At 40.6% G+C, this 112,697-nt stretch overlaps 10 protein-coding genes across 13 annotated transcripts in view; 6 read left to right on the plus strand and 4 right to left on the minus strand.

Annotated features, from left to right (window-relative positions):
- The window catches only part of LOC130692296 (nonsense-mediated mRNA decay factor SMG5-like), a 3,423-nt gene extending 1,764 nt beyond the window's left edge, over positions 1-1,659 (minus strand). Inside the window, exons 1-7 of the mRNA XM_057515372.2 lie at positions 1,356-1,659; positions 1,067-1,289; positions 772-1,004; positions 627-705; positions 408-514; positions 186-345; positions 1-124 (exon numbers count right to left, since the gene is read on the minus strand). The exon at positions 1-124 is cut by the window's left edge and continues 1,061 nt beyond it. Coding sequence (XP_057371355.1) covers positions 1-124; positions 186-345; positions 408-514; positions 627-705; positions 772-1,004; positions 1,067-1,289; positions 1,356-1,432 — 1,003 coding nt within the window. The 5' untranslated portion in view covers positions 1,433-1,659. The remainder of the gene's footprint in view (positions 125-185; positions 346-407; positions 515-626; positions 706-771; positions 1,005-1,066; positions 1,290-1,355) is intronic.
- Positions 1,660-1,967: 308 nt separating this feature from the next.
- LOC130692300 (kelch-like protein 18) lies at positions 1,968-4,394 on the minus strand. The gene is made up of 6 exons (XM_057515378.2): positions 3,463-4,394; positions 3,158-3,317; positions 2,955-3,094; positions 2,645-2,892; positions 2,375-2,575; positions 1,968-2,290 (listed from the first exon to the last, which is right to left on the minus strand). Exons 1-6 carry the CDS (start codon positions 4,312-4,314, stop codon positions 2,182-2,184), a joined length of 1,710 nt encoding a protein of 569 aa, XP_057371361.1. The 5' UTR covers positions 4,315-4,394; the 3' UTR covers positions 1,968-2,181.
- Positions 4,395-13,615: 9,221 nt separating this feature from the next.
- On the plus strand, positions 13,616-20,171 carry LOC130692298 (sodium-independent sulfate anion transporter-like). Of its 3 annotated transcripts, XM_057515374.2 has the most exons (12): positions 13,616-13,776; positions 13,935-14,235; positions 14,378-14,573; positions 14,907-15,127; positions 15,238-15,415; positions 16,905-17,087; positions 17,284-17,445; positions 17,576-17,716; positions 17,879-18,066; positions 18,280-18,345; positions 18,638-18,820; positions 19,768-20,171. In XM_057515374.2, exons 1-12 carry the CDS (start codon positions 13,688-13,690, stop codon positions 19,918-19,920), a joined length of 2,061 nt encoding a protein of 686 aa, XP_057371357.1. In that variant the 5' UTR covers positions 13,616-13,687; the 3' UTR covers positions 19,921-20,171. The 3 variants fall into 3 exon arrangements, with proteins under 3 accessions (XP_057371357.1, XP_059353526.1, XP_059353527.1); XM_059497543.1 differs by lacking the exon at positions 18,280-18,345; XM_059497544.1 differs by lacking the exons at positions 18,280-18,345; positions 18,638-18,820; positions 19,768-20,171 and adding an exon at positions 18,125-18,238.
- Positions 20,172-21,285: 1,114 nt separating this feature from the next.
- LOC130692297 (sodium-independent sulfate anion transporter-like) lies at positions 21,286-25,498 on the plus strand. Of its 2 annotated transcripts, XM_057515373.2 has the most exons (12): positions 21,286-21,445; positions 22,295-22,701; positions 22,800-22,995; positions 23,109-23,329; positions 23,426-23,597; positions 23,668-23,889; positions 23,983-24,144; positions 24,223-24,363; positions 24,445-24,590; positions 24,667-24,837; positions 24,920-25,079; positions 25,202-25,498. In XM_057515373.2, the coding sequence occupies exons 1-12, from the start codon at positions 21,331-21,333 to the stop codon at positions 25,207-25,209; spliced, it is 2,121 nt and encodes a 706-aa protein (XP_057371356.1). In that variant the 5' UTR covers positions 21,286-21,330; the 3' UTR covers positions 25,210-25,498. The 2 variants fall into 2 exon arrangements, with proteins under 2 accessions (XP_057371356.1, XP_059350386.1); XM_059494403.1 differs by lacking the exon at positions 21,286-21,445 and having other exon boundaries at positions 21,719-22,701.
- A 5,261-nt stretch (positions 25,499-30,759) lies between these two features.
- On the plus strand, positions 30,760-34,563 carry LOC130692303 (uncharacterized). Its single transcript, XM_057515381.2, has 4 exons — positions 30,760-30,813; positions 31,869-32,046; positions 33,427-33,657; positions 34,259-34,563. The coding sequence occupies exons 2-4, from the start codon at positions 31,891-31,893 to the stop codon at positions 34,337-34,339; spliced, it is 468 nt and encodes a 155-aa protein (XP_057371364.1). The 5' UTR covers positions 30,760-30,813; positions 31,869-31,890; the 3' UTR covers positions 34,340-34,563.
- Positions 34,564-36,366: 1,803 nt separating this feature from the next.
- LOC130692305 (allatostatin C-like) lies at positions 36,367-37,429 on the plus strand. Its single transcript, XM_057515386.2, has 4 exons — positions 36,367-36,394; positions 36,676-36,811; positions 36,889-36,938; positions 37,024-37,429. The coding sequence occupies exons 2-4, from the start codon at positions 36,689-36,691 to the stop codon at positions 37,142-37,144; spliced, it is 294 nt and encodes a 97-aa protein (XP_057371369.1). The 5' UTR covers positions 36,367-36,394; positions 36,676-36,688; the 3' UTR covers positions 37,145-37,429.
- Positions 37,430-42,066: 4,637 nt separating this feature from the next.
- LOC130692301 (zwei Ig domain protein zig-8-like) lies at positions 42,067-68,412 on the minus strand. Its single transcript, XM_057515379.2, has 6 exons — positions 67,495-68,412; positions 51,743-51,981; positions 47,183-47,396; positions 46,881-47,048; positions 44,266-44,460; positions 42,067-43,034 (listed from the first exon to the last, which is right to left on the minus strand). The coding sequence occupies exons 1-6, from the start codon at positions 67,634-67,636 to the stop codon at positions 42,877-42,879; spliced, it is 1,116 nt and encodes a 371-aa protein (XP_057371362.1). The 5' UTR covers positions 67,637-68,412; the 3' UTR covers positions 42,067-42,876.
- A 6,285-nt stretch (positions 68,413-74,697) lies between these two features.
- Positions 74,698-75,430, plus strand: LOC130692304 (cyclin-dependent kinase 2-associated protein 1-like). Its single transcript, XM_057515382.1, has 4 exons — positions 74,698-74,827; positions 74,904-75,004; positions 75,167-75,220; positions 75,285-75,430. Exons 2-4 carry the CDS (start codon positions 74,908-74,910, stop codon positions 75,428-75,430), a joined length of 297 nt encoding a protein of 98 aa, XP_057371365.1. The 5' UTR covers positions 74,698-74,827; positions 74,904-74,907.
- An 8-nt stretch (positions 75,431-75,438) lies between these two features.
- On the plus strand, positions 75,439-76,722 carry LOC130692302 (diphthine methyltransferase-like). Its single transcript, XM_057515380.1, has 2 exons — positions 75,439-76,127; positions 76,187-76,722. The coding sequence occupies exons 1-2, from the start codon at positions 75,439-75,441 to the stop codon at positions 76,536-76,538; spliced, it is 1,041 nt and encodes a 346-aa protein (XP_057371363.1). The 3' UTR covers positions 76,539-76,722.
- Positions 76,723-76,845: 123 nt separating this feature from the next.
- Positions 76,846-103,349, minus strand: LOC130692306 (high affinity cAMP-specific and IBMX-insensitive 3',5'-cyclic phosphodiesterase 8A-like). Its single transcript, XM_057515387.2, has 18 exons — positions 102,918-103,349; positions 95,797-95,876; positions 95,420-95,479; positions 89,540-89,823; positions 88,240-88,299; positions 85,396-85,453; positions 85,150-85,279; positions 84,775-85,078; positions 83,264-83,430; positions 83,041-83,174; positions 82,800-82,907; positions 82,378-82,574; positions 82,017-82,295; positions 81,211-81,338; positions 80,662-80,807; positions 80,254-80,409; positions 79,692-79,821; positions 76,846-79,101 (listed from the first exon to the last, which is right to left on the minus strand). The coding sequence occupies exons 1-18, from the start codon at positions 103,171-103,173 to the stop codon at positions 78,905-78,907; spliced, it is 2,874 nt and encodes a 957-aa protein (XP_057371370.1). The 5' UTR covers positions 103,174-103,349; the 3' UTR covers positions 76,846-78,904.
- Positions 103,350-112,697: the final 9,348 nt, after the last annotated feature.

Consider the following 112,697-nt stretch of genomic DNA (forward strand, 5'->3'; position numbering starts at 1 on the left):
TGGCGAATGTAGGCGTTAACGTACACATCATCACGGAAGAAGCTAAATTCATGAGTTGGTTACAGCTGCTACTTTCGATAGTTTCAAGTTTCTTTTGGATTTCGCTTAATGTAACTTGACAAAGCTACAAAGTAATTTTTTTTTAGTATGGATAACGTATAAAAAAATTATTTGGTTTTACTTACTTGGCTCACTTCAAATGTTGTTTCTTCTTTGAAAACAAAGACTAATTTCGGAAATAGCTGAGAAAATGCGGAAATCAATTTGTCTTCGTTCGCAACAAGCCGACCTAATAAAGCTTTTAAGTTAGGTTCGGCTCCGGGAAAATTTTTTGAAGCTTTCATGCTTCAGAAAAAAAGGGTAAATTGTAATGTATCACAAGCAGCAGCAACAACTTTGTGCTATACCTTCTTGTATAGTAAAATATGGATTCAAATCCCCTTGAAGGATCATGACTTGTCAAAGTCCCAAGTTGGTTGTATGGGAGACCAGTATTGGAATTGAAAAGTATTGCCTAATGACGGGAGTAACCGAAAATTATTAAATTGCAAAATGAAAAATTATTTATTTACTTTAATTAGTTCATTATATTTTTAATCATTTTTTTGTTTTCTTCTTTTGTTTACCTGGCGATAAAAGCGTTCCGACGTAATAACACTGTTGGAAATCTCCAGATCATTTCTATAACGTGACAAATCTCCCAGCCTTAAACCAATAGAAATGAATTCAGCATCCACAGTTATGACTATTTTTCTTGCCTAGTTTTCATACCAAACCAAAATCTTTTGAGCAGATTCCATTAGGTCTTCCTTAGTCTCTTTTGATAATTCATAGTTTTGGTACTTTATCTCAAGAAGTGGTAACACATTGAGTTCAAGTTTCAAAGAAGGATCCATATGTTCAAGCCTTCTCCACACATCTTGCAAAAGTTCAGTAAACTTTACAATCCCAGCCTCAATATGATTTCCAACGAAAAGTTTTTCCATTGAAGAAATAGGGGATTTCTAAAGTCATTTAAAATTTCAATAAGAGGCTAAACATAAACAGAGATTAGATGTATACATACCTTCCCACTGATTTTGGCAAACGTTATCACATCATAGTAACACTTCTTCCAAAGAAGTTCTTCAGCACGACGTCTGCATTGTAGAGGATCAGCTCCCATTGATTTAACACAGAGATAAGAAAGTTGGCTCCGAAGCTCAATAACTTCGGGAATGAATAAATCTCTGCATGCTTTTGCTTTAACAACAGCTGAATCTAACTGTTTAACCAATATTGAAGCTGAACTAGAACCAAATGAAAATTAAAATCTATATATTAAAAAATTTCAAATGAAATAAAGAGCATATTACTAAATGAGTTTTTTAATGGTATCGTTACTGGTAGACGACGGCATTCTCGCCTTTAAAGTAAGGTTATTGTCTGCCATGGTTTGGTCAAGTTTTGTTTCTGATGGCGCCAGCCCCAGCTCGAAAAATGTTACAACCAAATAAGAAAGAACGACTAAATGTGTAATGAAATTCGATGATTTCCATGACGTCCTGGACTGGTCCCGGACCGCCTTCGAAGTAATTAAAATTAAAGTGCTAGTAGGCCTATATGTTGTCTAAATTCAACGAAGAAATCACCCTAGAAACCCTCCATTAAGTCCAACTTCCGCTCAATTTGGCTGAAACGTAGCTGACATCTAGTGGGTAACCAAAAACATGAACACACTGTACGTAGGCTATCAACGCGCCAGAAAATACAAAATGACGTACTAAATTAGTGCGACGGCTGTGACCAGGTTCAACCATCTAGACAAAATTTCTAAGGGGAAATCGAAAACGACAAAGTTTAATTCAACAGCCAATACGAAAAGTTAGCCAGCTGCAACGATACATATGTTAAAGAATGCCAAAACGCAAAAAGCTCTCCCTTGGCTAATTTAATTTAAACCCTGGCAGGAGAAAACGACGTCTTGGTTACAGAGACAACGCATTTTGTTACGACAATGGTAAGGTTTTATTGAATTACAGAACGATGCGTTTCTACAAGCAGAAACAGGGTGACGCAAATAACAACATAACAAGACTGGAAGCCATAATTGGCAGAATCAAATTTCGACACATAATCCTTGGGTTAAGTTAACCACATTACCATTAGGTTCGACAAGAAAACAGCATTTAGGGCACAAAGTTATACAGGGACTACTCCAAGACCGACACCTCCCTCGTGTGCACACATTGAAGACCCGAAACTCCATTTATCTGTTTTTGGATCATAAACCTCCACAGTATTTAGATTTCTGGAAATGAATGAAAAACGAGTACGCGAGAAAGAAACATTGTTAGTGCCATGCTCCAGGAAGACTAAATATTTAAACTCTTACGCAGTGCCGTCATATCCTCCAACGGCCCAAAGACGACCGGCATTAGCTGCCAACGCCACTCGACTACGTGTTACACTCATAGGTGCAACATGGCTCCATTTTTCTGTTTTAGGGTCAAAAACTTCCACCGAACGTAGGAATGTAGAGCCATCATACCCGCCACACGCATACAGCTTACCCTCTAATACAGCGACTCCCAATCTGTGTTTCAGTTGACAAGGGAATGCGAACTTAGTTGCTTTAACATCGTAAAGGAAAGTAATAATATACCTGCAACGCTTTGAAAGCATAGGAACACCAAGAGACCAACGCCCGGTTTGGGGATTGTACTTTTCAACTGAATCAAAAATGCTTAGGCCATCATGTCCCCCTAGGACGTATATATGGTTGTCAAATGACACTACTCCAGCAGCACTCCGATGCTTATTCATGGCAGAAATGGATTTCCAACAGTCAGTAGAAGGATCATATGACTCGCATGTGTTCAGTGATGTCACGCCATCATATCCGCCGCAAACCTAAGTATGTATGCATTTAGTCTGTTTTAAAAATAAATGTTACTTAATTTTTCCATATGTACGTAAAGATGGTCGTGCAGAGAGGCTGCCCCTGCGGCGCTTCGTTTACAATTCATGGATCCTATGCTCCGCCAAACCCGTTTAGGACCATCTAAGACTTCTACAGTCTGGAGCCTGTCAACACCGTTGTAGCCTCCGATAGCTACCATCATAAGCATAATATTAGATGAAAATAGGCTTTAATGGCATTCAGTTTTTTTTTTACCATATAAGTTGTTACGTAGGATAGCGACTCCAACACGGCTTCGACGAATCGACATAGCTTCTGCCGGGTTCCATCTGCCAGTAACAGGATCCATAACTTCTACAGTGCTTAACGAATCGCCTGCTTTAGTCAGTCCTCCAACGGCATACAAAAGACCAGACTGGAAAAAGAAAAAAGTATAAAAATATTAGCGTGGTATTAGTCATGTGTTGATAAAATGACGAAAACGTAGATGAGGCACTATGTACCTTGGGGAGAAGAATATTTATTTGAGTGTTATTTATAGAGAACTTTTTATTCTTTACCACATCAGAAAAACATCGAGGGCGACATCGATAACTCTTGAACATCGAGCGTCGCTCTGGCAGAAGATGGAAATCTTTTGCTTCATCCACTAGATCACGACAACGATGGCAACTGCGAATCAATTCCTCCTTTGAAACACGGTCCGTTAAAAAGGTAGGACTTAGTAGAGGCAATCGAACTTGGGCTAGTAGACTCGGCAGGTGTTTGGCTCTTGTCTCGGTATCTTTTTTAACCCAACGGATTAATGCTTCGAAAGCCCCCTCTTCGCTAACGCATAACGTATCTCGGTTTAAGAGCTCCTTTATCTGACTCACATCTATGTTTACAAACTCTTCTTCTTCTGCAACCTGTGTAAAATTCTTTTCAAGGAAGGAATCAGCTGCTTTCACTAGGTCTACGCAACTTAGGGTTTCTGCAAATGACTGAATCCCCAAAACATTTTTGCAATCTAATCTCTGTTTGTAGTAATCAGCACAAGCATCACGAACTTGATTCAACTGAAGGTAAGCTGCTCCTATCATTAGGTTGTTAATATTCTCAGGATGGAGTGTGATTTTCCCACTGTAGGCAAATTGGATTAATGATTCCATTGCACTTGGGTCTATTCCTCGTACTTCAACCTCTCTCTGTTTGCTCTCTAACATGTCAATAGTGAACATGGAATTGAAGTATGGTATAGTAGCACAAAGAACAATACGATGGGCACTGAAATATTTGTCATCAACCTTGATTGTGACGTCACAGAGCAGCCCTTGCTTTCGAATTTCTTCGAAAACAGGGAATGCACTGTTGGGTAGATCAGTTTGTTGAAAGAGGACACAACCATCACTTTTTATGCATGTATCAGTCATGACTTGTATGAAATTTAAAAAAATAGGCACGTAAACTTAATTTAAATCAATCGATTAGTCAAGAAAATCTAAACCCCCGACTTAAAAAACAGAGAAATTCGTTCTTAAAATCGTAGTCATCAAACAACAACTTTTTTGGACAAATATCAACGTAATACAAACAGTTGTCAACGTCATCTGGCGTGCAAAAGATCAACCAGTAGCAAATAGTAAAAATACATAGTTGCAAAAACAAATCTAAATATTTCTACAAACGTATAAAGAAAAAATACATTGCAATACGGAACACAAATAAATAAATAGACGGATTGAATGATTGAACGATTCCCGATCAACCTGATCTTTGGCCATGGTGCTAGTCGAAGGGTTGGTAACTAAGGACAAATTTCATCGTTCGAAACTTGATAGCATGATGGATGGCGTTAGCTTATTGTTCACGTGCAAGGACACCATAAAATTCTTGCTTCATCTAAGTGGTGCATATCAGCTTTTATTGGTGTTTTCCTTTTCTAAACATTTTCGGCGTACACCGCTATGAATTAACCCGCCACGCATCAAGACTCTAGCTATTTTCCGACTGGCGCATACCTATCTCTGAAAATGGGTACATTCTATTGTGCTGACATTCCTTGAGCGCCACTTCAAAACTCTCCCGTAGACTGCGAAACAGCCGGCCTGCATCAGAAGGCTTAACGGATTGACCAATAGGTAGTTTTGCTTGAATGCAAGGCTTCCGTGTTAGAGAACAAATTTGGATGTAGCGCTTTATGAAATTGGAATCGAAACATGGTTGCACATTTTTGTCTCCAAATCAGATCCACCACTAAACTCTGGATGGCCATTGACAGTCACGACCTGATAAAAACAACGGGGACAAAACACGGGCTTAAAAAAGCCTGCCGAGACAATTGGAACGGGGCTAGCAAAAAATTGGAAAATCATCGAGTTAAATTATATGACAACGAGCCCTGTGATTATTGCGGATTGACGACGTCGTTTCCATACTATCAAATTTCAAGTTTTGTAATGACTAGCCGTGGGGTGCGGTTCTCGTTCGAGATGCCCTTAGGAATCAGTCAACACTCATGCAGTTCTTTTAAACCACCGAATATACCGAAAACTGGAAATGATTGCCCAAATTGTCCATTTATTATTTCTATACACGAAGCGATCCAATTATATTTATTTTTTTTTATTTTTTTCATGGTCAACTGGACTTACAGAAGAGTTCAGCAAGATACCCTTGGTATGGGCCCTTGTGAGCTGCTGGCAAATGAATCTCATGATCGAGGTGGAGTTAGGCGACTTGTTCAGCCTTGAAGAAATTAACGTAACGGGGGGTTGAGAAATCGTTATTCCACACCGTCAGAATTTTACGTCTCAACGAAATAGAAAACGACCGTATTGTAAAAAAAAATGCACAACAGTCCGTCATTGCTAGTTGTTTCTACTCTCTTTTTTGACGTTGTATATGCACGAGTCACCTTACACTGCTGCGAATCTGCTCGAGTGCTATTAGACTGCGTTCTGGGTTTCTAGACTCGTTTTGCTATAACACTGTGTACGCTACGCCGTTACAATCTCATTGGAATCTAGGAGAAAACGGGGTCAGCAATCCGGCACGACTGAGAAATTACTGTATGCGTTCAAACTTTTTGCTTTTCTTTCTTTGGCTTTTTTCTTTCTTTGGTCTTTCGGGTGATTTGCCGAAGTACCGTGGCACTGGTAGTTCATACATGAAAGCACGAAATTCCGCCAAAGGCCATGCTGGTGAACCCACCGGCAGAGCGCAGAACGAAAAAATAAAAAAGACCATATATATGCACAAAGACTGCGATGTGTAAGTATCTGTACCATGCAGCGAAGGTACCTTGATTTGGTATGCAAATAAACTGGATATCTAGAAACAAGGATTTTCCTGGTTTTCCAGTCCATTGTTCGTCTCTAACCAAGCTCCCTATATGTCATCACTAAACAGCACAGCAAGTTTGCACTAATTATTCTCCAGGCTATTACGTTCATGGAAGAAAATTGTTTTCCGCTAACTCAACACGAATGACCTCTGTTTCTCTGAACGCGATGTGACTGATGTGGCATCCTTTGTAACCTCGTTAAAAATTACACAACGTAAAATGACATGAGAGGTTGTATCCTTATCCGTGGTAGTCTGTACCTTCACGCAAAACCATTGTGAAATTAGTTTCGTCAGTTTTAAACCATCCGTCATATTAGCAAATTCCAATGACATATGCTGAGGAAACATGGCATGCGAGCCGGATCAACCAGGAGTCAAACGCGTGAAAGAAAAGGCGACAAAAGAGAAGCATTTATACAGAAAAAGGTTGCATACGTTAGAAACCAAAGAGCTCTGCTTTGTCACAACAGCAATATCAACAATGTCAACCTTCGGAAAGTGCTACATTTGACATTTCACCGTGCCATAACGCAGCCCCAAAATCAGAGATGTAGCACCGAAACATTTAACAAGTCTTGGAATCCATCAGATGATGCGATTTCGAAAGGCGTGACTAGTCCGTATAAAGGAAACGTTCAAGGTTATTGGCAAGTCGCTACAGCGAACTGAACTGCAATGTGCTCCACCCTGTATCGTTCAACATATACCTCTCTCTTCGTAGACGATATTGTTGGCCATTGCGTACGCGTGGTGAAGCAACCGGTTAGAAGAAGGACATAATGATACGTAGATTCAAAACTTTGTCAAATTAGGTGGACAATGCGATACACAAGGATTCACAGTGTGTCCCTAAAATTCTTACAGAGCCCTAAGGTGCCGCTGCTACTTTAATGATTAACTAATTACTACGAGCTGTGCAATGCAGCAATTGGATTCTTTATTATCTCAAATAATTTTTTTTCGCCCTCGACATTGACAATTGATTTTTGTTTCCGACACTCCCTCCGCATTGCGGAAGGAATTGCATATCAGTCTTTTCCCAATGAGAAATATTCAAGTTACCTTTTCTTTCAAATATATTGAATAAGGCGACTTTTGTTTTTGTCTTTACGCTACTCTGGTTTGGCTCTTTGGCGGTCAATTTTACAGTTCTACAAGGTTACTTCGTGGGTGTGTACAACCAATACGCATTTTACTGAAATTCAAATCGAAAAATTTCTACCGCATTTCATCTGTTTCTTGACGGTGAAGAATGTCCGATGAAGGAAAATTGCTCAATTAGATGGCCGCAAAAGATTCCGAAGCATTTCCTCCTTAGCAATCTGTCATTTTATATTTGGATTGTTAACATCTCAATCAAACTTGTACATGCTGACGCAAACTAAGGAGAAAAGTGAACTCGGTAACCGGTAACTAACTAGTTAGAACGGGTGAAGACGGGGAACACCATCGCCTACTTAGTCGAAGAAAGTTTTTTTCAAAGGCGAAAAACAAAAGAAGAAAACAGGTTATTTTCATGGAAATCTGAAATTGCGTTGCAGCTATTATTACCGCGCTGCATGCGTTTGTAGCCGCCAGGTAGTCCAGGTCGATCTAGATGAACCCGGAGTATGATGACGATGAGGCTATTGCTTCTTGCTATCGGATAGAAAGGGGGGAAAGGTGAATTCCCTACACCCTCTCGATAACTTGTCTATGTAAGGAAACAACGGTTAGTTTGGGGAACACCATCGTCATTGTGACATTTTTTGTGAAAAAGCAAACAGCAAAGAAACAGGTTCGAGAGAATACAGAATTGCGATTTCACGCAACCGAAGCTATCGATGTCGAATGGTATAAGATGCCGACCCTTTGCTGGGATCTGGTAAATATATGAACCGGGATGAACCAGGATGAAAAAAACATTTGATAAGATAAAATACAATGTACTTGGCCGTCATGCCCAGTGGAGCAACCAAATAATTTAACCTTTTTATCCTGTTGTTGGTGACAAGAGGAGAGGAAAGGAAAGGGAAACGAGATTGTCTTTTGCGATACGCACGCCATGTCCGGCTATTGGTTGCGAGCGAGTGACGATGATTAGGGAAGTCAATCTTTGTAAGGGCATTTAGTTAGTGTGAATGCCGTTTTTCCGCGGAAAAGTCACGAAGCGGAACTCAATTGTCTGACGAAAACAAAGCGGAAACTATGCACAAGCTTTTACGAAGTACTGACAAAGCTCCTCACGACATTGCAAGGCCCTCTCCTTGACTGTGAATTGTTTGTTCCTTTGAAAATAGTGTGACATTTAAAAAAAACGGACAAAACGGTCGATTCCCTTGTTCTTATTTTCATTAACACCTGAATAACAGCGAAGTTGATTTCCTTGTTTTTCTCAGATATTAATTGCAACAATGGCGGTTGCATACCGAGCTGTTTCAGTATGAACACGACCAAATGCACAGAGAGACAAGCCCAACCAAGACTGCTTGGCAGTAACCTTGCAGGATCGAATTGTTTTTTTGTGCTTTTTGACTCTTTTATTATTTTATTTTTTAGTTTTCCTTTCGTTGCGCACTTGATATTTTTTTTGCCCTTTTTTTTTTAAAGAAAAGCTAGAACATTCACTAATGTGGACTGAAAACGACCACACCTACAGAGTGGAATGTTCAGCACCACGTTCAATTCGAGCAATTTCATTTAGATAAAACTGCATAACAGGACAAAGGAAGGCAAAAAACATAAGGTGAAATAGAAAAACACAAGGCTTTTTGACAACAACTTTTGTCAAAGTTGTGATAACATTTGATGGCAGTCGGAGAAAAAAAAAATTGATGATAAATCTTTAATCGCAGCGAGCATTGTATACTTGACTTTGACATCCAATAAATGATTCCCGGAAAGAAACATGTATATTCCTATTACTCTGATTGTCCAAGATGTTCATTAAAAAATCATTTACAGCTAGGCTAGATTTATGAAAAGAGATTGTCAGCTCGTTCCCGTGTCCAAGCATCGTGAGTTTTATGACCTAGAAAACCCACAAAATCATTGAATCAAAACCTAGTGTAAGAAATGAAACGGACGCTGTGATTTCCTTCGTTATTTGTTGTTCGTATACCTATGCCGGACTTACTACTCGCCGTTTCCTTCCGGCATCAAGTGGATGTAATAATTCAAGTGTCCTTCCTTATTGTCACGACTAGTGCGTGGCGACACATGATTTCGCCCTCATCTACGTCAATGGTTGTTCCCCTATCATTCGAATTTCGTGTCATTTACCGGAACGGGAAGGATTGCGAGGCCTTGAGTAAAAATTACCCAATCAAAAATACCGCGATTTCAGATATGACGAAATCTAGTAGTTTTCCAATTAGCAAGCGGCCAGTTACGAGAAAATCTAATACAATTTTGAAACTAGGTGTATTCACCGTCTATTGCGCATTGGGCATTCAATAGAAGGCTGTACAATTGAATTTTGTATGCGTGTAAGTTAATGGGGGCGCAGCACATGGTACGATACGCAGAGCTTAATTCGCAAATATTGAAATGCTACCTTGGGGCAACAAAATTATTTTCTAACACTTTTTGCAACCCTCAAAAAGCGAACAACAAGTCGCCATTTATGCGCCAATTGACCCAAAAAAGATTTCCAGCCGTCAATGCATCATGCGCGCTATTGTCGGTTGTCGTCGCGTTAGAGGCGATAGCCAGTAGCGCTTGATTGATTGAAAGTGAGAATGCTATTGCGCACACGTGCTAAAACTCCCATTATAATCGGTGTTTGATAACTCAAGTTCTCTCCGTTTTTATATGCCTTTTTTGTAACTGTTCCACTGAAGTGAGCTGGATAACCCTGACTCTGATTCACGTTTTGCGAGTCATTTTTTTTTTGTTTCATCAGCGCATGACCTCTCCAGCGTAGAAGTCGGCTACCCAACAAGTAGGCGACAGTCTCTATTTTCATATACACACATACTTTCGGCAAGGAGGTTTACCTTCGAGATGGAACAAGATATATTACGTCGGTCTGAATAGGGGAGAGCCGATGTGTTGTTGTTTTTTCTGGTTTTTTTCTCAACTCCGCGGGTCCAGTGAAATCGCCACTGGCCCTATGTACATACGCATGCATAAAAACAAAAACTATATTTAATCACTCAGGCATACCCTAAATATAATACGTGTAGAGAGAAAGAGAGAGAGCGACAATTGAAGGTAGACAAAAAAAAATGTGTGTGAGTATAATAACGTGAGGGCGGTAGCTGAGCAATGTAACAAACAAAAGGAAAGAAAGCGTTTGAGGTATAGGTACACAATAGAAACAAACAAATGTCCTTAACTATGGCAAGCCGTCTTGACGAGTATTCTGAATTCCATTGTGTGTCGTGCACCTCGAAATCCTTTTTTTCAACGGGACCAACTTGACATGCAGCAACGGGAATCGAGTTGTATAGACGCCTTTGTTTATAAACACTCCCATGTCACGACAAACGAACGAAATCGCAACATGCCCCCGATTAGATTCCCTCGGCCGCCGAAATCCATTACTACATGACGGTATACATGGGCAGAACAAAAACAACACGCACAGGTATGACTATGCAACAAAACGGTTCGAGAAAGTGCGCGGGCTGTATAGCGGCGTTCAAAAAATCAAAAGAGTTTTATCTTTTGATCATTGTTGGCGAAACACATCAACGACACCATCGGATCCGCTTCGTACATCCGCTTGATAACAAATTAGCATATCCCTATATGCAAAACATAACTACTGAGGAGCTATAGGCGAGTCATCGCCTCCTGGACGAATCGTGCAATAGAATTTATGGAGCTCTCTATATTTACCTTCAAATTCCCGTTTTTTTATTTTGTGTGTATAAAGTTCCTGTTCTGCTTGCATACAATTTTCGTTTTTCCCCATACAGGTGGGCTTTATTTGTAGCCTGCCAAATGGGAAGCTCCATAGATATTGCTTGTGCGCAGTTAACCGTGCGTGCCCGCTAAACAAAGCTTTTGCGTTTTGTTATTAAATAGCGTAGCCTACGTCATCATGCCTTGTATTTTGCGGCTTTCGCCGAGAACTCGCAGCACCGCTTAGCAAAGCGAAATTGAGGTCGCTCTGTACATACTTGACTAGGGTGTCTGTACAGTCTGTGTTGCTCTTATTGCCACCAACCTGAGAGTGTATAAATTAGAGCTATATATACGTGTGTCTGTGCGAAGAGGGCAAGCTATTTAGTTTCTTTTTGAGTATCTCTACGAGTTTCTTTTCGACCATTAAATTCATATTTTTTTCTCTCTAAAATAATACCAAAGCATGCCATAATACCAAAGAGCCAGCACAATGCCAATTGGTGGTGGTCCCGCGTTCTTCATCAGCGATTCCGCCGCGCCAGCTGAGCAATTGTACTCAAAAAAAGAAATGGAAGAAAGGCGGAAGAATATTGCAGCTGTAGCAGCTACGAGCAACATGAGAATTCAATAATTATATGGGACGCTTTGAGGAAAGTTTTTGATTGGCCACTGAAATTGCTTCTCCACTCGTTATTCAGCATCATTGCTTTCGGTTCAATGTTTTATGAAAATGACGATTGCTGGCTAATTCGATTTGGCTAAAGGAAGAAAATGAAAAGATGGGAAAACCAAATGAAAGCAAGCGAAAAATAAAAAAAAACAATGATTAAAGTTGAAAATGGCAAATGTGAAGTATAACCACCGTAGGACATGTAGAAAGAAAAAGACGAAATGCTTTGGATCTTACGTAAGATGACCCGGAGTAGGAGCCATCTCTCTACCGAAAAATCCACAGGTAGCAAGCCAATAAACATCTAGTGGTGAATTGTCAACTCATGCTGCTATAATTACTGTCTAACAAGAATCCTGACAATGACATCAAGTCATAAGAGTTGTTTGGCCGCAGGAAGAGTTCTCCTGTTGTGTATGGCAAGGGTCATCTCGAAATTGGAAATTATGCACCGTAGATGGTTCCTCATTCTCTCTTTTTTTTTAAATATCATCACAGATGAGTTGATTTTTATTTTTATTTTTTTCAGCCTTCAGTTAAAACGCCAGTTTCTTTGTTTTCGCTAGGGCGTTGCGATGCGGCAGGCCGGCAGCTAAGAGAGACTCCGTGCAGAAGAATAGGAATGACGTGTTTCTAATCCTTGGCGACCTCGTATACAAGCAAAGTGAAGGTAGATTGACGAGCAAAAGAACGATATAGTTCTTTTGCCACAAGGCACAAGCTGTTGAAAGAAGGGAATTTCTGCGAAATTCCTACCAACGGTCGACACAATGCAAAAAGTACTGAGGCGATTGAGCACCATCCCGTGGCATTGAAAGTGAACAACGAAGGGTTACTGAGATGCTGTTGAGTAAATGAACATTTTCAAACGAAAGAAAACAAAAAAATATAGAAAAACACAAGACACATCGGACGCCCACACTTTTTCAGAAATGAAAACATGCAATAGAGGCACGCATACTCCATCAAAATGTTATGTGTAAACTCTATAGAGCTATTTCATTTGCATATTAACAAAAACTGGTTAGGCAATATTCTGACTTGATTATCTGCGATTGTTTCTTATTTCTATTTCATTTGTATTTGTGTTCGTATTTGCTTCTGTTTTTTTTTGTGTGTGTTTTTTTTTGTCAGTTCTCGAATTGCATTTCAACAACAAAAGAATATATGGCCATATCTGGTCAAGTCAACGTTGAAATTACCAAGGACATGATCGTGAAAAACCAGTATAGCCTCTCTTGTACTGTGGGCATACTTGGTTGAGTTGCTCACTCCCGACGATCGAACCACTGTTGAAGTTTGCTTTTTGCTTGTACATACACACATCAAGCGAAAAGAATGAGAGAGCGAGAGAGAGAGGGCGGAGGGAGTCTGGGCGGAGAGATAGAATGGGAGGGTGGTTAAGAGAGAGAAAGAGACTGATCTATATCTGGAAAAAGAATAAATAATCGTACAAAAAAGAAAAGAAAAAGAGCTCACATCGGGAATACCCATGTTTTACATAAAAAAAAAAAAAAAAAAAAAAACAGTGAAATTTCAGGGCAATACAACTTGCCTAGCAAAGTTGGCTTGTGACTGGTTTTCTTGCTGCAAAAGAGACCCTTCCCTCTCTCTTTAATTCCACATCCTGTTAGAACTATAGCAATTCTTGCTATTAGTCTACCTATACTACATGGACCTTTTTTTTTTGTTAATATTTTTTTTTTTTTTTTTTTTCAGTTCTTTGGTTCCCCCCTTTTCGATCCGCAGCTGTTGGTCTGTGTGTGTACGATTCTTGTTGGCTGTTGCAAGCCATAGGGAGTGGCCCGTGCATATCATGAAGAAAGGAGCAAGTCAGTTTGTCCTCTCAAGACAACAACAAAAAAAAAACTCGCCGTATAGCAGCTACTCCTCCACCAGGGCTGGGAACTTATAAAAGACGTTGAATTATAGCTCGTGCGATCAGTTTTCTCAACATGTCACAGTGGTGCATAAGGCCAGGAGGACCTTTCAACCAGGAGGATCCTTCACCTGTTCGGACCGAGCCGCCAACACACAGCAGGATGTACGTTGAATCGAAATCCATCTCAGTTCCACCACACAAAGTTCCTTCCAACAGAACCACACTTACACACCCAAACACACACACAAATCCATCAGCACACTGTAGCCCTAGTTTTAGTTTTGTCATTTCTCAATAAGGATTTTCTTCATGCACGATAGGGAAGCAAAGATGTACGGAGCCGGTTCTGAGTTATCGATTGTCAGCCGAAGCACGATGAGCACCTGGATATCGGATAGCCATTTCGTAGACGAAATTCACAAAAAGCGTCGCCGTGTGTGCAAACGATGGCGAAAAACGTGCACCCGCGATTTACTGTACCGACGGCTACCGTTCTTATCGTGGATCACCAAATACGATTTGTCTAAGCTTCTTTCCGATGCCAACGCTGGCATGGCCGTTTCCTTGACGGCCATCCCGCAAACGATCGGCTACGCGGCCGTGGCTGGACTTCCGGCACAGGTGAGTGTTCGCTGATTATTTTTATTTGGCCATTGCTGGTTAGTGTGCGTGTCTTTTTATTGGCAATTTGTTTGTGGCCGCGACTATCAAGAGTTAAAGAGTTTCACTATAAACCAAATTGGATATATCGAAACAACCTTAGATCGGTCTTTACTCCGCCTTTATGGGGCCGTTGATGTACATATTCTTCGGTACCGTCAGAGAAATCTCTGTCGGCCCAAATAGTGTCCTCGCTTTGATGATCAACTCATACGTCAGCGAAGGCGGTGTCGCCTACGCCGTGATCCTAGCCTTTCTCACTGGTATCATCCAGCTGATTATTGGTTTATTGAATTTAGGTAAGACATTCAAACTATTCCCTCTTGTTAGGTGTTTATGTGTTACACCGTGTGTGTGTCCTAATTAAAACGCTCTTTGTTGTTGTTTGCCTTTTTTGCCCTTTTTCTTCATTTTTGGTTCGCATTGCTTTACCATTATTCGTCCAAAAAAAAAACCCTTTCACCCGACAGCTCTATTCCGCACAAATCTCCCTATTTCAACTTTCGGTTTCGTTTTTTTTTTCGTCCTGTTTGCCCCATTTCTACCGAAATGAAAAGCAAAATTTCTTGTCACCCATGTAGCCTACTATACGACTGCTACTTCATCTGATCAACTCTGTTTATATTCTACAGGTTTCATAGTCGATCTTATATCGGCACCTGTTATTTCAGGATTCTGCTCAGCAGCTGCCCTGACTGCCATCGCCACACAAATGAAAGGGCTGTTGGGATTGAAATTTCAAGGCTCTAATTTCCTCGGAGTGTGGCGCGGGGTCTTTGAAAATTTGTCCGACATCAACTATTATGACGCTGGATTAGGATTCTTAACCATATTCTTACTGCTCATTATGCGAGTAAGTCAAATTAATTCTCCAAATTTTGTTGTTGGTGAACGACGTCTAATTTTCCCTTTCTATTTTCTATTTCTATTTTCCACCCACCCTTTTTTTTAACGAATTTCAAGAAGCTCAATTGTATGGTGAATCTTGAAGTCTTCAAGGAAAAGGCTTGTTTTCAAAACCGATGGATTTCTCGGGCATTGTGGTTCGTCTCATCGAGCCGTAACGCTTCCGTGCTTATATTCAGTTGTCTGGCAGCGTACCTGCTGGAAATAAACGGATTGAATCAATTGACCTTGTCAGGTAGATAACAAACGTACCGAGAAATACGGCGTTTTTCTTCTTTCATTCTACTTTTTGTTGGAGAGAGCTGCACTGCTCTGGTTTGTGTTGTTCAGTTTTGCATTTGTTTCTTTTTTGCTAGTCCTTTTTCTTAATCGGTTAAACGCAGGGTTCCCCTTTACTTTACCAGCTTCTCGTAGTTTCTTTTTCTTTACATTTCTCTGCTCTTTATTTTATTTTTTTTATTTTGTCACTTGCTTGTTTACTTCTGCCAATCTTCCCAAGCTTCACCTTTTATTTTTTTTCAATTAAAACTCGTTTTTTAGCTGCGAAACATCTAAGCGTGGCTGTATACGTAGTTGATAGAACTGGTAGAATTTCGCGGTCCTGTTTATTGTGCACGCTGCGTTAGTCGACTAGCTGGCGGCCTGACGGGACATTCTGTTCCACCTCCCCACCCTTGTCTTTTTTTGGCTGATGGGCGTTCCTCTCCTTCATCCTTTGTTATGTAGCTACAGTCACGGTTAACCTTCGGGCAACGTTGATCCGGCCTTGGCTAATCCGGTCCTAACGATTTCTAAACGCTCATTTTCGAGATCGACAGCAGGTAAGTCTGTGCAAAAGCAAAGATTTTTTTTTTGGGGTCGGATCGTGACGACCAACTCACGAAAAAAACAGAGCGAGCGATGGTTTGAAATTCGCCATCACGTTTTTTTCCTTTTGTTATCCGTTTTTTTCTTCCAAATGTTTAAACACGACAACCCGATTCAACCAAACCGATCGATTTCGCAACCGCCTGTCTGCACCTTTTTTTTCGTCTAAGCAAAAAAAAATCTCTGATCTAACGAGAATTAGCGAAATTTGCCAATCGAAATGGCACTGACGTAATAAAACTGCCATACATCGTCAACCGTTCCCTATCAAACTCTCACTGATTCATACACAGACGTAATTTTTTCTTCGAACGCAATAAGTACGAATTTTTTTTTTCACAACATTCGATTCCTCGTGACAGGCATTTTTTTTTTGTCTTCCTACGTCACACATTTGAGGTGCCTGGAGGGCGCAGTTCTAATGCGTTCACAGGAATAAATAGTTAATTGAAAGTCTCTGACCGACAAGGGGATTGTCTATTATCCCCCATCCCCTTTTATTTTGTGAACAAAAAGTTAGCATTGATTTGTGATTGTCCACATTCTTGAAGGTAAGATTAACTATCGCATTGCGTGAGGGAAGGTTAAACACGTCGCGCAGCATAGGCGTATATCTGATAAAGGTACATACACACACAAAAACAAGAATTTCTTTTGTCTGCGGTTGTTTTTTACTTTAAATACGGAAACGCGCACAAAAAAAAAAAGACGAAAGACCACGACTTTTATGTTCCATACGTAGTCGAACATTACTTTTTCACCTTGTGCTGGCGACATGCATGCCTGTCAATCCCCAAAATCTATTTGCATGTTGAATGCTATAACTTACACACAATTACTTTTGTCGGATGTAATAGGTGACATCGAGCCAGGATTGCCATCATTCCGGTTGCCACCATTTCAGATCGAGCGTCAAGTGGATGACGACGAAACGCAGATCCTTAATTTTACAGACATTTGCGCCGAAATTGGAGCTATGGGCATTAGCTTGTTCCCGTTAGTCTCCATCCTCGAGCAAGTGGCTATCGCCAAAACTTATTGTAGGTTCCATCATTATGTCAAAATGATCCTCTTTTTTTCGTTATTCACTTATTATTAGCCAAGTGTGTTAAAAAAAAAAACAATGTCTGGTATTAGCGTGGACGATCTGACATTTTCATTCTTTTCTTTTCGGGTTTCCCTCTCATTGACTGGTCCGGTTGAACCTACCAATTGCGTGAATGTCGATGACCCAAGCTCACGGCAAAAGCACCGATGCCACTCAGGAGATCATCGCTCTTGGTATCGGCAATATCGCCGGTTCCTTCGTTGGAGCTATGCCCATTTCGGCCAGTTTTGGTCGCTCAGCAGTTCAGTCCTCGAGCGGTGTAAGGACTCCTATGGTCAACGTATTTTCAAGTAGGTTCTTTCTTTTTTTTTCATTACATCATCAGTCATTAGTTTTCATCAGTTCATTTTGAACAACCGGATCGATCTTCTATTGCCCATTACTTATGGCAGTTTACTTGTGTTTGTTTCATTTTCAAAGGCGGTGTAATCCTATTGGCCTTAGGTCTCCTCATGCCTGCATTCTATTATCTACCCAAAGCCGTGCTAGCTGCCGTTGTCATCTCATCCGTCATGTTTTTGGTAGAATACGAAGAAATCAAGCCAATGTGGAAATCGAGAAGTACAGTTTTCATAATGAAATGAATTTATTCGTGTTTCTCTGTGCTCGGTGATTGTGGGTCACCTACGGGCTCGTCAACTGCTTTTGATATTAACGATATCCAATTTAGTTTTTAAACGGTGATACAATGCTGATGTCGTGTTTTTTAAATTTCCATTCTAGGAATCGAGCTGCTTCCGCTGGTGCTGACGTTTTTCAGTTGCTTGTTGGTAAACATGGAGTTTGGCATTATACTGGGAGCTGGCTTTCACCTGTTGCTCCTCTTGCACATGGGGAATAAGCCAAAAATCTCTGTCGGTGACATTCAGGCCATAAATGTCATCAAAACGACGTCAGCTGATTCGACTATGGTGAGTTCATCCTGAGATCTTTCATCTTTAAAAGAAAAAAAGACTCCCATTAATTTAGAGAAAGGCCAGCCTCGTGTTTTGTCAAGTGAAAACGCACAAGGCGGGGTGGAGAGTGATCCAGTTGTTGCAACGCAACATAAACTAGAGTGCTATATAGGGGTAGTATCAAGGTGGCAATCCTCCTGACGTGCTAGTTATCCATTTTCGTACCAGTTGGTGCTTGGTCAAACGACTTCGAGGCCGATCCCGGTCCAACAACGAAAATCAGTCCGTGAATTGGTACGCCATTTTTTTTTACCATTCTACGCGCCCATCTACGTACGTATGTTCCATGAAAAAAAAAACACGAAAACCCAAATATATATATGTATATATATATATCAAGTCAAATTCTACCCGTCCCCATTCAGTAGTTATTAACCCTGACTTGGTCGTTGAACGTGATATTTTTATTTGAATAACACCCGGGCAAGAACATTTTTGTTGTTCTTTTTGCTCCAAACGGTCGCAGTTTTTCTTTCGCTTTCACAAATCGGTTTGAATAATATCTTTTCTCCGCTCTTGTATGTAGGTCAACACCTCGACCATTGAAGCCAAACGGATACGAGTGATTTGTGACCGCAGTCTGCATTTCCCCGGCATCGAGACTTACCGACAGCGCATCAACCAGGCGATCGACGAGGAAGGCGGAGAGAAACTCACCGTCATCGCCGACATGGAACGCGTCCTCGAAGTGGATTATACGTCGCTCAAAGTAAGTTGTTGCCTAGCTTCATCGCTCATACGCAGTGACGAACGTATCCTTCACGCCTGTTCTGCCACACCCTTTGACCAAAAGAGAAAGAATGCGTTCGCGTACATCCCGTCAAGGTGAAAACGATCGGACGCTCAACTTGTACGTATACATCGTAGTTTTCATCTCTTGTGCGAGTCTCGCATCAACGAGGATGCATCATACAATGTTTTTTCCACATTTGTTCAGCGAGTGCGAGCAACCGGTTATAGAGGTTGCTTATCGAAAGACGTCACTAGACTTGAAAAAGTACGAGGGTAAACGGGCTTTCGTTATCTGAAAAAGAATAACCTTTTTCGCAATCCCACCGAAGATTATTAGGTGCCCAAGCACGAAAGATTTATGTGATCTAAAAGTAATTCACTGTTTTTTGTCGCCGACATTTTTTACGGCCGAAATTGTGGTTACACTTGCAGACCAGTTCCGTATACACAATCACATAAAACGTGTTCCATAAAGATATCGCCTGGGATATTCCAGTCCTTATCAACTTTTCCTTTCAGAGCCTTTAATTATGTGCGACATTGTTATTTCGCTTGGGTTCTCTAGCGAACTCATTTCTTTCAATGCTGGCCTTTGATAGAAGCTGTGGCCTTACAAATTGCTCGATGGCTTATTGCTTGTTATGTGCATGTTAGTTGTTGCGCTTAGCTTTCTAACTGTCTTCTAGAATGTCTATATTAGCTACAATTGTTTAACTGATAAAAAAAAGTAGTTAGTATAGTATTAAAAAAGGCGTCAAACCAGTTTCCGGTGAATGAATAATCCAAACACTTTGCTTGTGACCTGATCAATAAAAGTAGTCTTGTTTGTTTTTGTTGCATAATCCGTTGGTTTTTTTTTGTGCTTGTTTCGAAAAAACAAAACAATGGGTTTTCTAAAAAATCGTTCTTTCTTTTGTATTGCAGGTACTCAAGTGTATGCACGCTGACTTACAGAAGCGAGAACACACACTTATTTTTGACAAAGCCAACGAGGTTCTTCAACAGCATCTGACGACGGCTATGGAGATTCCCGTATCGGCGTTCATACAAATAACCCGTCACAATATAACCGTCTAGTGTTTTAAAATTGAATCTATTTTATAATTGTGTGCACTAACTGTGCTACTTACAGAGTTGCTTCCGATAAAAAAAAGTCGATTTCAAGCGCTCAAATCTCGTGTGCTGACGGTGCGTTGTTTTCTCCCCCTCTGAAGTGCAAGTTCCTGCGATAGAGTATGTTACGTATTTTATACGAAAAGACGATGGTTTCTGTGTTCTTTATATCAAATTGAAAGTTGAAATGTATAATACAGTGAAAATTGACGGTATCCTGTTTCACCTCGTTGTTTTTGTTTTTCGAGTTTCCTCTACATTAGTTAGCAAGCTCATTTAAACAAACCCCAAGGCTGTCGTTAGTTATCCCATAGCCTTGTTGTCAATGGTACAAACACGAGCTTTTGGGTGGGAAACAAATGTATTACCAAAATTTACCAAGAAGCCGAAATTGAATAGTCCGAATGGCTGCTGGTGTTGAAACGCCAAAGAATTTTTTTTTCCCTCGGCTGGGTAAATTGAGTTACACGCTTTCTTTAGTATACTTTGTTAATAGATATGAGACGACAAATAGACACCAAAATAAGTGGTTTCTCTCCCAGATATGACGCACTGTTATATCTGCGATACAAAACAGACTTACGTAATCCATGTGAACATTTTCAAGGACTCTTACAATATGGATCTCTAGCAATATTTTTTGTTACAAATTCAAAAACAATGATAAAGAAGACGAATGATTTTAGAAAACGAGATTCTGCAAGGTTTCCGAAATATATTCAATAAAACATGACTGCAACAGGGGGTTTGCATTGGCTATGAAGGTCATGATGTTGCTCGACGGAGAAACCGCCGTTTGCTTTCAATCATCAATCTTATTTTGGAACAGTCTGTTTGCCTGATTTTTGTTTTGTTCAAGATAGCAAACTTGGAGCCATTAAAGGTGTATAATCTTTGATCGGTAGACATTTGTCTGTTGTTTTATCGTAAATATTCAAGGTTCAGGCTGTGCGTTACACTTTCGATAACGAAGCTCAATCGAATGGCCAATAAAAAGTCTATAAATTGGAGATTGTCATGACGATACGAGTGGAGGTGTGAAGTGTCGCAAAGGAAAATCCGACTTGTTCCAGATTACATCCAGTTAGGATCGGTTTTTGTTTTGAACGTGAAGATACGCAAATCTCTAGATGGTAAAAACCCCGATAATGATGACTACGAAAGTACGGACGAGGGCAAGCGATTGCTCTATATCTAAAAGGCGAGTGTCCAAATCGTCCTCAGTCGGTTAATGTTGAGCCTCCTGAACTAATGGCGCATAGGCTGACAAGCTGCTTTCGCATTTACGCTTAATTTTTAGGCATCGAATAGGTTTTCTATTTGATTTAGTAAAGCTTTCATTGGTAGACTCAAGTTTCATAGCGAGCTGTAAAAATGCCAGCCACTTTTACAACAATGGGACGTTTTGACTCCGCAATAGAATGCGGCTCACGCGAAGAAGCTGAAGTGTTGATGGCCTCGTCAGCTCCGACTGGCACGACGGATCAAGGTGAGATGATTCGTTTGTTGCAACCTAAATTTCAGCCCGACGGGCACAAAAGAATCTGATTCTAAGGTCGTTTCGTGACCCACCCACCCACCGCAACCCTCTCCACCCCTTTCTGATGCATTGGCATGATGATGACTGCGTGCATTTTGCCTCAAAATGTCATCACCTAAGGCATTTAGATTCATTCATCGTTCCAGTAGATGGCGTTTTATTTCGCCAGGGTTGAAATTCAGATGACCGCTGACGATCTAAACAGGTTTGCGAGTGGTCAAACGAGTTCTCATGTCGTTTGTTTGTTTCTCTCTGCAAGTTGCCGTAAGCAAAAAGCTTCATCGTAACTGGTTTTTTGCACGGGATTTTAACGTTTCGATCGCATTACTCGAGAGAGTCGCCAACACCGTGCACCGATTTCTTTTTCAACTTGAAACCGATTTCAATTGATTGGCCTTGGTTTGTGGGCACTGAGTGAAATTATTACATTTCATAGGCTTACACGTAATTCTGTTGCGGTCCACTGTCCACACACCCTTGACATTTCCGCTTCCGTATTTCTGCCTTGCGTTCAACAATTACTCCACCGTTCTTAAGGTACCTGAAAGTTGCTGAATGGCGCCAGTTGTGTACGTCGTTCACTGCGGGAAGTACCGTTTTCTAGTCTCGTAACTAGAACGCTCTTCGGTTTTCCAAACAAACTCGTGCCAGACATGTTTCTTTAACACCTTATGTTCATAAATCTAGATCAAGTGTTTTTTTACTGTGCGCGATATTGCTTTGATTTGAAAAAAAAAATATTCGATAAAATTTCTCTCCAAAAAACGAAGTATTCTCTATTCGGATTAATTTCTTCAGGAGCCTACCGCCTCAACATGAATAATAAAATTGGCGATTCGTCCCTCCAACTGTCGTTCTCATTCGACGACAAGAAAAATAGAGAGACCTCGTTCCAGATGGACCCGGGATCCGTCAGCTCCGCGTCATCCGAGAGGAGTGTGTCGTGGTCGGAAGGTGGCGGATCAGCCGAGGACCACATAGACAAGGACGCCTCCTTTGGCCAGCAGATGGTGACCCGAGCTAAAAGACGCATCCGTAAATCGTGCACTACCAAATTACTTAAACGTCGTTTGCCCATCATCGAGTGGCTACCCAAGTACACGATACAATCGCTCTTCCATGACTGCATGGCCGGCTTCACTGTTGCTCTTACAGCTATTCCGCAAGGCATCGCTTATGGAGCAGTCGCTGGAGTGCCTGTTGAGGTATGTCTTGTTTTGTTTTGTTTTTTGAACATTTTTCAAGTGTAAGTTCCTTGTTCAAGTATCAGTAAAGAGTTCACTTCATGCTTTAAATAAAACAGTTCGGGTTATACACTGCGTTTGCTGGACCCTTCATCTATGCGCTGCTGGGCTCCGTCAGTCAAATTACTATGGGCCCTACAGCGGTCATGGCTCTCATGACCCACCAGTATGTTCAGCTTGGAGGTGCCCCTTATGCAATTATTCTCTCGTTCGTCTCCGGATGCATAGAGCTGTTAGCTGGACTGCTTAACCTAGGTACAATGTCGTTCGTCCAGTTATTGGGTTGTTCACCTGTCAACGGCTGGTGAACTAATGATACCCCCCCCCCCCCTATCGATATTATGATGCTAATTGCTTGGATAAAACAGGATTCATAATGGATTTTATATCGGCACCGGTTATATCGGGCTTTTGTTCAGCGGCCGCCGTCACCGTTATTCTTTCTCAATTTAAGACCATTCTTGGTTTGTCGTTTCGCGGCTCGACTTTCACGAAAGTCCTTCCAGGAATTTTTAAGTATTGGAGAAGTATTCGTGTGTGGGACGCTGTGCTAGGATTCGTCTTCATTGCTTTCCTAATGCTGCTCAAGGTAGGAGAAATATTTTCCAAACTTTGTCGATTAGAGAAAAATGGACCGTCTATTTCGCATGCAAAATGAAGCGCTAAAACTGGTGTTGTTGCGTAGAATCTCACACTCGTCAAGAAGTGGTTCAACGCTGGCTGCTGTCTTCATAACCCTTGTGTAGAAAAGGCTTTGTGGTTTGTGTCAACGTGTCGTAACGCCTTAGCGGTCATTCTCGGCTGTGTGATAGCGTACGTGTTCGAAATCTATGGTAACCGACCATTCCAGTTGCTAGGTGAGTAATGTCAACCATTTGAACGGAAGAATGGCTGTTACGAAAAATATTCTATTTCCCAAAACGATAGGTGAAGTCAAGTGCGGCATTCCGAATTTCCAAATTCCACCTTTCAGCTTTGAACGTCCAGATGAGGAATTTGTACCATCCAACTGGACGGACTCTGATTCGGACAATCAAACTTCTTACGATCTCGTGACATTTCCCGAAATCCTTAAAGACATGGGACCAGGGATGATATTGGTTCCCGTTATTGCAATTCTCGAACAAGTCGCCATCGCCAAAGCATTCAGTAAGAAAACGTTTTTTTTTTTATTTCTTTTTATTTGTTTTGGATGCCACGGGAATTCTTACGAGGAATGAACTTGTTCGTGTTTTTGCACAGGCAATGGGGCGAAAACCGATTCGACGCAGGAAATGATCGCTGTGGGAGCCGGTTCGATTTTCTGCTCTTTTTTCGGCTGCATCCCACTGACAGCTTCCTTTTCTCGGAGTTCCGTGCTATCCGCATCTGGTGGAAAAACGCAATTTGCAAGTTTAATCAATGGTAAAAATATCTAGTTTTTTATTGCTCCAAGTGGCATGCCGTGGTTACAACATTTGTGACATTTACTTCTGGTTCCAGGTTGTGTGGTTCTGTTTGCTTTGGCTTTCTTGATGCCCACGTTTTACTTCATTCCCAAATCTATCCTTGGAGCCGTGATCATCACTGCCGTCTATCCCATGATAGAATACCACGAAATTCCCTCTTTATGGCGAGGACGACGTAAGGCTCTCTCGTTCGTTTACAACTAAAGCCGGCGAAATTTTTAATTTGCTTTTTTGCTACCCCCGTTGCTTGATGAAGGAATTGAACTGTTTCCATTCATCACCACTTTCCTTTGCTGTTTGTTAATTAACATGGAATACGGCATTCTCATTGGCGCTCAGATGCATTTGTTAATGTTGGCATATGAAGGCAGCCGGTCGAAGTCTACTTTAACGCGCTACAAGGTAAAACGCATAATCATTTCACGTCTTGGCAAAAAAATAAGGGGAGTGTTTGTGCTAATGACAATTAACGCAACAGGAAGCTGACGAGGAACGTGTCGTTTTGCAAGCGGACCGCAACCTCTATTTCCCGTCGGTGGAGCGATTTCGCAACGCGTTGACCAAAGTGTCCATCGACGTCGAAACGAAAAACCGAGTCGTTGTTCTGGATATGGGAAGGGTCAATCAGATTGATCACACCACACTCAAGGTAAAACTATTTTTGCTTAAAATGGCGATGGCTTGTGTCAACTTTGTTGGAGAACTCTATTTTATTCATGTTCTCAAACCAGATGCTGCAATCCATTTTGGCAGCATGGGATAAAAAGGAGGAGAAATATTGTTTCGCCAATGTCAGCGATCATCTCAAGCGAGTTTTGAGTTCAATTCTACCGAAAGGTGTACCGATGTCTCGTCCAGTTCTTCCATCTACGGATACTACAATTTCCTTCGGTAAGATATAAAAAGGGACCTTGCATGTTCATTTAGTGTGATGACCATGTGTGGATGTGCGAGTTTTCACTTGATGGTTATTTGCTTGTTTGTTTTTGTTTTCCTTTTCCGCCTTGTTCTAGTTCCCTAGAGAAAATGCGGAGCGTGAAAAGCGGACGCGGAACTGCAGTAGTGGTCAAATGGGATGAAATGAATCAAATCAAATCAAAGTTTTTATTTTCCCGTGCTATTAATTAATGTTTATCTCTCGTTTGCTAATTATGAATGTTGGAGCGAGTAAGCACTCGGTCTGAATGTTTTTTTAAAATGTAAATATTGGTCAATGTGCTAAAACTCATCACTTGTTTTGTGTCATGTGACCGTTCGGAGTTGGTTCTTTATTTACTGAGCGTTTATGCCATTCAATACACGGAGATTTTTCTCTACTTTCGTTGGACATTTTATCTTAATCAAGTTATCAGTTAATGGATCTTTTTCATTGCAAGGCGGATGTGAAAAACTAACGGAATAAGAGCTCGAGGACAGAAATGTTTTCAAATTCAGTTACGGTCTATTTCGCATTACACGTGTAGATCCCTGAAAAAAATTTAACGACAGTCCCTGGCCATTTTCGTGTTGTTTGTATACAACATGACTTCACAATTTTTCTTAAGTTCAGAAGAAAAAAATGAAACGCTTGAATTTTAGGAGGAAAAGAGTTTGAAGGCCGCCCAAACCAGTTATACACGCAGTGGCTGGCGTGCGGGCAAAGCCCTATTGCATTAGGTGTACCCAGCATAGCCTATAGGACAATCAGGCAAGAAATGCCTTTCGGAAACGACCTTGGGACGTGACGGTGGCGTGATTCTTGAATTTCAACAGAAAACAGACGTCAGACGTGGTTTCCTTTCTTCATCCTCAGTTTTTATTTTCGACCTCTTCACGCCCATTTGGTTGTGAAAATGTCTTATAGAGTAATACCATGCACTGTCGGGCGCGTGAATGAATGCCATTGAAAAAAAAAACGAAAGTATTACTAGAGCGGCGTATCCGGTTTTTACGGTGAAACAATAGCACCTGAAATAGCGAGCAAACAGGAAGCGCATTTGAATGTTCATTTATTTGTTTGGCCATCAAGTATCCGTGTCGTTGAACTGCAAACTGATGTAAATGACTGGCGTTAATTGAACGCAACGGGCCTTCACGGGAGCGAAGGCTCGAAGGGCTTTTCCCTTCCAAGTTTGCAGGTCATCAAGAAGTAAAAAAAAAAGGAATTTCGATGCGCTTTGTGAACTTTGTAAAACTGGTTTAGCGTTTTGATTCGAGAATTCTCCAATAACCTAAAAAAGCTTGAGGTCAATTTTGCGCCACAGTATTGCTTGACCGGAATTTCGCTAAATTGCCTTCACCCTACATTTCACCTTTGGGGAATGACGCTTGATATGAACTGCGATGACAAGGAAGCGGGGCACGAGCTTCTAGAAAGTTGTTTTCACGAAAGTGTAACACAAAAGTAGAAACATTGTAGGCCAAACGTTATGTATGCCATCCAAAATCTTGTGGCAGCTTTCCATACGAAGCCTAGCCATATGAGGAAGGAAAAAAAGCGCATTAAATCTCATCCTAGACATCTAGTGAGTACGTCAGAATATTCTGCGGGAATGGCGTCAGGCGACCACGCCCTGAAATTAGCCTTTAGCCTTCAGTTCTGACAATTCGGAGTAGAAGATCGTTTACGGAAAAAGATGCCAATAAAGCCATTCTTAATACAAATGTCATGCAAATGCATAACGCGACAAGATTCGCAAATCCCTTAAATGAACTTGAGACTGGTTTTGGGGCCTTGGATTACCGAAATTGCACCAACTCAAAAAATAAAAACAAACTGAAGCTCGACGGTTCCCCGCAATAATTCTTGGAAATTGATTCTAAAAACGGACTGTAGCGATTGTGGTCTGCTCATTCCAGTCTTAGAGCTCTTCCAAGGTTATGGTTTGGGAGAAGCAACCTTCCAATAGGGAATCTACCATTGAAAGTCATTGCTGCGATGGGGTTACTTCTCCGGAAGAATCCGAGGTCGTCAAGAACGAGCCACAGAAATATCAAATTATCTGGTAAGAAAATTGTCGAGCACATACAAATTTATTCCGCCATTTGCGCACGAGCTTAGCCAGTTTCATCTGTTATTTGTCGCTTTTTTTTTGGTTAGTTATTTAAAATAATAAATCTGCCTATTGCGATTATGTGGCCGGAATGACCGTAACGCTTGCGGCTTTTCCACAAGCCAACGCCCATGGAGCCGCCGCTGGTGGCCTTTTGGTGCAGGGAACGCTTTACGTGTTTTTATGGTTACATTGTTTTTATTTGCTATTTTTGTTTCTTATAGGTGCTATAAATTACTGCCTTCGGTACGCTCTATTTAAGGTTTTTGGATGAGCGTTTTTTGTTTCCCTTCATTTTGTATTGGGTTCCGTGAGTCCCTGCCCCGGCCAACCCCGAGGTGGTCCTAAATGCTTTACGATTATTATGAATGCGTGTTTAAGGGTAAGGCTATCCTGTTCACCTTTTTGGATAGTGGCATATTTGGAACGGCATTGATCGCCGACTCTCTCTCAGTTTGAGCACGGCAGTTTTAAAAAATCGTGAATGCTATTTTTGCATCGGGTTTCGTGCGGATTGTCGTGTCTTCTAAACCCTATCCACTTCGCACTCTCCCTTTGCTTTTCGTAAACAAACTTTCGGTTTAAAACACGAAACATTTCCGGGGTTCTTCGCGATATGGTTCTTCCACGAACGTAAGGAAATTAACTGGCCATTCACGCGTAAGAGGCAGAACTTTCTTCCTTATTGTCCTGTAATTTCTTTTGAAAGTAGCTGTAAACGCATTGTTCACAATTTTTATAAGCTCTAAAACGAAACAAAGGGAAAGAATTATATGCGAGAGCAACTTTTATATCACTTACTTCAATGAAATTAATTAAGAATAGGACGTAGATCTAAAGCATTCGGTGCCTTCTGTATCGTGCCGTCAAAAAAGAAATAGTTTTGCTGGTTCATTCAACTTGATGAAATGCCTTAGCGTCGTTTATGCATGCTGGTCTATTCGACAGACGAATTGGCTATCACGGTGACATTAAGAAAGTCGCTGTTATTCTAACAATGATTTCTATGCATTATTCATTACCCATGTCATTTCTACGACTACCAAAATGCAAGCTCGTGTCGTTCGCAGCAGGTTGCACCTGCCAATTCACGTGGCCATTGCGGGGTGGGGACCACAAGCGTTCATCAGCTCAGCTACGTAACCTTGGGCAACGCGTTAAGATGTCAAAGCTAGACTTGCCCTCGTGCCGGTTATGACCATATTTGTGCAAATTGTAATCGTTCAAACCAGTAAAATGAATACGACGAAATGAATCAGTAACATTGGGGACTTATGGTTTTATGCTGGACCTTGTTCTAGACCATTGAACAAGCTTCAAGAGCTGGCCCACTTTGTTTGGGTGAATATCACTTCCAGTTCTTCTGAATCAGCCCTGGCTCTGCAGCACCTGACCACAAATGAATGTTGCTTATGGTTAGATCATTGAAATTAATGTCGGTGGATAATTCTTGAGAAGTAAGTGTTAAGATGCTATGATCGTAGCCGTCATCTTGTGCGTTCTGGATTCCGGAACTAGTAAGTTTGTTACCGAACGAACGCTAATAACGTCCTACTCGCACAATGTTGGGGTTCCTCGATCAATTGATAATTCACCGATAGTGCGCCTTTCATTGAAATGGATGAGCGGATCTGTCGAATCCAACTTGGAAGCTTTTGCGTACACCATGATATGATATGACCCCATTTAAAGTTTGATAAAGCTATTTCTACTTCATAACAATATTTCGTCACGTAGCCTAAAGCAATGCCGACAACGCTAAGATGACGCTGATGTTGTAACGCTTGCCTTATTCGATACCAAGGTCTAAACTGCATAGTTTAATAACAAAGTTGTTTTTCTCTGCAGTAGAGTTGTCGAAGGAATCCAATTGTACATCCAGCTAAAATAATAAAATCAAATAGTTGCCCATTTTGGGCTATCGCTGCCGTGACTTACGTATTCAGCTTCCGTGGAATGTACGAAGCTACTGATTGATAGCCTACATCAATCAGAATTTAATTCAGAGGTAGAATCGGTGCTTTGGTTACTTTTACAGATCATGTGCACGCAGTATTGGCTGAAATGAAGCACCTTCTTTTATCTTTCGAAGAAAATAGGGCTTTTATTTCACTTGAGTTTCTCATGTGAAACACAAATAGTTTATGACGGCATTCAAATGTTGACATTCACACATTCTCGTTACTTTACCTCCTTCTTGACAACAAGTATTTCTTGTTATTTATCCTGTGCCATGCTCCAGAGTGAAAGTGAATGGATTGAATTGTGCACATAACGTACGAAAGTAAAAGAACAAGCTTTTGTGACGTGCTGTCGTTCCTAATTTTCGTCACAGATATTCGCATGACTAAGTAGTGAAAACATGAAATACAACCACGTCCTCTTCATTAGATCGCTAGAAACCAAAATATCTTACCCAACCTGTTAACTGACTATTGTTTCGGATAAGTGACATTTCAAAAAAAGTTTTGCTTCTTTAGGTCAATGTTTTGCTATTTTTCTTACCATTGCCGTCCTTTTTATTATTGTACAAAAACGCAAACGAAAAAACGCAAAAAGCATATTTTCGGGATGAACATTGTATCTCCAGAAAAGAAAGTTTTGATGCACGGAATTAACTGTTAGCACTTACATAGCTAAAAGTTAATTACTGGTTATAAGGTACAATTGGGTTTCTAATGAGCTAGACGTCATGTCTGGAAAATTGGGATTAGGACAGTAAAAAGGAAAATAAGGTGGAGTAAAGAAAAGGTATCAAATAACATGCAAAAAGAAAAGAAGAAAACAAAAGGGGAAAAAGCTCAGAAAAGTAAAGAAATAGATTCAACCTTTAGATGTAGAAAGATAGGAAGGCACTTTTGATAATTCAGTTAGTCGTGATACTTTTGGTTTAAAAATAAATACAGTTTGAGTGGGTTCCATCGGCTGTGCTAGCTTATAAGAATTAAGCCCCTCATCAGCTGTCATTGGATTGGAGCATCCCACTGTAAAGGGCACTGAAGAAGGAAGTAAAATTTTAGAAATTTAGGGCATTGTGATGTTTCCCTTCAACACCAAATGTACTACATGTATGACATAAATTATTAATTTTTATTTATGGAAAATCATAGATTTAGCTGGAATGGAACGTGGGTTTAAGCCTTTGCGGGGGAGTTTCTCAAGACACATGGTAACAAATGAGACAAAAATAGGACATAACGAACATCCCCTTGATTGTCTCAAAGCTATCCAGTAAACTACTGTGGTAAATGAATCAATACACACTAACGAATGTGCTGTCTCCTTTCATTTCCATTGATGGTCACTTCTATTTATAAACACATCAAGTGTATAAAGTGGCATGGAGGATACAGAGCCACTAGTATCATGTCTTGATAGGCCTGGCCAATTTTCTTTCATTGATCTCGACTTTTTTTTCAAATTAAACTCTCTACGCGGAAGCTTGCACTGCGCAACTGCCGATGTGGTGTGAAGAGAGGCAAATGGTAATTCAAAAAGAAAAAAAAAAGAAGCCGGCTCTGCCGGAGGATCAACTCCCGTCCCACGGAAATTGCCCAGTTGCAGAGGTATCACCGACAGGTTGTATTATACTGGTAAGTGAGTCCATTCAAGGATACTTAGATTTTGTGAAGCGGCGTTACTGAAAACGTTCCTGGGTGTCAGTTCACTCACAGAAACGTACCTGGAACGAACAGGTACCATAAAGAAAGATATAGTGTTTAATGGTGTTGGAAAAGTTTTGATTTTCACGTTTTTTTTTTCAACTATAGAAATGTTAAAATTGTAAAGCATTTCCATTTGTGAACGGTTGAATACTGTGTAAGTGTTTAAATTATGTCATTGACTTTAAATGTATTCAACTTTCAACTAATTGGCGCTGGAAGGTAAACACTGTTTTGGTATAGCTACCAGAGGAAACAGCTTGCGCAATCCTAGAGGTTGTTAGTTAAGGAAACATAGAAACAACTGCTAATTGCACCTTTTGACTTGGTGACTTTTTAGAGGTACACGTAACAAGATTTTTATGAACGAAATCGATTCGCTCTTACCACCAACACATCTTGGGGTAGCATGAACCCAACAGTCTGTTTATTCATTCCGAGAATATTTGAATTATTTGATCACAAATGAATATATTGTGTTTTAGCATGAAAAACGACAAACTCCGTCTTAGGTTGTTTCATCGTTCTAATTCGTCGCAGTGTCTCGAATAACCGTTTTTAGCTTTAGAGTCATTGGCAATATAAGGTTACATGACCTTGTGTAGAAATACGGAATAAAACAATGTTGTATGGGCACACGCTTTGAGGCCACCAGATTCCATTCACTAAAAAAAAAAGAATGTTCGTGGGGATTCGGAGAAATACCTGATGAGATTTGATCATTTTAGCCTGTCTATGCCACATCGTTTTCTTCGGCCTCAACCTAAATTTACGTAATTTTCTAAATTTTATTTGAATCGGCTAAGACCTAAATCAATAACATCATTTTCCTGTGTTGCACCGGCAAATGGGGAATGTAAGCCCGTAAGTAGTCGCATACAAACACGGAAAAAACAAAAAAAAACGGCAAAATATTTCCCCAATGCAAAATGTTGAGATGTAAATGTTTGCGACTAATTCAATTCATGGTTTCTTATGAAATGCAGGAGCAGAGATATAGTAAAAATCATGTTGATGAGAAACCAAGAACTCAAAACTTCGGCTTGCTGCATTCTCATCTTCACTATCATCGTAGCTAATAGCGCAACCGGAGCTGCATTGGAAGGGCAAGTTGAAGATCGATCAACAGATGAGATGAAAGATTGGCGTCAGCCTTTACCGACAGTGAGTATTTCAGTTAATCATCGATGCGCATTAACCACCTATTATTTACCATGTAAACACCATTTAAAAATTCAAACATCTTGTGGTGAAGAACGCGGGCATGGCAGTTTTTTTGTTTTTGATTTTTTGCTTTATTGATTGCCATTCACAAAACATTTCAAAATATGGGGCTGCTTTTCATCACTACAATTGGATGTGACTGTCATTGAGAATACGAATTGTTTATTTCGCAAAGTGGTAGAAGCGGGGATTAGGAGGAAGGTTGGGGCAACTCCTTTAGTATTATTAATTACTAATTATTTCCACTTGCAGATTGTGTGGGATTAATCCCTTCATACTGTATATTAAGACCAATACCCGAATTACAGGCTAACACAAATTTACCGTTGATTAGCTAGTGCAATATAGTACGCTGATATAAAACTACAATTTACATTAATTTAGTATCCGTTAAAAAACGTTTACAAATATCTGTTGTCGCCTTCCAGTTTACCAGCCATTTCATTGGACTTAATTCTACGTAGGTTTCCCGAAGACAATTGATCTGAGATATTAAAACTACTTGAAAAGAAGAAGAGAAACTGATGCCGTGTTTGCACGATTGTCGTACGTAAATAGAGAGAGAGAGCTGGTCCATAGCGTGCCATAAAATATTTTTATGGAAGTTAATTCCACACACACAATTATCAACACAGTGGCTTTAATTACTATGCTATGAGGTAGTAGAGCGTATTCTTTTAACCAAACCTCTCTATCTGAATATTCAAATGAACCAAGGTGCTTTTAAAGAAAATAGCATGCATGCAACTCGTTTACATAGTAATATTCAAGAAACATAGCCTGCACTCACATAAGCCATTATTCAATATTCAGGCCTATAAAAGAAAACGAAGACTCTTGTAACTGAAATGCCAGAGATATAGTATAACGACTGATTCTTGAATTAGGGGACAAGCAACAAAGCTGTGTACAACAACAAACCGTTCTTCTAACCAATAAAAACAAAAGAAGTAACAACAATAGCTTGATGTTACTTGAATTAGAAAGTAGATAAAAGGCAGGAAACTGTATAAGGCTCATTGAGAACTAGTGAATCTTTTTTCTTTTGCTCTTTGTACAATATGAACTAGGAGAATGTTGTAGAGAGTTTATTCGGTACGGCGTTGTCTCAACACAGCATGTTATTAAGAAAAACCCAAAAGCTTTACAAGTTAGAATTTTCTACCTTTGCTTTCCTATACATTTCAGATGGGAAGAGAAAGATCTGATTTTAGTTCCCATGCTTTACTCCACCACTTCTTTTTTTTGACACATTTTCTACATTGACTTGCCAGCTCGTTTTAACACAAAATATCACAATTTTATTTGTTTTTACGACAGGTTAAACGGTCAGTTGCTTTGCTTAACAAACTCGTGATGGTTGCTCAGCGTGCAAACAACTACAAGTCACGACATCAACAGCAATATCCGCTGAGTGTGCATCAATCGAGTCAATCAAAGGATTTTAATGAGATAACTCAACACCGAGAAGCCGACCAATTATCGAAACACTCAGCTGAAAGCACAAATGACGACCCGTTTACCCAACAGAAGGCTTTTGCGCTGCCTCGCGTAAGTTGTTGTGCCGAATTTTTCTTTTTTTTTATACAGTGTCCGATCAGAGTATGGGACTGGTTGCTATACGCATTAAATAGAACTTAGCGATAAGAAGATATTCTCAAGTTAAGATTGGGTCCGATTGGTTGCTCTCTTGGGAAACGCTAGAAAATGTTTCGGTTGAAGTTGTCCTCCGTAGTTTTTTTTTTTTTCAGAATCCCTTTAAACTTTGTGCCTCTATTTACGAAGTAAAAAGTTGTGCGCTGTTTTTCAGCCAACGTCAATAACGGCTATTGGTATTCTCCGTACAAGTGGTTGGCGTATACAAAGCAGATTCCATATATGTATATATATATATACTCCTTTGGTAGGAAGTGGTAAAATCCAATTGAAGCTCGTGTTTGCCTTCCGCTAACCAGCACAATTGCCTAGAAACTAATGGAAAGCTGGAATTGCTTTACTATGTAGAAAAAAAATATAAATTGTTGTGATGTAATTTATTTTGTGTCCCTAAACAGCAGAATTCAACAATGCCTTTTGTTTGTTAAAGAAAAATAGCACATTTATGACATAGCTAATGATGTAAACTCAGTAACCTTGCATTTTTGGTACGCAGATGGCATTTGAACGGCGTGGGCAATCGTCACAGCGAGTCTTCTGGCGATGCTACTTCAACGCTGTTTCCTGCTTCCGCTAATATTTCTGCAAATAATAATTCCTGCTTCTATCTGAAAAAAACGCAAAATGCGAACAAAAACATATGATTAACAAAGACATACCTTCGACAAATAAACGTTACAAGTCCTGTTCCCCCCAAGGCCGGTATTGCGAACTGTTTACCTGTTGGCACCTTCATAACGTCCTTTTAGAACTATTTTCGTGATTTTTTGAAAACGGATGTACCAGCATAACAATTGTATTCCGACAAAAATACAGTTAAAAATAGCATACATTTATTCTGTTATTTCTTGTTTTACCATATTATTTCTCGTTAAAGACAGAATGCTTAATTGTACGATCTTGCAAAGGAGGTATAAGCTACAGAATCAAGCGCGTATCCCAGTGAATAGTTGGAAATAAATGCAGCGCCAAAAGCTATGCTGTTTTGTTTTGTACGTTTTTTTAAATACGGGTGAATGAGTAAAAAAAATAAAAAAAAGGATAGTGGTGTCCTAATTGGAATGGATCAGGATAAAGAAAACGATCCCCGTCCGAACGCATAACCCACTCAAGATAGAAGCTGATACCATAGATGTTGAAAGAAATTTTAAAATCCCATCTCTCGCATATTCAGTGTAAATCCGATTCCCAGTGATGCAGTCTGTTTTTATGCAATATTAGTGTCACAAATATTTATAAGTGATCCGCTCAGATAAAAGCGCATTGCTGTCATTATACATTAGTTTCACTGTCAAAAGTTTTTTCTTGTTAAACTACGTAAGAAAAGAAACTAAGATTGTAAAAAGCACTAAACGGCGTAAAATGGGATTCCATATTTTTGTCTTTGACATTAGAACTGATTTTCACTGTGTAAAATATTTCACAAAAAAAGGGGAAAACAATTGTGCAAAGTTGCAGTGATCTCTTTTGACATAGTACTTATTCGTCACAATTCGATATTGCTATCTTCTTTAGCTATGCAAATACATATTTTGAGTGTATCTATATTACAACCTATGTGCGCGATATTTACACGCAAACAACTCTGTTATGGACACTTCAATTTTTTCCTCAGTGCGGTCTCTTTAAGTAGCTCATGTATAGTAGAGAAGGCTTTCTTCACGGATTATGGCGAAATGTTTACGTCACTTCTGAGATATAATTATTTGTTCTCAGTGATGGTCATTTGGGATGTTAATATAGGTGGAAATACTCGTTTAGTATAGAGGTAAACAGTAGAGCAATAGAGCTGAAGTGATCTGTTTCATGTGTACAGCAGCAGTTTCAATGCGAGATTATGCTATGATGATTCCCAGGTATCCGCATTAAGGCAGAAAAAATTTAAGATTGAGTCAGTAATAGAGCACCTACCTCCTAAATGACAAGTCCCATTACGTTTTACGCTTCAACCCTGATGGATACATCGTGACGCAGTATAAGAGGGCGTTTAAACCCCCAGTACATATGCGTCAGAAAACGGATAAATTTAAGCCGTTCTCATTTACGCAAGCAGCAATTACCTTAAGCTGTTACCTCTGACATTCTACTAAACATCATTATCAGTCGAAATTTTCTTTGTTTCCATCATGAGGCTGCAAGAGCCGTGCGCGTCCAGCATCCAAGGCCCCCCATTGCACCCCAGTGTAGAATACAGACTTTATTTCCCCGCAAAATTATTGACAAATAAAAATGTTCTTGTTTTTTTATCCTGCTTCCTTTCAAGGATAAGGATACGGCTTAAGTTCTATTATTTTATATAGTTTATACTATTCATATGCCCAGTTGCTATCCCTTTGATGATTCAGGGTACAGGTAAAAGGTTTGATGATTAATCTATACATTTTTTTTTAAATATTTCGAAGTACCTAAATCCTAACCCGTTGCCATGAATGAGTCCGAGCAATCAAGGAAAACATTGATTGCCTGCGCATTTAGGAAATGAGATCCATCTCTACCCGTATCGAAAATGACAACCATGTCAAGAGTAGACTGCGCGCCCACCAGCATCGTCTCTCCCTATATAAGTCGGTGTTGACGGGCCGATCGCCACAGACGGGCCAAGACTACTGCTGCGAAAAAAATCCCTTCAGCTGTAAGCACATAACACTTAAGAATTTTCTTTCCTTCTGGCTTGTGTTGTACGTACATTAGACGTTTATAGGCGCATTGAATTTGTCGTATTACTTTTAGTTATACCGTTCTTACTACTTCACAGAACATAGAGTGCATCTATAACGGCCCTTTTTTAGTTGGTACGCAATCTTGTTTGATCGGTATTTAAACGGGATCCATAAGTGTGCTCGCGCTAATTTAAGATCCAATTGCAATGCAATTTGGTCACTGCTAACCTTTTAACATTTTCCATAATTTTAGAGAGAGAAAAACGATGACTTCGAAAATTTGTGCAATTGTTCCTGTAGCCATCGTATTGTATTTAGTTGCCCTGGCAGCAGCAAAATCAACAGATCTAGATGATGCAGAGTTTATTGACTTCGGTGGAGACATTGAGGTTGTTGAATTTCTACATTTGTTCTTGCATAATCTATTTTCACGTATTTGTTTTCTATGCTTAAAAAAAACTTGTAGTCAAAGGCGGCACCGGATGAAGGAAGCGTGGAAACAGCTTTATTGAATTAGTAATGCATTTATACGCATCGAAGATGTGATATAATACGAATTTCATGCACGTTCTTCTGTCATAACGTATTTTATCTTCCACAGTCTCTTTGCAAAGCAGATCATGGCCCGCCTGCGCAGCAATCGAAACCCTCAAGAGTTGATGAAAAAGCGGTCCTATTGGAAGCAATGTGCATTCAACGCCGTCTCTTGTTTTGGCAAGTGACGCCGAAAGAAATACGTTTTCAAGAACCGACGAAATACTATGTAAACCCTTCAAGCAGTGACAGCACATTATTGTTGTTTCACGCTCAACAGGGCTCATTCTTTTGGCATCAAATGTTGCAGTTTCAATTTATTTACATTTTCCTTTATGGCTACGTCCTCCATTATTGAAATAAACGAAAACATGTACAGGCTAAATAATTTCCACTTATCAACATAGCCTCTCACCTGAAACTACTTGTACGATCTCTCCGTTATAAATACAAACATAGTTGTTTAGGTCTGACTGGACGTCATTCATTCTCAAAGGTTGGTGTAATTTTTGTCCTGTAATTACGTCTGACTCCTCTACAATAGACGTACTACGTCAATGTCCAAAGAAACCAGGGAGTCTCAGTAACGTCATTGTTTAATTTTTTTAACGAGGACTATTATTTGCTTTTGACTGAATAAGTGGTAGTGCCACGACACAGATTTTTTTTTTGACCACTATATTACCACGCAAAGCAAAAAGCCACATTTTTTTCCCCAATGGTTTCGAGAGTAGTATTTGGAAAGTGAGGCGTATTTTAGCTGGGGGTGGATTCTATCCTTGTAAATGGACTTGATTCTTTAAATCATTTCCGCTACGCCCACACTCCTTCATAACCAGCTATTACAGCAGGAATACACATTGTGATTTTCTCGTCATAGAAAATGTTCCTATTTTTTACAATTGCCCTTTAAAAAAGAAATCAGATAGCCCTTCTTATATAGGCCTCGGAACTGCCAAAATGGATTAGGTCTTTCTTATGTGTGTATAGGGTAGCATTTTATTCTTTCTTTATGCGTGGGATAATTCGTGGACAACTATACCATTCTTATGGAAATACCCAGAGCACGCAGAAGAAACGAAAGAAACTCTATACTTATACATACAATACCAAAGTATTACAGTACCAAAGTATGCCAAAGTATTTGGAAAGAAATGTTTCGCAGTCATCTTGCATAGTTGTCGCCTTCATTAACCTTTACAACTTTTGCAAAGCATTTTTAAGTTATTGCGTATTGAGGATCACGTTTAGATGAATATACGTCCTACTTCAATTTATTCTCGGCTAATAGCAATGACGAGTATTCTTGCCAAGAAGAGACAGGATACGCCATCGAGCGCTGGGGCTTGCTAACTTTACTTTATACTGCTGCTCTTCATCGCTGGATGGCGAGCGTGAGTTTTGCCTCGTTCATCGGAGCAAAAAGAGAGATTTCAAACAATCAATTGAATTGTGTATAGGGTTAAGAGTATGCGTTTACTTGAAGTAAATACAGCGCTTTTACGGACCTTAAGTCAGTACATAAAACCGTAGAGATGGACGGTGTAGTCTACGACCTAGTGATGTTTGAAAATAACTTTTTGTCGAATTTACTTCAGTAGATTATCTGTTTAGAACGAACGAAACGTGAACTCGTTCACAAAGTAAAAAGGTTTCACGTGACTTTGTATCAATCATGTTAGACAAATTTGTGTACAGGTAACTATTCATGCAGGGAGCAATAAGCGCAATAAGAACTAAGCAAACTGGACTGAGACAGTTCTTTTGCATTTATTATTTTTGTGCGCTTATCCAAAAATGAATGGTTTTGTTACCCGGCTACGTTATTGCTGCTTTGCATGTGTACACGCACCAATAATTGCAATACAAAAAAATGGCAATTAAAGCTTTAAAAGAAATTTGTAAAAGGAAAGTAGACTTTTAAGCTCGCTCTATTTTGGGGTCTACAAAATGATCGGATAGGATTGTCGAATGTATGGAGAACATTTCTTTCACTTTCCTATTCACGGAGATTTTGTAAAATACAATTATAAATCCATTTGGATCCGTCAAGAAATAGTCCGTTTTCAATCTTTCGTAAAGAACCATATCAGGCCAGGATGCTCCTCATCTCCGAGAATTAATGGAAGGGACGGGAAGAAATTCAGCGTTAAATTCCAAACTGCTTCTTAACCCCAAAAGGAATTGAAGAGTAAAAATAACTGATGAGTATTGGTTGTACAGGTTCAACATGTTTGAATGGTAGAAAGTCTTGGATCCTAAAGTAGAAAATTAATACAGAACGAAATGCTGTTACTTCCATGGCAAGTTAAACGTACCAGATGAATTCGTTGATGAACCGGACGAGACCTTGGCGGTATGTCACGCTGTCACGATGATCCTTACAGTCGACGAGTGGGTAAAAAAAATTCTACAGGGCATGAATACATGTGGATGGAAAACTAATAGCCGGATATTATTGGGTCATCTAAGGGCGGAAGGCATTATAATCTCTATTTTGAATCCAATAGAGTGACCTACAATTTACGTAGTTTTTAATGCACATTAATAAGTTAGACGGAGAGATATAAAGGCATTCTTCTGTTATACTTACGACTGTTGAACTTGTGGGAATGTTTTGGTTAAGCTGCTACCGGCATCAGCATTGAAAGCCACTTTCAGTGGTTATTGATTGGTAGTACAGCTGTAAAAGAAAGCCAATTACATAGGTAGATGTTGCATGAACTTTGCACTGACCTTGCTCCTGATGCGAAATCATTCTACTTAGGTGTCCGCACTAGAATTTGTTCGACTACCATGGCTGAAATCTGGCCAACCGGAACGAAATGAAAAAGATGTTGTTGAGAACAAACACATCATGTTCCTATATTAAGCAGCAGGTAAAAAAATCATTTATAGTTCAATACCAATCCCATAGAAATCGATCAATGGCTGATCAGATTAAGGGACTCGAGGTACGCCGGCCAGTGCCATCAGCTAACAGAGCAGGTGTTGTGGTTTGGTTTTTACCTCACTCAATTAGTTTCTTTCGTTTTCTTGAAATTCGAGGTAGTTTCTCTAGAACGATATAATGTGAAACAAACACTATCGATACATTGTCAGCATTTTGTCAACTACCTAAAAAATAATTTCAGTTGTGCAGTTCAAAACACAAACTTGTCACGACGTAAGTTCGTTTTTTATTTGATCGACATATGTTGGCACAACTTTCATAGGAAATAAACTTGCCTTAAAACTTATACTCCTACAACTAGCGTTCCACTAATAAACGAAACTATTATAGCTTAATGGCCATCCCAAGTCTTATCGACAAATTCCTATATGACAGAGACATTGTATTTAATTTAATTGTTTTATTGCAAATGGAAATATGGCGTCTGGATCGAATAAACGAATTTGGAATTGCAATCGTGAGCTCGAACGGCTCGCCCACGTTTACGGCGAAACGGTGGGCGTAACTTCATGATTGCCTACGTGTCGTTGTAAAATTAAATGTAATACAAATGTTCTTAACTTCCCAAGTCCAAACAAAATAATGTCATCGTTATTTAACTGCCATGCTGGTGGCCTTATCACAGCCACGACACGCCAAGAGGCACGCAGGCAATAAAATACAAATTTACATTCAAGAGGCTCTGTGACATTGATGATTCCTATATCGTACACAAAAACGATAATGCGCTTTGTTTTGAATATATTACTTTACAGATGAGTGTCACACGGAACGAAAGAATCGAATTTCCCGGACAATATGTTTCCTGGGAATCCTATACGCATAGCGATATTTAAAGGCTTTCTTGACCTTTACACTTCTTCCAGTTAACGAAAGAAGTTTGTTGTGCCAACTACCCCACAGTAATTAAAACGGTAATAAAATAAATAGGCCGAAAAAAGAGAGAAAATAAATTGCTAATGTTCTATAAATAATATTCTTCTAAGAACCTAGACCTTACGGTAGAAGTGGAACATTGTTAGTTGGCAGCGAAGCGCCAATGGATCTTGTAATTTTAAACAAGTTTCGTGACCAAAATGATCCTTTTTTCTCCGTGGGGCTTTTTAAATTCAGAACATCAAACAGAAATTGTGTGAAAGGAAATGGTAGCTCTAGATGGAAGGCATCTGCCAAATGCAGTTCTGTTCAATTATAGCCATTTAACCCCTCGTAGTTGCAGTAAAAAAAACAGTCCCTTCGGATTCTAAATCGCATTAGCTGATTTTTGCATCAGTAAATTCATTATTTGCCACTGAATTTAAAATGACCGCATGTGATAGGTGCTTCGTATTTCAACATCGAAGAGCAAAGATAGGAAGTATATACTATTGCTGGTTTTTGCTATTGTAAATTTTTTGGTTGGCTTTCCATTAGAGACATTGTCATTAGCCCGAAGGCTAGTTCGATTTGTCAAGCCAAAACACTGCTAATAATGTACTGTTTAGAATTGGCATTTAGGAAAGTTTTTGGAACGAGTAGCTACGGGGTACATCTATAGTGCTTACGTATGTATTACATTGCAATAGCTAAAAAGGAAAAGTTAAGGCAGGAAGTTTTTGTAGAGGATAGGGGACGTCGTCAATGCCCTACACCGACCAGTTGCTGTCAGATTGCTATGTTCGTCGAAATTAAGTACTGCGCATTTGAGAAATCATTGGAAAAGAAACACGATTCACAGTGCAATTTACATGATGAAGCGATCCGTAGAAGGATAGATGATTGAGAATTTTCAACGTAACCGGTAACAGACGCATCCATTGAGGCCAAATTTTACGGAAGAATTACCTGTGCATGTCACCCTCTCCGTTCTATTTCTTTTTTCCATTAAAGTTCTGCTATAGGAATTACATATTTCAATCATCGAATTAAATTTGACAAGGTGTTTTGGTAGAGCTACGCAGCGACAACAGGTTTTTTTTAGCCAACATGTCGTAAAATTTCCATATAGAAGCCAAAAGCGAAGGATTATTTATTCGATATACTGTATATGGGGAACTTTGGCAGTATCTGATTATTTGCAAACCTACAAGGACTCAATGTTCCGGGTTAGTCGAATTCGATCTATATTCTTAAGTACGACATGTAATAAATCTTGTGTTTACAACCGGAATCACGACCCAGGATTAAACCGTCTATATTGGCAATGACTTTATCATATATATGGTATTTTTATACAGCACGAATATTATGCAAATGACCCACAGTTTGACGCAGCGTGAACGACAGATGAAGGAGAATTTCTTTTAAAAAATCCGTTGAGGTGAACATGACGTTTATGTGACATTATATGCTTGTGAAGTTGGAAGTACGTAAATCGGACTTACGTATCTCGTAGCCGAAGAACTTTCAATATACATCATTGAATTTGAACGTACTTAAGCACACGAAATTGAAAACAACTGAAACGACGAAAACTATAGTAAAGAAGAATAATTCATTAAAAACATGAGGAATGCATTCGAGCTGAGATAGTTGTACAGACAAGGACACCGAAATCAGACGCATACCACTTTCAACAATCTCCCAATTGTGTTAAGGCTTTCGAAGTCGAATGCTGATATCTCCTTGCCCCGTTCTTGTATTTGGTTTTTTTCTTTCCTTGTTCTTTCAATTGATCTTTCTGACATGTGTGTGCTCTCTTCGCCCTGAACATTATAATCTTACGAAGAGGGAGTCTGTACAACTTTTGGACGTTGAATAAAATATCATTTAGTGGTTTTCCAGTAGAACTGGTGGCGGTAATGAAGGTCCATTGCGGCTAGTTGTGAAAATGTCACTGTTGCTCTCTTAAAAGGATGATTGCGTCGCTGACCGACAACACTGTGGTTGTACAAATACGGCCGCAAAGACAAGTGTTGTAAGTTGAAAAGTAACGGAAATAAAACGAACGAAAAAAATAGGTCGAGCAGAATTGACGTCATCGGGTCCTTATTGTGTCGGTCGGCTGAGTATGTGGAAGCAGCGCCAATAGTCGGATATCGCGAGCGACAATAGCGAGATAAACACACTGCAAATGACGATCGAGAGTTGGCTGGACGGGCGTTCCCGTCCATTGTCGCCATGTTGCATTGCAGCCGGATGTTCGCCTAGAACGCGACATTAAAGAAAAGTAAACATTATCGAATAATTCATTCTGTACTCTCCGTTGTACGAAAAAAAAGGGAGAGCAAGTTGGAATGCTTGAAAAAGTAAACGTTTAGGCCTCGAAAGGGCAAGTTGATACGCAATTCCATTCGGGCAAGATTTCACAGATCTCGTCCAGCTTCATTAACCGAGTGAGTAGGTTCACTTGTTTAAGCGTATTGTTTAAAAACCATTTGATTTTTCGCACAGACATCTGTTCTTTCTGTTTCATTTTAATGCAGATAGTAAGCCTACGCTGTTTCAAAAACTACGGTTCAACTGTATATAGGTAAGAACTTTAAAACGTAAAATGGCACCGCGCATCTGTTAACTTACTACTTGACGGATATCTGGCATGCACGTTGGTGTTTGAATTTTGTTATTTAATACGCTTATCTTTTTGCTTCTTTGCCCGATGCGGTACGTTCGCTATTGGAAAACAAGAATATTCTGTTGCGTGACACGTGTCATGTTGGCGATAACCACGACAACGCCGTTGAAGTCAATGTAAAACGAAAAGAACTTTCGCAATCTTGTTTGAAACTTGCGAATGCTGAAGGTTACTGAGTTCTTTTCCGCTCTCTCTGATCTTGTATCTGATACCTGTAGGGATTGAATATAGCTGACACCTAGTCCCCCGTTTTCTATGCATATTTCTTTTCCCATTTCCAGCATGACCTTTCAAAACGTGAAATAACAAAGGGTAGGCGAAAGATGTCTAACTCGTCGCGACAAGGTTTCTTACCGACTGAGGCGCTGAATACACAACGTGAATTCCGTGAATGCCTAATTGCTGCGTTAGAGAACAATTCAACTATTGCACTAAAGGGGCTTGATATTGTATCAGAAAATAGTCCATTACATTAGTACATTGACGTTAGAGAGTTTCCCAGCTAGGAAGAGAGCCGGCATACTTTTTCTTCCGCTAACGGCAAAAACCTTAGTAATCGAAAACCAGGTATAAGAAATTGTTGCGCAATGACGCGCAAGTTAATCGTTGGCCTTTGGCGTTGTAAACGCGACATTGTCTAGCAGAGTATATAACGTACCCCACAGGGCCATTCTGTTATTAAACCAATGACAGGGACCTAGACGGAAGGAAAATTCACTAAATTTTAAAAAAAGGGGGGAGGGGGAACCTGAAAAGGAAGAAAATGAAACAGAATCGAAAGAGAAAGGAAAGTGGGCGATTACCAATCACGACGTGCAACGAGACACTGACAGGTGCCATGTTGGACGGCGAGCATAGATACTGTCCAGAATCCTCTGGAGTGACGCTAGGGAGAGCGAGCGTCAGTTGCAGAGAATCATTTCCGACTCGAGCGAGAACGGTAGTACGACCCTCGTCGTCCGTGACGGCGCCAATAATCCAGTTGCTCTCTCCATTTCCTACAAAGAAAATTTGATCATACTTTTTTTTTCTATTAATTGTTTATTTTTTTTTACAAGATTTGTATTTGACAACGTCGAAATCAAACATGAGCCAACGGAGACGGTGCGTTAGCAAACGCATTGCCCAGTCAAAAGAAGCCTACTACATGCAACCACTGTGCTATCCTATTCCACTCGGATATAAAACTTTCTCAAAATTTTAGTTGATGTGATTTTTAAGTTGATCATGATTTATCTCATTTCTTACTTGAATTATACTAACGATAAGATCTTTTCGCTTAGATTCAAAGAAACTACGACATGTTGTGTTGATCAATACATTGAACACAAATGCGCGAATTCAGTACTCCACTTAGGATATTTGTTCATTCGAATGGGACTCGGATAAAATAAAGTCAAATAAGAAACAATTGAACAATACATTGTCTTAAAATGGAACATTATGTGCCATTTTCACGTGGCTGTAGTTAAATCTTCGATTGTCATTGATGGTGTAACATATACTGTCGATCGTATAAGACGGATGCCATGAGAAACGTCGTCATTAACTAAATACGTTTCTCGTTTTCGGTCTCCTGTAAAAACGCCTTGAAATACGAAAGAGGCCCCGGGCTGAAACGGCTGTGAAGCAAATGGTCAATGTGCCTATGCTTCTTGTCGACGGTGTAATGTTTCTGGACATTACCCTAGGCATGTTCTTCGTCTGTTCGGCTCATTCATTTCGACTGAAATAAATGGACGACAGACGGTATCATTAGACTCGGACCGTAGTCGTCGTTCTTTGTTATTCTGCAACGTGGCAGTAAAGAGAAACAGGGAAAGTGTGAAAAGAATGAAGAAGAAAACAAACGAAAAAGATCTCGCTGGTCTTGAATGGTCTGTGAATGGGTAGGAAATCGAGAGCTCGGCCAAAATCAATACGGCTCTCACCTACATCACACAAACCGGAAAACTTGCAAACACAAAAGATAGTTTCTTAATTTTGTTGGGGAAGGAAAAAAAAACTCATGGAATAACTAAATATAGTGAGAGTAAAGACGCTGTTAGACATTTCACCATTAGCAACGTGAATTACATAGATCTCAGAGCCCAGCTAAAAAGTTCTATCGTCTTAATGATCTCGGCTTTACGTGTGGTAGCCTTTAATACAGTAGATGGCTGTTGTGTCCGTCAGGATTGAAACAAGGATCGAAAGACTGCAAAAACGAAAAAGAAAAAAGAAGTCTGACAGAGTGTAAACGAAGGCTTAGGAAAAGATAAGAGACATAAAAACAAGAAGCAACGAAAGATCAAGTAAAAAGAAAAAAAAGGTAATAACACTAAGAGGCCGCTGTGGGCCTAAGTAGAAGATGTATGAATATTAAATGCCAAGATGATGTTACGACTGAAATCACGTAAAAGGCTGTGGCGACTACAGTACTTGATAGGAATAAAAGAAAGAAAAAAAAGGGAAACTACAATAAAGAGATCGACAAAAATAGAAGCAAAAGATTACGTAAAGCAGATTCAGAATGCTGTGAAAGTAAGACAGAAAAAAAAGTTGGAGAAGCGCATCCGCGAAAAGAAAGGGAGGCCACCAAGGAGGACATGTTGCGGCAGCTGTGACATTATAGGCCGCCAAGCCGTTCCATTATCTGATTTCTCATCAACTGGCTCACTGAGGCGACCATGTATCAACCAAAACAGAATCGCCATTTTCAGTAAAAAAAGAAATAAATAATAAATACAACGGTCGTGTGGTTCACCGTGGGACGTCCCTTCTTTTTCTTACATGTCTAACAACCGAAACACAGTCACCATCGGCGGACAGGAAAAGCATCCAAAATAATCTTCTCTTTTTGAACGTCATGCCAAATATCTCCCACCACTAAAAGCGTTCCTTCCAAAATAATATTATTACTAGTCTGCTATTGGACTGCTAAGGCCCTGGCGGAGTCGAGCGAAAAACAGCGTATTGACTTTTCTGTCCGCGAAGGAACAAAGTGTTAACTGAATGATGCCGGAGATTCGGCGTGCCAGATGGTATCATAAGCACACGGCAATCTGCCTCGCATTAAATTACGGCGCGCTGCTGAATCTTCTTCCTTTTAACCTTTATTTATTAATATCGGAATCTCGACGGAAGTCGCCATTGAGAAATTAAATATTTCGTTCACTCATTTACTTTGCAATTTACGGCTGCTCCAGCCGTTTCATATATCGACACTGAAAACTTGGCATTTAAAAGCAAAGCTCGGCAAAGTTCCACATAATTAGTGCCAGGGATAATTTCAAGCGTTCAGAAGAAATGCAAACATTTTCTGTTGTCGTCAAAGCTTTCTAAAAGGCTGCCGAGATCGGAGATTAAAATGTTAAGATCGTGCACAGTCCTACCTATTTCGTCAGGCTTAAATTGCTAGGTAATTGAATTACAGTACCTTTCGGATGGTATGGATGGTTTTTGACTTGAGCTAGGAGTGAACCGTTGAGTCGCCATTCAACGTGCGTTGGGCCGATCAAAAAAGACGATATCTGACAATGCAACGTAACTGGGCTGCCGTTTTTGACGTACATATCCGGTGCACCTTTGATGTCCACTATCGGTTCTATATTTGTAAAAAAAAAAAATAATAATACGGAAATGGAATAGCAGATTTTTCTTTCATTCGAATGTTGCCAAGCAATGTGTACATGTAGGCGGATAAGGCCAGCGCAAACGATACGATTATATAAGTCTTACCAACGGGTCGTAGGTGAACAATGCGGCTGATTTTCGGCTCATTCGACGAGACTTGGCATTCGTAATCACCAGCATCGGCGGGTTGAACGGCGCGGATTTGCAAAGTCCAAGTGTCAGAAGCAGCAATTTTATGTGCTTGAAATCGGCCATCGTTAATGAATGTGTCATCACCAACCGCCAGTAAATGTCCGTCGCCTTTTCTCACCCAACTGACCTGAAATTTGAACCACATGGATAATCTGTTAAGAAATGTAGGACACGTACGTCATTATTTAAAAGATGATAAAACTACTCTAGTATAGTAGAGCGATAAAAAGCATTTTATTTTGCTGCTCGTCTGTCAAAACCTATGCATGACAGTGGATTGCGAAGTAACACGGACTCGATGGCCTGTAGAGGAACGTCAGCTCATAATGCAGGGTTCTTTCCTAACTTTCTTATCTGTATTACAAGCTTATCTGAAATACGACGAAGAGCAGAAGAGTGTGTGAGGTAACAAGCACGTTGCTTAGATCAACTCCACTCGAAAAACTGTTCGTGTAGTAAAACCAAGTCATGTTACATAATACTAATGCCCTTCACGGAGATACTATGTGCCAATGCCAACATGATATTATACAACTTCAGCATCTCATTTTTTTTTAATGTGTCACAGACTGATAATAAATTCAAAAGACGGGAGCTGAACGTAAAAATTGTATAAAAGAAAACAGCCCGAGACGATGATGGCCAACCCTGTCATAAATAAGGGGGCTTTTTTGATCCCAAAGGGGTGTACATTCGCAATTACAACTTTCCGACCGAATTATCGAACTGAGCTAGATGCAGAGCTATTTATGTCTCTATATAAAACGAGACGTAGTCTCGCATCAGGACAGCTGGGGCAATATAACATTCAACCATCCTGCCTATAATTTCATTTGGTGGTTCGTCGAAAAAAAAAAAATTCCCGTTGGGGCACACAAAGGCACGGTTCGACTTTGAATCCCCACACAATCTTGGCACTCGCTTTGGTATCAATTGTATTTCATCACGTTTTAGTTCTCCAATAAATATGGGATTACTTGCAAAAAATGTTGGCGGAGTGAATTACGGTAGCGTAAATCTGGTGGCTGTTGCTCGAGCAACTATAAACGTGTTGGCTAATGTAAATCTGCTCTTATTCCCTGCAAGAGTCAGGATTATTTTGGGTTCCTTGTATGTTTTCATTCCTTCGTGTTCTTCCAAACTTTTATAAACTCTTGGATAAAGACGAAAAGTTAAAGCGCCCTTTGGCGCAGTTCTTGCTAGTATTGGCCATTTCTTAGAATTTTTGCATAAAAAAGCTGTTTAACAGACTACCCACTGCTAGAATATATATAGTGAACAGTAGCCTTGCTTTCCCTTTGCTTAAAGTAGCGAACAAAAAGAGAAGTCTTTGCATTCTCGGTGAGAAAAACTTTTTGCACAAAAGATAGAGAATTCCGTAGTTGCCTTGGTTTCTTTGTGCTCGAATCGCCCCCCTACTCCCTTACAGCCATTATGCGCTATTTGCCCTATTTGCCTTTTCTGTTGTTTCCCCTCTTTGATGGTCTTTTTGATTGTGCTGACCAAGAATCTGTATTTGATAACTGAATCAACTACGCATCGCGGCAGGAACACGTTACGAGTCGAATACAAAAAGAACAAAGGCTTTTGCAATCAAAAGCCCTGCATAATAGCGTTTTTTCGACGCCTTCCCCCATTCCTGGTAAACGATTGTTATCACTAAGGTAAAAACTATAAACAGTCGATAAAAAATTGGGCAAGATTCGAATCCACCTAGAATATGAAACACAGCCATCGAAAAGAAAGTGGATGTTTGTAACCTTTTCTTTGAAAACAGCGGATACATCATCTCGAATGTCTTGGCACGTTGAAATGAACTACATTCTCTACGACGACAATCATACTGATGGAAGAAAAATGTAGTAGTAGTTTGTATACAATGCAGGAACGCGTAAAAAAAACATAATCGCTTATCTTCACCCTTTTGGACGTGTCGAACACAGAAGGATGGGTTCGAATAACACCTCCTTCGAGGAATGCCAAAGTGAAGAGGATAAATTCTGCGATAGTCTATAACCAAACACCCAGACGCTTAGAAAAGGAACGCGTTTGAAGCGAATTGGCCACCCAAAATCGATAGTTCTTGGCCAAATACGCTTGTAACGTAAGTAGCTCTTTTACATCTACTTTGTAGCCGTATATCAGACACCATTTTATGCGACGCGTCAACCTGATCCTTTTAACTAGAATACATTTAAGTTGACAACAAGTTTTCAAAGGAAAATGCAGACGGGAAATCGCTAAATAACAACGTTTTGAAATAAAAGGTTGCAAACAAAAAATCCGTTGTCTTTTCAGCAAAAATCGTAAGTTCCTTGTTTCTGTTTTATACTTTGTCGTGCATACGTTCCCTGCGGTCAACCATTTGCCTACTTTCATAAAAAATGTGTCAACTTAAAAGCTAACGCATCAATGCCTTTACAAGACGAAGCTAAACAACATGGTACAAAAGAAACGATGGCAGAAAAAAGGTTAGATGTTCTATACCCCACAGCTAACCTGACGAAAAGCAATCTCTGCTCTTCACTCTCGGGTTCTGTAATAAATGCTGAAGTGTACTCCGGAAAGACCACCCCCACCCCCCCACCCCCCCAAAAAAAGCCACGGTTTCTGTTTGTATTTGCGCAAATGACATCCACGCAAGACTTTGAGGAAGGGTGGTTACGGTTGTGTATCAGTTCAGCTTTATACACACATTAATATGGTATTTCACAATGCGTCATTGCGTACTGTTTGTTTGCCCGTGGTCAAAAAGACAACTGAATATTATTAGATGCTGTATATATTTAAGTACGACAAAGGGGGACTGATTATTGTCGCTCAGACTGCGCTTTGCTTTCGTTTCCTGCTTCTCTTTTCTAGCTGCAACATCTGTACGACACGACGTTAAAAAGTAAATAGTCTACATGTGATGCGGTCCAGGAAGTCGCGTAATCTTGGATCCGGTAGTGTCTCGGTACATCCCTTTTACAATTAATGCAACTCTCGGAGCAGTGTTCACATTTGATGTTTGCAATAGAGAGCATAAACTGGCTTCTTATCGCCAGCAACGCTCCTCGCTCTTTTACTGGCGATGTGGATTACGACGGCCATTCGTGCACGTATAACGTTATTTGCAATACTCTGAACGCAGATATTTCTTTTTTAAAGGAAAAATGCGAGCGTCCAGCTGAGTCCATAAACGGCCAACGGGTTCGCAATCTCATTACATAAGCCATTGAAATGTGAGAATTATTTCCACCGGCTAGCTGCTCTGCTTTTTTATGTATAAATGTGTGCATAGCAGAGAAAAAGAGAGAGGGCGCTTTTTATAGTAGGCAGCGTACCTCACACGGCCGTCATGTATTGTATATCTACATAAGGCTGCGTCAGGCGTTCAGATTCTTGCGGGATAACGAACTCTTGTCGTCGTGGCTAGCCGTGTACATAGTGAATAAGCGGCAAGAAAATTGCATGGAAGACAGTGATTGTGGCAGGCCAGTCTGGCATCACACCCCGACACACGCACACACCAAGACGTGAAAGTCGCTCTGATTGATTCGCAGCGAAAATTAATGAATCCCGTCACGTCATTGTCACCCGATCCATCATCTCCTCACGTCCGACATCCAACAGGGAACAGCGAGACATTGCCTTAACACCATGGAACCTGCCTCTCTTTCGTTTCTCGTGTTTCTAACAATATAAAGCAGAACCAAGTCAAAATAAGTCATATACTGTACTCGACAATCTCGACGCACAACTTGGAAACAGACGTACCAGAACACTACAATGGTCGCAATTTGAGACTTACAGGAAGGGGAAGGGGGACGTTTGGACATTTTAGCGGAAGCACTGGGTAGACTTGCCTAATGCGATGAAACGCGGACCGAGTTGGAAAAAAACGAAAAATGCTGTCCTGTTCTTTTAACTACAGTATATGGTCACCCAACGCATTGCAAATGATTGGGACTATCTAGAAGCAGAACAGACATTTACTTTGGAACGGACGTGATTTCGATACATTATGTAGCAGTCGGTTTAATGGAAAGAACGTCAAAGCCTCTCCCACCGTGTTTTTCGTATTTTGGAGAATTAGTTACGTGCACTGTTACAACTTGGTTGGAACTGAGCGAGACGTGACGAATTTTCTCTAGAATACTTCTGCCTCCTGCCTTTTTTTGCTTTCGGAGTTAAAAATAAAATTGCATGTTAAGAAGCAAAGGAAAAAATTGATTTGATTGTTTCGGTTTCGGTCATGACGATTTAAAAGACCACCCCAAAGCAGATACAGTATACGTGCGTGTCTATGTACAATGACTGTATCTACTTTTTGCATTTCATTATTCAACATTCCCCATGAACGTAGATAAACACTTAAGCCTCTTAACTAGTGGAAAAGAGATGAATTTACGTTGGTAACAAATAAAACCGGCCGACAGAAAATCACGAGAAATCCCTTTTCCAAAGAAGCTATTAAATGGCTTGACTTACCGATCGATTTCCGGCCTGGCGTACGCGACACGGAAGGATGGCGTTGGATCCAACTTGAACGCTGATGTCAGCTGTGGTGAACGGATCAAAATACGGCCCAGTGTATAAGCCACCCGCCAAAAGCTCTGCAACACGATGAGATGTACCGCCGTCAGTTGACTCCTCGGGCTGTTGTGGTATAGGTTTAACGGCAATATGAATGCCTTCGTCTTGAACGATCGCTGAACTGCATACATTTCCTAGTATGAATAACAATTTGCAATGAATTTTGTGCCACTTGAATTTAAAGAGGTGGCCAAAAACAATATGAAATACCTGTCTGCCATACTTTGCAAGCAGGCTTTGTTCGAGGTTTCAAACACTTGGGAGAAACTGTTTCTTACTTTAAAACCATTTCTTCGTCGAAAACAGTATCACTCACACAACATTGGAAAAAATTTACATGTCAAAAAGAGGATTTATACAACCTTAATACAAGGCACAGAGTCAACTGCTGTGCATGTAGTTTACTGAGATTTCCTAGTAATGTCGAGAAATACGTTTTTCAAGTCTATAGCAAATGTGGGAATGTACATCCCTCTACACCGGCCTTTTTCAAGCCAGTTAGCCAAAAATGTCACAGCGTTAGCCTAAAGTAGTAGCAGGCAATATGTTTATGCCAGCATGAAACTCAATAGAATTTGAAGACGTGGCTGTCCAAAGTTCACTTTGCGACTGACGAATCTCAGCCATTATAGATTAATTCTTCAACCACGTCCTCTGGCATAATGAGAATTTCGTTTCCAAACTGAAGTTCAGGAAATCCTTTTCTTACCCCTTCCTCCACTTTACTTTTTCAAAATCCATGATGGCCGACTTTGGAGTGCCAACCAATTAGATTTCACGAAAGGATAGGGACTTTTTCGTCTGCTTTTACATTTCGGAATTACCTTACCATACCTCCTGCAAAAAAAGCATGATGGCCGACTTTTGGATGCAGCCAATAAGGTTCGAAAGGAGGATAAGAAATTTTCTTTCTTCTTTCATTTCAGACAACCTATTAAGTCGTCTGTTTTTGTTTACAAAAGCGTCGTCTGCTCGGAAAAAAGATAAGCTAATTATTTTAAACTTACAGTACTGCGATAATTGAACCTCTGGTATACTGACAGTTCAAAAAAAGCTTGGGGGTTTTTCTTCAAGAAAAAGTTTTATTTTTGAACTGAACAAGGTATATCGGCATGCACGGATAGTATACGTAAATGTTTAATGAGGAGCGATATTAGGGGAACGCGAGCCTTAAACATCAAACTCGAGTCTCTTCTTGCACGTTTTATCAACAGAAATACAGACCACAGTTTTAAATTACATTAGATAGAAAAAAAGAACGTTAAAAAAAGTTCCAGCATTCTTAAACGACTGCCTTTCAATTTTTAAAAAATATATTTTATTATATAATAATTTTTTTTCTTCATTTTTCACTTATCTTAGGGGAATTTGATTTCTTTCAAGTTGGACAGGCGAATCCATATATCGAAGTTGTTCTTACGTGCCATTAGGTTGTGTTTCAGGATATTGGGTGAAAGATAACCGAGTTTCATCGCTGATGTATCGTTGTACCCAATACCCTGTTAAGAGCCTAGTCAACAAGACGCCGGAAGTGCATCCGTTGCACGGCTTGAAGGCCATGAATATTGCCATCTATTATATGAAATTTCTTTCAACAAAGAGAAGAATAAAAAAAATATATAAATATCTTTCGTCGCGAACCTATCGTAAAGTCACCGCGTAAGGTATCAAATAAATTATTTTTTAGGCTTCAAATGTTACAAGTGCGTCATCAATAGCTAGGGAGAAAAAGAAATCTCGAGACGGGTGGCACTGTGTTCTAAAATTTGATTCGGCCAGAGCATATTCCATCTTTTTCGTGTTGGCAAGAGTATGTAACTGACAAGCGTATAGAAATTCAAGCTGTAAGGAAGTGACAGAGCAATCGTACGGTACCCTTTGAAAACAAAAACTCTTTACGAGATATCAAATACAAGCGTCAAAGTAAACAGGTTATAGAAAATTCAATATAGATTTCTATTGAGATAAAAGGCCGTTTGCAAATGGTAGTTTAGAATTTACGCACGGAAAAAAACACGGACGATGGTATGATGTGATCGCCTATCGAACAATACGATTCCGATAGAAGACTCAGCGAAAAAGAAAAAAGGATTGAGGTATTATAGGGTGCGCCCATATGGGGTACCAGCCGTAACATGTATAGTTTTTGATTGTGTATCGATACTTTTGTGTTGCGCGTCGTCTGTCTTTTGGCTTGGACACTTCCTGTTTTTGTTTCCGGCGTAGCAGACAAGATAGTAGAAGCAAAGAAAAAGAAATAAATAAATAAAATAAAATAAAAACAAGAGAAAGTCCGCCTATTATACGGCTGTTATGTTGGCGAATGCCATATATCCGACGGCTACATGCTATCAACACAAAAGAAAAAATGGCAGAAAACTAAGAACCCAAGACGTTCGTCTAATTTTTTTTAAGTTGCTGTGCAGTTGTACAGACTTCCATGACGCATTGTTTTCTCCACAGCAATCACTGTGTTCTATCTCCTTTTTTTTCTTACCATTCTGACAGTCTGTTGCCGATAGCTTGATGGCTAGATCGGTCGACTTGGTACATATTGTTGCCCTTGGCTTGCTCTCATTTTTTTTTGCGCCGTTTCCTTTTTCTTCTTTTTGTGACTCTCCGCTTAGTGTTTTTATGGCTACTGTTGTTCTAGAAACTTAGTTATATTTATTTGACCAATGGTTGGCAAGCTGAAAAAGAAAACCAGAGAAATGTCGAGCCTGAGTTCGCAAGTGAGGCCTAGAATGCTGGTGGACATTGGTGGACGGCCGTAAATCCCAAAGCCCGACATTCGAGATTACAATGTTAAAGCTTCGCTTCCTCCCTCGCGTTTCGTAAAGGCAATATAAAAAAAGAAGCAAAGTCTGAACACGTTTCGCGATTTGCGACACAAAAAAAAATCTTTTACTCTGAATTACACTCTTCATGGCCCATCGAGGTGGAGTACTTGAAGAGCGCGTTCTGGTCATCAGCGACAGGCAATATAACCTATACACTCTGTACGGGTGTTTGCTGGATGCGGTTCTCCGCACCGCTGAACGCATACTGTTTTAGATTGTAAATATATATATAGTATATATATACAGACTACGTAACCCTAGCATATACCTCGAACAGTATATCCGAGCGTGATGGATAAAGGATCTCCTCGTACATTTTTTTTTCTTTAGGTCGAACATTAGGGTACTGCTCTTGCTTCCGCCTTTCTGAATGCTAGATATATATATGTGCTTTACACAAAACTATGTTTTGAGTCGCATCAAGTCGTCCACATATATACGCTCGATACATAAAGTATGGGGAAGAAGCTTGATCCAGAAGCCATTAGCCGGATTGGATCAGTGAATGCTTTCAGCTCACGCTACTGTATATGCGGCTGGCCTTAGTACATAGACCCGGGAAACACTGCTATCACGGCAAGAAAATCGATTCAAGCCATTGTCGTTAAAGTCTTTCTTTTGGTTTTTCTTCATTTTCTAGAGCGGTTAAGAAACCCACGCCTTTTTTTATGGCGTCTGCAATAATGCAAACACGGAATGATCTTTTATTCTCATTTTTTATGGCATTCGCTCGGCGACGAAAACGCCTTCTTCCAAAGTAAATTTTCGTGGATTTGGTAAGGTCGTTTTGGATGCAATTTCAGATACAGCTGATTAGGGATAGTGGACGCTAACAAAAATAGTTGAATTTCTACTACTAAACTTCTTCAGACTATACAATTGGCTTAAATAGCAAAACTTTAAAAAGGATTTGCCAACTTCACCCCACCTGAAAGCGAGGTAAATGAAAGTCAATGTACAAGTTATCAACGTACCGTCCTACACCTATTCGAAAGTATCGTTTGCCTACCTGTTCCTTTAATCGGCTTATAGTGTGTAGGCGGTAAGCATTTTTTTATGACTGTAACTTGGTGCATGGTGTCTTTTCCATTCATTTATGTAAGAACTGAAGGCTTTAGATTTGAAACTAGATAACTATTGGTCATGTTTCGATCTTGCTTAAGCATATAACCCTAAGTAGGGAAGCGTTTAAAGGACAAACCATTTTTTGTTGCGTGAAATGTAGTATACGATAAAAAAGAATGCGAAGAAAAATTAAGAGCTTTTATAACAATGATTCTCATTCAATCACAATAATCTACGTCTATGTTTTTGCGAAGCTCCTAGAGTTAGACGAAGTGGCAGCAATAAAGAAGCTGTTGAGAAAAATAACAAGAAAAGAAAAGGAAGAAGAATGAGACACAGTCCATCAGTCTCCAGAAAATACGGCACGGACGTTTGCCCTCATCCTTTCGCTCGATTTTTCTCAGAATCTCGTGGCACTGACGTATACAGCCAACAGACAGAAAAGGCAAAAGCACAACGCAACTGTACACGTACTCACTAGCGTAATAGATAGAATAGTATTTTACTAAAGGATCCTTTATCGAATCATCGCCAACGTTGTTGCTCATAGCAATATAAAACTATTACAGAGAAAATGAATTTCAAAAAAATGTCAAATAGACGTTTGACGTAGGGAAAGCCTGCGTTCTAGAGGATGATAAACGATAGCGAGAGAACTATTTCATACAGTAGGGGTATTTGTATTTAATCTCCAGGTCCACAAAATGTTTGTTAGGCGAACATAATTCCTCCTCGGAAATAGCAAAAACCGTAATGTACATAACTCTTTCGTGATCTCTTTTTCATCACAAACGACTTAGACAAAGAATTCAACCGATGGGCGTCGTGCAGGATGAACAACCTACAATATATGCGGGATTACTCATCCTGCTCACCGTCGCGAATCTCATGCCTATGTACACAATAATGCATCTGCGTTCCAAGCCAGAAAAATTGTTTTCACGTGAACCCTGTATATATATACGTATATGCCCGTCTAATGTCCTCTCTTTTCATCGTATACACAGTTGTGTGTGTCGTATCTATGTATCAGTAAATCCACCCACGTTTATACGAGGACCGTGGCACGAACCAGACTATGATCGGCTACCATATCGTTGCAGACATCTTTATGGTGACGTCAATAGATTTTTCCCACTCTGTATTATCAATAGAGGAGACGACATAATCCTATAAAGTTACCATACCTAGAAATTTTAAACGTGCTAAACAACGTAGACGCTGCTGGGAGACTATCTAGTAAAAAAAAAGGAATTATTGGTCCTTTGCCTAGCAATGCTCGTATGATGAAAATGGCTGTTATTGTGTAAGAAAGATGAAGCATAAAGAGCGAGAAAAATGATGAAAGAAACTTAATGGTCTTACTGCTTTTTCTAAACTTGTTCTTGGCTTCCGCTCCAAACTTCTTGTCTGTTGCGTTATATAGGAAGGGCTCAAATGGAAACAAACAACAAGATATCGAATGCCGTTTTTATTATGTATCGATACATTTTCCGTTTTAAGGATCAACAACCGTAAAAAGCTAAGGATGTTGTGTTGCTTTTTTAAGTTGTAAATTTGAGTACTGCGCATTACACTCTCTATTTGTCAACAATCACGTTTAATTTTCACGCGAAAGTCTAGTGCCCTTAAAAAAAATGAAGAACACATTATACCCTGCTTATACGTAGTGATTAGTATCTTTAACAAACTTCTACTTATTAAGCGACGCTGAAAGAAATCATTACGCGCCTATTAGGAGAAGGATCCCATTAGGTAAGATCTTGTGACGTCAGGCAACACGGAGAGAGCCTTTTGATTATACCGTAGAAAAATATTCTCTCCCACATCATATGAAATCATTTTCTTTTTTTTTTTTCACTCAGATCAGCATAGTATTGGGTGGTCACCTAAATCAACATAGAATTGGATGGTTTTCGTCTTATAGAGAGACACACGCAAGCCCATTTTACCAAAGGTGGTATGGACGAACGGGAAGGGAATGTTTGATTTCATGTCTGTTAATAGTACGTGCCTTTGCAGTCACAAAAAGGCTTCTGCCAGATTTTGCTGTGACTCGCTGCCGGCCGACTGACTAAGGCGATAGCCGATATTGTGTACACAAACCCTATAGGGAAATTTTAGGGAATAAAAGTCTAGTATGTAACGGTATTTTCCAAGAAAAACTTCAATCCTGTTGCCCAACGCTTCGTGCAATTGAAGATTAGACAGATACAGGAGCACTTTTGGATAATTACGTGATTAAATCATTGCATTAGTTTTTAAAAAACAAGTTTATGGTGCTCAGTCACTTATGGCTTTCTTGAACAACATTAAACCTAGCGGGGTGAATAGAAACCGTCTTTACAATTGGTTACGCAGAATTTTCAGGAAGCCGACCCAATTTTGCTACGTTTATTCTGGCAGCAGAAAGTCTAGACTCATGAACCTCGGCCTCGGCTGTATGAGCCCAAGTGCTGACTATTGAAATTGTATCAAGTTTACCCACTCCGCGGCAAATCGCTTGGAGCATAGTTGAGATTGAATCTGCGGCTGACACGCAATAAAAATTTCGCTTTAAAAAATGTACGGGCTATACGCAGTGTATAGTTCCAGGACATTGATCTACCATCCGTTTCACGTATGTCATAAATATTTTTTCTCCAGACAATGCTAGAAACTTGTAGAAAATACAGGAGACAGCGCAATTTATGCCTTCAATTATTTGGTAACTATCTGACAATATCTTAGCCTTTCCATCAGCTTTCGTACATATTCAAGGCTATGCTGTACATAGTTAAGTGGCCGTATCGGCAAACTTCTCAATTTTCTTCGCAATCTTTCTTTTCCTTTTCACAATTTTTCTATTGCCCATGGCTTCTGGTTTTCGATCTTGACGTCAACTGTCGCATTGGCAAATGCGAATAGCTGGCGGTTCATTCTGTGCGTAGTCTATAGTTGTCTTTCCAGCCATAACGATAGCTGCATGTTTCACGGATGCAATGAGAAAAAGGCAGCCTTTCTGTACGGAATTGTTTATTCGTTTATTATCTTCTGCACAGAATCTGACAACAAGTCGCCTAGCCAGCTATATTTATAGTCTAACCAAATACACGAACTATTTTTAAGAAGCTATTTTTTTCAGGGTTGTTGACAAGAGATTCCTTGATTAACAATGTTTTCCTATATCGTAGCGCTATACCAGAACAAAAATGCAAAGCACAGTTCGCAAAGCGTGGACGTACGTCATGACGATTTAACTGTCACATACTGGCAAAAGTTGCACGCAATTTATAACCTGCCTGATGCACTCGTGTTTTTTTTTGTATTGGAGGTAGATTTTCATTTTCGTCAAAGTTGCAGGCTGTTTATTGAGTTTAAAAAATAATGCTAAGTTCTTGATTTATCGAAATGCACATAGAATAAGAGGTTGCTAAACATGTTGAATGAGTACGAACTCATGAAATATAGTCAAATGTCTATGTGAAGGCAAGGAAAAGGGAAAACAAAACACAGGCGAGTCTAGCTTCAATAGTTGCGCAGCGGTGCTGCGAAATAAGCCATATCTTATGGCACAAGTGACTTTGCGGCATAGCTCCCAATAGGGTCGTGAGGGTGTGGTTGATGATTAGGAATGTCTCTCCCATGATGCCAACGCATATCGGCGTTGGTTATATACATCGCTCTCTCCACAAGGCAAGCCAAAGTGTGCTGACTCTTTTTGATCGGTCGTCGCCCAGAGAGTCGGTTGCTGCGTATCACACCATAATGGGATGGCATGTTACGCTAGTCAAAGCTTTAAGCGACCAAAAAGGCAACAGCCTGACGAGCACCTCTTTTTTCACGGCTTCTGTTATACTTGCTTTCGTATATACACAGTATTAGGGAGTGTCAGAAAGACGGATGTTTGACGTTACCACATATACTCGGGTTATTATATGCGACCTATTGTGTCTGACAGAGGATGAAAACGAGAGACCAAGCGGCGTTGCTGTCGGGTACATCAACGGAAGGAGGAAGAGATATAGGAGAGGTAGATCAAGTATATATCGTGCTCATACTCTGTTCTATTTACTTGGACTCTTTGAATCAGTAAAAGGGTATACACTTACAAAGCTCATAAGACCCATGTTATTGATAAGCCGGTTTCGTATAGACTGCGGACCCGAGACCATTGACACGGTATACAAGGATTGAGCGACTTGTTTTAAAAATTCCTGACCCTATGCAATATGTAGAATGAACTGCGTCTTTCCTTGACAAAATTATACGGTGTGTTCGGCGTCTTTTTCTTAAAGGGCTATGCCTTTCGAGGTTTTTTCACTTTATTTTTTGTACATCATTAGTGGAGCACTTTTCCTTAAGTGCGGCTTTTCGTAAAAGATAGATTTGGCTTACAGGTTTTGAGAACGTGAATACGCTTACGTGAATAGTAGGCTACCAGAACTGTCATGGCTTAAACGAACGATGTGTAACAGCCGGTAAAATATATCGACTTCAAAAACGCACGCACAAGCAGTAAAAGACAAATAACATCATTTTATTTGACAAATGGTATCTATCTAGGGCGGCAATTGTGAAAGTGGATAGATCTTCGTTAGCTGTAACTCCGAGATCTGCGAATTGGAATATCTTTACAGAATAAATAGCCCTATGATGCGTCGCTTTCCGTTCTGGATAAAGTAATTCCATCGTAAGCTAAAGGCGAACAGTTCCGTTGCCTTTATTTAGTGTGAGTGGCGTCTCGATTTTGTACACTGAAATACGGCCATCTCTTATGTATGATGGCATATGGCATATCCAGGTGAAAATGTCTGAGATTGTTATACACTTTTTGTAAAGTGTGTGTTGATAAAAATATTTATAAGACGGTAAAGCTTCCATGCCAGCCAAGCAAGCCGTTCCGAGTTTTCAACGTTTTTCAGTTGAATCACCATTTTAAAAAAAAATAAATACAGACAGTGGGTAAAATATGACTGTAACTTTGGACTGTGTCCGAGGTGCAAGAATTGCTTATTTACCAAATAATGCCATGAATTGGAAATCTTTCTTTAAAAAACAGTTGTCAAAACAATTTTTTTTTATTCTTTAAAATATGATGCCCTTGGAAGACAAATATATTTCCCTTTATTGCGCTGTAGGCTACATTTACGTACACACCAAGGTTCCCGACAAGCACGTACTTTAGCCTTAGAATTTCTTAACTATTGAGCACTATATAATGTTTCATCCACTAACAAAATGAACAACTGTAAATATACTGTGTGGCTTGTGCTTTTTATTACATCTAGCGCAGAGCTATTTAATCAATAGCCATCCATTCAGCTTCGCTCGGCCTATGGAAATTTAGTTTCAGCTTTTAACATTGAAACGAAAAGAAAGAGAACTAAATAGGCTATTGTCGTCCACACCATTTATGCGAAACGAGTTGGAGATGTCATAGCGACAAAATAAGAACACATATTGTTTATGACACATATTATTTGAAAAACTCTAATTAAATTAAAGGTAGGAATGTATTAAAGGTAGGATAACTAAATTTATCAAAACTTTAATAGAATCTATGATGAACAATGCTATCTCAAGGAATTCACCAAACTTCGTCAGTGTCTTGGTAAACGCATATTCCAATAAGATTATTTCCCACCCTATCCGTCAACAGCAGTGAGCCACTGCATCATTTATTGTAAAATGGGTAAATCTCCAGCAACATAGTTTTGTCTCCATTGTTTCGGGGAAGCGATGTGCTGAAACGTACTTATCGATGTAAGGTATTAAATCGGCAGGACAACGATGGCAAATCAATAGCTCAACAGGCCAAGAGAAGTGATCCTTTTGTGGAGTGTGTCCCCCATAGTTCATCGCCTGACGCTGTGTCTGTTTGCACACAATTCCTGCTTGAGAGTTTGGCTCCGTGGGGCTCCAAACTAATGGACGGAAACAATTGGCTTATCGTACATCACCCGATCCAAGTTATTTATCTAAGCCGACATCATTGCACGGAGGCATCGAGTATACATTTCCAATTAAACCGCCGCATTCAATTAGGCACAAGATACAGAAATAGCGGATTAGTGTTACAATTTAACACAAAGAGCATCAAAGTATTACGGATTGGCGCATCTACACTAAGATATTCTATGAAACTGTTTGCATTAAATAGCACACACGGGAATCAAATGTGACTGGGGACAAAAAGCGAGTATGTAAGCGTATTCACTAACTATCGTTTTAATCATTAATGAAAATTCAATATGGATAAGCCTCGTGTACCACCATAAAGCAATTTCGGTTATGGAGGAAAAGGGAACCAAGGAGCTGGCAACTGATATGCAACTGTGTCTGTTTTATGGCTGGTAAAAGATTGAGAGTAGAAAAAACCGTGACTAGCGTAAAAGGGCCACAGCGTGTATTCACGGACACTAATGCTTGATGGCCAAAGAGAAGAAGCCTTTTGTTTTCCAAAATTATATTCGTACAGCTAAAGTAACTACCGGTTTCTATAACATTCTTTGCAAGTTGTAATAACCCAACTACGAAAGAAATAGTTTGGTAGTCGAACAAACTGTATCATCTGAATGCTTTTCTTCACGCTGAAGCGCAAAATGAATCAGTTGGCAAAAGAGTTAATTGCCCATTTCATAGTTTTAACGCGTTGATGCGCCACACTCGGCATTGTTAAGTCAGGTGGATATCACTTGCACAGTTTCTATTTCTAACTGGGAACTCTTTCTCAGAATCCAGGCCTTCAGTATCCAAGTTGAAATAAAGACACACACATACAACAGGAAAAAGATTATTTGCCAAATCCCACGTCGATTCGTAAGAGTATGCTTAGGAAAGATGATTCCGTTAGCAAACAAACTAACGAGATGGCTTTCATTATTTGTCTTGGATTAGCATTATACACATACAGACGGTGGTAACATGGCGGACCAGTCGACAGTTTAGTGGTGGCTCTTTTTTCCTCCATCAAGTTCTCTGGTCGGCATAATTTTCCCAATCTCCTGCTAAACTTGCTTAGCTAGTTAAATTGTATACAGTTCTACATATGGAAGAGAATCGGATAAGTCTACACGCCATTACGAGTGCTGATAACTCCGTACTGATGCGCACGACAACGGACGTGTCGATTCGCGTCGGACGTCTTGCATCCGCAATGCTGGAACGAAGAAAAGCTAAACTCTCTCATTTTCTCGTACTCTAAACTTTTGGGAAATCGAGTTACATCTCGAAGGGCAAGTAGTAGGCGAAATGAAATATCAAGATAGCTTTTTAGACACATTGGCGAAAGCGGATCACGGAGAGGAAAGCAGTTTTCAGGATGAGAACGATGTGCAGTGCTGAACGTGAAATAGCAGGCCGGAATGAATAAATGCCAAAGAATGTCGTGTAACTCGTTTGACGAATGTACTGCTTGGACGAATCAGGGGGACGTTAAAATTATTAGCTCGATGGGGTTATATTGGAACAAAGTCTATATTTATTGGATTGTAAAAGAAAGAAAAAACTGATGTTTACAATGAGGGAGGTCAGGCGATGGTTTTGCCCAATGTTTTATTTGTCAATTGAAGTTTTGTTGCTGCTCTTTGTCTGTCTGTTTGCTCGTTTCGTAACAAGAGCAACAGCAATAAAACATCCATATATCTGCTATACGTGTACACTCTGTCTATTGTTTGCTCGGATGTCCGTCCTCCTTTTCAACTAAAATTAAACTTTCTTTTCTTGTGTGATGTGTGCCACTGCTGCTCATGCTGTACATACAACTGTGTGTTTATTCTCCAACTCGAGGCATTTTGGTGAGACAATCAAAAGTTGAGGCGAGTGCAACATCGCGGAACCCCCTGCTTACATGATTTTTATATCCAAGCTCCCTTGATGTGTTTTTATCCATTTCCTTTGTGACTTGTCTTTTCATTTACTCTCTCAAGAGATCGAAAACGAGAAGGGTGTAGAGGGTGCGTATATGAAAAAAACCGAAACCACATCAAAGAGACGCGTCGACTTGCCGTACTGGTGCTCACTGGCACACATTGGTTAGTACGTTACAATAAAACTCTTATCCAATGCCTTTTGATAATATAAGGGCGAGACTAACTTACAAGTATAGTTTAGAAACACTGTGGCAAGAGCTCAACTAGGGTCTTATGACCGACACACCTGCTGCACTCGCTTTTAACCTCCCGTCTGTTATCCTTTTCACAGTCGTGGTTGAAGCTATAGAGGCTTAGCAAGAAATCCTTAAGCTTCCTACATGTTCAACGTGCCTAGCAATGTACACAGAATCTTCACGAGTTTTGATAAAAACGATTCTTCCAGAGAGAGGCTTTTACGTGTACTTAGGATACTGAAAATCAATCGGCGGCTAACGTTACAGACGGCATTTCATACAGTACCTATTTATAGGAACTTTTCAATGCCTTTTTTTAGTAGTATCGTTGCTCAGCTTCCACTAATATTTGATGTCAATTAATTCTCTAGTCCCAATGCTGGTGACTGTATAATCTATAGTCACTGACTGTATTGGAAGTCAAGTTACGGAGGCGTAGTGCGCTTTCAGACTTTTGCCAAAAGGCAGTCTACGTTGTAGTGTACGTTTAGATCCTCTTTTCAGTTGGCTAGGACACAAAAGCCAGGTCTCTTTGATGGTTTCATAAAAGGAGGCGATGACGTATAATACATTTTATGTGAAAAACAGCATCAATCGAACCGATAGAGAAGGGCAAAAATTGTACGAAAAAAAGAAAAGAGTAAACGTGAAAATAAATGCAAACGTTATACCATGTGATGAAAAACATCAAAGGAATACGAGGTCAGACGGACAACAACTAAAAAAACGTCAGTTATGCATAGCCTGGAGTGGCAAAGAGGAAAAAAAGGAAATACCAGTGACAGAAAGTAATTGTTGCAACTCTTGGTCTTCCAGTTTTATTTCGAGGCAAGATTTATAGGAATGTATGAATGTTTCACTAAAGGGCAGTACGGCTATATGTATGAACAAATATAGGCTGGGACATGGCACTCGGCATGCATCTCCCCACGTCAGCATTTAGCACTTATATGCATACCATGGTTGCATATGAACGCTCATCTTTTTTTTCCCTTCATCGTCTTCGTCTCTTTCTCGACTACGAGCTGGCCTGTCTGGTTGTACGTTGTATTATTATTACATACCTCGAGAGAAGACATCAGTGCTGTCCGTTTCAACAGCTGTGGCATTCACTTTAGACTGTGCCGTCCCTGCCCTTTTTTCCTCCTCTTTTTTTTTTCTCAATCTCATACATCATTTTGAAGCAAACAATATACGAGAAGAAATCCTAACATATTATACCAACAACACATGTGCAGTATTCAAATATAAATCTAATGCGAGGTATGTCTATCCAGACTCCGTGTGTATATGTACATTCTAGCGCTAAAATAAATTTTTGGCTGGATGAGTGGCTGTTCATGCGTACGCGGGCCTAGTACAGAGGGTATATATATCAGCTGATGTACGTGTTGTTGTTGTTGGACGATCGCGCTACCAGAAAAACGTTGTAGAAACGGACCCATGGCTGTCTCTGCATTTTTGACGAAAAAAGAATAGCGCTGCGCGAACTTCCTGCTGCTACTGACAGTCGGCGAGTCGATTCCTTCCGTTATTTAAGACCGTTCTTATTTCTCCATTCGCTTTATAAACCCGTATACTACATGGCTATGTATAGTACTGTGACGGCCAGAGAAACAGGAACCGACGAACAAAAAAAAAATAAATAATAAATAGATAAAATAAAGATGCTGTCTCCTTTTTCGGCTTCCATTTGTTTTCGCGCGGCTCTCGCATAAATTGCGATACAACTGGCAAAATTGTAAAATAAATACGCCAAGGAAAAAAGATAAAAACAACACAGCATGATGGCTCAATATATACAAAGAAGTCGATGATAAATAAATAAACATGAAAATCAGTATACCGTTGATAATTATGCAAGAAATCGAAAACCGCTTCGCTGCTAGGGCGCTTCCGCGATCCATAGCGAAATGATTATTTTTCGTCAATCATTTATTTTTTGCCCGTTTTTCTTTGCAGAGACTTTCATATAGATGTTGTGTCTGCGTCTAAAGGAACGCCCGCTGTAAGACGAGATTTAGGTCATTGCCAACAGCCAGCCGACCGGATCGTTTTTGCCTGATTTTTAGCGGTGATGGATTGCTACTAGCGACAGCTACGTCGTCAAGCGGGAATAATTCCTAAGACAAGTTTTCTTTTCGATTTTTTCCGAGAAACTTTCTCCGAGCAGAGAAATTTTTAAAGAGCTATGTATAATTTTGGCATCAACGATAACTGAAACCGTTGATTATTTATTTGATCTTTCGCGTTATTCGTTGTTTATTCGAGTCTACTGATTCTTTCAAACCGTTTGCTCTTTCTGGGACGTTGTCCAACTTTTCGTCGACTGCCAGAACAACTGATGCTGAAAGCATTTTTGACGTTAAATCGGATCAAATTAATTAGTTTCACCTCTCTTGCCTTCGAAATGGCTATAAGCACTCTGCTCGAAAGCGAAAGAAGGCTGACGGAAGCCAATTTTTTTTACGATCAAGACCTTTTACACGAATCGTCATGTCCACGGCTCATAAGTAAACATGTTTGTTGCTGCTGACAAGGCCAGATAGAACAAAGATTATTGATTTTTTCTTGTTCAAACTTGGATATTTTTTTTTTGGTAAAAATATCCAAAAAGAAACTGTTCCTTATGTTATGTAAAATCCACATGTTTTACAAGAAAAAACGGGTTGTTGTATATTTACTTTAGAGTTGATGATTTCTATTGTTGGGATATATCTTTTAGTATTTGACGACGAATACCGAGGAACTATGGAAGGTCTATTCCTGCGATACGGATAGTATAAGAAAACACGCCCACACGTTTAAGCATGTGAGTTCCTTCTGTAGAGCTAGGCATGATTGACTTGTCATTCGAAACGGCCTCTACATCTCCTCGAAAAGAAACAAGAGGGCCATTTTTAGTAAATAATAACAACCGTACGCTGACTGAAAATTAGATGTCGATGCCACACGTCTTGAAACGTAAGGCAATTGACTTTTGTTCGCAAGTGAAAAAAGAAAAAGAAAACTTGGGAAGATCAAAGATGTTCTGTACGCACAGTCGCACACAAATTCTGGAATTTGGCTCAACGATAACAAGCTCACTAGTAACCACCGTAAAGAAACGAGCAGGCATCCTATCTTGTCAATTCTATATATCCAAAGTGTAGAGGCTTTGCATGCGACCACTATTGTTCTGTATACAGCCATAAGCGAGTACGAGTTTCCTCTCTGTCTTTTTGTTCGTTATCTTTCCACTTTTGTTTTATATTCAGTTTTTCCCCCATCGTTTTCTTTGTTTCGACCTAATTAGACTACTACTTGCATTACGTAGAGTAGGTAATATGTATATACGATGGAATGATGAATTCTCCGCTGGCATCTACTCCATCGACGTACTCGAGATTCTAGACGAAGACTATCTGTTTCAATGCATGCACACTGCGTTTTGTATGGATGTATAGGACTGTATTAGGTTTGCCCTCTAATACCTAGTCCCAAAATGTTTTGTTAACCGCCAGTCGCAAATTGTATCGTGCAAAATCCACGGTATGAAACGAAGAATTAGCCAGGTGCATGACGCATAGCGACTTAAGTTTAAAAAAAATACTAAACACACAGACACTAGGTCTAAAAGTAGGCATCGATTTTATTCTGTTCGAAAAACTTACCGATCAGTATGCCAACGACGAAGCACGTCCTAGCAAACGTCAGACAGACGGGATCACTCCGTCCAATTTTCATGGGTGAAGTAACGCCCTTCATTTTGGCGGAACCGATGACGCCGACTCGTATGTCGAGAATCTGAAGCATAATCTATACAGAAGGAGAGTGTCTTTTAGTTTTTTTCCCTTCTTCTTGACTCTTTTTTTGCTAATCGCAGATCTGCTCAGTTCTTCTTTGCACTAGGAGACGTGAAGCTATCGGAGCGTGGAGCTGCAGTTTACATCAAACCCACTCGGATGGCGCCAATCCACTTCAAATACTGAAACGGATGATGAAGAAAATGTAAGAACCGTATTGCTATTGTATAAAGTTGAAGTTGATGATTTAAACAAGTCCACTAGAGATTCACTCGACTAAGAAAACAGTTGAAATGCCCGGCAAAGGGTTGGCCCACAGACGGAGAACTCCCTCGACATCCGCTGCTCAAACGAAACAACGCTGCAAAAGACACTTGCACGACTTTGGATTTGCTGAGTATACTGTAAATAATTCCTTTGACGGAACAGGCGAAGAGAGAAAAAAGAAAGAAAAAGAACAAAAAGCAATGGTCAAAAAGAAAATGCGCACCAGTAAGAATAAGTCACGTTTGCAAATGTAGTAGGGTTTCGGATGATACTATCCTCGTTTTCACTGTATTGCGATGAAAGAAAAAGCAAAACAACACGACACAATAGAGCAAGTCAAAGAGGCTCTGCTTAGGACGGTGGCTAGAGAGCCGCTTGTGAAGGATGACTGCGCTTGATACTGGATACCAAAGCTGCCACTGTCCTACGATGTCGCAGAATGATATCTATTGCATGTCGGTTTGTATTGGACTGAGGACCTGCCAGGCCACCAGAAGGAGACGAGCAAGAGAAGCAGAAAGCGACAAAAAGGGAATGTGCAAGGAGTGCTTTAGCTCCGTCAAGAGCCTCGCCTGCGAATAGTCAGTCAGTACCTGCGCACTCTGAAGCTGGCCTTTTCTCTCGTAAAAACACCATGCAGACTTCGCGTATAAGACTGTGTACCCAGTGCTATCTGTTCTTCTCTCTTATATGAATGACGCTTTTCTGGAAATCTAATTGCTGGAGCCTTCAATGAAATGGATTATGCAGCCACCTGCTTATATTCCATCCGTTCATTTTGCATTATGATTTTGGACACCCCCCTAAACGCGAATAGTTTATTCTGTCGTTGCGGAAAATCTACCCCAAAAAGGAAGGGTGCCCATGATCTCTCTACATCGTTGAATGTAGGTTTCTTGCAACAGTGCTTAATTGTAACGAAAATCCCGCAGTGCAAGTTTACTATAGGGAATGGAATCAGTCGGCCGCGTGATAATTACACTGAACCGATAGGATGACGAACGTTCATTGAAATTGTCGATGCATCATTTATGTGATTAATTCCGGCGCTGCATCCATGGACGTCATCGGTCTGAGGCTTAATAATATTGTTTTGTGTACCAAGGGGTCTTTATCTCCTCGTGGTGCAGTCCTCTCTTCTTGTGTTCCGGCATCGCCCCCGCAACATGTTCACGTTTTGGCTTTAATCTTCCGATGAGAAGGAGACTATTTTCTTTTGTTTTAGTTTTTATTTTGGCTGGTGTGAGAGGAAACAGGAGAAAGGTGCTGTACGTAGTAACATCCAGATGTAACTAAATAATGACATTTCCTTCATTCTTTTTATTGTTTATTGTTTCATTTTTTTGCTGTTTGAGTATCTATCAAAAAAAAAATTGTTTAGTAGATTCTCATTATCCTTATTATACTCATGTACGGTACCAACGTTGAAAGACAATTGCAGACATCTGAAAATGGAGACAAAAATCTTGCAGGCATTGCTGTCGCTTTGACGTGGCAGAGGACTCGAGTCGTGGTGCTAGGTAATGTCCAAAATATGCAGGAATAATATCTGATATCTAAAGAACATTTCGCATCAATCATTTACGTATGCTACGAAGTAAAAAAAACAAACAAAAAGGTGAAAATTTTCAATTTTGAAAATTCCCCGAGAACCCAACACAAAGAATGTATGGTAAATAGATTCAAAGTTATTTCTTGCATGACATCTCTGAAGATAAAAAAAAGATGAATCGCATTTATATATGCAAAATGTCTTTCTCTTTGGGTGATTCATCCCATTGTGAATTGCCCAATGGGAAGTGAGTCGAGTCAGCATAGACTTCTATATAGGCCGTTAGCGTTGATGAAGCTGTCGCTCGCTCATGTAAATACGATCAGACGCCATCATCTTCCACAAAAAAGAGAGCTAAATCCAAAAGTTCAGGATACCCTACAATGATTTCGTGGAATTGATTCCTTTGAACGCCTATACGCCACGCAGATGATGCGCTCCCTTTGCCTCGCCCATTGGCTTTCCAATAAAACAGCACACGACATGCCTGCCTAGAAAACCTCAAATGGCCACTTTCAATGTCGCAAGTAAGTAGACCTCAGGAGTAATAATGATGCGGCAGAACGACCAAGCGTGATTACAAATACATATTAGATTGCTTGACATTAATAGCTATCTAGGTAATGCAGCCGGGGACTACTCATCCAGCACATCAAAAATTTCTGTAATTTCAAATGTTTTGTTAAAGTATTGCACCCCAGATGCAACCTCCAAACGAGAAAGGAATATCGTTTTTTTTTCTTCTTGTATTTAGATTCCCCTGGCGTCGGTCGAGAAAGAAAATTGTTCTTTAATAGTATACGAGTGCCATTAAGCATAAACGATAAGAAAAATGGAGATCTTACTGAGAAAAGCTTTCACTAAAAGATGGAACTACTCTGTTATGGCACTGTCAATATTATAGTTCGCATAGTAATGCTACGTGCTGTGTAGTGACATATCAAGCGAGGAATGCGGAAAGCAACGTTTTGCATATATGAATGTTGTAGCACCCGGCGTGTACATACACATCCCATCACCCACTTACAAAGCAAAACAGCGACTTGATAGAAAAATACCGCAGCATTAAAAGTAAAAGCGAAATAAACGCAAGTTGTATCGGTTGTCAAGGCTGACACATGCAATCGATCGGATTATTGACGAAACGATTATTCGGTTGTAGCGCTTACGCTATTTCGGGATGGAATTCTTATAGAATGATATCTATAGCCCTGTGCTTTACTATATAGAGCAGCATTCTTGTTATGGACCCTGTCGGTATTCCTTTACATTGCTTCGGAATTTTTGAAAAAACATTCAGAACGGTATGCGTTTGTGTATTTCTAATCAAAAATTAACCATTCGGAAAAATACATACGTAGAAACTCAAGGACCGTGTGGTTTATATCCCGAATGTTTTTACTTGTAGTAGCTACCAAGAGGGACAGTCGTGACTCAAATTAACGTCAAGTGTCAGAACAGCCAGCCTCTTATACTCTCTGAATGGGTCTACTATTTAACATTGTTCGTCTTTCAGGGCTGTGCTTTTTACTGCCAAGATTCCGGCCAAACTACCTTTACGTGGCCATTGCGCGTGAGCTTAGTTATGATAGACAAATCTCAAGCTTTGTTCTTCTTTTTAAGTAGGGACTAAGATCAAGAAAGCAGAAACGTAATGCCGAAGGATTTAACTAAAAGAGTTCAGTGCTCTCTTGATTTTAGGTCACGCAGTGTATAATTTATATGGAACCCAGAGGCAGCGGAACAAGTAAGAATTTAACGTTGACTGACAATCTACGTTGGCTGTCGGTGACGGCTGGCGCTTGTGGCGAGCCTCGTTATTCTTTCCCTGCCCGAGTTAAACTTGTACCGTAACACGTATCTATAATCCTTTTTCTATTTCTCGTTCCTTCATCGCTGTTGAGCACGCTTTTCGACTCTCCTTGCTGTCGTTGACACATACACGAAAAGAGGCAAAGTTATGGAATCATCAAAGATTGACCCGATTTTTTTTCTCATAGCCGAATGCTGTCCAGCGAACTGCTGTGCCGGACAGCAGACACTGCACAACAGTATAGTATATTGTTATTCGTTTATATACAGTAGGATAGTATAAAGCACTGGATTTTACTTCTCAAGAAACTGAATTCTGGCCATCTAACAGCAACAGAGTCATACAATGCAGAGGGAGAGAGAGAGAGAGAGAGAGAGCATCGTCTTGGTATACGTGCGAGCAAATAATCCAATACACAGCTACGCTCAGGTCCATTATAGCTTTTGGGCCTTTTTTAGTTTTGAGGAATTTTTTTTTTCCTTTTTTCCCCACATAAAAATTGCCGACTTCTGACAGTTGCGCAGACTACGCGGAATTGCTTTTTCTGGTGTTTTCCTTACATTCATTCAGCTCGACTGGTCTTGGATGCTCCGCAGCGTCCAGCAACAAATACTACGGGCACTATTGCAATTTTACGCTGAACACAACGTAAATACTTGGAGAACATACTAGCTGTGTCCGTTAGAAGGGCACATATGCAGCTCCATAGCCGACGCACTGGAGACAAGAAGACAGCGTCAGACAGACCCTCTTCTAGTAGATCTAGTGACAGAAAGAACATGAGCATCATTCAACGATAAATTGATCGAGATTCTGAGGAAGCGTCACCGGAACATCATGTTCCTATCGCCCTTCCATTCCAACACGTCGCTATAAACACGCATCGAAAACAAAATTTTTCATATAACCTTATACTGCTAGATGATGGTACGTTTATACAGTGCCATTTTACTTACGTCGTACTGATTTTTCGGCCGATCTGCATTGCACAGGCTTGGGTATTGATTGAAGGCGATGTTTGGAGTGTAAAGAACAGTGCGTCTTAATAGTTCGGCTATTTCTATTCACGAGTAAATTTGCACCAATTGAAACGATGAGACAGAGCGTTAGCAGGCCTTTTCATCGGCAGATGAAATTGCGCAACTTGCGGGATTGATGTAATACACTACGATGTCCCAAGGGCCGTACTATGTTATTTAACGTTACGCAGAAAGGGGTTATAAAGAAAAAGGGAAAGTCTTTTACTTCATGAGATTCACAGACTGAGGCAACAGAGCTCTCCCGGTAAATCTGCCCAGATGTACTCTAGACGTTCCTGGTACACGGAAGTTTGTTTGGCGGCTTCGGCATTGGCTATAATGAAACAATAGAGAAAGATTTAAATCCCTGACGTTTCTCATCATCTCTCTCAACTTCTTGCAGTATCAGAAAAAAGGGGAGCATGGGTCCCTCCGTCCTTTGTGTCATCATTTTCCCTTCATCTCTTTGCCAACAACGTAAGATTTCCTGTACACAGGGTACGATACCATACCATACCATACCATACTGTACTGATGCAATAATAATGAGCAGGAATCTTCAGGTTTTCAAGTCTTTTTGTTCTCATCATCGATTGGTGGGATAGAGAATTTCGTGTGTTTTACGCCGGTTCTGGTCTTGTGCGCCGGAAGACGTAAGGAGGTTTCCATGCTGTGAGTTTTCTTTTTCGCACTATAGAACTGAGCGATTGATTTTTGCTGCACACGTGCTGCTGTTTTCAGATCCACGGGTTAAAAGTAACAGGAATTGCAGGAAAGTAAAAGCGAAGTAAACTCTATGTGGATCGCTTAAGAAAATGTATTACAAAAACATTATTGTCGATTTAATGGTGTTTTTCCAAACTTTCAGGCGACATGGAAGGATGACACCAAGAATGAATGCTTTATAAGCCAGATTTACTAGGATTGTTCAAGACTTAAGACTTGTTTTTCAACCCTGAAGCCTTCTACACCCCGTCTACACTGGAACGTTGGCGACGCGTAGAGCACAAAGACCAAACAGTTCAAAGAAATCGCAAGTAGCGCATTTCATGTGATATATCATTGTCGACCGTATATAAGTTGTCTTTGACCAAGCTGATGACGATGCTTCATTGCACCGAGCGGGATTTTCTTTTTCAGCCATTCGAGCGAAAACAGTAGACCCATTTGCTAGCAGTTGCGTTCAATTGGTGCATGTTTACCAGAGTTACGCTGGAGCGATGACAGCATATCTGTCAATGTCCTAAAAATAGAACTATAAAACTGAAACTGAATGGGCATCAATTATTACGAACGTACCCACAGTACGGACTGTTTGCGAGACGGATGGTGACATTGTTAAAACGGATCAATCTCCCGACAGCTTCTCGCAACCCCCTCCCCTTTTATCGCGCTCCTACTGTATCTAGTATAGATCGTAGAAGTAGACGACGCACGGGAACACGAAATCTCCGTTGCTCTTGCTGCTTGAGCGAAGCCGAAATGGGTTCGCTAATATGCGTGGTGGTATAACACTGGCCCTGTTCGTTTGTTTTCATGCAGAATCCCTGGAGATGTGGTCATTACATGTTGTGTCATTACCGACGTAAAGTTACAGCTTGAACAGATATATACATGTATAAGAATTAATCAATTTCGCTTTGCACCGACGACTGACGGAAACAGCTTGTGTAGTAAGAGAATAAGGCAAAAAGTAAAACAGAAAAAAAAAAGGAAAATCACTAACAACTTCCTAGTTCTTAGCGGATGTTGAGTGCGTAGGACGTGTCCGTCTCCGCTAGCTCCAAATTATTTTTTCATTTCTTAGTTTATAGACATTTTAGACACAGGGAGGACGTCGATAAGCGAATCGTTCATTTCCGTACTGTCAATCTACTCGGCTGAATACTGTCCGTAATTTCTCTCCAATCACCCGAACAACAATTCCAGGAAGCAATCCTCGCTACCTACCATTTATTTGCCGTCTTGTCGTTGCTGCGTTGAGCTCATTCCAAAAAAAAACTATGACGTTTCTGCCAATCACGTTATCGTCGCATTTCCGCCAATTTTTGTACCCATTTCCTTCCTTTCTTGGAGTTGGCAATTGGATACGCGATTGCTCGGAAATCGTTCTTGCATGCTATGAGGAATAATTCGTATGTCTATTGCGCATCGTGTTTTGATTTCTACCAAAAGCGACATATTAACGCCATCTATGAGATGCGACAGCCAACTTTCGATACTTTTATCGAAAACAATATAATTTCTTTCGCAAATTGGAGCGAAAATTATTATATAAAGCTGGAATAAATAATTTTGCTAAAGTAATTTAATTTCAAAGAAACAGCTTCCCGATCCCGAACCCTCAGTCGAAATTCTTGATGCGAAAAGCGCATCAAAAGTATCAAAATGTTGCAGAAGTAGACAACGTTGCCCAAGGTTGTGCTAAAGAGAAATATATTCGCCGAGAAGCGTCTGTAGAGTTGGTAACAACAATTCCATTTGACGTTTCTCTGTTTCTTGACTTCAGTTGAACAAAAAGTGGAAGAAATTTCTGAGAAATCTTGCAAAGTGCGTATTAAATAGTATATATTTTTGCTACTGGTATTTTAAATAAAACAATTTTATACATTTTATTTTTACATAGTATAATGGATGACGATGTTCAAGCTATAGACACACCACTTTCTCACATTAACGGAGGAAGCATTTCATTTGTTGTTCCGGATCCAGATTCAAATTCTTCTGGTACAATAAACTTCCATTAATGAAGCTCATGTTGCCGTGATATGTACTGATAAGCACATTCTTGCCAAGCAATTTTGGCTTTGCAAAAAAAAAAAAATAAATAAATAAAAATCACATTGCTATGTAAGTTTTTTTAAAATTCACAAATGCTTTTCTTGTCAGGAGGTGTGCTGATGCAGAATCAAGTGCCGCAATCCAAATACGCCCAACTTCTTGGTAACATTCAATTCATGTACGAGTTACCTTTCCTTTTTTTCATTATTTAACATTTTGATTTCAGCTGTGATTGAGGATATGGGCAAAGATATCCGTCCTACTTATGCTGGCAGTAAGAGCAGTGCAGAACGATTGAAAAGGGGAATCGTCCATGCTCGCATTTTAGTGCGAGAGTGCTTATTGGAAACGGAGAGGAGTGCCCGGCAATAACGATAAAAATGGCAAACATTAAAAAACTTCAGTCGTGGGACACAGTGCTTTACGCTGACTGTGTCGAATTTTGTCCTTTTGAACCTTATCTTTCTATAGCCATCTGTGGCACTTATCAATTGTGTGAAAGTGAAGCGTCGCGCGTTGGTCGCCTCAGTCTCCATTCGATCGACCCTGATCAAATCGATATAACTCCAATTCAACTAGTTGACAGTCCCGGTGTCCTCGATGTAAAATGGTGCCGACAAAAATCTTACAGTCAAATATCCCTGGCTGTTGCCAATTCAATTGGTCAAATCGTCATTTACACGTTTGATCCCGACTCAGTTATCCATCAAGAGCACGTGCAAAACATTGGTGATGTTGATAGTGGCCGTTTAGCACTATCATGTGATTGGTATGATGGCTGCAAGATAGCTGTTAGCGACTCGAAAGGCGAAGTGTCATGTTTAAATGTCAGCCATCAAGGACCGGAACTAGTTGGCACGTGGAAGGCGCACGATTATGAAGCATGGGTGGCTTCGTTTGATCGTCACTCGGACCAGCTTATTTATTCTGGTGGAGACGATAGTTGCTTCCGCTTGTGGGATATACGTGATACGACCAGTTCTGTTATAACCAACAGGAAAGCTCATCAGATGGGGGTGACGAGCATTGAAACATCACCTGTCGACAGCAACATTCTCGCCACTGGGAGGTATTTCGAATTAAATCACACAGTAACCAATGATGTTCATCTTGTTGCCTTTTTTCCAGTTATGATGAGAGACTTTTAATGTGGGACAAGCGTCATATGAAAACTTGGGTGAGCGAAACCAATCTAGGCGGTGGTGTTTGGAAACTTAAGTGGGAACCGGTTAGTGCTCGTCACCTTTTGGCAGCCACCATGCACAACGGCTTCCATCTGGTTGATTGCTGTGGTACATCCGGGGAAGCGGGTAGAGAACAACCTTCCTTCGAACCCACGATTGTTGGCTCATATCGAGAGCATTCGAGCCTGGCATACGGCTGTGATTGGGGCCGACAATTGTCATCTAGCGGTCGACGGACGATTGCCTCGTGTTCCTTTTATGATCATTCACTTCACGTGTGGTCATGGTTACCCTAGGCGCAATTGGATGACAGGGACTTGGAAGACTGACGCCCGATCTTTTACTTCAGCAATTTAACCTTTACTTTCTTATTTTCTTATGTCATATTTTGAGCAAACGGTTCAAGGCAAAGGTACTGTCGACCAGTTGTGTTTGTGAAACCTGAATGGGGAAAAAAAATGAAAAGCAATTCTTCCACTTTGTTTTGGTTTTGTCTTTTAAGTTTTTGTTCAACTTCACTGTCGCTATACAATCATACGATATTACGTTACCACAGGTTTGAACAAGACACAAATATGAAGATCAATACTTTTGAATAAAAACAATGTTTGCTAACATTTCCATGTATAATACGGTTGTGTGTGTGTGTGCGTTACGTCGCTGGGTCGATGAAATATGGAGACCCGTAGAAATAGTAAATTTTAGAAAATAAGAAAAGTGTCGCGTTTTTCCTTGAATTCGATTTAACGAGCTGTTTTTACCTCCCAACAAGACTGCCACCCTTCAGCAAAATCCAAGCTACTGCGCTTATGCTAGGCTGTCTGATGACGAGAGTAAGGAATAACTGGGTGAAGGTGATAAAAAAAAAACTGAAAAAGAGGGAGTGATAAAAAAAAATCTTTAAAAAGAAAAGTAAAGAAGAAGGTTCGCTTCACAATTTGGCTGTTGGCCCATCTTCGTTGGCCTTGATGGGAGAGTTTGGCAGCGCAGATGCAGGCATTTCATCTTGGGAAGTTACTGGAAGTCTCCCCGCTCCATATTTCACGAACGATCGCGCTCGTTTCGCCGTTTTACACACACACAGACACACACATATACACACTTGCACATCGTCTAAATGCAAAAAGAAGACGGGCCAATAGAAAGAAGATGATAGGGTAGGGCGACAAATGGAGACAAACGTTTTTAAGAGGAGACCGGAGTAAGGAAAAAAGAGAAGGAAAAACATCAAGGCGAATAAGCGTATTTGGGTATTTTGTTTTTTTTTTGTTTGTTTTTTTGCCATTTTTGTGCATCTTTTTTCAGTTAGTTTTTTTTTTTTGTGGCCTTTTTTTGTATGCATTTCTTTTATCCAGTCGTATATTTGTATAAGGGAACACAGAATTTCAGCACGATGCAACACGACACTTTCAAGTATTTCCTGTAACAATAGTCACTTTAATATATTGTGTGATGATCATAACTAAATATATATATATACTGTATATACTGTATAAGATTTGTCTTGGAGAAAGGGGAGGAAAAAAAAACAACAACAGGAAGATCAGTATACAATTTGGCAATTTTGAACGTATTCAATTCATGTAGGCCTATGCAGATAGTAAACAATAGATGTAATACATCACGTATACCGTTTTCTTCATATCTTAGCGACGGTGACAGGAAGCCGGATGCGTTGCCAAGAGGGACACCAGCTGAAAATGCGGAAATTCTGGGGGTAGGCTGGTTGGATCACTTTTTCTGCGTCGAAAAATTTTCCGCCATCTTCCCCATATCCTTGTGATTTGTTTGCTTGCTTTTCATTTTTTTTTTCTCCATTTTTTTTTTGGAAATTCGGTGAATACTTTAAAAAGGGGATGCACAGCATTGACGGGAATGAAAAATACATAAGGTCACAAAAATAGAATTTTTTTTTTCTTTTTCAATAATCATGATATAGTCATAAGAGACGAGTAAGCATAATAGTAATTTAGTATTTCACACGTGACGCACGGTATAACGAACGGGGGATAGCATGGGGTAAGCTATCGGGCATCAAGAGAAGAACAGTGCGATAATAAAGTCTGGAGTCATGTTTCAAATAAAGGGGAAGTGACGTTGGCTTTCATTTCCTTTATTCACCTCTTCAGCAGTGTTCCAATTCGTGACAGTGTCTCTAATCTTGACGTCAACTTTGGCTCCTTGTTTGAGCGTATTGTTACTATTTTTCACGTTTTTTTGTCTTCTTCCTCGGGTTCATCAGTGTCCATCCGGAACTGAAATCCTCCCATTCCTTCCGGTTGCGGATGTTCCGGTGGTTGTTTGTTTTCCAAACGGAGAACAGAAAAAAACACAAAGAAAAAGAAGGAAGACCAGCAAAACACAAATAAAGAAGGAGAAAACAAAAATTAAAGGAAAAAGAGCCAGGAATCTTGTCGCATCCGGGTATGGGCAGGGACGGGAATTAAAAAATCGAACGTGGAAATTGATGACCTAGTTGTCCCGCTTACACAGCGCAGGGGATATCGATCCCGAATAAAATGGCGAGATAAGTAAAAAAAAGAATAATAATAAAAAATTGGGAAAGGGCGGATGAAAAAGATGACGAAGCATTCGATTTCTTCTTTTGCATGAAATGATATAGTCATTTTATATTGAAAATTTAGTAGGGTTTTCTGATGAATTATTTCTCTTCGGACGATTCGACCGTCTCTTTGCACTCGGCCAGAGTCTCGAATTCGATCTTGCGCACTAGTTCGGTGGGCGTTAGCGGAATGATATACTCCGGAGGCAGGCCCGTAACGCCCATGGCCTCCTGCTCCTTCCAGAATTGATAGTTCCTCTTCATGTGCTGGAGGAGCTCGGGAACCTCGGCGAAAGCTACGCAAATAATAGATGGAACGTCAAAAATGCGCTGCATGTGCGACTCTCATATGAGCCATACAGACGGACGGAGGCACAAACAACAGTTACACAGTTCCTCAAGTCTCAGTGAAACTTGATATAAGCACAAAGAGAGAAGAAACTGAGAGAGACAGAGAAAAGAGAGAAAGAAAAGGAATAAGATCCCTTTGAAAATGGAAATGACTTGGCCGAGAAAAGACGAGCGGATATATTGAAAGAAGGCCGGATGGGTTTTTCCGTCCGTTACCGATCAGTTCAAAGCCTCCCCCCCCCCCTCCTCACTATAGCCTTCTTTTTTTTGCAACAGCGCCAACTCGGTCGAAGTGGAGGCCAATGAATAAGAAAAGAGACGAAAAGGGTTTTTAGAAGGCGCCTGCTGGTTAAGCAAAGGAAAATCGACTTCTGTTAGAATAGAAGGCGTGGCTCGTCTTGTTTACTAGCCAAAAAGAGACATAAGACAGAGAGCCATAGAGAGTAAGTTAGCTTAAAAGGAGGACAAGGAACATGGAACAAGCAACCAAATCCAAATGGCTTTTGTAATTCGATCGGAAAAGCCTCGTTTTTACCGTCCCAGGCGTCGAACATGTCGCTGACGAAGTAGTCGGTGAATCCAATTTGAGATTTCGGGATGGAGCAAGTCTGACGATCGAACTGAGGCATCACCACTGGTAGTCCTTTGGCCTTCTCCTCGGCCGTCTAATCATAAAAAAGAAAGTACATCATAGAAAACAATCAATAAAATATCAGCAAAAAAAAAAAAAGATAAATAAATAAACACACAAATTTTGAGCCGTTAGTGAATTATTAAGAAATGCATGGACTTGGATGATGATTTATAGAGTTGAAAGTCTGCGGTCAGTAATGAGATGCGGCGACATGCAAGGGTCGCAGACCTTTCGCCATTTTCCCGCTACTCCTCCGCTTTAATTTGACTGTATCCTGGATAGGTTACGTCGTGTACGAAAAAAACCCTTCATGCAACTCTTCTTTTATCTTGAAGTTATATTAGCTATACGCAGCACACACGGATACCACAGTTGTCTATTCGCATGTATGTACGATACATACATACATAAATAGCAATATGCATGTATTTATAGTCAGTTACTATAGTGCATCTTCTCTCACCTGGTTGAAGTATTCCTCGGCGATACGGCGCGCCCACTCGATGCACATGTTGAGAGGTCGTGTCGGATTGGAGACGTCGGCGCATTTGATTAGCATACGCTTGACTAGGATGATGTTCTCCGAAGTGTTGAGACTTGTGTAATCGATTTCGGGCGGCTGAATCACGATTCCCGGGAACAACATAAAACGAAAAAATAAAACAAAAAAAAAATAAAATAAAATATTAACAGAAAAAGAAGATGACATCACCCGATTGTGTAAGGGCTTCTAATAGTCAGACACATTTCTTTTCTTTCTCGTCGGCCATGTCAAACTCGGCAGGTTGGCACCTGACAGGCCTGATGTGGCATCTGAGATCTTTCTTTCCAACATTATTCTACAAACAGCTGACCGTCGCTGACGCTATACCTCGTACTGGTCTTCGTCTTTGAGGAACGGCTTGGCGAAGATGTTGATGAATTTGGTGAGATGCTCAAAGTGCTTGGTCATCTCGGTGGCCAGCACCATGTCGATGATACTCTGCCGGATGACTTTGTAGCTTTCGCGGTCCATTCCTTCAACGTCCAAAGACACGTTCGCATTAAAGGCAACATAATTTATAGCACAACTGCACATATATTACATTTATTGGTAATTATTTATTGTAATTTTTTAAGGAGCGGATTAGAAATTAAAATGTTTTCCCTTTTCTGCGAAAACACTCTGCGCTCAGTTGGTCACGGTGACTGCAGCCGTCCCGGCAGGGGACACAAAAACTGCCGCCAAGAGTCAAACAATCACCGTCTGGCATCGTGTGAAAAATCTTCGACGAGTGTTATTTATTCTTGTACTGTCACCGAGGCGTAAAGTGAACGGTGGGAGCGTTTTCTTCTATTTGCCTTTTTTTTCCGCCCTTCCCAGCTTAACTATATTTATTTTTGAACATTTTTCTTCGTAGAGCCGGTTTGTCACACATACCTTTGAAGATGTTGACCCGGTCATCTTGGCACGTCAGTTTGAAAGCCAGCGCGGCGTGGTGCGACTCGAGGACACTTAGGTCGTTGTACAAAATGGCCAGCTCGTTCCCAGAGTTGCAGAGGAAACCGCTAGATGCATGTCATTTCCACGAGAAAAAAAAAGAAGCAAAAAAAAAAAAGAATCGTTATGCAAGCAAAGCTGAGACAGGAGTTAGAAACGAATAGATTTGGTCTTTGACTGGAAAAATTTCTGAGCCCGCAAGATTGAAAAACATAACAGTTGGCAACGTGACACACTTGTGCAATGACGATTCAAAGGTCTCCCAATTCAACCTCTCTAGTCTTGAAAAAATCTTTGGCTCGCCGGTTGGCATAGCAGTCATAACGAAACATAAAAATCCCACTAATACGCCACTAGGTTAGAGAACAATCGCATTTACCCAACTAAACATGTTAAGCTATTGTAAACATCTTGACAGGGAACTCAGCGCCTTCTTCACTCCATTAAATGTGGCAATACCTTGATAATGAACCTGAGCTGATATAAAAATAACTGGTAAAAAGCACACGACGAAGGGATGTATAATCTAAGATATTTGTCAGCAAGGTCGTAATCCAAAGTGTAAATTTCACAGCCCCAATCACGGACGTAAATATCATATGACGCATCTTACACGAGAGCCTCTATTTTCCCGCTGAAACGTGAAAACATTGTGACTAGAAAGATCGAGTCGATCGCTTATTTCTTATCGTGGAATGCAACTCATTGCAATTTTTGCAAGATTAAATGGTGGACAAATAAAATACCTGGTTTTCCCTGGATGATCGACGTCATGAATAGCTGCAGCGATGAGGCAAGCGGTCAAATCGAGCGGGTCGAGTAGGGCCTTGATGCGATTGCGCTGCAAAAAGTAGGCCGTTGACTGTAGGACATCAGCAGCATGGGTTGAATTGTGGTATGTATTGGTCGAGTGGTAATTGGCCTCGATCACCGTCAGCCAGTTCTGCAAAGTGGCCTCGTCGCAGTTGAGCGTCCTGGGCACCTCGAAACGAGTCATGATCGTCATGCCGAGCCAAACTAGCGGCCTGAAAGATACAGCAAACGCGGTAAAGGCATTGAACATGACATTGCCCCTTTCTTCATTTTTCTGCAAATCGTTTTGCTCACCGTTTGCCGGTGAGTTTTTCCAGCCGGATGACATCAAAGTCCCACTGAGAATCGTTCTCCAACATCTCCCTCAGCTGGATGGGGATGCTGATGTTGTTCAAACTCGGCAGCAACGGTCTCGAGTAGAGTTGGCTGTGTGAGGACTTGATGGACGTCTCATTGGAGCTGCGTCTCGTGTAACCGGGCGGCTTCTGTCCCTGTGTGATCAATGATAAATGATGACTGCGTGTTGAGTAACTTGACGGAATGGTTCAAAACTTCTTAGCATTATAGAGGCCTGTATGGTATGCGTGTAAGGTACTCCGATTTCTATACCCCATTCTCCCGTCTTTACGTTCGTATATTACATGGGACGAATCAAAGTGAATTGCGTAAAAACATAAAAAAAGGAAAACGTAAACGGGTGGGCGAGGAAAACTAACCAGCAGGAGGGCACCGACTAAATCGGTCGTAACAGGGTCTTCATTTCTTCCTTTCACTTCAGCGACGTGAGGTGCGAACAGTTCCGTGGAACGTAAAATGTCTAATACCTGGAAAAAAAATAGGTAGGTTTCATTTGGCCAGTTTACTCACATTATACTCACCAGAGTCTGTTATTTAGCTTAAATTTTTTTTCAAAGTTTAATTCCTACTATTCCCCTTTAAATTAACATGGATCTATACCTTATCCAAAGCTTGCGATATATAATTAGGACTGGACTCTTGAGCAGCCGTGATGATGTTAATCACTTTAGTGATGGGACCTTCAATAGCCATCGAATGAAGCCTGGCCAAACTCTGTCTCCGAATGATTGCTCCTGTTTGAATGAAAAACAAATACATCCGATAAGCGTAAAACCCAAAAGGTAAAAACTCGATAAAACGGATAGATAATAACTATAAATACCATCACTGCCAACTGAACGGACGTCATAGGAAGCTTTCCTGACCGAGTGGAGAGAGCTTCGTGGCATTGGGTAAAAATCGTAAGCTCCCATATCACCAGAAAGCGATTTGTCGATGAACAATGGTGGTGGCTCTTGCAGCAATAGCACGTAATCGGGCGCCTCGTTTCTATTTACCGGATGCATTTGTTTTCCATGTTGAATGGTCAGGGAGAAAAGGTAAAGAAAACAAAACACTGTAATGAGACAGAATTCCTTTTGTTTGTCGTCACATGTAAAATGAGTACTACAAAAACAAATCGATAACTTGGTTACTAGTACGTAAAATCGAGCTATAAGGTTTCTAAACAGGAAAAGATGCATCAATGTCCAAACAATTAACACGTTTGCGATATTTGAGCGACAACGAACTAGCTAGTTGAGCTGCTGATTATTTTACAATGGAAAAACGAGATGGACCATTAACGATATCATAGTTTGTTAGGATATTATGAGAGGGAACTTCCTGTTGTATGCCCTCCTTTCCATCCTTTGTCATTGTTCTCATTCTAATCTTTATGTAATAATGCTTTCGTCTTCATTCTTTATATTCATGCGCTTTACTTGACGACGGATTTGTGTTGCTCATCATAATGGCTGACATAAACACAGTAGAGGGAAAAGAAAAAACGAGACGACATAAAAAGGAGAAAGCGATTAGCGAAGCACAAGAAGAAAAATGGGACTATGGATTTAACATGGCCTCGTCCGAGAATTGTGACTTTTATTGCTCTAAGAAGCACCCAAGCGGATGCGTTGGGAGCCGAACAGTTGACTGACAATTGCCACATAGAGACGGAAGCTTTAAAGTTACTCTGAATTTGGCCACTGAAAGGCTTGCAATAGAAGAAGATCCCCAGTTGTGTATTCTGGACTTTCTGAGGTCTTGAGCGTTTCAGTCGATCAAACTTTCATCCTCAGTTGACTCGACTTGTGGTGCTCATCTCCCAAAGTTATTAAAAGAACTATGTCATTGGCCAGGACGATAGAACAAAAAAAAAAGTAGGTATACGACTCGAAAACGTACACGTACCTATCTCCATTTTTGGATAAGCTTTCATATCCAAACGGGCTATCATCATCAGTAGCTAACTGTCAAACATATCACCATGTTAGGCACAATTTACACAGCTACCGAACAAGCAAGTTTACTGTTACCATGTACAGCATGTGCAACATGGATATTGTACAAAACAAACTTCTCGTGTCTACCAGACAAAGATAACCAGAATATTGACGAATAGTCCCTGTCTTTTATTTATTTTCATGTCTCTGTGTTTTCGAAAGATTGCGCCGTTCGCTTTGAATTATCTAACATCTCGTTCGATGCCGTGTCTCCTTTTAGCAGCTGGGTCCAAGTAGGTAACCAGCATTCCTAAACTCGACAAATATGGGTTGTGACAGAGTGCTTGTCAGCTATGCACATCGAGGCTATATCTATGTTGTACCCACTATATTTATTTTTGCTACTTGCTCTGTTTTGTTGTTGTTGTGAACGGCAATCATTCGCGAGTAGAGCGGGACCGAATCGCCGGTTCTCCGCCGGACGAAACAGCTGCCTTCCCATTCTCTCGTCTTGTTTGTCAGGACGTGCTGGGCCGCGTCGTTAATGTCGTAGCGGTTGTTGCCGGCCTCGCACCGGTAGAGTTCGATCATGTTCTTGCCGACGATCTCCTCGGCGGCGAAGCCCAGCAGCCGCTCCACGCCCGGGTTGATATAGCGGATGTTAAAGTGGCCGTCAGTCACCGTCACCAGTTCTGTAGGGAAATAAGGGATAACTGATCATTGAATGGTCAAGCACTAGGTCAAATGGAAGGAAGGATTATTGTCGTTAACACGGTTGTTATACCCCTCGTGACTGCTGCTACTGTCATCGATGCCTCGGCCAAACGCAAACGTTGGCGTGACTGCAGCTCACTGGCTTCCAGCATCAACAACTCGCTTAGGCACGATCCCAAGTTGCCGCTCTCTGGGTAACACTGGTGTGTCAAAACGGAGTAGATGAGACGGAAGCAAACACGAGTCAATGTGTGAAATAGAAAGAAAAGAAAAAACGTTAGTGATTTTTTAATTGAATGACAAACATGCGGCCTACCCGATCGTATCCAATATGTAAGATGCTGCTTACAATAGATTCTTCGCGTTCCAGTAAACTGTAAAAGACCACAATGCGCCAATATAGAGCGACATACCAATGAACGAGGAAGGGAATTTGAACATGAGACTGGAACAATGCCAACAATCCAATATGACGCGGATAATGACAATGGCTCAACGCCGCATAGCTCTTCACGCACCAGCGAACCGATTCATTTAGAGCGGATTGCGATTATTAACAAATCATTGTCACGTTCATCATTGTCAACATCCTTGATACCGTTCGGACTGCGTGTTCTATCCGATGCTTTAACATTTCGTGCGAACGGGTAGAACTTGCACCATCATAGACCCAAGGGCCACACTCGGTTGAATTGAATCAAGAGCGAGAAGGTATTAACGCAGAGCAAAGACGAAATGGAATAACCAAGGGAATCACGGATAAACCCAGCCTCCATCTTTAAATAACGTTACCTGTCTTTGCTGTGTGTAATACAAAACCCAATCGGCTTATCAGACGCCCAAACAACTAACAAAAAGAAAAGCTCAACAGGTATAACTACATTTGATTAAGGGTAAGCCAATTACAGTGCTTCTTCCCTTTTAAACTTTTGTTATTTAATGATCCGGCTGACCTATTTCCTAGATCTTCGTTGCGAGAAAATGTTACGTACAAACTCATCCGCAGTGATATACTTAACGGTAATGATTATTAGCTCTGTAGACATACACGTTTCTAGCTTTACGTAACGCTACCTATGAGAAGTCATACATCTTCTGCTTCGCCAACAAGAACAAGTAGTTGGAGGGGTTTTAGGTCTTGATGTCTATACCACACTGGGAGAGAACATGATCCATGTCTCTCTGAAGACCCTTTATCAGCTGGAAGAAAGCAATGAAAGGTTGCCCAAACTTTTCCCTTCCTGGTATATCAATCAACATTTATCTATACTAAGTTAATAGAAACTCACGCGAGAAAAAGCAAAAAATTGTGCAGTAAACCAAAAAGATTTTTGTGCGCTCCAAAGGACGTCCCTTGCCTCTAAAAGAGAGGCAACATACATGACCTTACAAATGCCCAATATATAGTGATTCAATGAACTAAAAAAGTTCGTTTGATATGCTGTCGCACGCAAGTATCAAACTAAAAAGAAATGAGTCCTGATTTATACGGGCTAAACTCCAGCGAGGCTTGAAACTGTGGCGGAGCGTTTTGCAACGAAAGGTGGGCAACAACCATTCGAGACGGAGTCATCGAGTACATTGAACAATGCATGGTGAACACGATCACCGTCTGCATGCCTAGTCAACGCCGCGAGAGGAGTTGCCAATTTTCTACGAAAACGCGCGTTGGCGGAATAGATGGCTATGGCGGCTAACACACTGGCGCCGCTACGTTATGGATTGTCTTTATGGATGGCGCAGGGCTAGTTAAGAACTCGTTACTCTTGAATATGTTTCGATTTTAGGTGGACGCCGCATATGATGATGTCGCTCAGCAAATCATCAACCAACTGCGTGGGCTTGTTATATTAGTTGGTTAAAGGTGAAAGCTCGTTCTTCATCCGTCGATTTCCCCCCTTGATGAGAAAAATTGGTGATGTATTTGGACTTCGGTGTTGATCGCCTCTAGACTTGTGATTCGCGAGTCAAGAGTTGAACTATCCAATAGACTTCGATCGAATGAGAAGTCGCAAAGGGAAACGTAACCGATCGAAATTTACCCGCAAGTTAGTTTCTTGTACGGTTGAGCTAAACTTTTTAATTTACGGATTTTAGATAGAAGATCCAGCGTCAAGGGCTTCCACGAAGGATATTGGGAGAGGAAGAGGAAAAAAAACTACGAAGGCAAATCTTGTTAAAACTTTTAAAAACACGCGAGGGCTCTATCCTTTTTGATGAAATATCAGTTCCCTTATTCGCTCAGTTTATCGTGACTAGGGAAACTAAAAGACGAGGGTAAACTAACAAAAATTGCAAAATCTCAGGATGGAGATAGAGAGACAAAGGAGAAATATTAAAGAGCTTCTCGTTCGGGAACGCGTTCATGTTTGGGTTGCTGCACTCAAGATCCTCCTTCCGTTTGCTTGTTCTGCGTGAACTCCGATAACCTTACGCAGCGCATTTCAAAAACAAGCATGACAACCGGTGTATGGCGGAATTCAGCTTTTAAAAAATGCATGCATAAATGAGAAGGGAAGAGCGGACTAATAGGAATAAGCTCTCCATCACTGTGTAGTGACCAGTTGTACCTGCGGACTATTCGCGGAATGATTACACGGACGTCAGCCATTACACAGCCAATGCCTCTTTGGTGAGTCGCGAGAGATCGACGAGGAATGAATCAAATGGAATCACATTCGTTCGAGGTCGTACTTTCTAGTTGATGGTGTGCTGCCGTTTAGCCCGTCCGGGCTGATCGATGGTTGCCCCCCCCACCAAGTTCCCGTCGTCATGATTCATGAATCCCTTTCCTTGTCGTCTGTTCGTCTCCTCCGTTTTTATTCAAATAAATGTCCCAGAGATTGAAGGGAGAAGCCAAAAGTGCCAGACATATTATGTGAACGGAGATAATGGGCACAGAGACAAAAGGGGAAACTGAAAGGCTCTTTACTTTCAAGACAGATAGAGTGGCGGGTACCAACGATTTTGCTCGATCTACTCTCCCGCTCCTTCTCATTCGCCCTCGTTATATAATGAAGCTGAAATCTGACGTAAATCATCTACGAAGACTTCCCTACTTAAATAGTAAGTCCTACATGATTGCATTATTCTTCCCAACGTAATAACGCCAAAAGAAGTTAAAGAAAAGGCACGGGTTTTGTTTTGTTTTTCTACTTACTTTCGTTTAACGACGGCGAGAATGATGGGGTAGTTACCTCCTGGCTGCGTGCGGATCCACCTGTAACCAAGGTCGTAAACAGTAACCATGTCATTAATAAAAATGTAAAGGAAATCAATGAAGTCTTTACAAATTCAACAGATGGCTATGACGTGGAAAACAAGAATTGCGAGAGAAAAAAAAGCGTTGCCGTGAACAACGTGCGTCTAGAATAGCAGAGGATTTCCAGTTTAATGTTATGTACAACATCCAGGATGTCTGAAGTGGAAAGAGTAAAGAGACGAGGTTGAGTAAACTGGGGTTACACATACACAACAAAAAAAAAGGGAGAATTGTAGAGTATTATGCAGCTTTCGTGTTCTCCTCTCAACGACTCCATTCACTTCGGGTATCAAAGAAAAACTTTAGCCGTATGACGTCAATCTATCAAGTTATCCATCTAGCGTGTATTGTTTACGTCTCAACAGGCGGTGTCTAACTGAAGACGCAACCGAGTAGGTAAGTATAAATTGTCAAACTGTACCCGATAAATCCCGTTAACAAAAAAAAAAAAACAGGGCTTGTAGATTTGTCAAAACGTTTTCTTTTTTCATCGCTCCGTCTTCATACATGCCAGATTTCCACTCCCAACGATGACGTCGGCTGGAAAAGCCTTTTTAGAATTCAGTATTTTTTTTTGTGTTGCCTTTTATTTTAGGTTCGATTCAGTGCCTCTTACTTATTGCTTTCCCTTGGCTTTTTTTTCCTCTAGCGTTTTAAATGCAGAATTTTGGACATACATTAATTCTATGAATATGCAAAATTTAATTATCGTTCTGCAGCAGATTTGAGCCGCAAAGAAAAATTTAAAAGAACAAAGGGAAAGTTTAGTTCGTTCGGCCTGTGCAGCTCCGTGTTCACGAGCATCAATATCGATCAAAAGTTCTCCAGTTTCTTTACACTCTACCCCCTCCTATACATATATGCATAAACGGTGGGAGAACCATCCTGTCTTGCTAGCGATAGTGCTGAAAACGAAAAACCAAATGTCACTGATGGCGCACCAAATAAAGAGTTTTCAAATAGGCAAATTTCGAGCTCGATATTTGACGTTTATGTGGCAATAGATTACGGAACGAGTGTTCGTGTTATGGCCGTCAGGGTGTGTACTATTGGAAATCGATTTGCTTCCTCCTCTGTTCTGCAGCTGTCGAGTTTCTAATCGAATTCGAATGAAAAAAATCCCGATGGCTCTTGATCACGAAGAGCGAAAACAGGAGTGAGAAACATGACTGCGAAAGAATAGAGACTAGAACGTCACCTGCAGAGAGCATCGACTTCGCGACTACGACTAGCTGAGCGCCGGTCGATAACGATCAAATTGGGTTCCAATTCAGCAATTTTGCGCTGGACGAGCTCCGTTTGAAGGGTGCGGACAAGCACGTCTTGATGATGGATTTCGTGGCTATTGCTGCTACTGCTACTGTGGCTACTCCGGCTGTTGCTGTGGCTCATCTCCGTGCCGCCACAGCGACTGGCCAGCTTCCGACAGGCCCACAACCATGCGTCACTTTGGGCATCCTCACGTTCGAAGACCAACATTACCTAAAGAGACAAACAGAAAATCAAAAAGAATGATGTCACCCGACATAGAGACAGCTACAAAGACGGACGATGACATAATAAAGAAATGACTAAGAGGAAACCATTTGCAACCTGGTTTCCACGCTCTTTTCGTTTTGGCAACCCTCTTTCGATGCGTGCATGCTTGCTTAATTAGTCACGCTTTTTTCTTCCTGTGTCATCATGAAGTATTCTTTTCGCCGCGATTCGGAGCAATTAGTGTTGTGTCTTAAGCTCTCCTCCCAATCAGTGAAATCAATCAAAAAACGACAGAGGACGACAATGCCTGATTAGCGAGCTGTTGTTGTACAACTTGAGCTTGTTGGACAAAAGCTCAGACAAAAACCAAACGCACGACACCTTGTCCCGTAGTTAAATTATCTATGTTATAGCTACTTGAGCTAGTTGATAAGAATCATTAGAGACGGAGACATCAGTACTTGATAAGCATCAAAAATTAAAAGCAAAACCTACAGCATACGTCATCTGCGTTTTCGGCCTCGTTAGAGGGTATCCCTTTTTGAAAAGTCGTACGTCCAAAACAGCAAGACGCAATTAATGCTGTTTAGCATCAAAGTGTAATGAGCTTTGCGATTAAGACATTTATAACAATAAAGCTAATTACGGAAGAAGCAGGAGAAGAAAATTTAACCATTGATTGGAGATCGCCTGTGTATGTTGATTTACCTATTATTTTGCAAGCCAGCTGATTGGCACCTGAAAACTGCGGACTAACGGGCCTGATTGTTTGTTCTCCTCCATTTATCTAATGGGTCGCATTTTTGTTTTGCATGTTCTCATCAGTCTTTTGTTTACAGACAAGATGGGTCTTTACAATTTTTCACCGGTCTGTTCTCATCACCTTTTGTTGAAATTCAAAACTGAAAGCATTAGTCAGCCAAGTCGACGGCTACGGTGAATCGCTTTTCTCATTTGAAAACTCATTTTCAAAAATGCTTCTCTTTTCCGTTTTGTCCTTGTCGCTCTTCCTTTTCATACGTGTAGCTCCACCGTAGCCCTCTCATCTAATAAATTAGTATTTACTAAAGGTCTTTGATGTTTTCCTTCCCACTGAAAAATTTTCTGTGTACTGTACGGCACAACTTTTTCCTCATAGTAACCCAGTTGAACGGAGGCAAGAGAATGGCGGGCATCTTCTTCGCTATTATTCATTTTCATTTTGGGTAGTTGCAATTCCAGGCGCGGTGGTCGTGACCTGTGAGACTTTAATCAGCCGTTGAAAGATACGATGAAAAATGTAGTCTTCTTAAACGCGCTGCCACAATTTTTATGAATATGAAACGCGTAGCGAAGTCATTCTCTCACTCGCCATCTCCGTCCCCTCTTTTCCTATGATCCAGCCTCGTCTCGTTGATTAGTTCCCCGCTAGCGAACTGCTTTGAACTCGAAGCAATATGCCATTAGCAGACGTGGATGGATGGATGCATGGATTATGTCGCCATCAGCTAGACAGACATGCCCGTGTCATTTTTATAACAAGAGCTCTCTTTCGTTTATATGGGCAACTGCCACTGCTGCTTTCGAGATGATATGTCCATAGACGTATAGTTCATGAGCAATATAAATGTATGTAGAAAGGTTTGCCTGTGTACGCAGCGTTCAAACCGTAAACTATGGCGTAACCAACCAGAAGAAAAAGGAAAGCTCTTCTTAAAGTCGTTACGTTTTTGTTTGTTAAACCCATGGTTGCATAAAAGTTAAACGTATACATCATCACACCATACATTTCTGAGTGGCTGCCGCTGACGTGCTGTACTTTTCCGGGTTACGATATTTAATAATTTATGATTAAAAGAAGCTTGAAGCCAAAGGTGTCTTGCGTGTTTCTCGTGAAAGACTTCCGCTTCTCTGAGCATGTTTTGATTTTATTTGATTCTCTTTTTTTTTCGTTTCTTCAGCTTTAAAAGAAAACTGACTGCGTGCGCCCTAAGCTTATTATTTAGAGATGTCGCATAACATCGAAAAAGACAAGGTTGACGAACAGCTCAGTCTTATAGCTGAGCAATCTTTCAGGCCACGCCAAAATCATATTTGATATTTTCTTTTCGGAGCCGCCTTTTATCTATTTTCTTTTTACATTTCGCTTTCAAAAGATAACATCTTCCGATGGACTGTATGGAATCCACATCGGCTTTGTACCCTATCTCTTCTTTTTTTTTCTTCTTCTTCTTATGATGTTCAAACCTCTGCGTACTTGGTAGGAGATGACAAAATACGTCATTCGCTGATTACATTTCAATCTTCAGAGATCCACAGAGACCCTGTTTTTCACCGGAAAAATAGGCGTCTACACGGACTTAGTGTGTAGCTAGAGAAACTGGTACAGCCTTACAACATCCATCTCTAGCCGGTCACACAGATCACTCAGTCTTGAGCCAGAGCGGGTCCTTTTTTTCCTGTTAAATCGAGTCAAGATGACCAACGCACTGATGACAACCTTATTACGGTGTTGAACATCAATCGGAATTTTTTCAGTATACGTGTACCTCGCTTCAACTCGCAGAGATAAACGATAAAAGCCCATTAGTACGGATGATACGGCAAATAAAGTGATGGAAGCTTGCAAAAGGGAGAAAAATCCTTGTATGTTTTTTTATTTATTCCAGCTTACGCGTCGATATAATAGCCTTCTTGTTAATGCTGTTGTTACTAATGTCACCCAATCTCTCATCTACACAACAACAACTAAACAGAACGATGCTGTAGCCTATTTCCTGTTCTTTCTTTGCCCTGCCTGAGCGTCATATTGTTGTTTGGCTTCGACTGTGTAATTGTGTATAGACGAGCTGCTGGATAAAAGAGAGAAGAACAAAATGGGTGCATCTAGTGTGTCACTGCCGCAGCGTGCTAATCATGTAGATATCTGGTAACCAGCACAGGAAACATAAACTAAACGACGAACCCTTTCCGCCTCGTCAAATCTTCTTTATTATGGCCTGTAATTTAACGTGGATTATTAGCTATTTTGTTACTCCTTTCAAATATTTCCCTTTTGTCTTTCGTTTATTAGTTGTTAGTTTCCTGTCTCGATTAGCTGTCAAGGAAGACGAGCTCAATCTCCCATAATTAGGTCCCGTTTCTTCGCTTTTTCCATTTTTTTTTTAGTCTTCCATTTTTTAAGCACGTAGATTCCTGAGTTTTAAAGCACCGATTCAAAAAATAATAATGAACACACACACAATGAGCTGACGGCGCTCAAAGTGCTAAGTAGATGTTGAAAAAAGCCTAATACCCGCATTTAATTTCCTTTTTCTTCTTGTTTTATGCTAAAAGACTAGAACAGCACGTAGGCAAGTTTACGAACCCCCAGCGCTAAGCGGTGGAGGATATGGTAGATGTAGTTTATCCCGTTTTTTGTTTTCCTTGCATCTTTTTGCCTCTTTCATCCTATACGGAGCGACCTATACGGGCGATCGTTAATCGGGTATAGAGGAGAAAGAGTGCCGTGATCGTCGAAGAAGCTGATGTGGCATTTAAGTGCAGCCTTTCTTTGGGGAGGTTCCATACAGCTCCTATACTTTTCTTCTAAATCCTATATCGTTCGTTTGCTTCTATTCTTTCCGCATTTTTTTTTGTTGCTTCTTTTTCATACCTAAAGGCTCATTTTTTTTTTTTTTTGCATGTAATTTTTTTGTTTTTCTTGTTTTCCCTGTCATGAGACTCTACAGCGCTGCTAAACATGAGTTTAAAGACAAGAGGAAAAGCGAGTGTTTACGTCATTCTCCGTCTCCAATTTCTTGTTTCTTTTCTCCTTCATCTCGTTTGCGTGGATAGGAAATTGGGTGCAAGCATATTGCGGCCAATAGCACGACCAAGCAATCGACTGATGATGTCTGTGTACATGCAAGGTGATCGATTGCCCTTGTTATACAATACTCGGTTGGATGCGCCCTGCTCTTTTTCTCCGTATAAATGGCAAGAGATAATTGGAATTACACAAGGAGAACGCGCACTAGTGAGCGCCAGAAATCCGCATTGGCTTCCTTTTTCTTTTTTTTTTTTTTTTTTTTGTTCAGTACTTCATATCTAGAAAGAATTCTTGCGAGACGAGATGGGATAGAGATTGAGAAAAAGAAAGCAGCGAAACCACAAACAAGAGCATGAGCATGAGCAACGGATTTCCAAGAAGGGTTTGCTCGATTCTCGGGAGAACAAAGTCCACGTATACGCTCGAATTATACGTGTCGGTCTATAGGGCGGAGGGAGAGACTATTCGTTTGTATGCGATCCATTCCAAGGTTCTTTTCGTCTTGATTTTCTCTATAAATTTACGTCCATATATTATTCTCTTTGCGTGGCTGTGTGTCCACATTCTCCCGCCTTCCTTGTGTATAGTCCTATACTCGCTTACATTAGTCGTTTTTGCATAATGAAAGCCAATTGAAAGTGCTCGCCTCCGCATGCGGTTGATGAGAGCCAGTTGTTGTGTACGTCGTCAGGCGGACAGGCCGAACATCAAAGCGAAAAGTTTTTTTTTTCTTCCCAGAAACTTCATCACGAAAAATACCCAACCGAAAATGGTTCGGTTCAAACTCCGCAGAATGGTAAACAACAAACAACAACGTAAATGAATATACAAGGACGTCGTCCACCATAGAAAAAGGATCTAAGTCTTCCCCTCAATTCTCTATTCTATTCAAGTTCCTAACATCGAGATTTTTGGAATCTCTTCCTTCATACGCCCTTTTCCCAGAATCTTGAACGAAGACTGCGCTGCAAATCCAGGATTTCTAAAGCCACTGATTTTCAATGTGCGTATAATAACTAATTCACTAACAAATGTATACGAAAATAACTCCTTCTTCTTTAGAAAACACTTGGAATCTCCCGGCATGAACATTGTGACTTGTTGCTTTCAAAACTTGAAATTGACTCGAATTAAATAAATGGAAGGTCTCCTACGTCAGTGCGTGTCCAGATCGATCGCTGGCGGAGCACATAATGTAAAGGTCGCACGAAAGCGTATTGCGCACTATTTATTGACTACATCATTCAACCGTGGTCTTCATCGAAACAGCCATCGTTCTAGCTAGTTGATCGAGAACCTACAACATCCGTCATCTTTCCCTTCTTTTGACTCACAATGAACGATAAGCTGCTAGGCTCTTGCGTATTGTTGGCCAGCTTAGCGTACCCATAGGTCCATGTAGCATCAACTTTAAGGTTGGACGGACATGTGATCTATCGTGGCTCGATCTACTTACACATGTCGTCCTGACGTTCTGGCTCGATAGCATCTCGCCAGTGTAATGAAAATATATCGGCCTCGTGACAGGTGAAGAAGACGGAAAGAGGTGAGCTGGTGGTGTGTGACATTGTCTACTGTCGCACGATCTTGATCAATGGTTTTGCTCTACAGTGTCATATACAAGGCTAAATCTTCCATGTATTCCAATGTTATTGATTGCGTTTCGGGGGAAAAATACGTGTTTTTTTCTTCCTCTTTTATTATTTGGTGTCCGGACAAGAACTGAAGGAAGATGGGAATTTGCCCGGAACGTTGCGTTTAACGGTAACGTAAACATAAACAAAGAGTACACGGGATCAAATATCTCACCTTGAGTGGCTCTGACGGCGCTCGCATCGTACCGAAACGGACGTCGTTACTCAAACGAACCTGCCAACAGCAACAAATAACAAAGAAACAAAAGAATTAAAAAAAAAAAAAAAGAAAACTGGGGAAAAGAATAGACTAGCTAAAGCTAAAAGGACGTAAAGGTTTTACATAAATAGCTTAATAACTTATCGGCGAAAACCCAAGAAACAAAACAAAGAACTGCTAATTGTGTAGGACTCGCGTTATAACTTATGAACAGCGTGAAGTCATTGGCTATTGTTGAAATTTTCTTTTTCGTCTTTTCTACAGAACGCAATTATAACAAATCAATCGATTATTGTAGTTTGTATGTGACATCCTGTTCGTTCTCTACGTACCCCATTCTCCAGCTGAGTCGGACTGGTACTGTTCAGGTCGCCGCTGTTACCTCGTCGATACTTTCCTGTTGTCGAATTGTCTGTGTAATATATATATTCAAAAACAAAAAAGATGTAAGAAAAATGGCACGTCAATATCGAAAAGAGGAAACTGTACATCCTTTATGCACAGTTCATAATATATTCGTGCGCTTTCCAAACGAGAAAACAGAGAATTTGGAATACGAATTTTTTTTTTAAAATGCCACTGACAGGTGTGGTGCGGACAAAAGGTGAAATCTCTTTAGTATTAAAAAGAGTTTTAAATAACTGCGGTGTTTAGTGGCGAGAGACTTGGGCATTAGGAGGATGCGTAGAGAAAAGGATAAGCATCAGTCATGTGTCGCGTTATCACAAAAATTGCCGGTGATTAACAGCCCATCCCAGCTGATTACGTTGAATTTGACTAATGAGATTTTTAAAATCCGTTTCGCGCTTTTATAACTGCCGGCAATAGACGGAGCCCATGCACATCCTACATCTGAAAGCCTTTTGAATGATAAAAGGTAAAAACGTAATGACGAAATCGGACCTTGCCTTGTCCGTTTCGACAACTAGCCAGCAGGACCCACCGTCATCAGCAACACAGCACATGACGTCCAATCAATTACGAATAATGTAGGAGAGGAACAAAAAAAAAGCGAAACATAAAAAGAAAAGTAGAAGGAAGCAGAAAAGAGAATCAAATAAGGAGCGCCGCGTGTCCGCCTTCAATTTTTCCTTATCTCAGCGTCACTACCTCCTCCTATCTGAGACGGCCCAATCTATCGCAGCTTAAACGAGATCCTTGAGTTGATGAAGAAGAAGAAGAACAATTTCTTATCTTGTCCACACTTTGGTCGCACGAAACATAAAGAAAAAAAAAAAAAGAAAGAAAGAACGAAAGTGGTGGCTCGTTGTGTATGAGTTGAGTAGCCCGTCGGTTGGGAAGGTGATCAAGTTCCGGCACGAAGTGCTAAGGCCTTGAGTTTGTTCATCACGTACTGTACATATATGTAGAAAGCGAATAAAAACCTTAGTGGGTGTACATTTGCGTCTGCCGATCGATCCATCGCCTTGTCCCCTGTAAGGTAAGGTCGCAACGGAATATTCTATAGCGGACGTACCCGATTCTACATACAATTGCCTTTTCCAGCAGCAAGTGGATTGTCGCTGATGTTCGTGCACTCAGGCGGAAATCCGCCCCGCGTTTAAAGAAAGACACACAATTTCAGCAAATTTCAGCTACAAAAAGCTACGTCTATAATGAAACGCCGTTGCTGAGACGCAGTCGACGAGAGCCGTGTTCAAATCTCGAATGGCGCCAAAGACGACGTCCGCCCCAAAGAAATCAAATAGTCCAAATTCGGGGGGAATGAAAACAAAAGGAAATACAAGTCCTGTCTATGTGTATAGAATGAAAATTATTTGCAGCCGTCACGTACGTATATTCGCCTCATACGTGATGCGCTTCAGAGAAATACGCAGAGAAAAAAGAAACAAATTCGAATACATTTGAATTCTCCTTGACGGCCAGTTGGACGGACGCAAAAAAAAAAACAAGAACAAAAAATGGAGTCACGTTTTTCTGTCTTCTCTTTCGTCGTATTCGGCTATTTCAAATATACGACTAACGTTTCTATATAACGCCATCGAGCAATGGCCGAGGCTGAGCCGGACACATTCCATGCTCGCCAGAAGTTCCGTGCGTTTGAACAACATACATCACATGTCAGCCGGATAGCAGCCACTAGCCCAGCTTCGGCAAAACGTAAACAAAAAAATAAATAAAGAAACGGGAGAGACTAACAGTTCTTCATCCGCTTGGTAGGAGAGAGGTAGAGAGGAGAGATAGAGAAATACAAAAGCGGCTGAGACTGATGGACGGACGAGCCAAACCTCAAAGTCGCCAACATTTGTAACTCCGTTCGCCGCTCTTGTTGCTATTCTCGTCTATAAATCTATGCAGATATCGGGCCCATTCGCAATCATGTCATGTTCCGGCTCAAGTTGTTGTTTTTTGGAGGGGGGGGGGGGGGAGGGATAGAAGTCTATATCGTCGTGCAAGCGCAATTGGTCCTTGGCAAAACCAAAAACGAAGATGTGACTAGTTTATGTATGCAGGATTAGCCGTACGATAAATCGAAACGCGCGGATATACGAGGTGTATTTGCACACACACACACACACACGTGCGCTTACAACAAACAAAATTGTACGGATGACGTCAGTCAGCCAGCAAATCCATCCATCATTCAGGCTTCTTTTTTTTTTTTTTTTCATTCTTTTTCATTCTTTTTTTTTTCCAAAATGTGTGTAGTAAATACTGATGTTGTACAGACAGGGTACAGATTGAGTCGGAAGCGACGCCATGGCGAGTAACTAATACAATCACTTGCGCCTTAGCGTAGAAGCCTAATTGTTTATAGTATCAAAATAGTATTGCAGAACCAGGCGGAACGCCGCTCAAATTTGCTATTTTTTTAGATTATATTATTGAATCGATTTCGCTGTGGAAACACAAAAAAAAAAAAAAAAAAAGCAGAGAAATGGGGCCAAGAAAATGAAGTAAAAATTACTTGGTTATATAGCACAAAAAAAAAAAATAAATAAATGATTCGACCACGGCCAGCGTCATTCATTTTTCTATACTTGGGCCGAGTCGATGATCAATCAAAACGGCGTTTGATAGATCGACGTGACTTTGCTCGACGGTCGACCAAGACTTGATTCCCCCCGTTGCATGAAAAAAGAAGCCGGTTTTCTTTCAACAGAAATGTTCTACCTTGTTTTACTTTGCCTTCCATTTCAGTTGCGAGAAGAAGAAGAAAAAAAAAAGAAGGATTGGGCGGCGTTAATGGAAAAGTCTTACTCCCTACACCGCTGTTGGCAATGTTGGCGGGGGATTTAACTAGCCAAACATCGTTTTCCATTGAAAAACACAAAACTTTTGTTTCAATTCCCCTCCGATTTTTTTTTAAATTTTCGTAGATCGCATCTGTCCAATGGCCGCTGGCTAATACACAGTCAGACAAGTTCCAAAATGTTCACCGAATCCAATGAACTCGATAGTGCGTCACACGAAAAAAAACAAAAAAAACTGCCCTTTTCCCTTTGTGTGTGGCCCCCTGTCGTCAAAATATGCATGTCCGGGAGTTCATTGGGTGCGATGTACCGTGACCTATAAAAAAAAAAAATTGAGTTGGACCTCTAATTTATGGCCCGTCTGACAATAGGGAACAACTTGCACGCACACTAAAAAAAAAAAAAAAAAAAAAAAAAACTTAAAAAGGAAAATGACGAATAAAAAAATAATAAAGGAGGAACCGAGTAGGAATCCCGCAAAACAAAAAGAAACATCGTTGATGATTCGCAGAACCGCTTTGCCGTGTTTGTTGTTGCCCGTTGTATTTTTCGGCCCCCGTTTGTTTTGGCTGTTCGTCCACCACCCAAAAAGCACAAAAAAAAAAAGAACTGAGTAACAAGAAAAAAGAAAAGAAATTCCCGACACCATTCCTTTGCGATGTGTATCCGCTGCCGCCACGAGACAAAACAGCACTATTCCTTTCACGGTGTTGCTTTGTTGGCGTCACGCAACACACCCAGTTGGTTAGAATTGACCAATTGCTGGTATATACGTCTATGCCATTGTATCACTAGGTATAAACGAGAAGAAAACCTTTCCTTTTCCTTTTATTTTGTCTTCGATTTTTTTTTTTTTTTTAACTTTCGCGTTTTTTTTCTAGGGGCCCTACCTTTCGCTTATACGGTCATGGATCATCTCGTGTTATGATTGTAGATAGGGCAAGGTGTGTTAGATAACCATGTCTGTATTCAGATGTTCAGGCACCGTAGAATTTTGGGTAGGGTCACGAAAGGGGGCCGCAATGACTTCAAAGTTATATGTAGAGCCTACGTAATAACTTTACAACATCATTCGAGCCTATCCCCTTTTCTTTTGTGTTAGGTCTAGTCAGCTGTGGGCCTAATGCGTGTAATGTATCAAACCGATTTCGTTAGCGTCCGCTTGGAGAGCCTCTTGGATGGCCACAACGTTTTCACTATTATTCATGCGACCTTTCCTTTTTGTTGCTTCTATCCTTCCTTTAGCTAGCCCGTTACAACGTATATTACTCCTACACGTAATACTTTCTACGCAAAAACAGTAAGAGTTTCGTCTTTTTATTTGTTTTTTAAACATCTTGGCTTCTTTTCTCTGGTCAAGACGTAAGAGATCCTTTTATTCTTTTAACATTTTATTTATTTATTTATTCTTTTTTTTCTTCTTTTTAGTGAGGCAAACAAAGACGACGTCTTCGATGTCATAATGACTGGCAGGTGCGGGAACTGGCAGTGCGTCGTAAAAAAAAACTCGTCACAAATTCATGAGAGTTAAAAGCAAAAGAAAAAAAAAAGGGGTTCGCCGTCACCGTAGAACCCCATCCGAAGGTGTGAGATAATCGTAAAAAGAGCGACCCGTCAACGCAAAACAATCATGTAAATCGCCTTACGATTAAATAAAGAGTCATTCATTTGTAGGGGAGCGCAGCTATCGCCAATGGCGTTCTACTATTGCATTTTGATTTTCTCCGTTAATGCGTGCGTTTCCCGGGAATTTCGGTACGATACGGGAAAGAATTAAAAACAAAACGAAGGAATATTTGAAGAGAAGAAAAGATCGTCGTTGTCATAAAGAGAAAAAATAAAGAAACTGAGATGAAGAAGATGAAATTTCAAGTTCGGGCGACGTAAGAAAAGGTACGTGTAACAAATTCACATTGGACAAAGACGAAGGTTCGCCAGTGATATATGGCCAGTTGGGTGATACACACACAGGTGAGTGAAGAGAAAAGAAAAAAAACTATATACAAAAAAAAAGAAACAAGGAACAAGAAAAATAAATAAATAAAAGACAGAAGAAGAAGAAGAAGAAAGAAAAAGAAGGAGGGAAAGAGAGAGAGAGAGAGAGAGAGAGAGAGAGAGAGAGAGAGACAGTCTGGCGCAGCTATGCCAGGTATGCGGATCCTGATTATTCAACGACGCCCGTCAACAAAACGTAATAGCTTTCAAAAGAAAAAGAAGAAGAAGAAGAAGAAGAAAAAAAAAGGGGGCCAGGGACGGGACGCACATCTTCTGACCGACGTTCGCCCAAGTGCGGGCAGTCGCATGCGCCCGGGCTCGTGTGTTGTCGTGCTGCGCGTTAAAAGCGACTGTTAACTGACTTTTTTTTTTTTTCCTTTCGTTCTGGCACTTCTTTCTCTTCTCCTTCTCTCTCCCCTATTCTTTTGATGGTTTCGTTTCTTCGAAAAAAAAAACAAACAAACAAATGAAGCGTAAAATGGATACGTGAATACCTTTATGCACGCACACACGCTAAAGTATATCCCTCCCCATTTTAGTTTCTTTCGTTTTTATTCACGAACCCATCGACCGATCGACGACCTGAAAAATGGCTCTTTTTCTTTTCTTTTCTTTTTTTTTTTTCTCGTTCGCAAAATCGCGCAAAGAACCGGACGAATACCTGGGAGGTTTTTTTTGGTCAAAAGAGGTGATGGTGATGTCGAAATGACAATGGAGACGTTTGATTGATTTCGGGTTGTCATTTCCCTCTGCCTTGATTTCGAGCCGTTATTTTACCTTTCACCCGCATCGAACCGGTTGACTTCTTATTTCTCTTTGTCCACAAGAATCAGACGAAATGGGCCTGCAAGGACGTGTAGACGTGGAGTTCCTGGGCGTACGTGCGTGTCGTCACCTCAACCACTGGATTGGTGGTACAGACATCGTCGTTTGTCACCTCTCACCTGTTACACCTTACATGCCACCGCAGCCAAATGTCCCTTTTTGCTGTTTAGAATATTTCATGCACGTGGATTGGTACAAGGCTCTTCTGATTAGAGGAGTCGTTAAGAGAAAAGGTAAGAAACATCCACGTGATTAAGGCCCACCCTTGCACGAGTTTTAAATGTCCATCTCGTGAATTTTGTGTTGTCCCGTACTCATCAATAATAATTTGTTCTAATTCCTGTAATTGGTTTCTCTCAGATTCACCTGATTTACTGTTATTCGACAGTCAAAAGCTCGTCGTTATAAACGAGACTATGATACGCACACACATACGCGCTAGTTAATCAGTCTTACAATTACGCCAGACAGACCAACATCTACGTGCCATGGCTTCTGTCTGTTGTCTTAGACGTCGTGTTGGGGGTCTAAACAGGAAAAAGGTGCGGATATAACTGGAGCTGTTATGGCAGGAAAAGACGAAACAAAATATATATATATAAGAAAAATTGAAAGAAAGAACGTTCAAGTTTTTCGGCTACACACGCACACACTGCCATTGCCTCTGCTAGCCGAAATATATAAATGTCAATATGGCTGTTGCTGCCCTGGCGCCTTGGTATAAATACACGACGGCCATAGAGCAGCCCACATGGATAGTTAGTTATAGTTAGTTAGCCTATACTTCACGAGCGGAAAGGTGATGACACGACTGCATCTTCTTCCCCCCTTTTTATTTATTTTTTTTTTTTTTCGTTCTTAAAGGACCTTCTGATTTTTGTGGATGGACGGCGGTGGCGTCCGATATGGACGCGTGTGAGGCTTGCTAATAATAAGACAACACGCATCAACTATCAGCCGCATCCCTAACTGGCGTTCCTCGCTCTTGACGACAGCGCCATATCTTTTTCTTTGCATCTTGACCCTGTCTTTTGTTTAGGCAAACCTCACACAATTCATATGTATGTGTATTGCATCTGAAGCGCGCCTACAGATTGCCTAATCAGCTGTTTGATGTGGATTGATTGAATCGCAAGATAAGACGGCAGGGAGGGTAGGTAGGTAAACTTAAAACGAAGGCAACCTGTCGGTTGAGTGGGTTACACACAAGCCGTGATTGTAATGAATATTACCGACAATGGTTGCGTCGTCGTGATAGGCCACGAATTCATCAAAGCATTCGTCAATGTCGATTTTAAAAGGTTCCGCTATGCTAATCGCTTTTTAAAAAGGAAAATATTTAAATAGCACGTGGAAGGCAAGAAGAAAAAAAGAAATGTGATTGTTCAAAGGTTGAAGCAACAAAAAGATGTGCTTACCTAACGACGGCCTGTTGTCAGTGTTGCTGGGATTGCGGACAATACGCAGGGCCTGTTGCTGTTGTGTTTGCTGGGAAATTACATTATTAGTAGCCAGGGCGACGCTGCGATTGCCCTTCTCGTCGTTGTGATGATGATGGTTGTCGGGCAGCACGGTGGTCACGTTGTTCGGCGGTGATGAATTGGCCGATGATGAATGCCGTCTCTGGCGGTGGCTGCCGCCACCGAGAGGCAGTTGACTCGTAGCGCAACCCATAATTTCTTCCTTTCTTCGTCACTTTTGCACGGCACTGCACACAATAGCACTGTACACTCGAGGTTCACGTAGTGGCATCAATAAAAAAAAACACTTGATGAGCTCGGCTGGAACCCCTGTCCGATTTGTCACTCACGTCACGCACCGTCCCCCTTCGTCTATTCGTTTTTTCTTTGCCTCTGTAATGAAGTTCAAACAATCCCCCGCCCTCCCTCACCTGGCCAGCAACACAAAATCCCCGCGTTGGAGTTTTGCTGTTGAAAGTTTGTTTTTCTTTTGTGTGTGTGTTTTCTTGGTCAATATTCGAAAGGGGAAAAAGAAAAAAAAAAAAAAAGGGGAAGAGTCTGGTGAGCGAATTTTGTGGGCTTTCCTATAGAATCCGGAACGATCCGCTTACAACATCCTGGATGGAGGGGAGAAATAAAGATGACCGTACCACCATTGAGTAGTGAATACACGCGCTCGTCACAACCGAATGAAAATTCTTTTTTTTGCTTGGCTGGGTGGATTTTGTTTTGTTTGTTTTGTTCTTTGGTCGCCACAAACTCAAACTGTACGTCTGTTTGTTGGCTATTGACACAATGGGTACGTCATGGAATTGACGGATCGGACGAAAGGCAAAAAGCGGAAGAAAAAAAAAGGAAATTGACAAGCACCAATAGACAGTCAGCCGAGAAAATGTTGAAGTTCTTTAGATTGCCCCAGTCCTTTCAGTGAGCTTACTTTCACATGACGACGAACGACCAGCTTTGTGTGTCATCCAATCAGTTGACAACTATTTGTGCTCGTCCTTGTTGGATTCAAAGGGACAGGCAAGTATTTAAAAAAAAAAAAAGAAGGGGTAGGATATGTAGGGGGATGTCAAATCAACTACTGGTGAAGTGGCAGTGAGGAGATCAATCAAGTGGAGTCCACACCGAATGAATAAGAAGAAAGAGTCATCTTTGGCTTCGTGCTGATCCGATCGCCATCAAACACCTGTTTTTCTGCACCACCAAATACAAACAAAACAAAGCCAAGTTTAGTCAACTGAATTAATGATGACAGTCATTGAGCATCGACACAGCATCAACAAAAAGGTCTTGTTTAATATTCAGTGCTATCACGGTAACGAATGAAAATCAAATTTGTTAACCAAAAAAAAAAAAAATAAATAAAAGGAAGAAAAAAAAAATAGTTCAAACACTTCAGATTTTTATGGCTATATGTTCCAAGGTTACACTCCCGCCCGTCTCTTATTCCCTATTCGGCGCGTTCGTCGTTTTTCGTCGCCGTGCAGAAACAATGTCGTGTTTTTATTACGTCCAACATTACCGGGCATTAACCAGCTAGGATGCGAAGCGCATCAAACTTGGTCGACGCGCTGACGTCAGGACGTGACACCGGACAGAATTCGCTTTGACTGGCTGAGACTAGCGTTCGCTAGTCTCCAAGTTCAACTGAGACACTTTCTCTTCCATTTTTCAGTTCTTTTCTTCTTTATTTTGATCCGCGTTCGTTTTAAACTTTTCTTTGGTTCGCTTCGCTTTATTTCGTTCTTTATCTTCGTCTTGCCCTTTTTGTTTCTGCGTTGTGAGCCAACGTTTGCTTGCCCGTCCGTTCAAAATTCTAAACAAACAAGAACGTTGAAACGATTTCATTTCGTTTCTTTTGTGTCTTTTATCTTCTCTTTTATGCGACGGGCTGTTTACATAACGCGGTACAAGTAAGCGACTGTCTGTGAAGACGGGTTTTTGATATCATTTCAGCCTCTCGGGGGTGACGATCTTTTTGTAGATTGTCCTCATCAGCCGCATTTTGGTTGAAACAAAAAGAATGGAAAACAGCCCAAAAATCAACGACCAAAGTGACAAACAAGGGCTGCTAGGTTTATGCAAGAAATGACGACACACGCGACTGCCAACCGTTCGCTTGATGGATTGTTGATTGGCATCCTCGTCGGCACGTTTGAGAAACTACGACAAATATTGAGCAAGCCTCTACATCGCACGACGAGCAGGCTGGCTTGTCATATAGATACGCAGTCTCTGACATTTTAGTATCGCAATCTAACACAACCAACCGATGCACGCAAGTGCATCGGTTGACGCAACAATGACGACATTCCTGAACATTGCTCTCTGATGTCTCTCCTTTGTGCATCTGTCTGCGTTGTGCAACGAAAAGGCCCATTTATGAAAACATTCAAGATAGATCTAAAAGTTTTGATTGGCTTAAGACTGCTTTGATTGGCTTCGTAGTTTCTGTACAAAGTTAAAATCGAATCAAAGTTTACCTTTTTTTTTTTTTTTATTTTATCAAACCTTTTAAATGGTCGACTTTTTTTTCTTTTCTAGTTTCAAAAGAAATTGAATAGAGGTGGGCAACAGCTGTGCCGGATTCTATGCGAGTTGCATGCCGACCCAGGATTCAGCGGCCCTCCAAGGATCACAGATATGTATACACACACACACACACACACACACACACATACAAAAAAAAAAAGAAATCGATGTGATGCGATTCTCAGCAGACCTCCCTCAGTGTATCGTCTTATCCAATAAGTTGAATGTCGTGCCATTTGTTCCTCCCCAAAAGCTCTTTACTTTTTCTCCTATGACTATTGTTTTGTTAAAATGTGCGCGTCGTTCGTTTAAAAGAAAAAGGGAAAAGTTCCTCGTCCTACGTAACAGAGCAGTTCGCTTGAAAATATGTTTGGAAAGTGACGACAAAACGTCCCTTTTCTTTTTTGTTCTCTGAGCAAATATTTGAATTTCTTCCGAATTTGTTACGTTTGACAGTCACCTTAAAAACTACGTTTTTTTTTTTCTCCTCTCTCATGTATTGTTTGATTTTTGGAGACTTCGATCGTATCGACTTGTCTATATTTTGATTGATCTCTCGAATTCTTCGTATGATTTTTAAAATAATATTTTTTCTGTTTTCCTTGTTTGCGTTTGTATTACATACGTTCTGCTTGTCCAGCACACACCTTATTCGATGACGGGTGGAGTTGTTAGGAAACACAGTTGAATGGCGAAGAGCTTTGTATGTACAAGAATTAATGCACCTGGCCCTTTTCTTCATATAGATCTTTTATCTCTCTCTCTCTCAGTCTCTTACGGTCTATTCAGCGAATTCGTCTTGTAAGAGAATTATGAGACATAATTGGTGCTGCTGTTGCCATGTGATGGATGTGCGTGAAAGAATGCAACCTTGCGCTCGTTCCTCTTTGTCTCCTTCAGTTATTCTGTATGAAATAATAAAAGAGTCTCCCAACAAAAAATTATAAATAAAAAAAAAAAAAACAGACGGCCGCTAGACACACAGAAAAAGTGAAATATTCGAAAGGAAAAAAACATTTTTTTTGGTCAACAAAAGATCAAAAACTAGCGATAATAAAAAACAGATGCGGTGCCCGCCTTTGCGTGTACGGGTTGCTCCCTGCCCTCGCCGATGTGTGTGTGTTAGATATAATAGACAGTGTAATACATAACAAAGCAACACTGGCCCAGCATAATGCGAAATCTGTCTCATAATATTTTGTTCTATTATATAGAACTCTGTTTCGTGATGACAACCATTGTAGCAGAAGGGCGAATAAAACAAGACTGGCAAGATGAAAGACGAGGGGAGTTGAACAAAAAATTTATGAAAATAAATACGAAATAAAAATAGAAACCACTTTGGGAGGGGTCGTGTACATATTATTTTTTTTTTCCTTGTCGGACGGCTCACGCTCACGCTGCTCGCTTTCAGCATTTTTTATCGATTGATATCAGAGAGTGTATAATACTCGCTGCTGTTGCTGACTGTTCGGTTTCTTTTTCGTACGCGTGTGGATTGGCTCCATAGGGAAAACGTGTAGAGCGGGGACAGACGGAATGGAAGAGCGAGGGATGCAGATGAATAACACAATCATTAACGAGCGCAGCAAACAGAGTAGACACAGAGATAGAAATGCGCAGCAAAAGCGCCAATTTGCGAGAAGAAAGAACGAAATTTGCGTCTCTTTATCAATTTCATTTAGCCAGTTGACTTGTTTGCAATGAACCGTTCGCATGGAAACCGGAATGCTTTAATTCATTCTTTCGTCACGAAGCAGCGTCTGCTTTTGACTTCCCAATAATGAGCTATACAAACTTGCCTTTAGGATAATTTGAATAGTATGAGATTTTCCGATAATCGTTAATCCCGTCTCCTACGACCTCTGTACTAAGGCATTTACTGAAACACAAAGGGAAAAATTACGTAAGAACAAAAGACAACGAAAGTTGTTATAAGGACTTTTGATCTCGGAGAGAGAGAGAGCGTTCAATCAACGCGAAAAGCTTTCAGCAGGAACACACAACGACAGAACACACCCAGTGAGTAGCGCTGCAACGGCCACACTCTTTATATATATATATATATATATATATATGTAGGCTATATACACCAGTTGGCCATGGTGTTTTGCCGATGTTCGATTTCTCTCCCGTATCGGAGGAACCAGACACCCCAAAACTGCTGTGTGCGTTTTCGGCTCGTGTGCCGATGTTCCCTCCAAAATGTACAGAAGTATTTTTTGTTGTTGTTTTGTTTTGTTTTCGTTTTGAAAATATAAAAAACCAATGCCCAGCCGTTTTCGGTTTCGCGTTTGCTATGCAGTCCGTCACCCACGTCGAGAAACGCACACCCAAAAAGCTCAACTCTTTTCACATGTGAATCATTCAAAATGCGTACCGTCGCCATTCGCTGTCGCCCTTTTGTCCCCTTTTTCTTCGACATGTAATCTCCAAAAGTTGCCTTTTAAACAATTCGAATTAAAAGGACGTAAAGAAACGAAAAACAAAGATGGGCTATCTGAAAGAAACCCGATTTTTCAAATCAGTACCATAAATCAAACAAAAGGCAATTGTTCAATTTTATTTTAGCCTTTTTTTTTAAACTTATGGGCATGCTCTTTTTTTCATCGAAATGTCAAGCAAAATTCCGAAAACAAAAGAATCGATTCATTAGTAACGTGTGACACTGGTCTACCAAGACCTTATAAAAACCTACAGAAGAATTCTTTTTTCTTCACCCAAAAAGACGCAATACAAGCATCTGGATGCAGACAATATATCGCACGATGATATCGTCCTTGTCTTCTGGCTGTCTATATACCCCCCCGACGAAAGTGAAACAGCAAGAAGGAAAAAGTAAAGGCTGGAATTGAAAAGAAACACAGGCAGAAGGCAAAAAAAAAAAAAAAAGGACGCTATTTGAAGAGATTCCCTTTTTTTTTTCCTTCTCATTCTGCCAATATATATATAGTACATGTACAACTCGTGATAAACAGTCTCACAGAGCCAGAGGTCTATATCGTTCGATCGAAGGCCATGGTGTCTTTTGCTTTCTATTGGATATATCAAGTCACACACAGGATCGTTTGCCAGCGCTCCTGCTGCTATAGTCGTCCGTCTCGTTCCGAATATAAGGTTCACACAACCGAAAAGAGCCAGTCAGCCATATCAACCAACAGAGACCTAATTTTTCCCTTTGCCCCCCTTTTTCCTGTCCTGTCCTTTCTTTTCTCCCCTCAGTAAAGGTCAATCAAATAAATAGTAGGAAGCTCTATTTGGTGTACAGGACTAGCCTAGAAAATATACCCCGAGTAGCAGTATATATCGTCCGCTCGGATGACTTTTCCCGATAGTGTATCCTATATGCTTTTTTTTTTTTCGCAATTTTTTTGGCCGCGTTCCCGCGCAAGACACGGTAGCGTTCCTGCTGACGGCCATCGTTACGTCACATTTACACAAAATCGGGAAGGAAAACATGTATGTGTCTATCTGTACATTACTATATAAGGTCTTGTCGAATACGTTGTTTTTCTATTCTTATTGAAACATTGTAGCAATACACTGTATTTGTAGGCTTCTTTTTTTTTTGTTTTTTTGTAAGCGTTGCGTATACTGGTGAAAGCGCATTGAACAGTTGCTAGTGTGAAAAGAAAATGGGTAACAAAACGAAAGAGAAAAAGTGTCCCTTCCTTATCGTGCAGCAGCCGATTATTGATTATTTGACGCGGGATTTCACACACACACACACATACACAGACAGACAGAGCCCAAAGCGTACAGTATTTTCTCGCACCCTGCCTTTCTCAGCTGTTTTGTCTCTACCAAACGTCTTTTTATTGGTCGCCGTGCGCGCCCCCCGACGGCCGGTGGCGTTCGTTCGGGACACACACATACACACACGGAGAAAGAGAGAGAGAGATAGGATAGAGATAGAGAGAAGGGGGGGGGGGGACGATGGCTATTGACCCATAGCCTTGGACCTACGATGTTGGCCTAGAGTGAACGGCTGCCAAGTAGAGAGAAACGGAATATGTGTAAACGAGAAGAAGAATTTTTATGTTTTGACGAAAGAAAAGGCTCTTAGCTTCAGTAAACACACCTCGACTAATTTAAATAGGAGATCGCACTTCTTGCCTGTGACTAAAAGGTAAGCCCGTCATAATCATATAATCAGCTGATAAGTAGCTACAGGTGGATTCGGATTTTCTTACGTCTTTTTGTATTCACAAAAGGGAAATCAAGTGAAACGTCGGGAATCGTATTTTTTGTGCGGGGAAATGTAATTATCTTTACCTTGAATTGCCGTGAAGAAGACTGCCAGATTATATTGTACATGCTCAGCAGTTTAATGACGAACGACGCAGAGAAAAGTAGGCAATTTGTTTTTGTTTCCTTTTTATCTTGCGTATAATATGACGCTGATTTTGCCGAAGAGAAGCACGTGCTGCAACACAGCCGGAGCAGAACACAGCCAGCTTCAATTTTTTCTTTCTTTTTCCTTCTTTTTCCTGTGTTTTCGTTTGTGTCTGTCACTTGTTTGATCAACACAACAATTGAAATCTTCAAACGAACACAGTCACCAAGATTCTTCTAGCCACTGAAATGTCCTTTTGCAACAACAACCGGCGATTAAGAAACGCATTTGCTGTCGACGACAAGATAAGCGTGTTCAAGTATCTTTTTGAACGATGAAAAAATGAACTAGGGAAGGAACTCGGGAAGAAAACAAAAATCAAAAATAAACAAAAATAATAACAAAAGAAAATGGAAACAAAGTTGTAAGGGGCTATGGAACCCTCACACACATGCCGCGAAACACACGCACACATGCAAAGCGCACCGGTAACACCAACGTGGAAATCACGCCAAGACACAGCACCCGAAAGGTGTGCGCGTGTTTTCGTGACCGAAACTTGAGAACGACTGGCGTGAATAGGTGAGCGCTACCCGAAGAAAACGGGAGAGAAAAAGGAAGGAGCGGAAGGTTGGCGAACGACCGGCTCAAACTCACGTCTGTACAAACCATGGGTGTCATAGAGCAGCGGGAGGGGGGAAGGGGGAGGGAGAAGGAAGGGTGTGCGTGTGTGCTTAGTGTGTTATAGTGGAAAACTAAAGAGAGGCTGACTTAGTTTAAGGAAAGGCAAGCTAGCGCCTCCCGGCGGTCACGAGAAGAGCATAACGCAACCATCAACGATGTCGTTACAAGGCGGACATCAGGTGCGCAATATTAGGTAATGATGTTATCTTTTTTTTGCAATCTCAAAAAGTGTTGCTTGATAGTAATAAGGAAAATGGGGCTTTGATTCTTCTAGTTGATTCCATTTGAAAGGGGAAAAACCAGACAAGGTTACATGCTACAATTTGAATGAAGCAGAGGGGAAGAACCTGTTCGCAACAGTAAAATGACATCAACAGAAACGTCATCAAGCTAATTGCAAGCGGTATTGACAGTAATAACAAATGTTTAGCAAGGATAGCCTTCTATTTAATCAGACTTTGGTATGTATTTGATGACAAAGGAAAAGCTTAAAAAAAATAAAAATAAAAGAACGACTGGAAGCTCCCCGCAGGGCCCGTGTTTTTCCTTGGTACGAGTTGCGCACATCAAGTTTGTTATTGCTTTTATTGTGCAACCGATAGAGCATTGTTTGCTGGTGTTACTGTGTACAATACAAAAATCTATAAAAAGAATACAACAACTATAATCGCTATGATTTTCGATTTTTGGTTTTCTAACTTTCGAAATTGGCGCTACACAACGTCATCCTTTTTCTTTTCCCTTTCGATTTTACATCGTATCGTGTGTTCCTCCAGCAAAAACTTGCCGTCGTTTCGAAAATCGTCTTATTCGCTAACGAATCCATAATCCCAATAAGACAAAATTAAAACGCTATTGTATGCGAATAATTGACTCTATGATTACACTGCAATTTTAACTCCCGTAATTGGCATGCTATACAATTATTCGACTGATTGGTAAAGGGCTGGCAAACAACTGTAGGTGGTGCATGCACGTCCAGGAAGGGAAACGATGATGGCCGCCCAAAAGGAGCCTTTTGCTGACAGTATAAATGCTACTATGAATAACGCAAATAAACACTCGTATTATTATGCCAGCGTTGATTGAAGAGAGCGGATTGCCGAGTTGCCTGATGCGGCTGATGGATGCGCTTCGGCCTTGGCCTAATACGGACGCCAATCATCGAGAGTAATCTCCATGTTTTTCTCTATGTAAAAGGAACATCAAGGATAAAAGCAAACAAATAAATGCTCAGAAACGAAAAAGAATAGCTTTCTTTTTGTTTCTTTCGATGATAAACGTCCGTTTCCTTGTTCCTCGTCAGATCCCCAAATGGATAACAACAGCACGCTGATGAACTGTCCTATAAAAATGACACACTTAAGAGTCTTGTTGATTGGAAATTAGCCAATATCTTCCTTTGGATAATAGATATTTACACCGGCTAGGTCGCCGAAGATGTAATCGCTTGTCTCCTAATTCAAGTGGACGCCATCTGCAACTAACAAATTCAGAAGCCGAGTCCGATGGCGCATTAGAAGACACAAACGGGAGGGAATAAAATGAAAATGTATATATCATCACCAGCTTTTGGCCAGACCGACTGTTTGAGCCAAACAGACGCACAATTGAACAGCTGCATCTTTTTTTTCTCCCATTATTTATTTTCTCTCCAGAAATGCAGACTGATAACGTCGCTTCATACTTTTTATTGTTACAACTTAATCCCCTTTCCCACTTTTAAGCTTAGCGAACAGGTTAAACTTTTTCTCTTTTTTTTTTCTCCAGCCGCTAATGAAGAAGGACTGACGACATAACTATACCATACCCGGTTATCTCCTAACAATCTGAAGACAACGCTATATAGGCGAGATGATAAAGAAGAGATTGAAGTTGTTAATGTTATTTCGAATTACAATCGAATGGCATGTAACAAAAGTTTAGGGCCGGCTATTTGAACAACTGCGACTCAAAATCCGGATACAAGATATTTATAGGATACAAGGGATTATATGGGATTGTTCAGTGTTCCCAACTATTTAATTTTTTAAATTATTGGCCGCTGTTGTCCGTCAAGGATTTTCATAAGACGTTTCAACATTCTCGTCTCTACGACTCGGCAGATGGACAATAAATTGCAACCAACATTTTGTTCGTTTTTTTTTTGTTAAAGACTCTTTTTGCCAGTTGTTTTATTG

The sequence above is a fragment of the Daphnia carinata genome, chromosome 1, assembly GCF_022539665.2.
Source record: "Daphnia carinata strain CSIRO-1 chromosome 1, CSIRO_AGI_Dcar_HiC_V3, whole genome shotgun sequence".
In the NCBI taxonomy this organism is placed as follows: Eukaryota; Metazoa; Arthropoda; class Branchiopoda; order Diplostraca; family Daphniidae; genus Daphnia; species Daphnia carinata.

Bases quoted from the DNA above. Each gene is read 5' to 3' on its own strand.
- LOC130692300 (XM_057515378.2), bottom strand. From the start codon at position 4,314: ATGACTGATACATGCATAAAAAGTGATGGTTGTGTCCTCTTTCAACAA. The intron at 3,095-3,157 runs GTAAAAAAAAAA...TTATGATGGTAG, and splicing joins CCTACGTAACAACTTATATG to CTATCGGAGGCTACAACGGT. The intron at 2,576-2,644 runs GTATATTATTAC...ACTGAAACACAG, and splicing joins ATGCTTTCAAAGCGTTGCAG to ATTGGGAGTCGCTGTATTAG.
- LOC130692298 (XM_057515374.2), top strand. From the start codon at position 13,688: ATGTCACAGTGGTGCATAAGGCCAGGAGGACCTTTCAACCAGGAGGAT. The intron at 13,777-13,934 runs GTACGTTGAATC...CATGCACGATAG, and splicing joins CCGCCAACACACAGCAGGAT to GGAAGCAAAGATGTACGGAG. The intron at 15,128-15,237 runs GTAAGTCAAATT...ACGAATTTCAAG, and splicing joins TCTTACTGCTCATTATGCGA to AAGCTCAATTGTATGGTGAA.
- LOC130692297 (XM_059494403.1), top strand. From the start codon at position 22,168: ATGTTCATAAATCTAGATCAAGTGTTTTTTTACTGTGCGCGATATTGC. The intron at 22,996-23,108 runs GTACAATGTCGT...TGGATAAAACAG, and splicing joins AGCTGGACTGCTTAACCTAG to GATTCATAATGGATTTTATA. The intron at 24,838-24,919 runs GTAAAACTATTT...TTCTCAAACCAG, and splicing joins TTGATCACACCACACTCAAG to ATGCTGCAATCCATTTTGGC.
- LOC130692303 (XM_057515381.2), top strand. From the start codon at position 31,891: ATGTTGATGAGAAACCAAGAACTCAAAACTTCGGCTTGCTGCATTCTC. The intron at 32,047-33,426 runs GTGAGTATTTCA...TTTTTACGACAG, and splicing joins GGCGTCAGCCTTTACCGACA to GTTAAACGGTCAGTTGCTTT. The intron at 33,658-34,258 runs GTAAGTTGTTGT...TTTGGTACGCAG, and splicing joins AGGCTTTTGCGCTGCCTCGC to ATGGCATTTGAACGGCGTGG.
- LOC130692305 (XM_057515386.2), top strand. From the start codon at position 36,689: ATGACTTCGAAAATTTGTGCAATTGTTCCTGTAGCCATCGTATTGTAT. The intron at 36,812-36,888 runs GTTGTTGAATTT...AAAAACTTGTAG, and splicing joins ACTTCGGTGGAGACATTGAG to TCAAAGGCGGCACCGGATGA. The intron at 36,939-37,023 runs GTAATGCATTTA...TATCTTCCACAG, and splicing joins GAAACAGCTTTATTGAATTA to TCTCTTTGCAAAGCAGATCA.
- LOC130692301 (XM_057515379.2), bottom strand. From the start codon at position 67,636: ATGCTTCAGATTCTCGACATACGAGTCGGCGTCATCGGTTCCGCCAAA. The intron at 47,397-51,742 runs GTAAGTCAAGCC...TTCAAATTTCAG, and splicing joins GCCAGGCCGGAAATCGATCG to GTCAGTTGGGTGAGAAAAGG. The intron at 47,049-47,182 runs GTAAGACTTATA...TTACAAATATAG, and splicing joins TGTTCACCTACGACCCGTTG to AACCGATAGTGGACATCAAA.
- LOC130692304 (XM_057515382.1), top strand. From the start codon at position 74,908: ATGGATGACGATGTTCAAGCTATAGACACACCACTTTCTCACATTAAC. The intron at 75,005-75,166 runs GTACAATAAACT...TTTTCTTGTCAG, and splicing joins TCCAGATTCAAATTCTTCTG to GAGGTGTGCTGATGCAGAAT. The intron at 75,221-75,284 runs GTAACATTCAAT...TTTTGATTTCAG, and splicing joins CAAATACGCCCAACTTCTTG to CTGTGATTGAGGATATGGGC.
- LOC130692302 (XM_057515380.1), top strand. From the start codon at position 75,439: ATGGCAAACATTAAAAAACTTCAGTCGTGGGACACAGTGCTTTACGCT. The intron at 76,128-76,186 runs GTATTTCGAATT...CCTTTTTTCCAG, and splicing joins AACATTCTCGCCACTGGGAG to TTATGATGAGAGACTTTTAA.
- LOC130692306 (XM_057515387.2), bottom strand. From the start codon at position 103,173: ATGGGTTGCGCTACGAGTCAACTGCCTCTCGGTGGCGGCAGCCACCGC. The intron at 85,454-88,239 runs GTAAGTAGAAAA...GGTCTTTTACAG, and splicing joins CTCGCCGTCGTTAAACGAAA to TTTACTGGAACGCGAAGAAT. The intron at 82,575-82,799 runs GTTAGTTTTCCT...TTGATCACACAG, and splicing joins TAGTCGGTGCCCTCCTGCTG to GGACAGAAGCCGCCCGGTTA.